The sequence below is a fragment of the Tamandua tetradactyla genome, chromosome 24, assembly GCF_023851605.1.
Source record: "Tamandua tetradactyla isolate mTamTet1 chromosome 24, mTamTet1.pri, whole genome shotgun sequence".
Taxonomy (NCBI): Eukaryota; Metazoa; Chordata; class Mammalia; order Pilosa; family Myrmecophagidae; genus Tamandua; species Tamandua tetradactyla.
The window spans coordinates 38,678,728-38,822,906 of NC_135350.1; the positions used below are offsets into that span (position 1 = coordinate 38,678,728).

General features: G+C 37.8%; 2 protein-coding genes and 1 pseudogene across 2 annotated transcripts; 1 reads left to right on the forward strand and 2 right to left on the reverse strand.

Annotated features, from left to right (window-relative positions):
* Positions 1-27,184: 27,184 nt before the first annotated feature.
* PKD2 (polycystin 2, transient receptor potential cation channel) lies at positions 27,185-89,673 on the reverse strand. The gene is made up of 15 exons (XM_077142889.1): positions 88,958-89,673; positions 76,515-76,628; positions 65,465-65,598; positions 63,197-63,447; positions 52,458-52,682; positions 49,830-50,058; positions 45,389-45,556; positions 43,301-43,482; positions 42,053-42,173; positions 38,751-38,849; positions 36,147-36,268; positions 35,787-35,904; positions 34,539-34,702; positions 29,887-30,034; positions 27,185-29,369 (listed from the first exon to the last, which is right to left on the reverse strand). The coding sequence occupies exons 1-15, from the start codon at positions 89,565-89,567 to the stop codon at positions 29,154-29,156; spliced, it is 2,901 nt and encodes a 966-aa protein (XP_076999004.1). The 5' UTR covers positions 89,568-89,673; the 3' UTR covers positions 27,185-29,153.
* Positions 53,180-54,053, forward strand: LOC143668266 (large ribosomal subunit protein uL18 pseudogene; annotated as a pseudogene).
* Positions 89,674-115,282: 25,609 nt separating the features above from the next.
* On the reverse strand, positions 115,283-122,401 carry SPP1 (secreted phosphoprotein 1). Its single transcript, XM_077142891.1, has 7 exons — positions 122,265-122,401; positions 121,263-121,330; positions 121,109-121,150; positions 118,727-118,807; positions 118,429-118,470; positions 117,022-117,342; positions 115,283-116,107 (listed from the first exon to the last, which is right to left on the reverse strand). Exons 2-7 carry the CDS (start codon positions 121,314-121,316, stop codon positions 115,703-115,705), a joined length of 945 nt encoding a protein of 314 aa, XP_076999006.1. The 5' UTR covers positions 121,317-121,330; positions 122,265-122,401; the 3' UTR covers positions 115,283-115,702.
* Positions 122,402-144,179: the final 21,778 nt, after the last annotated feature.

Sequence of the window (144,179 nt, forward strand, 5' to 3'; positions counted from 1 at the left end):
GCTTTCTCAAATCCATGATGCTGGGTCCCAGCTCATCCCGGGAGTTCTGTCCCATGTTGCAAGGGAAATTTACACCCCTGGGAGTCATGACCCATGTAGAGGGGAGGGCAGTGACTGAAGCTGTGAGTTGGCTTGAACAGAGAGGCTGCATCTGAGCAACAAAAGGGGTTCTCTGGAGGTGACTCTTAGGCATAATTTTAAGTAGGCTTAGCCTGTCCTTTGCAGGAGTAAGTTTCATATGGCAGACCCCAAGTTCAAGAGCTTGGCTTATTGATTTGGTTGTCCCCACTGCTTGCAAGAATAACAGAATTTCCCAGGTGGGGAAGTTGAATATTCCCTTCTTTCTCTTCAGTCCCCCAAGGAGACTTTGCAAATACTTTTTCCTTCTCTGCCCAGATTACTCTGGGATATATCTGGGCATCACACTAACCTGGACAGACCAACAAAATTTCGTGCCCTATTCAAGATTCTGTGTACTTAGGATGTTCAACTAAACTGACCATACAAGTTAAATTAGCTATTGCGCTACCCAAAATATAATTTTTGCACCAAATAAACATCCTTTCTTTGGTCTCATACAGAAACTGAAGTTTAAAAATATGGATGATATCATCCTTTCCCCTGGATTCTGATCTGCCTGAGTCCTTTCCAGATCAACTTTCTTCATATTTCTAGTAGAAGTCTGATCATTTTTCAACTTTTTTTTTTGCTGATTTTTAATACTCTTATTGTAAAAACTTAAAATACAAAAATTTTTGACATACAAACATTCCATACATAGTGTACATCAATGGCTCACAATATCATCACATAGTTGTGTATTCATCGCCATGATCATTTTTTTGAACACATGCATCACTCCATAAAAAGAAATAAAAAAGAAAAAACTCATACGTATCATACCTCTTACCCATTCCTCTCATTGACCACTAGTATTTCAAGCTGCTCAATTTATTTTAACCTTCATCCCCCCTATTATTTGTTTAATTTTTGTATCCATGTTTTTTACTTATCTGTCCATACTCTAGATAAAAGGAGCATCAGACACAAAGTTTTCACAATTACAGTCACATTGTAAAAGCTCTATCATTATGCAATCATCTTCAAGAAACAAGCTACTAGAACACAGATCAACAGTTTCAGGTACTTCCCTCTAGTCACTCTAATACAGCATAAACTAAAAAGAGGATATCTATATAATTTGTAAGAATAACCTCCAGTATAACCTCTCACTCTGTTTGAAATCTCTCAGCCACTGACACTTTATTTTGTCTCATTTCTCTCTTCCCACTTTTGGTCGAGAAGGTTCATTCAATCCTTTTATGCCAGGTCCCGGCTCATTCTGGGGTTTCCCCATTGCCAGGGAGATTTATGCCCCTGGGAGTCATGTCCCACATAGGGAGGGAGGGCAGTGAGTTCACTTACTGTGTTGGCTAAGAGAGACAGAGGCCACATCTGAGCAACAAAAGAGGTTCTCTAGGGGGTGACTCTTAGGCCTAATTTTAAGTAGGCTTAGCCTATCCTTTGCAGGGATAAGTTTCATAGGGGTGAACCCCAAGATTGAGGGCTCATACTGTTAAGTTGGTTGTCCCCACTGCTTGCGAGGATATCAGAAATTCTCCAAATGGGAAAGTTGAATATTTCCCCCTTTCTCCCCATTCCCCCAAGGAGACTTTGCAAATACTTCTATGTTCACTTTCCAAATCACTCTGGGATTTATTGGGGCATCACACTAACCTGGACAAACCAACAAAATCTCATGCCCTATTCAAGATTCCATGTACTTATGGTGTTTGATTAAATTGACCATGAAAGTTAAATTAGGAAACGCAAACCCAAAGAATAAATTTTGCACCAAATTAACATCTCTCCCTTTAGTCGCACACAGAAGTTGAAGTTTAAAATATGGATGATATCATCCTTTACTCTATATTCTGACATACCTTAGTCCTATCTAGATCAGCTTCATTCATGCTTCTATTCAATATCCGATCACTTTTTCAACTTTAAACAGTTCCCGTATGGGGTACTGCTGACTTTCATAGCTTCAGAGCTCTAACTCTGAGTCTCAGGAGTCACATAAATACCTGAAGTTTCTGATAACAACCAGGTTATACACAAACAGCTCAGTATGTCCAAATTAGAAATAACAGTTACAACTCCTAAATATATGTGATAGCTGTAAGAGCTGACACTCTAGGACCCTTCACAATAGGCCCTAACCTGATAAACGTGCTCTCGACTTCAGGTGACCGAGCTTTTACATTAGTTAGCCCATAGATGCATGAGAATGTTTGTCTTTTAATTTCTGACATTTCATTCAACATGCTGTCCTTAAGGTTCATTCATTGGTTGCAAGCCCCACAACTTCATTCCTTCTTGTGGATGGTCAGCACACCATCAGTCCCCCTTCCACTCCTCAGTCTTTGTACCCTTAGGCTACCTCCATCCGTTGTGAATCTTGAACACTGCTGCCATAGACACCAGTGTGCAAATGTCCATTTGAGTCCCCACACTCAGTTCCTCCAGGTATATACTGAGCAACAGGGTTTCAGGATCATATGGCAACCCCACTCCTCGCCTACAGTGGAACTGCTACCCTGCCCTCCAAGGGGTTGCACCTCTCAGTTTCCCTACTGACAGTGAATAGGCACATCTGTCTGCATTTTCTCTAGCACTTAAGCTGTGCATTTTTCAAAAGTTTTATTCACACATCATACAATTCAACCTAAGTGTATAGGCATGCCTTTGCCACCATAATCTGAATACTCTTCCTTTACTTTCACAAAGAATCCATACCTCTTCCCCTGCCTGTTGACATTTAGTTTTGGCATATTGCCTTTGTTACATTCAGTGGGAGCATATTACAATATTACTGTTGACTATACACCCTAGCTTGCATATTTGTACTTTTTCCTGTATACATCCCATTTTCAACACCTTGTAATATTGGCATTTATTTGTTTTCCCTCATGCAAAACTGTTTTTATATTTGTACATTTAATCACCATCATTGTCCACTCTAGGCATTCCAAAGTTATACTGTCTCATTCTTTATTCTCTTTCTTTCTGGTTTCGTACATGCCCCCAGCTCTTCTCCCTCAGTCATACTCACATTCAGCTTCATTCAGTGTACTTATATTATTTTGCTACAATCAGGTAGTATTGTGCTATCCATTTCTGAATTTTTTCAATCAGTCCTGTTGCACAATCTGTATTCCTTAAGCACCAAATGCCCAATCTCTACATAATTTCTATCTCCTGATAACTTGTGTTCTTAACTTCAACTCTCAAAGTTCACTCTTTAATGTTAGCTCATGTTAGTGAGACCATACAGTATTTATCCTTTTGTTTCTGGCTAATTTCACACAGCATAATGTCCTCAAGCTTTATCAAGTTGTCACATGCTTCATGACTTTACTCTGTCTTACAGTTGCATAATTTCCATCACATGTATATACCACAGCTTGTTTAGCCACTCATCCATTGATGAAGTTTGAGCTGTTTCCATCTCCTGGCAATTGTAAATAATGCTGCTATAAACATTGGTGTGCAAATGTATATAAGTTTTTAAAAGAGACCCTTTTCTTAAAAACTATTTTTCTAGTTTGCTAGCTGCTGGAATGCAACACACTGAAGATGGACTGGCTTTCAATAAAAGCAAATTTATTTAGTTGATGTATAGTTCTTCAGAGGAAAGGCAGCTAACTTTCAGCTGAGGTTCTTTCTTATGTGGGAAGGCACAGGGTGATCTCTTCTGGCCTTCTCTCCAGGCCTCTGGGTTCCAACAACTTTCCCTGGGGTGATTCCTTTCTGTATCTCCAAAGGCCTGGGCTGAGCTATAAGTGCTGAGATGAGGTATGCTGAGCTGCTTGGGCTGTGCTACGTTCAATCTCTCATTTGAGCACCAGCCAATTAAATCAAACATCATTCATTACAGCAGGCACACCTCCTAGCCGACTGCAGATGTAATCAATAACAGATGAGGTCCACATGCCATTGGCTCATGTCCACAGCAATAGAACTAAGCACCCTCACCTGGCCAAGTTGACAACTGAATCTAACTACCAAAACTATTTTATTGTAAAATATAACATATATACAAAGCAAAGAAAGAAAAAAGCCATAGTTTTCAAAGCACACATCAACAAGTAGTTACAGAATAGGTCCCAGAGTTTGTCATGGGCTACCATTCTACCATCTCAGATTTTTCCTTCTAGCTGCTCCAAAACATTGGAGGCTAGAAGGAATATTAATACAGAAATTCTGCAGTCATACTCATTTGTTTAACCCTATTTCCTCTGTAATACGTCCTCCCTCTCCTTTGATCCTTCTCTCAATCTGTAGGGATCTTTAGGCAATGACTTTTTCATGTTAAGAATGGGTGTCAAATGGCTGAGAGATTCCAGAGTTGAGAGGTTATCCTGGAGGTTATTCTTATGCATCAAGTAGATAACATTTTGTTATTCAAGATGTAATGGAGAGGCTGGAGGGAACTGCCTGAAAATGTAGAGCTGTGTTCCAGTAGCCATGTTTCTTGATGATGATTGAACAATGATATAGCTTTCACAATGAGACTCTGTGAATGTGAAAACCTTGTGTCTGATGCTCCTTTTAGCTACTATATCAACAGAAGAGTAGAACATATGGAATAAAAATAAATAATGGGAACAAATGCTAAAATAAATTTAGTTTGAAATGCTAGTGGTAAATGAAAGTGAGAGGTAAGGTGTATGGTATGTATAATCTTTTTTTTTCTCTGTTATCATTTTATTTCTTTTTCTATTGTCTTTTTATTTCTTTTTCTAAATCGATGCAAATGTTCTAAAATGATGAATATGCAACTATGTGATGATATTAAGAATTACTGATTGTATATGTAGAATGGAATTATATCTTAATGTTTTGTTTGTTAATTTTTTTTTAATTAATAAAAAAAGTTAAAAAAAAAAAAAAGAATGGGTGTCAAAGGCGGGCCACGGTGGCTCAGCAGGTAAGAATGCTTGCCTGCCATGCCAGAGGACCTGGGTTCGATTCCTGGTGCCTGCCCATGTAAAAAAAAAAAAAAAGAAAGATTATAGGTGTCAAGTGGCCAGAGACATTTTGGAGAGAAGGAGCAGCAGACATCACCATGTGCCTATGTGACAGAGGAACCCCGGATGCTAGCAGCCTTTCTGAGAGAAGACCCTGAATTGTCAGGAAGAATAACGAATCCTTATAATGCCCTTTGAACTACCTTAAATGGAAGTCATTGATTAAAAACAGAAAACACCAGGGAAGACTACATTTCCACTCTCTTCCCTCAAGGTGACACTAGACCCAGATCAGAAAATAAAAAGACAAACGAAGTAGAAAAAGTGAGATCAGACTGGATGCTTAGTATAAATTCCATGGAATTCATATTAGTATATGGATCATACTTGGAAAAAAATGAAGAAAAGAAAGGACAATGGGCAAATATACATAAGCTTTGTAGTTGATGATTTCTGTCCCAAGCACTGGAGTCATTTCCAGGACTGTGATGAAGGCTTTGTCCACAGATGTCTGAGGAAATGGAGACATGCAGCCACGCTGGTGATATGGACAGCACTGTGACCTAAACAGGAAGAGAATTAACTGAGAATATGATGCTAAAGCACTGATTTAAAAGAGGCAATTACTTACAGATATCAACTCTCAATTTTGCATGTCCCAAATGAAGATTCCAGAGTGAGAAATGATTTCTTCTGCTTCCAAAATATAACTTGATCTAACAGACTATTACATCAAGCTAGCATGGTGAGTGAAATAAGCCAGACACAGAAGGACCAATACTGTCTGATCTCACTTACATGAAATAATTAGCACATGCAAATTAATTAGGTCAGAAAATAGAAAACCAAGGCCCAGGTAGGTGTGGGGAATGGGGAGTTAATACTTAATTCAGTTAATACTTATTCTGTTTAGGGTGATGGAAAAAAGTTTTGGTAATGGATGATGTTGATGGCGGCACAACATTGTGAATATAATTAACACCAGTAAATTGTATACTTGAAAGTGGATAAAATGGGAAATTTTAGGCTGTATACACATTACTAGAATAAAAATTTTAATAACCACTTCCCCCCCCAAAAAAGAGGGGGTATTGACACTAAGGGATAGTGGGATGTAATTACCTGATAACCTTGGACAGGATGGTCCCTCTGAATTTCAGGATTTATCTCACTTAGGAAACCTACACGAATTATAGGTTCTAGGAAGGCAAACCTAGTGCATGAAACCTTTACGGAGTCTCAGTTCCTATCCTAGTTGTTCTTAAGAGTCACCAGGACTGATGTTGTTTGGGGTTTAGCAGACCATGGCAATTAGCACCATCTAGACAAAGTTTGCAAAGAGTAACCTCCAAATAGCCTCTAGACTCCATTGGATCTCTCTTGGTCACTGGCACCTTATTTTATTATGTTTCTCTTTCCCCTTTTGGTCCAGATGGTGTTGTTGATCCCATAGTACCAGAGTCAGACGCATCCCTGGGAACCACGCCCCATGTTGTCACACTTTCACCCCTGAATGGCATGTCCCACGTGGCGGGAGGGTAACAATTCTCCCTGCAGAGCTGGTCCAAAGAAGCCCTTCTGACAATTATTACATTTATATTAATATACAAATGTGAAATAAGACCTTTCAAACAAATACCAATTTAATTAACAATTTATATACAGCAATAATTTATTCTGAAATGTTCATTTAGTTTCTGTTGAGACAAGATTCTCGTCTCTTTAATAAAACAGCAGCCATCTCATCTGAAATGCCAGAATATACAACAAATTACAGTATAGCAAAAATTCTACCTACTTTCAGATAAAATCTATTTCAGGCAAAATAGTTTCATTCAATATTTTAAAGTTACACAGATTTTTTTAACACAAAATAGTATAAAGTGTTACAGTGTCGCTATCTATATGAACATCATGTGACCACAGAACTGTTAATCATTGCTTCTGAAATTCAGTCATCAGTTTCATTCATGCAATAAAGCAAAGGAGGCTGGGCAAACTTGTCCAATGAGAATCATATTACTGTGAATTTCATAGCCATGTGATTAATTATGTTAGATGGACTTACAAGGAGTAAAAAAGAATTTTTTTTTCTGCATATATACCAGTTTATCCCTGAGGTAAGTTTCATCAGTTTATAATCTGAAAATTATTGATAACAACAATATATTATATCTTCTATGTATAATGTTCATTACCTTAAGACAGGCAACAATTAAAGGATGATTGAATGCCATGTTACTTAAATTTATAACTTCTTTTTAATGGAAGAGTAATATACAGAAAGTACAGTTCAGTGAATTACCACAAAATGAATACACCTGTGCAACTACCATTCTAGATCAAGAAATAGAACCAGTGTCAGTGCATGGCAGCTCCCATCAAGGCCTACTTCTCCCCTGGGTTATTTTTTAAATGACTCTCTATATTCTTTTCTGTTGCTGATATGAGAACATCACTACACCTCAGTTTTGAGTTCCTTTGTGCATAGGTACATGATTAAGCTCCCCCCTTTAAGTAAACATTGTATTTTGGAATAATTTTAGATTTTCAGAGAAGTTAGAATTATTTTAAAAAAAAATAGTGCATCGATTTCCTGAATGCCCTTCACCTTGCTTCTCCTAGTGTTAACATTTTATATAATCATAGCACTTTTGTCAGACATCAAAACTAAGAAGTTAATGTCAGCCCATAACTGTTAACTACAGACTTTGTTTGGATTTGCCACTTTTCCATTAATGTACTCTTATTGTTTCAGGATCCAGTCCAGGAGACCACATTGCCCTTAGCCCACTCACCCTCCCACCTTTTTTTTTTTTTTTTTTTACATTTTTAAGTGTGAAATATATACAAAAAAGTGATGAACTTCATCCTTCTATTTTTTTTTACATTTTTAAATTGTGAAATATATACAAAAAAGTGGTAAATTTCATCCTTCTACTTTTTTTTACATTTTTATATTGTGAGATATATACAAAAAAAGTGGTAAATTTCAAAAGCGCTTAAATTTCATTTTAACAAGTAGTTATAGAATAAATTTCAATGTATGATGTGGTTATAGTTCCGCAGTTTCAGGTATTTCCTTTTACCTACTCTAAGACAATGGAGACTAAAAAGAAATATCAGTATAATGATTGAGCAGTCATACTCATTTGTTAAATCCTATCTTCTCTGTTACAATTCCTCCTTCTCTCTCTTTTTTTAATTTAACTTTTCTTTAATTGTGAAATATAAATATATACAAAAAAGCAATAAATCTCCAAGTACATTTTAACAAGTAGTTATAGAACAGATTTTAAAATTTGGTATGGGTTACAGTTCCACTATTTTTTTTGTTTTCTTCTAGCTGCTCCAAGACAGTGGAGACCAACAGAAATATCAATATAATGATTCAGCAATCATACTCATTTGTTAAGTCCTATCATCTCTGTTATACCCTTCCTTTTCTTTTGACCCTTCTCCCAGTCTTTAGGGATATTTGGGCAACTTCTTCAAAGGGGTGTGGACATTATGCAGTAGGAGGATGCAACAGGTTGACGCTTTTGGAGAGATTGGTAACTTGGCTTCAGAGATTATCTGGCCTAATATTAGGTTTCTGAAAAATAAACTTAGTGAGTGAAACTTTTACGAAGTTTCAGATAGAGCCCTGGGTAGTCTTTTGGGTTTACAGGAATTCTGTTGGCTAGGGCTTGACTTGGCTACCATGGCAATTTGCAATACCTAGTGGAAGCTTGCATAAGAGGAGCCTACAGAATAGCCTTTCCAGTCTATTTGAAATCTCCTAGCCACTGATACCTTATTTTGTTACATTTCTTTTCCCCCTTTTGGTCAGGAAATCATTGTTTCTCCCATGGTGCCAAGACCAGACTCAGCCCTGGGAATCATGTCTCACGTTGCCAGGGAGATTTTCACCCCTGGACATCATGTCCTATGTTTGCCCCCACTTTTTTTTTCATAAAAAAAAAATATTTTTATTGACATATCTTCACACACATACAGTCCATCACAAAATATACAATCAATGGCTCACAATATCATCACATAGCTGTCTATACATCACCACAATCATTTTTAGACATTTACATCACCCCAGAAAAAGAAATAAAAAGAAAAACCCATATATCCCATTCCCTTGACCCCTCCCTCTCATTGACCACTAGCATTGTCATCTACCCAATTATTTTTTTACCCCTATCCCCACCTTATTATTTATTTATTTTTAATCCTTTTTTTTTTCCTTATTGTCCATACTCTGGATAAAAGGAGCATCAGACACAAGGTTTTCACAATCACATGGTCACGCTGTAATAGCTATATAGTTATACAATCATCTTCAAGCATCAAGGCTACTCACAATAACATATGTACACTGAATGAAGCTGAATGTGAGTATGTTTGAGGGAGAAGAGCTGGGGACATGTAGACACAAGAAGGAAAGATAGGGGATAAAAAGTGAGACAGTATAACTTAGGAATGCCTAGAGTGGACAATGATGGTGATTAAATGTACAAAACTAAACACCTTTTTGCATGAGGGAGAACAAATGAATGCCAATATTGCAAGGTGTTGCAAATGAGATGTATACAGGAAAAAGTAAAATATGCAAGCTAGGGTCTATAATCAACAGTAACATTGTAATATGCTTCCACTGAATGTAACAAAGGCATGCCAAAAATAAATGTCAACAGGTGAGGGGGGGATATGGGGGAGAGAAATGGATACTTTGTGGAAGAAAAAGAAAAATGTCTTCACATAGATTATAGCAGCAGCATGTCTATTTACTTGGGTTGGATTGTACGATGTGCGAATTAAACTGTTTAAAAATGAACAGAGAGAAACAAGTGCTAGAGGAAATGTAGAGAAAGAGATGTACCTATTCACTGTTGATAGGGAAATGGAGAGTGGTAGCCCCATGGAGGGCGTATGGTAGTGCCACAGGAGGCTAGGGTGGGGTTGCCATATAATCTTGAAACGTTGCTCAGTATATACCTGGAGGAACTGAGTGTGGGGACAGGAATGGACATTTGTACACTGGTGTTTATGGTGGCAGTGTTCAGGATTCACAATGGATGGAGGTGGCCTAGGGGTACAGCAACTGAGGAATGGAAGGAGGAACTGTGGTGCAACATACAACAACTACTAAGCAGATGCAAGAAGGAATGAAGTTGTGAGGCATGCAACTAGGTGAATGAAACTTAAGGGAAGTAGTTGAATGAAATGCCAGAAACAGAAAGACAAATATTATCATGCCTCACTCATATGTACTAACTGTAATATACAAACTTGGAGAATTGAAGTCGAGAGCATGGGTTACGAGGTTGGGGCCTATTGTAAAATGTCCTACATTGTAAGCTTTTACAGCAGTCATCTATTCTGGAGATGTGTTATTTCTAAATTCTGAGATACTGAGCTATTTGTGTATAACCTGGTTATTCCCTGAAACTTCAAGTATTTATGTGACACCTGAGACTCAGAGTTAGAGCTCTGAAACTATGAAAGTCAGCAAAACCCCATATAGCAACTGTTAAAAAGGTTGAAAAAGCGATCAGACTTCATCTAGAGATATGAATGAGGCTGATTTGGGTAGTGTTAGGCAGAACCCCTTCCCCCATGATGCTACCAATCCCTAGCAAATATTCCAAGAAGCCTTCTCTACCCATGATTTCCAGGAAACCCACCTGAGCCCACTCCAGTCCACACAACAGTCATATGGCCCCTCTTGCCCTCCAACAGTTGCAATCTTACAATAACTCTCCTTACCCAACATCCATCCTCTGGCAGTTACTACCCTGCATGACTACAGTGGTGCTTAAAATTTAAACCCCACCAACGAAGAGCTGCCAACCCCCCACTTAGACCCTGCTTCTAACCCTACCAATAAGAACCTGCCAATTTCCCGCACCCAAGCTAAATAATGAATATTCACCGCCTCCCTTTCCCTTCTTTCTGCCAACCATCATATATAATTTGTACTCCTTCCCCTGCTTGGGATTGTCGCCATCTTAGGCTTCAGCCCACCTGTGCATGGCCACGCAATAAAACTCCTTTGATCAAGTTTTTTTCATCTCTTCTGTTTCCAATAAAAAAAAAAAACACAACAAAACCTATCAGATAGAACTAAGGTAAATCAGAATACAGGGTAAAGAATGATATGGTCCATATTTTTAAAATTCAACTTCTGTGTGAGATAAAGAGAGGAAAAGTTTATTTGGTGCAAAAATTCTATTTTCAGCAGCACAATTTCTAATTTAACTTGTATGGTTAGTTTATTTGACCACCATAACATGGAATCTTGAGTAGGGTGTGAGATATTGTTGGTTTGTACAGGTAAGTGTGATGCTCTGATATATCCCAAAGTAATTTGGGTAGAGAATAAAAAAAGTATTTGCAAAGTCCCCTTGGAAGATTGGGGAGAAAGGAGGGAATACTCAACTTTCCCATCTGGGGAATTCCTGTTATCCTTGCAAGCAGTGGGGACAACCAATTCAATAGGCTGAGCCCCTATGAAACTTAACTATCTTGTGTCTTGCCCCTATGAAACTTATTCCTCCAAAGGAGAGGCTAAGCCTACTTATGATTATGCCTAAGAGTCACCCCCAGAGAACCTCTTTTGTTGCACAGATGTGGCCTCTCTCTCTAAGCCAACTCAGCAGGTGAATTCACTGCCCTTCCCCTTAAGTAGGACATGACTCCCAGGGGTATAAATCTCTTCGGCAATGTGGGACAAAGTTTCTGCGATGAGCTGGGATCTGATATCATGGGATTGAGAAAGGCTTCTAGGCCAAAAGGAAAAAGAGAGAAATGAGACAAAATTACATTTCAGTGGCTGAGAAATTTCAACAGGGTGGAGAGGTTATTGTGGAGGTTATTCTATTTTTTTAAAATTTATTTATTAATTAAAAAATTAAGAAACCAAATAAAACATCAGCATATATAATCAGTAATTCACAATATCATCACTTAGTTGCATATTCATCATTTCTTAGAACATTTGCATTAATTCAGAAAAAGAAATAAAAAGACAATAGAAAAAGAAATAAAACAAACACAGGAAAGAAAAAAAAAAGATTATACCTACCATACCCCTTACCCCTCGCTTTCATTGATCACTAGCATTTCCAACTAAATTTACTTTAGCATTTGTTCCCCCTATTATTTATTTTTATTCCATATGTTCTACTCCTTTGTTGACAAGGTAAATAAAAGGAGCATCAGACACAAGGTTTTCACAATCACACAGTCACATTGTGACAGCTGTATCATTATTCAATCATCCTCAAGAAACATGGCTACTGGAACACAGCTCTACATTTTCAGGCAGTTCCCTCCAGCCTCTCCATTACATCTTGAATAACAAGATGATATTTACTTGATGCATAAGAATAACCTCCAGGATAACCTCTCCACTCTGTTTGGAATCTCTCAGCCATTGACACTTTGTCTCATTTCCCTCTTCCCCCTTTTGGTTGAGAAGGTTTTCTCATTCCCTTGATGCTAAGTCTCAGCTCATTCTAGGGTTTTTCTCAATCCCTTGATGCTGAGTCTCCGCTCATTCCAAGATCTCTGTCCCATGTTGCCAGGAAGGTCCACACCCCTGGGAGTCATGTCCCACGTAGAGAGGGGTAGGGTGGTGAGACTACTTGTGTTGGCTGGAGAGAGAAGCCACATCTGAGCAACAAAAGAGGCTCTCTTGGGGGTGACTCTTAGGCATAAATTTTAAGTAGACTTGACCTATCCTTTGCGGGGTTAAGTCTCATATGAACAAACCCCAAGACTGGGGGCTCAGCCTATAGCTTTGGTTGTCCACACTGCTTGTGAGAATATCAAGAATTCAACTTGGGGAAGTTGAATTTCTCCCTGTTCTCCCCACTCCCTGAAGGGGGCTTTGCAGATACTTTTCCACTCACTGATCGAATCACTCTGGGATTCATCTGAAGCCACAGAGTCAGTTGCTATATTTGAGAGGGAGGGAAAGAGCTGTGTGAATCCTCCTGCAAACCCCAGGGTGGCACCTTCCGGAACACGGGGGCCAGGAGGCAAGCAGGGTTAATTCTCAGTAGCTGCAGGGAACTTCAGTGCAACTTATTTGTAAAGGGAACTTACATTTTCTATGGGTGGAGTTGTAGTCAGGAAAACCACAGGGCTTGAAGTTAAATTTATTGGATCTCGAAGGGGGTTTGCCAACCGTGGAAGGGCATCCTCCTGAAATGACAGGAAAGGTTTTGCCTAAAGGTCTGAATGTGTTTCTCTTGTGACAGCTTGTCATAATGAGCTTCTGGTTGGCTGAGCTGTAGTAAATCGCTTGTTGACTTATAAAGCTTCAGGGTGAAATCATAAACTTCCATGTACATTACATGGCCTAAGTTAAACAGCAACAACAAAGTACTTTCAATTTTCTGACTATACTCAACTCTAGAGTAACTCAGCAATTATTTAGAGTTTCCAGGATCTCTTCCATTGCTTCAGGCATGTATCAGGGTTTAGAGCCAGAGAAATCTAGGCTTACTTAGCTTGTTTGCAATCGTGTATTCAAAGCATGTAGAGGTTTTGCTTTCATCTTAAATACCAGCTGATTGTTGTAGTCAATGAAGTACTTATGCAGTTTCTGGAGGGCAACTTCCACTCTACAAAGACACAAGTGATCATTACCAGCAAGCTTTGCTAGGTTGCACAAAACTTTAGGGCCTTCTATTAGGGAGGGTTGTTGAAATCCAGGGCATTCCTCAGGGTACCAGGGAACCAGGACTTGGTCCAGAAAATTCCCTTTTGCGGCCAAAAGTCCAGAAAGAAAAGGTTTCCCTTTGTGGTTCCCAAACAATATTAAAGAAATCTGAATGAAGTCCAACTGTGACTTCAACTTGGTGGTGGGACTGGAAGGGAAGAACTTTGCCTCAGAATCTGGTTTGGGGGAAATAACAGTGCCAGAAATTGGGTTCCATAGATGTGCTTTTCAGTAGTTCACCTGTAATCAGCTTTGGTCCAGAGCCTTTTCTGTAGAGCCCTGAGTTTATGCTACCCTAGTCCAGCAACACAGCTGTGAGCAATCTTGGCTTCCATGGATTTCCTTGACTGCAGTTTAGCCAAAATTTGTTGCCATGTTATAAGCAGTATGGAATTAGAGAATGCTGGTTTGGAAGAGCAAAGGACCCCAGGTCTGATGAAGTTCTACATGTTGCCTGCTTTCTCTCTCTTGGTGACCCAGTACCTCCTCTTGCCCTCTTGTGTTCTTCTGCATTTATGAGGAAAGGACTGTAGAGTGCCACTCCTGTTAGCAAATGGGCTTTGTTTAGTCTGCAGTGAGCATCTTGTCATGGTCACAGTCTCTGGGTCCTTAGTATCAGCACCCATCTGTTAGTATGAACTCTGCCCGAGGAGCCTGGCTGCATGCAGGCAGTACCATTTCTCCCCACCACAAAACTTCCCACTTGAAATTTCCCATGTGGGGCACCAGTGATCAGCCATCTGGATGGGTGGCTGAGGGAGGCTCACATGATTAACTTTTTTTTTTTCCAACAAAGAAACACCAAAGAAAGTTGTGGAAAGAAACCACCCCCATGGAAAATATAAGCAGCGGCAGCTAAAACACAAAAGCATTAGAGCTCTCACCCTTTTAGAGCGAAAACAGAGTGATTTTTAAAAGTCAGCCAGGCCAAGAAAAACAGAAAAGCTGTGACGGATAGCTTTTTTGGGTGAGCTAAAAGGACACCCATCAGTTTCTTGCACTGCTGGTTCATCTGTGAGACCAATTTGCCATAAGTAACCTGTAGCTTACACCCAAGTCCTCTGGAAAATATAAGACCACCCCACCCCTTTCCTCAGCCTTTTTCCCTGTGCCCTCTTGACCTTGCAGGCTGGCCACTAACTTCCGTTACTGCGTTCAATCCCACTGTTGGCATTTGGGGTCAGAGAAGTGTCTTCTCAGTGGTCTGGTCTTTCATGAGTTAGGGCTCCCATCCTCAAAGCAGTTCTGGAAGAAGGAGAAGAGCACATGTGCATTCCCATACACAGGCCTGGCCTGTTGCTCTCATCCATCTTTCAGAGGCGAGTTTCTTGTTGGCAGGTGAATGGACCGTGGCCTCACCTTGCTTCCGGGGTGCTAGGGAAGGTTTCACTGTCTTCAGTTCCCATCTTCTTTCCAGCTTTATGGGCCAAGCTTCGTGAGAGGAAGCCTCAAGATCAAGGACTTGGCTTATTGATTTGGGAGTCCCTAATGTTTGAGACAGCCCCAGGAGTTTCTCCAGTGGTAAAGTTCCATGTTTTTTATCCCATCCCTCAAGGAACTTTGCCAATACTTTTTAATTATCTGCCCAACAGGCTTTGGGATATATCCAGACATTACATTGACTTATACAGAGTTACAAGCCAGCCTCTGGCTCCATATGTTTAAGTTATTTAAACGATCTATCCAGACAGGTTGAATTAGACTATGTGCTACAGAAAATTTATATTTTAGACAAAATAACCCTGTCTTTCTTTGGTTTCATTGGGTAGGTAAAGTTCTAAAACAGAGAAAATGTCTTCCTTACCCCTGTTTTCTGATTTACCTGAGTCCTGATTCAATTGACTTCATTCTTATCTCTAATTGAAACCTGATCTCTTTTTAATTTCTTTAACAGTTGTTGTATGTAGCAGTGCTGACTTTCAGACCTGCAGAACGCCTACTCTGAGTCTTAGGTGATACACTATTACCCAAAGATCCAGGGAAAGACCAGGTTATACTACATATTTAGCACAGCCTCTCAAAATCTAGAAATAACAATTATAGCTTTGCACTAAATGTGAATGCTATAGGAGCTTACAATCTAGACCCCAATATTTTTATAAGTATTTTCTAAATGTGACCATACATAAAATAGTTGCCCTTTTGTTTCTTACTTATTTTGCATCACTTAATGTCCCCCAGGTTCATTCACATCATCGCATGCCTCATGACTTCGTTTCCTTCTGTAACAGCACAATATACGATCATATATATATACACCACCATTTGCCAATTCTGCTTCTCAGTCAGCGTATCCTTCAGCCACCTCCATCCATTCGGCTTCATGTATAATGTCCAAAGTGAAGAGTCCATGCCTCATATTATCCTCACTTAGTTGTAAAATCATGAACACTCTCAATTTTAGACAACTTTCAATGCTCCCAAGTGAAAAATAACCAGCAAACACACCCTTACCAAATAGAAAATCTAAGCCTCCCCTTAATTTTTGCCCTCCCTTCTCCCCAAATTATTCACCCCTGGTATTGCCGCAGTACTATTGCTGTCTTCCTCTTAAACATAGCCCACAGTGTGTAATAGCAGTTTCCCCCATACCTTGATATCATTCCGTCTTTGCACAAGATTCATACCTTTGTAATAGTTCATGCAAGAACTTATTTATATTTGTAGGGTTAATCAGTGCGATGCAAGACTCTGTACAACCCCTTTCAATCACGTTCACCTTCAATATGGCAGTATTAATTATGGACCCACTAACAGACTGCCTTCACTTCTATCCATTCCCTTGCACTTAAATTAAACCCCATTAGCTATCTGTTCACCCATCTCTATCTTCTCTGTATCTCTAGATAACCTATATTCTATGTTATAAGACTCTGAATTTCCCTTTACCAAGGTCATAAAAGCAAAATCATACATATCTTTTTGTGTCTGGCTTATTTCACTTAGCATTATGTCCTCAAGTTTCATCCATGTTGTCATATGCTTCAAGACTTCATTTCATCTTACTGCTGCATAATACATTTTAACTATACTAGTATATCCCACAAAAAACATCATGCTTGTTCACTCTTAATGTCATCATGGTAATCAGATCCAGTAAACATGAAGGCAAGTACTCAAGTCAGGGGCCTGCCACATACATAAAAACTTCACCAATGTGGTTTAAAGGATGCTGGAATATTCCCTCCAAATTAAAGGAGAAATGATTACATCTTGCACTATTCACTAGGGAAAAGGACAGTGCTTATTGGACTCTGAAAGTAACGTTTACTTTGTAATACTTCTTCACCACATTTATGGGATGATTTAGAGGGTTTCTACTCTCCAGTGGGGCCTAGAATAAGAGAGGGGCCTACCCATGATATATTCATTGGGCTATATTTTTACAAATGACAGTGTTGCTAAAGTAACAAGTGAAGAATGATGCATAGGCACTCTTGATTTTCTAGCTGCTGCCACTAAGCCTAGTAGAACTTTCTTGTTTAGGGGGCAGCCTGTCATCCTCTCTTCTAAGCAAGGTGGGAAACTGGACTCAGCTGCCCTGAAGGAAGGCCTTCTTTATTAAGGGTACGAGATTTTGTATGGAGATGATGGGAACATACAGTTGATTCTTATTTGTAGTAGTGACATTCTATGAAGGATCTGCAAACACTGAATTAGTGAATACTGAAACATTGATCGTAGGAGAAATACAGGGGTAAGTTCCTCTAAGCCTCTGGTCAAATTTTTTGTAATCAATATATACCCTTGTCTTATGTATGTTTCTGTATAAAGACACTTTATTTAATAGATATCTCTTACAAATGATTATATGCAATGTTCTGATGATTACAGCATTTTTCAATTATAATTACAGTATTTCTATGTAAGACAAAAAAAAAAAAAGAAAAAAAAAGAGAGAGAGAGAGAGCTCTGAAGTTGTCCTGCACTTGGGTCATTATGACTTGTCAGATCTAACAGTGAAGTTAGAGAAATCTATAACAGGTAACACGGTGTATGTGTGTGTGTGTGGAGGGTGGGGTGGAGCGAGATGGCCTGCCTCAGGAGAGTATACCACAAGTGTCTGAGGTTTTGGAGTTAGGACTTGTCCTCTGCAATAGATACCCATTTGTGTGAAAATCAGCTTCTGGAGTACTTTTGGGAATAGGTAGAGCCTGAACACGAGACATCAAGTAACTATGGCATTAGAGTTGCCTATCAAGAGCTGTGTATTTTTAGATTCACCAAGATATAAAGTCAGGTAGGCATTCCAGCATTTTAGATTGGTCCTGAGCACGTTCAAAAGGCATAAGTAAAGTACGTGAATAAGGGACCCACATTTCCATAACACCTACTACTTTTGAACAACTGCCTCTCTCCCAGTTCAGGGGTGCAGGTGTGGTTCTCCTTGACTATGACTAACTGGCAGGAGATGAACTCAGGAATGATTCATGGATGAGTTGATGTGAGCCAAAAGCAAGCTGCTGCCATATTATAGCTCCATATTTTTACCCCTAAAACAAGATGGGGAGCAGAAGTTCCTGCAGTTGGAAGACTTTGGGGAGCACCAGTTAGTTGTCCCCTTTTATGGAAGAAAAAGTGGCCTGAGTTAGCCTGGACTAACAGGCAATGGTGAATGGCATGGCTGGTTGGTCAGGTGGTCTGAAAGAGCAAAGTTGTGAGATCAGAAAGAAAGAGAAATGGGGAAAAGACCTAAGGATGGACTTATGTAAGTTGACACAAAGTGCAGAGCTTAGTGCCACATCAATGACTAGCAGAAATATATTATAGAGACTGTAGCTGTGCTGAATAACTGGGTACATGGTATGACTTGTTTGGTGGGAGCCAGCCAGGTTTTGTCCTCAGGTACAAATTGCTTGCTCAATGGGCTCTAGAACAGAAAAGTCACAGTAGCAGGGATGGAGGATAGTCATGAATTTAACAGCTTGTGCTTTCTCACCAAGATTCATCTACTTTCAACCATTCCTGATGCCTGAGTCATTGGCAGTAGGGACTGCTACTATCCTTGAAGGAGATCATCCAGTTCCTTGATATGGAACTCCTTCCACTCTGGAATGGGCACCAATTTGCCCTTGCCAGAATTGACATTTACTGAATTTGGTCTTGCCTTTGCCATGCCACTCTGAGGGCTAACAAAATGGCTGATTTACAGGTATGGCTTTACTGATATCATTGTCTTCGAAGCAAGTGCAACAGTGGGCATATAACCACAAGATCCATTGGTCGTACTAGATATCACCACTGGAAACAGCTGGTTTGACAGAATTGTTGAGTGACCTATTAAATGCTCTTTCAAGGTGCTATTTCATGGATGACATGCTGGGCAGGAGTGAGAGCACCGTCTTCTAGTAGGCATCCTATGCATTGAATTAGAGGTCATTAACTATGGTGTGCCGCCCAAATCCAGTGCACTGCCTATTTTCATAAATAAAATTTTATCGGGTCACAGCTTCTCTCATTTGTTTATATTTTGTCTTTGGCTGCTTTTGTGCAGTAATGATAAAGCTGTTGTCAGATTGTGACGGTCCACGGAGCCTGAAATATTTACTCTCTGGCCTTTTATGGAAAGTTTGCAGACCCCTACATTAAACCAATGGTGCTTGTTCCCATTAAACAAAAACATAAGTCCATGCTCCAAATGATATTGGCTTCTCTCAATATCATTCCCATTTTCCCATTTACAGAATATGCCTCTGATCTCAGCAGCTTTATGTCCTAATTCCCAGAGGGTCGGGTGAGGCACGTCTGCCTGGGAATACAGTATGGTTTTCACTGACTCTGAAGCTATGACTGCCATGTAGTCACTATGGGATCCTGCTGCTGTGCAGAACAGCAGGCAAGGAAAGCAGTGATATTGGTAGGGATGGTCATCCCTGATAACCCTGAGAAGTCAGGGTTACTGCTGTAACGGAACAGAGATGTCCTGGGGATAATTGGATGTCTCCATGCTCAGAGGTTACAGTAAATAGGCAATTGAAACAACTATAGTTTGACAAAGACAACACAACCAAGGGCTTTGAGCCCTCAGTAGTGAAAGTGTGGATCACTGCATCAGGCAAGCAACCTAGTCCAGCTGAAGTGCTAGTCAAGAATGAGGGAGCTCTGGAAAGAGTGGTAGAGGAGAGAAATGAAAAATAATAGTTTCAGAAACCCTCCTGCATTGTATTTTCTGGAGACTACAGCTTGCCTCTCCCTTGGAGAGTCCAGGATGGACTCAGCATGTGCAGAAGTGGAGCTGAGTTTACAAGGGATGGACTAAAATAGATGCTTTGTGTGCTCCGTGTCATGTCCCCTATGTCCACCTCTGATTTCAGTTGCATATGTGGTGGACCACTCCGTGTGAGATCAGATTCGTGCTAACAGCATCCCACTTCAAATATGTACCACAAATCTCTGCTTTTCTGCCTTAAGGTCTTCTCCAAAGCTGAGTCTGGATAGCCCGTGTGCAAGCACAGCCTGAAAGTATAGCGGAGTTAACACCCCTGGGAGAACCCCTTAACCAGTAGGGATCAGTGGACAAATGTCCCAGGTTTATGTTCAGATTGAAGTATAAGAGGTATTCTGCAGGGTTCCCAGAGGTGAAATTGAGCCCCTGTTGCCCATAGAAGCAACTTCAATATCACTTGATATTGTCATTTTCTTTTGTCTGTTTTACTGTATTTCTTACTCCTGTTTCCTAATATCACCTCCCAAATAAATTACCCAATCCAGATCCTTGTCTTGGCTATACTTTTTTGGGGGAATACAAGCTAAAATACATTCTCATTAAGATCAGAAACAAGCATGCCCACTATCATTGCTGCTCTCCAACATAATACTGTCCTTATTTATAGATGAGATGACAGTCTGCATGGAAAACTCAGAGATTCAACTCATAATCTATCCGCACTAGTAAAGGTGTTCTAGTTTGCCAGCTGCCGGAATGCAACACACCAGAGACAGATTAGCTTTTAATAAAAGGGGATTTATTTCTTTAGTTCTTCAGAGGAAAGGCAGCTAACTTTAAACTGAGGTTCTTTCTTACGTGGGAAGGCACAGAGTGGTCTCTGCTGGCCTTCTCTCCAGGCCTTGGGTTCCAACAACTTTCCCCTGGGTGATTCCTTTCTGTATCTCCAAAGGCCTGGGCTGAGCTGCGAGTCCTGAGATGAGGTGTGCTGACCTGCTTGGGCTGTCCTACGTTGCGCTCTCTCATTTAAGAACCAGCCAGTTAAGTCAAAGGTCATTCATTGCAGCAGGCACTGCCTCCTAACCGACTGCAGATGTAATCAGCAACAGATGAGGTTCACACGCCATTGGCTCATGTCCACAGCAATAGATCTAGGCACCTTCACCTGGCCAAGTTGACAACTGAATCTAACTACCACAAAAGGAGTTTTAAAATATGCTGAATGTAAGATTAATTTATAAAACACTGGTAACTTTCCTTTGTATCAGCAGAATACAACCAGAAAATATAATGGAAGACCAGATTCTATGAATAGCAATTTAAAATGTAACAAAGTAGTATTAAAACTATAGTGGCTACAAAATCACTCATAATTAAGAATATATGAGAGCTTTAAGAAATTTTAAGAAACTGTTAAATGACGCTAAGGAAAATGGCGGCATAATGAGGTATGGGATTTAGCTTGTCCTCCAGAGCAGCTAGTAAATAGCCAGGAACAGTACAGAACAACTGCTGGGGCAACGTCAGTGACCAGACACACAGCATACACCAGTCGGTCTGGACCAGCTGCGAGCCCTCCCAAATCTATGAGTTTCCCAAGCCATGGAGGCCAACGCCCCTCCCCCACAGGCTGCTTCCAGAGGGGAAAGGAAAGAGACTTGACTAACAGCAAGGGACTAAGAGCAACCAAGCTCCAATTGTGGAGTTAATAAATTCTGACTACTAAAAATAGACCCCCAGCTCAGCTGAACCTCGAGTAAAAGCTAAGGTTGCTGGTTTTTGCCTCGGCGCAGAGGGGACAGGACTGATGGAGAAAGAAAAAAACAACAACCGAGTTTTGGATTGGATAGCACAAAATACTTGAAAGGGTCTGGGCCCTGAAGGAAAGGAGGGGACACATAGGACCTGGAGATACATAGAGCAATGTACCAACTTAAGCTCTTGATTGGCAAATGCAAGGAAGGGGGGTCCTGCTCTGAAAAGGATTTTTTTCTTTTCTTTTTTGTGGCTGTGTTTTTGTGGCTTGATTGCTCTTTGCTCACAACTGCAAGGCTTCTCAGGCTCCGGCTGCCCCAGGCAAGGGTGGAATTAAGCTTGTCTGAGAGAAAAAGAAGCTGGTTAGGTGAAAGGAATTAATTCCCTGGAGGCTGTGCCTTCCCAAGAGACTGGGGTGGAATACTTCCCTCAAAGAATTCAGACCCCAGGGTCTGGAAAACTGACTCAATTAAAGTCAGCATATAACCTCTCCTCTGACTCAATCATGCCCCAGCAGAAGGAGTCTGCTGAAGTTAAAGGTATGGCATCACTTTATGCTGGTGGGACCTGCAGACAGACAAGCCCCACATACCAGGCAGGATAGGAAAAACACAGATCTAGAGACTTCATAGGAAAGTCTGTCAACCTGCTGGTTCTCACCCTCAGGGGAAACTGAGGCAGGTGACTCTTTCCTCCTGAGAGGAGGCCAGTTTGGTCTGGGAAAATCTTGCTGGAGTCTATAATACCTAAGTAAAAAAAACAACAACAACAAAAAACTGGACTATACAGGCAGGGCAAGAAACAAGAAAATAAGAACTGAAAAATTCTGATCTGTTAAACTAAACCTAAGCTAGAGGTCTAGAATAAGCTGAACTGAATATCAAAGAACAGATAGACAATAAAGTCATCCAGCAAGAAAATCCTAGGTCAAAAAGTGAAAATAATCTCCAGAATAAACTAATTAAGGAAATTAAATATCTAGACACCAGCAAAAAGTAATGGCTCATACTAGGAAAATTGAAGATATGGCCCAGTCAAAGGAACAAACCAACTATTCAAATAAGATAGAGGAGTTGAAGCAATTAATTCAGGATGTTCGAACAGACATGGAAAATATCATCAAAAACCAAATCACTGAATTGAGAAAGGATATAAAAAAGGCAAGGGATGACCAAAAAGAAGAAATCGAAAGTCTGAAAAAACAAATGACAAAAGTTATGAGAATGAAAGGCACAGTAGAAGAGATAAAAAAAAAAAAGGAAACTGTTGTGGGGTGCACCAAAAGAGAGACCACACAAGTCAAAGCAATTTGCAAGCCAATTAGGAGTCTTTATTAGCCGGCTGGCCTGCGACTGCCTCAGAAACTCAAGAAGGAGGAATCAGAGAGCAGCCCTGAGGAGTTCTCAAGGGCGGCTTATAAAGGTAAAAACCACAAGCATATCCACAGAAGCAGGAAAAAGGACATTATCTTTTTGAGCCACATCTTGGTTTGCAGCTGTAAGCAAGCAATCTTATCTACAGAAGCAGAGAAATGCCATTTGCTCTTGCGCAATACATCCCATTCTTTTTGTTTCTTAACAATGATTATTGTTCAATTTTTAACTCTTGGGAACTTCCCGCCCTGGATCTTGTGACTCCAGATACCTTCTTCTAGCTAGGGCCTGATTTATTGCCTGATTTATTGCTCCTGACCCCCCACAGAAACCTACAATGTTAGATTTCAAGAGGCAGAAGATAGGATTAGTGAACTAGAGGATGGGACATCTGAAATCCAACAAGCAAAAGAAAATATAGGGAAAAGAATGGAAAAATCTGAGCAAGGACTCAAGGAATTGAATGACAACATGAAGTGCACAAATATACATGTTGTGGGTGTCCCAGAAGGAGAAGAAGTAGTAGAGAAATGAAATATCTTATAAAAATACTATCTAATAAATCTTATAGTAGGAGGAGTTTCCCTAGATCTTACACCCAAAGGATGAGCATTGAAGAAAGAAATATATAAACGGGAATTCCTCAAAATTAAACACTTTTGTGTATCAAAGAACTTTGTCAAGAAAGAAATAAGACAGCCTACACAATGGGAGACAATATTTGGAAATGATATATCAGATAAGGGTCTAGTATCCAGAATATATAAAGAGATTGTTCAACTCAACAACAAAAAGGCAAACAACCCAATTACAAAATGGGCAAAAGACATGAAGAGACACTTCTCAGGAGAGGAAATACAAATGGCTAAAAGGCACATGAAGAGATGCTCAACTTCCCTGGCTATTAGAGAAATGCAAATCGAAACCACAATGAGATGTCATCTCACACCCACTAGAATGGCCATTATCAATAAAACCGAAAACGACAAGTGCTGGAGAGGATGTGGAGAAAAAGGCACACTTATCTGCTGTTGGTGGGAATGTAAAGTGGTACAACCACTGTGGAAGGCAGTTTGGCGGTTCCTCAGGAATCTAAGAATGGAATTGCTATATGATCCGGCAATACCATTGCAAGGTATCTATTCAGAGGACATGAGGTCAAGAACACAAGCAGACATTTGCACACCAATGTTTATAGCAGCATTATTTACAACTGCCAAGAGATGGAAACAGCCCAAATGTCCATCAACAGATGAGTGGCTAAACAAGCTGTGGTATATATGTACAATGGAATATTATGCAGCTGTAAGACAGAATAAAGTTGTGAAGTATGTAATGACATGGATGGACCTTGATGACATTATGCTGAGTGAGATTAGCCATAAACAAAGGGATAAATACTGTATGGTCTCACTTATATGAATTAACATTAATGAATGAACTTGTAGAATTTCAGTTAAGAACAGAGGCCATTGAGAGTTAGAAATAGGGTAGATTTTGGGTAATTGGACCTGAAGGGATACAGATTGTGCAACAGGACTGATTGTTAAAACTCAGACATGGGTAGCACAATACTACCTAATTGTAGCACAATAATGTTAGAACACTGAATGAAGCTGAAAGTGAGCATGACAGAGGGAAGAGGGCTGGGGGCACAAATGAAACCAGAAGAAAAAATAGGTGATAAAGACTGAAATGGTATAATCTAGGAATGCCGAGAGTGCACAATGATAGTGACTAAAGGTACAAATTAAAAAATGTTTTTGCATGAGAAAGAAAAAGAAAGGATACTAAGGAAGAGCTTTATAAATGGAGAGTTACGTTTCTGATATTATCGAGATGTCAGTTCTGTCCAAACTAATCAATAAGTTCCTTTCAATTCCAATTAAATTTCAGCAGGACTTGTTTCATTTCTCAAAGCCATTTTGCTTTCCAAGTTACTTGAGCGATTTTAACTATTACATATAGAACATTGTTTACATTTTAAAGATCATTCTTATATGATCCATTTCCTTCAGTGACCAAGTATTTCTCAATATTTGCTCCATTTGGCAGGTTCATAGTGAAGTATTCGATTCTTGCATTCCTCTGGGTTGCAGTACAGCTCAAGTGGGTAACCCACCATTTCAATTAGAAGCCCTTGCCTTCTTGCTGTTTATGTTTTGTGGTAAGTAACCATAAGTCATTTTTAATTACATCTTTGAGCCCACTCTTTCCCCAATTATTAGATATTTCTTTTGATCATTATAAGAATCAGGAGTTAAGAGAAAAAGTACATATGATTAATGTGAAAAAATTGAAACCTCAAGAAATTGAAGAATTGATGTCATTTTTACCCACCTGTGACAGTTTGAAGCTATTATGTACCCCTGCGGCTATAAGCCTATCATAAATGGAAACTATTTCATTTTAGATGTCACCTACCTCATTCAAGTTGGGTCTTTTCTTTTTCAATGCTCTATGAAATACCTATAATTATACTTTGCAAAGGATTACACATCTAGCGAATTCACTGATGATGCAAAGAGTTTTCTTCATCCCATACTGACAGATAAACACACATACATTCTCTAAGCACAGAGCTTCAAGTTGTATGTTAATCCTCTTGCTGGAGTCCTTTATAAGACAAAATATAGAAAAAAGCCCCAGGGAAGTTCAAAGAGGAATAAAAGCTGCAGAAGCTGGGAGAGAATGACTCACGCACAAGCTCAGAAAAAAGCTATGGACACAGCAGCCAGAAGCTGAAAGTAACAGAAACTGGGACCATCAGCCATCAGCCATGTGCCTGGCCATGTGACAGAGGCTTCCCAGATGGCCAGCAGCCCTTGTCTGGGGAGAAGGTATCATTACTGCTTCAAATTTGACATTTTTCGTGGCCTCAGAACTGTAAACTTGTAAGTTAATAAATCCCCATTGTAAAAGTCAACCCATTTCTGGCATATTGCATTTCGTCAGCTTTAGCAAACTAAAACCACTGTCCAATTGGCAAAGACAAGCTTTTTAAAAGTTTTTTTCTTTTTAGAGGTCAATAGTGTCTTGTGATTTTTATAAAATGGGGACTTTTTTTACTGTCTTGAAACTTAGTCCACTAAAAAAAGTCCCCATCTTCTTAAGTTTTGAATATATTCCTTTCTTTTTAAACCCTGAATGAATTTTTAGGAAACCCTATCCTTTGTGAAGCAACAATTGTGGCTAGGTAATTTCATCATTTTCATGTTTAACTTTCTTCTGTTACATCAAAGTAAAAATAAATATTTTTGTAAAAACAAAAGGATTCCTTATGTTGGCAGAGAGGAAATGGAGGCATCGGAGAAACTGGGCATGTGTACCAGATGACTCGTCATGGTCACGTGGGTGGTAATTATAGCATGAAGACCAGAATCTTAGCCCAGTGCTATCTTCCCTTTACACATTTTCCTGCTTTATGGGTGATGTGCAGAGAATCATCATGTGGTTTGGTACAGCTCCAGGGGGTTCTAGTTGCCTCATATTCAAGGAAATGGAAACACCTGGAGTAGAACCATGTTAACAGGTGGTAGAAGCTTTGGGTTCATGCCTGTACCTCTTGGGCTGTACCACTCAGTGACTTGCAACTACCATGAACTGTACCTCCTTGCCTGTGGGCTTGTTCAGAAGCCTGGAAGACTGTTCTGTTCACCAAAACTGCTAGAGATTTGCTACTATCTGTAGCCTCCTAACCAAAGACCAGATCCTCAGGTGGGAGAAGTAGAAGGTGTGCACATCCCATCAGGAATTCAGCTCCAGCACCCTATAGTGGTAGCCGGCCTGAAAGCCCACCCTTTACTGACTGCCTTCCTGTCCCTTTCTTACCTCCCCACTCCAATATCTGTGTTGCCTACACCTGCCAAACCAACCCACTGCACTGGAATTCTTGTCTCAGGGTCTGCTTCTGAGGGCACTGAAAAATAAGAAACCACGTGTGACCACACTGTATTTAAAGGCCGATTTGTGGCCTGAAATTTATATTTGGTACATTAAACACAGAAAAGTAACATGTAAACTCTGCTGTTTTGGGGCACATAAAGACAAGATGATTTTTCCAAGTCTATGTCTTCATCATTACTCTCATGATAAGAGACAAATTACCAAACTCAGAAAATAGACAACTTCTATCTGCTTTTATATCAAGTCTTTATTAGGAAGTAAAGTGCTCAGTATTACACATTAATGAAATTCCTGAACATTGAGAAAGACTTGCATATATAATATCTTCTTAATAATACCCATACAGAGAAGATGACAAGGAAGGGATGAAGAGGGAATTCTTTGTGACTAAAGGAGAAAAAAAAGTACCTTATTGGACAAGAGTTTTGCAAAATTGTACCTATGAAATGAAAAACAGTACAATAAGTATAAAAAGGCTTTCTAGTGACCATATTGACATATGGCACATGGTCGACATACATGGATACCACATAATGGCTGCACTTCAAATTGAAGTTTGTTTACATGTAACAACATGGTACACGTACATAAATACATACACTCAATATCCCTGCAATGCAAACTTTAGTACCTAGTATAAGAGAACTTGGGGAGCATATTCAAAAGAAAGTGAGGACAGAGATGAAGCTGTGGAGATTAACTGCTAAATAAACCCAATGTGTTTCCCTGGATGCCATTCTAGACAGGGGTGTTTGCTCATTTTCACTAGAGTCAACCAAGATGTTCTATTAATTCAATGAACAATTTATGAATTTAAAATAGAGCAATATAAAAGTAGTTCTCTTTTCAATCAGTTCTCCAAGTGAGTCATTTACTAGCACTGCATTCTCTCATTTGTCCCCTCAGCATGCAAGAGGCCATCTTACTCAATGGTTTTGAAAAGCAAGACTTTCCATTAAAATTGAGGAATAGATCCCCCCCATAAATCTGGTAAGACTCTTTCCCAATGAAAAACGTGGCTACAACCTGAAACTCTGGCTGATACTTTCTGATCGTGGATGAATTTTCAATATCAAAACTGCCTTTTCATTAAATTCAGCTCCATTTAGATGATTTTTGAAGTGCAAGATCAAGAATATTTGAGTTCTGTATTCATCAAACATCATAAAACCAAGACTTTAGTTTTGTAATACTTTGATGTGAATTTCAAAGCTTCCTTAAGCATGCTTTCAAAATGTACAAATTCATTGAGTAAAAGCTTTCAGTGTATACCAAAAAGTTAAGGATGTAGTTCTCACTAGATTAATAGTCACAGCTGAATTTTAATGCTACAAAGTTGAGCCACCGGGAAAGAGACTATATGATAAATCTTTATTTATATGAAACTAATTATCAGAAAAGTCAAACTCAGTTACAACTTGGAGCTCCTTCTAACTCTCCCTGTGATATGGTTCAAGATATTCTTTCAACCCATAATTGATCTTTGGTGGTTTTATTTAGGTCATTTAAAATGAGAGCCAAAATAATGCAAAATTTAGGTGATAGAGTTACTCCCTCAGGCACAGATATGATAAAATAACACAAAAGCATAGTATTTATCTTAATCATTCATACAAATACATACTTCCACGATCAGAAAGTACATAAAGACTACATACCTTTTCTATGGTTTGGAGTTCTTTTCCATCTCATCTTTTAGAAAAGTTTACCTCAGGAAAGTAGTTGAAATAAAAGGCTCCTTTCTTAAAGGAAAGCTACCATGTATCAAGCCCATGAGCTAAGCTTGAGTAGAAAGGAATGCCCCAATTTACTTCACACACTGGGCAAAAATGACAATACTGATTTTCATGATTGGAAATAAAACTCAGAAGCCCTTTGACAGTTGTCTTTCAGTTTTAAAAGGCTACTTCATTGTTAACTGAGAAGAGTCAGTCACGGTAGCAACTGGGCATATAACTCAACATACTTTGCACTAAAGATTTTTTTTTTTTGGTACTCAATATTTACACCTAGATTTCTTGTATGAGAAAAAGAAAAAAAATCTTCTTTGATCCATGGGTAAAGTTTATATATAATAAATTAAAGTGCAGAAGATAAACAATTGGTCACAAAGACCAGCATCATATGGTGGTAAGGCATATAAATAGTGTACTTCTTTTGGCAAATCAGGACACATGCATACGAACACACATACTGTACTATACATGGATATTGGAGCTACCGTTTCCACCCCCGCCATCCATGCCTTCTGTAGACTGAGAGGAAGGTGGGCGGGAGCTGCGGGGGTGAGGCATGCCTAAGCCATGACTTATTTGGGAAGCTGCATCATCAGATTCCCAGCGTTCCAATTCCTCCCGCACTAGTCGTTCCATCTGTTCCCTGTGGATTTCACTGTCACGACCCAATCTTTCATCCTAATAAAAGAAAAAGAAACCAAGATGTCAGGGACTGAGTGATGCAGGTGTCTGTACTTAGAAACTGCCTTAGATATTTGGGGATCAAATAATTTGTTTGTAGGTTATGTTGGAGTTTAGGGCATATGATAGCAGTCTCGGAATCACTAAGACAATTTTTCCACCTGAATTCTACCCTCCTGTTAAGGCAGGACCATCAGTGTGTGAAGTATTAAGAAAGTAACACGTCCAGATTATCATCTGATCTGCAGTTGAGCTTCAGTTCTAGAGAAATACAAATTCTCAGATTAAGAGTTACAAAATATGACTACCCCGATATTTTATAGAATCAGAGAGCACTGCTGTTTCAGAGAAAAACACATGAAAATGGAAATAACATTGTGAATTTCTATACATGATTGTAATCATTTAAAAAGAATCTTTGATAATCCACATCGAAGGCAGTGTCACCAACAACATATTGTGGCAATAAATGCCTGCTCAGGGGTCAGTCGTTTTCAAACCTGGGTTCTCATACCTCAGCCACTCCGTCCAGCAGCCTCCCCAGCACTTCCCTCCTCTTCAGTTTGGCCTGCTCCATGATCTCCAGCTTCACTATCACAGCATCAATCTTGGACACTATGCTGCCAATGGAGTGCTCCATTCGGTCCACTCGCCTCACCAGGCTGCAGGAAACCATGATTGGGAGGGCAAAGTCACCTGTGTCACTGTCCTTTCAACCCCATTGGCTTTTCAAATGGAAATGCTAAGCTTTTTGCCTTAAACAATATGACCATCTGATACGCATTCTAAGATGTCTCAAACTTTAGATATAAACTCCCCTGCACTACTGGTGGGAGTGCTAACTGGCACAACTTTTCTGCAAGACCACATTCTATCAGGTCTCTTAAAAATGTATGCTTATTCCTTTGCTCAGATATTCCAGTTTAAAAAAAAATTGTAAAGTAAGTAATTGAGTATAGGTATAATTTTTGGCTGTAAGTATAGTGACAAGTGCTGCTTATTAATGGGGACCACTGAAATCAGCTACATTAAACAATCAATAGAATATTGTTGAAATAAACACTGTTCATCTATATGATGGCATTCTAGGGAGACACCAGAAATGATATGGGGACAATATTTAATGATGCAGAATAATGTTAATAATATAGTAAGTAAATAAAGTGGTTAGAAAATAGTACATTCACTTAATGATCCCATTATTTTTAATAAACAAATTTTGTATAAATGTTAATACTTTAAAAAGATATAAACTAGAGTCAACTTCTGTTATGTTGGCATGAGAGGCTCTGTGGACCCTCTCTCCCCAGTGGGATAACTACATCTGGTGAAAATTATTAAAAAACCCAACCATGTAAAATCTCTGGAAATCTTCTTAGGGCATACAGCAAATGAAGAAACACTTATTAAAAAAACTACCAATTTTCAGACAGAGTGAGAGTCTGCGGCATTTCAGCCATGACCTACTCCTTCTCCCCTGCCCTCTGTTCAGCATGACAGAAACTCCATTCCCAGCAATATTGGTATAAAATAAAGGGCTCCCTCTCCTCTAAGCTTCCTGTTGAGTACTACCATATCTTCTTGTGAAGGGCAGGCTACCAGCATTTACCATCACCCTGACCCCCAGTTTCATGCTGCAGAAACTCTAATCCAGACTAACCTAATCCAGAGCCGCTAAAAGGATTGGGGCTCTTAAACACAATGGAAATTGTGCTGGTAAGTGATTAAGAGGAGGCTGATAGGCTCATGTGATCAATAAGTTAAACTGTAGAACAGCTAGTTTATCAGAGACCACAAGAAGAGACCTCCTGGGATCAGAACTACAAAGACAGGTCTCAAAAACTACCCCTGCAAAGGGGCTCTAATTTAATTGATCAGACTGCAGAGGAATTTATATACCAGGGCATTACTGGAAATAGAGAAACCAGGTGGAAAATACTGGAACCTAACAGCTGGATATAATAGTGCCAGAGGCAGAAGGCTTAACAGACGGATCAGTAAAGGTAATCATATTGTTACAAAAGACAGCATTTTCAGATTTCATAAAAAATACACATGCAAACAATAACAAAAATAAGATCCAAAGAGAGGACAATCAGTCCAGAGTTGTAATAATACATTATCTAACATGTACAGTTTTCGACAAAAACTTACGAAACATACAAAGAAACAGGAAAGTGTGATCCATACATGGGGTAAAAGCAGGCAACAGAAATAGTCTCTGGGAGAGTTAGTTGTCAGATTTAATAGATAAAAACTTCAAAGCAGCTATTATAAATATATTCAAAGAAATAAAGGAAATCATGCTTAAAGAAATAAAGAAAGGTATAACAATGCTTTCTCTATTAGAGAATATCAATAAAGAAACAGAAATTATTAAAAAGGACCAAATAGAAATTCTTAAGTTGAAAAATACAATAAATGAAATAAAAAATTCTCTAAAGAATTTGAGCTGGCTGAAGAAAGGATCAGCAAATTTGAAGATAGATTACTAGAGACTATGCAATCCGAAGAACAGAGAATGAAAAGAATGAAGAAAAATGAGCAAAGCCTAAGAGATATGTGGAATACCAATAAGTGTACTAACATATGCATAATGGGAATTCCAGGAGTGAAGAGAGAAAGAAGCAGAAAAAAATATTCAAAGAAATAATGGTTGAAAACTTTCCAAATCTGATATAAAACATTACTCTACATATACAAAAAGTTATGGTTAGGAACTCCAAGTAGGATTAAACAGAAAGAGATTCACATCCAGAGACATCATAGCACAACTGATGAAAGACAAAGACAAAATCTTGAAACCATGAAGAGGAAAATGACATGTCATGTTCAAAGGAATTCCAAAAAAGACTAACAGCTGACATGACAACAGAAACAATGGAAGGCAGAAAGCAATGGGATAACATTCAATATGCTGAAAGAAAAAATTGTTAACAGAATCTTATTTTAAAAAACTGTCCTCCAAAAATGAAGGCAAAGTTAAAAAAAAAGGAGATAAAGTTAATTATCTGAGAATTAATTATTAGCAGACCCACTTTACAAGAAATATTAAACATCTTAGAAGTGCTTCAGGATGAAAGCAAGCAATCCTGGACAATAATTCAAATCTACAAGCAAAACAAAGATTATTAGTATAGGTAATCATGCAGTTACAAGAGACAGTATAAATGCATATTTCTTCTCCCTTTGTCTCTTAACTGGTTTAAAAAAACACTCATATCAAACAACATGTACATATTTGTGTTGGTAGGCCAATAACATATAGAAATGTAATGACAATAACAGCACAAAGAAGGTGGGTAGAAGCAAAGCTGCACTGGAGTAAGGAAATGACACTAGATATAGTAATTTGAATCTATGGAACAAATGAAGTGAACCAGAAATGGAAAATAAGAAGGCTAATATAACATGCTAAATATATAATCTGTCTCCTTTCTTCTTTCAGATTCTTTGAGACATCAAATTATATCAAGTAATAATTATAACAAAGTATTATTGGATTTGTGACATATATAGATGAAAATGTTCAACAATCATAGCACAAAAAGGGGGAAAAAGGAATACAGCTATCTAGGAAGAGGGAACAGAACTTTACAACATCTTTCTGGATTAAATGAGTATACATGTGAAGCAGATTCTGATAAATTAAGGCATAATTTAAGTAAATTAAATTACTGTAAAGTCTACAGTAACCACTAAGACAATAACTAAAAAAAAAATGGTGGAAAATCAAAAAGGAATTAAAATGTTACCTTAGAAATATTCACTTAATGCAAAAGAAAGTTGTCAGGTGTTGATTTGGCCAGATGATAGTGCCCTGTTGTTCTGCTGCTGTGGACTTAAGTAATCAGCACATGAATTTCATCAATGGCTGATTACAACAGTCGGCTAAAGGGAATAACTTCTAACTTAATTAGCTGGAGGCTTAAAAAGAGAAGTCAGAAGACAGAGAACCAATTCAACACAGCTCAGCTCAGTACTCAGAGCCAACACAGACCCAGATGTTTGAAGATACAGAGAGTAAACACCTCAGGAAAAGCCATTTGAAACCAGAAGCTACGACAGAAAGTCAGTAGACATCATTATGTGCCTTTCCATGTGACAGAGGAACCTAGGTGAAAGAACTATAAATATGGAACTAAATAAATCCCCTTTATAAAGGCCAATCAATTTCTGGTGTATTGCAATCCGACAGCTTTAGCAAACTAAAACAGGAGCAATAGAAAAATAAAGACATGACACATACTGAAAACAAAAAGTTAGATGGCAGATATAAACACAACTATATCAATAATAACCTTAAATGTGAATTGATTAAATACTCCAATTAAAAGATTGCCAGACTGGATAAGTAAACAAGATCCAACTATATGTTGTCTGCAAGAGACACAACTTAGATTCAATGAAGCAAATCAGTTAAAGTAAAAGGATAGAAAAAGATACCAGGCAAAGAGCAACCATAAGAAATCAGGAATGGTTATAGTAGTATTAAAATGAAAAAGTTTATAAAACAAAAAATATTATTAAATATAAAGAGGAACATTTATAATGATAAAATTATCAATATAACATTATAAAAATATATGCACCTAACAAGAGTGCCAAGATATACGAAGCAAAAGCTGACAGAATTGAGAGAAATATACTATTCAATTATAATAGTTGGAGCCTCAAATATCCCAACTTAAAAAAATGAATAGAACAGGTAGGCAGAATATCAAGGATACAGACGACCTGAACAATACTTTAAACCAACCAGACCTAACAAATGTCTTCAGAACACATCAGTCAACAACAGCAGACTATACATTCTTCTCAAGTGCATATGGAACTTTCCTCAGTACAAGTTGTATGCTAGGCCACAAAAAAATAAACAAACAGATGAATACAGGTAAACAGAAACACAAAGACAGATGTTAGTAATTGGGATGTTTTAGTTGGTGGGAATGTGGGACATTTTAATGCTTTCTTTGGATTTTCATTACTTGTTAATTTTTCTATAATGAATACATCTCTTTCATAAAGAAAAAAACCAATAAAAGTTATAAAAAAAAAATCCCATGATCAGTAACAGGCAAGAGTGAATTGAGATTAAAGGGGGGAAATGGCTTGGCCGCATATGGAGTCTTGGCAACTCAAATTCTGCAATTAATTTATACTCACACTTGAAACTCTTCATAAGAAACCCCACTGGAGATGCTTCCCCTCCTTCTGGAGCTATGGCCACTGTCTTCATCATCATCCTCCTCAGAGTCATCCAGGCTCCGTGGGAAACTTCGGCTGCTCATGGGACGTGGTAAAGAACTGTGCTCCAAGTCCAGGTCCTCCTGAGGGGCACAGGGTTCCAGGTGAGGGGCAGGGACACCGAGGCCCCACAGGCGCTTCAGTGAGGGCTTGGGCAAGCAGGAGATAGGCGTGTGCCATTTATTTTGGATTTCTTTGTGATTAACACCAGATCTACGATTCCATACCTTGCAAGTCCATGGACTGGCAAAATTGCAAAACAAATTTTAACACATAGCAAGGAGCTGCTAACTTTTTGTTTGAATAAGAAAGAACATTAAAAACACAACAAAGAAAGAAGTAAATAAAAAATAATACAAATAATATTTTAATAGCTCCAAAACAGGAAGGACATAATCACAGAATTTGGGATTATAGTAATGATACAGAAGGATATAATAAGAATTTAAACTAAATCTAGCATTGGGAAAATGTATTCGCTGTCTTTGTGTTCACATTGCACTATGGTGAAAACTTTGTCACCTACTAGCACTGGTCTGTGGGGTAGCACTTAGAAACTGCTGTTTTAGGCTGTCCACTCAGAAAAAGTAGCTTCTGTGTATAACATTCATCTTGTATTCTCTGTACCTCAATCACCATGAATCTGTTTTGTTTGAACTTGGTTTGGAAAGAAACTGATGAAGATTCCAATTATTTTTTCTGATCATACAAGCCCATTTCAATTTACTGCCAACATTTTTTTTTTTTTTGCATATCATGAATTTTATTTTATTATTGTTTCCTCAGATTGACTTTGGCTGTCTTTTTACTCACTTTTTTTTTCTTTTTACTTACTTTTAACAACTTTTTAAAGAATTCACATGGAAGGCAATTGCTTCTTTAAATGTTACTATAAATACCAATTCTTTGAAGAGCAACTAACTAATCATAAGAGTTTTAATTTGGTATCTCCTGGGAAATCCTGATTTTTCCCCCATTCTCATGGACACTATGAACTATGCCACCAATCTTCTCTTTTCATGTTCTTTGTGTGTATGTGCGGGTGAGACAGAGAGAAAGAAAGAGAAAGAGTGAGAAGAGAGAGAGCCTCAACAGCACACCACTCCGTATGATGTCTGACACATTACGGGTGCTGAGTTGAATCATGTTGTCCTAAACTGGACTCACCCTCTCTTTTTCCAAGTCGTCTCTCATCTGCTGATGTTCATGTTCAGTCAGTTCTTGGTCTCCATCTTGGTCATACTTTGTGAATATTGCCTCAATCTCTGCGTCAGTGTGGCCCTTCCTGAAATTATTGAGAGGACACTGATGAACTTACTCATATACATGGTCCAACTGAACGCAGAGACATCAACATGCAGGAGGAAAGGAGAAAGAGCTGAACGGGGTCAGCCCTCCCCCTGTATTACGCATCAGGAAGACACCTGTCTCTGAAAAAAGAGTGTCTCTTTATGAACATTTGTGACAGAAATACCCTATCAAGAAGATGCAGGAACTTCTCAGGGCCTCAGGAAGTATGATTCTCACCCTTTGAGATCTTGTCGAAGTTCATCAAAGTTTAATTTGCCTCCCCCTTGCCGCAGACTCTCTGAAATGTCATCCACAGTATTTTTTTTCAATTTTAGTTTGACCAAGGCTTTATGGTATCCCTAGTGAAAAGAAAAGACTTGTTTGATTTATTCTCACTTTGCATTTTCTTTTATATTCAATTCAGAGTAGTTACTACAATTAGAACCAGAAGATGCCTGGCATAAGTTGGCCGTTCAACATGTATATATGTTAAATGAATGAATGAGTAAATGTATCCTGAGGTTTCTATAAAACTCTTGCAGAAAAGTTGGTTGGAAATAGTCAGGGCCATTCCATAAATCAAGAACTAAGGGTCTTTTGCTTATATGTGCATTCAAGATCAAATGCCAGGAATGAAAATCACCACATGTTCTATAGCTGTTTGCTTCAGAATAGGTAGGAATATGAAATAGTTCTTAAGAATACATAGTTGTGGATTAAATATTTATTTCCAAATTATCTCATAGTCTCTAATTTCCTTACATGGGTCTAAAATATGTTAAAAAATTCCAGTTAAACATGGATTGTTCACTAAGAAACTACAAATAGGCCCCATTTCTTATGGTAGAGTGGGTCTGTGAAAATGAATGTGCGAGCTGAGACCGTGCAAAGTGTTCTTAACAATTAATCGGAAAAAATACGATTGCTCCATGATCTTTAAAAATTTTTGTCAAAACATTAAAAACTTCCTTACAGTCAGTGAAAATTCACAGGGAAGTGAAAAAATAGTAAGACTAATATATTTATTTAGTATACTGAAATTTAAAACATTAGAAACATTGAGAATTAGAGCATTTTATTTCTTTGCAAAAACTCCTCAAAAGTAGCTTAAACAGTGCTTGCCTTTTAATCCTATAACTGAAGATATGGAATGAGCATCTTTTTTTTATGCCTTCACGAATTCTCATACTCCTTTCTAGGGTTGGATTAGCTTACAGCATTTTATCCCTGTGCTTTCAATGTTGTGACATAGCTCCAAAATTTCCTCTAATGGGAACTTTTTTTCCCCAGGGTCACTTCCTCCGAGACATCTTTCTCCTTTTTGTCGCAATTGTCTTCCCTGTAAGTTTACCTTCACTAAGTTTCTCTGGCTGCATATTCAGAGGCTCTCAAATGTCAGCTGTGCCAACATTCGCATGGTCAGCTATTCCCTTTACAAATCTGTTTATACCCAATTTGTATTGCATGTCCTTATCCCTTTTTGCTTCTTTGCTATACTTTCATCTTTGCTGGCTAATCCTCTCTTTCAATGATAGCTTTTTTTTTGGGGGGGGTGCATGGTTGGGGAACTGAACCCAGGTCTCCCACATGAAAGGCGAGCATTCTACCACTGTCAGTGATTGGTTTTCGTAAGATGCTATGTGGGTTTATCATTGGGAGACAAGGAGGCCCCACAAGTTTACATTTTGCAGTTAGTGGGTGGCAGAACCACAGATGCTTGGTAATCAATCACCAACAGACTTTGTAAGAAGTGCCATGACTGGTGTGATGTGCATCTGTTATGTGTGTAGGGATTTGTGGACTGAAGAGTCAGGATGAGGTTTGTGCTTTATGCTAATATTCACAGTTTATGTACGGTGATAACCAAATTTTGAACCATGTTGGTGGCGGTCTGGTGTTATTTAACTAAATCCCAGTAACTGAAATCTGTGCATCAGAACCATACCAAGTGAGGGATGCCTGTCTATGCTTTGGAGATTTGCTTAAATGTAACTGAATGTTAGGGAGAATTCAGGATAACATGGACCTTAGATTCCAACCAAAGTAATTTGTTTTAAGAAGCTGAAGCTCTCTGGTGTAACATGACTCACAGACATCATATTCCCAGGGCTCGAACCAACTGAAAAACATCATAGTTAAGGAGCCACTGTATCTTTGCAAAATGATGTTAGGGAACAAGCTGTGTACTTTAAATATAGTTACGTGTTGCAGTGCACCTTTACACTTTAAACCAAATAAAGAAGTTACACTGAGAAGATCAAAGCTACCCAATTTGTCCCACCCTTCTAGTTAACAATTAACTACTTCTTCAGAGGGTTCATTAATAAACATTCTCAGGCCCATTTGCTACCTCTGAATTCAGGGACCTTTTCCTTTGATTATTTAAAAATCTCTGAAACAGCAAGGATAAAGTGTGATGACTAAGTGTATTCCTTTTAAACGTTTTCTTGTTTTAAAAAGGCAATTGAGATAGACGACGGGGGAGTATCTTTATATAATTTACCTTTTCAGTTTATTTTGATCTCTGGGTTTCCAAGTGAGAGTCAACTAAAGGAAGTGTCAAAACAAATGAAGGAGATGAAAACAGCAGTTTTGCACCTAAGAGTTGAAAGAGATTACTGAAAACTTAATTCCAGGGATGGGAAGGAGTCTCCGAATTTATGTTCTGTATATACGTCCTGCCTTCAAAATGGAGTATGCTTAAATTATTCCAAAAATATAGTAATCTATTCTTTATTTTAAACAATTCCAGTGGCTCAATATTGATTTGGAAATCTGTCCAAAACAAGGCTCATTTTATGTTGGAAATAAAACAACTCTGAGAATTAAGGCTTTACATACTTTTCTGATAAGATCTGAGAGTTCCATTTCAGCTTTCTGCTGGGCCAAATCAGATTTAACTTCAGAGTAGGTATCATTGATGATGGCCAAAAACATATTCTGTTTGTAAATCAAAAAGAAGTAGAGATTAAAGAAAGAAATCTCATTATATTTTGCAAACCCAATCCAAATATGTGACATATGTCTTTCTGTTCACCTTTTCTATATTCTGAGTATTTCGGGAAATTATAAATTCATATTTTAGTTACCTTAACTATTTCACCCGTTGGGAAAATTATTTTCTCATTAAATCTTGGCAAAGGAAAATATATCTTCTAACTCACTGTTACAAACCATACATGATACATTTTGCAAATTGAGACACAAATTTTTTTTTTGAGACAAGAATTTAATACAACAAACTGTCAATGTATTCACCCATGAGTAGGAGTATTATTGTATTCGTTATTCTTATCGATATTTACTACATTTTTACAACTCTCATAAATTGCTATAGGTGCAGAACTCTAAAAACTTCTTCAAATTTCAATCAGCAAAACAGACAAGTGGTATTCCATGCCAATAACAAGACTGTCACCACAGCACTATTGAAGATTTACAGAGCGTATTCCAAAGAGTTGAAAAGAGCTATTAAAAAATCTTAAATGGGCTTAAAATATCCTCAGAAATAAGTAATAGGATTATTAAGGCCTACTTTAGGAAGACTGTAAAGAAAAATTCAGTAGATAAAACATAGACTTTGGAGTCAAGTAAACTTGGGTTTCAGTCTTGGTAATGCCAAGACTGTGCTTATTAGCCTTTCTAAGTCTCAATTTAAATTCTATTTATTTAGTTAGTTTTGTATGTATAATATAAGAAACACAATAGGATTATTATAAATTATATTATAAGTAATTGCGATGATTAATGAGAAAATCCATATAAAGTGCCTGGGACAGGACCTGATACTTAGTAAGTACTAAATAATTTATAATTATTATGATTCAGTAAGGGTTAGGTTTTTTCCCTGACTTTTCCCACCCTCAGTACTATTAATTTTTATTTCCAAGAGACTTTCTCAAAGCACAGCACCTAATAGACTAGATCATATCTGTCTTTAACATACTTGTCCTCTGTTTTTCCTTTTCAGTACCTAACTGTGGTCTGCATCTATTTCCTTTACAAGTGTGTGGAATTGTCACGAGGGCAGGGTCAGGCTTTACTTTCCTTACCTATGTATCTCCAGTATCTAGCACATTGCCTGGGATATAGTGGTTCAGCAAATATTCGTTATGTGATGGAATGAATGAACAAATGAGGGTTCTATTATTTTAGTGGGCTATACATTACACATCTCTAAATGAAGGAGGAATATCATTTAAGAGTCTGTAGCAGAAATGAAAACAGAATACAGAGTACATATAAAAAGTTCCTGGCCTGATGGCAAATAATTGTTCGAGTAGCCACTCTCATATTTCCCCACCCAATCCAGGCATCTGATGTTCTATCCTTGCCTCCAAATGGTTGTTAACTATTGCCAGCAAACATCTTAGCTGAAGTGAGTTACAGTATTTAATTCTGAAAATCAGGAAGTAGTTACGAAAAGCACTTGAAAGCATGGGGAGAGTCACTCTCTCCTCTCCATCCTGTCTCACAAGGCACACTTAATTGCCAGATGGATGTCTGCAGTAGGAGGTCTCTCCCTGTTGATGCTTCCTTGGACCTTTGCTTCCTGGCTCAGCTTAGGGCCACCTCACACCATAATGGCTTCTGTTAAGCAGGGGCGATAAATTAACACCTGGCAGTCATCCTGGAATGTACTCAGCTTGTCATTTCCTAATAAGAAAGGTGTGTATTGACAGTAGCTTCTCTCTCTTTCTCTCTCTCTATAACTAGGAAGGTGAAGAGAGGGCAATTTCTTTTTCGGCAGTAGTATAAAAAGTTATTTTAGCATAAAAACAAAAACTAAGCTTCTTTTCATGTTCTGGTGCGATTGATCTGATAAAATAATTAAATAATCTAGAAGAGGCTGCCTACTAAATGAAAACGTTTAAATGATTCTACACTTGATCATTTCAAACTGCCACAGTTATGTTCCTCCTTTGCTGGACTAACACCCTAAGAAAACTAAGGAGGCCAGAGGTCAACTAAAGGGTGAGAGCAGCAGAACTCTCATTTCTTGGTTTTGCTTCCTCAGTAGAGATTCAAGTGCTCCAGAATTCAAAGTTCTGCCAGTATCAAAGGGTTACAAAGACCTTCCTCTATTTTATTCTTTCATATATAATTAGAAATAGAAATACAAGAAGCTTAGCCATAATAGATGACTTCAGAAAGATACAACATGGATTTTTGCATAATATTCCTGATCCTTTCAGTTCTATTTAGGTACATATAAGACTCAACCAATAAATACCATACACTTACTTACCCAGTAATATCTGGACCGACTTTGGAAATTTTACTGATAATGTGATCGTTCAACCTTAGCACAAAGGATCTTTAAAAAAGCTTTTAAAAATGGAAACAATCTTATTTTCTTAAGATGATGGTTCAGTGCAGGAAAATCTTAAATGTTGCTGCTCAGATGAAAAATACATACTGCCCAAGTTAAGCTAATTTAACTTAATATTTTTCAAATGGACAAATTAATGTAGAAATGTTAAGACAAAGAACAAAATTCCTTTAAAAAAATGACAGGGCAGAAATCAACAGCATCAACAGAATGAAAAATATTTTTGAAAATAAATTTTTAAGCAATTTCCATTTGCTGTCAGATTTGGTTTTCAATTTAGTATTTGACTATTCTTTTTAGGCAATCTCTAAGTGTGTTAAATATGAATAGATTAGACCAGAATATTTAATCTCGATAATAAATAAATTCATTCAAACATTACTCTTGAAATCCTGGATCTAGTTTGACTGCCAGTCCCTACATTTTAAAAAGGAAGGAAGAGAGAAATGCAAAGTCATACTAGCAAGTGACTATGAAAGCGCTGACAATTGTGATAAAAAAGTTTGTCAGCATTCTACTTTTTAGACAAAAACCTTTATGTAACTATATCTGCACGTGACTGAGTTTTTGTTTGTTTTAATTGAATACACATATATAGAGATAAATGAAAGTCCATAGAGAACATATTTTGTTAAAACTTAAAACTGTGATGTAATGAAAAGTACAATAAAATGCTTTTTAATATTTACATTTTCTCTATTTCCTTGGTGTTTATGTAAAATGATAGAAGATAAAGTGTAAGAAAAAAAGGATGGTGATTTATGAACATAAAGTTTAAAAATGAGTTCACCATAAACAAAAATGCACATACCAAAAGAATGAAGAACATAAGGAACACAAAAGTAGTGAAATAAATTGGTCCCAAAACTCGATTAGCTTCCTCAATCTCTGCAAAGTTGATATCGCCCAAAATGATACGGAATTGAGTGAAGCTATAAAAACAAAATACCAAAATACAAATCAAAGAATGTCCAGCCATTGCTTTAACATTTCTTAAAGGTGACTCACACTTTTGGATTATTTTAGCAGTGTAAATTACTGCCAAATAATAGAAAATTCCCAACTATTTTTGGAAAACTTATGCTAATTATATCAACAATTGAAACCTTCTGAAATAAAAATATTCTTTCATGACAAATACACTATTTTCTTTGGTTAAAAAGAATACATAGTTAAGTTTTACAGAGTTGTTATTAGATGATTTTTAAAGAAATCAGCTATACGATTTTATTACATAATCCGGGTAAAACATGGTTACTCTAAATGTTGCAATTGTCACTCTGGCACTGAATTTAAAATCTCTCTCTCTCTCTCTCTTTTTTTAAGAAGATCTTTTAGGAAAAGATTGTATGTGTTCAAAATTCCAGTATTCTCACATGTAGTCATAGTGGGATTCAAAGTGGTTAGGTGTTGCCAAGACTGGGTCTTACTCAGTAAAATCATTTTCATTCCTGACTTTTATCAAACAACATTTAAATTAAGAATCTCCCATGCACAAAGCCCTGTTAACTTCCATGACTGTGATCTTCTCCTTTCCTAACGCTTTTCTAAATGGTGTGGAAATCTCCTACTAGTACTTTTTTGTTTTAATATCACATTTAGAAACTCTGGAAAAAAGAAGGCTGAAAATTCTTGTATTGGTCTGAATTTCTCCCTGGAATTAGAAGTACCAGATATTTTTTCCCTTAGAAAATAACTTGAAGTTCAAAATATATGGCAACAATATTCAACAGGAATATAAGTATAGGCAAGTGGCCTTTTAAAAGTTACCATCTACATTTGGTGCTAAGACAATCTCGGTCTTTGGAACACTGTTGCTTTAGGGGTATTCTACTGTATTTTACACATTTATGGCTGCAACTTAAACAACAGCATTTCAGAATGTAATGCTGTCATTGCACTGGTGGGTCAAAGTATCTGGGAAAGGTAATGAATTATTATTAAAAAAAATTTGTTTAAACATGTTGGGGTCAAATAGCAGCCAAGAAGGTGCTGCTATTCCTGACAGGGCATTGACATATCTGATTAAATATTCCTTTTTAGTTTCATATATACTTACATACACTCTTGGAAAGTACTGAAGTCATCAACTTGAGTGCCAAAGACAAGGTACGCCAACTGAGCATATGCTAAAAAAATAATGAAGAACATAATAGCAAAGCCAAAGAGGTCCTTGGCACACCGAGACATGGTAGTGGAGAGCTGGCTCATGGTCCTGTTAAAGTTGATGAATTTGAAAAGCTGTAAAAGAGAGGGGAGAAATTATCTGCTTTTTTCCCTCAAACCCAGCAACATCTCTTCTTTCATTCAACAAGTGTTTTTATGGGCACCTACCACGTGCCAGGCACTGTTCAAGGAGATGGAAATACAACAGTGAATGGAATGAAGCATCTACGCTCACGCTGCTTACATTTTATGATTATTAAAATACAGTTTGATTATAATTAAAATGATGAGTGATAACCATTCCCCCACCCCCCAAAAAAAGATTAATGTAAAAGAGAGGAAAAGGAACCTCACAAATGAAAACTAATTAAAACATTAGGAAACACTTTTTTGCATGTTACTGTCACTCGTTATGTACCCACTATGTTTGAGGCACTTCGACACATGCAGTACCTGGAATCTTTGCAATGATTCTGAAATACTGGTATTCTATCCCCAGAAGTCAACTGGGCTCAGAGATAGGATTTGAACCCAGCTCTATCTAGTCCAAAGCCTCATTAAGCATTTTTGTAGACAAAAAACTGAGGATGCTGACCAGGTTTTAGAATTTGCAGGCAAGAAGGCATCACCGCGTGTGCAGCTCTAGGTGGAAATCTCTAGTTAAAACTAGAGTCATGATCCCTGCCTTAAAGAACTTAATGGTAATTTAGTTTGGGAACAAGATATCTACAAAGCACTAAATAAAATATACAGCCTGGGAAACATATGGAGAAGAAATCTCTATTTTCTTAAAACTTCTTACTAACTAATGTCTCAGACCACATAGTTTTCTTTCTGAGCGTTGTTGCAATCACATCACTTTATGAGATTCCTATTAGTTTGAGATCTTAATCACTTTTACTATTTTTATGATAATGATGTGGTGCTTCAGTGATTGCTTTTCCTGAGCAATTCAGCAAGAGATACAGGCTGAGGTCCACGTCTTTGCATAAATTTCAAGCCTTACAGGTGTGAACATCAGTTTTGGAGAAGAGATAATCAAATAATCATTGGTGAGTACCCCCTCTACAACAGAACTGTTCAAAAGAACTTTCTGTGATGATGGAAATGTTCTATATTTGCCCTATTACAGTAGACATTGGTCATGTGTGGATATTGAGTGCCCAAAATGTGGTCAAAGTGGCTGAGGAACTGAATTTTTATTTATATTTAATTTTAATTAATTCACACTTAAACTGAAATAGTCACATGTGACAGGCAGTTACTATCTATACAGTGCAATCATACTGGAGCTGGTGACAGCTGGCTGTAGAATTACTGGAATTTCCTGCCATCTCCAGAAAGGAGGCTCATTGTATATGAAATGGCCTAATCTTTGTTCATAGAAATGTACATTATGTTTGGGTAAAGAAGGAAATGAGTGATTTAGGAACTGCTCAAAAGAGGTGTCTATTGCAATTTCAATTCTAGGGAACGATTTCCTATGGCCTTTGCCAAAAACTGGCAATCCTTCCAGTGAGCATTTCCAGAGGCAGCACTGCTCCCTCCCTTCCACCTGACTCTTCCTTCACCTTCTCTTAGTTCCTCTTCCTCTACCTGGTCACCCCATGTAAGGTGGAACTAGGACATGACCCAGGTTGGAGCAGCCTGGGGCCCCAGGCCCAGCACACACAACAAAAAGGCCTCTTATTGCATCGTTGGGAACGCGGGGAGCAGGAGAGGCAGCACCCCTCCCCATGAAATGAATTATCATGGGTCCCATTATTTTATTTCATGTGTAAACTATGGAGCAGTTTTGGTTGACCACAAAGGCAAAGGACTTAATCCTCCAACATTTCGTGTGGCTCACATTAATAAAAAGAAGAAAAATTATTATTAAAAATCCCAAATATTATCTCACTGACATGAAATAATCAGAATAAGCAAACTCAAAGGAGTCAGAATCTAGACTACAGGTTCCAAACAGGAAATTGAAAATTACCTTAATCCAGACAAAAAATACTGTGACGGCAGCTACATTATTGAACTGTATTTGCCAGTATGACAGATGCTCAAAGTTGGGGAAAGTATTTTGATCTTCCAGAAACTGTACTAGCACCTCCACATTTGATGTTTTGTATATGTTAATTCCTATGGCTACCACTGATAGCTGGAAAACAAGAGAGATATTTTATTACAGTGCATTAGGAATATAATAACTTGCCTTAAACTAACTAGGTTATATTTCTTCACAGTTTGTTCATTCAAAGCTAATCATTACCCCTACCCAACAGCTTTTGTAACAGTCACTCATATTAATGCAGTGTTTAGCAGGCTTTAAAACTTCTGAGTTGGGAAGAGAAATCCAATGAATGTACATGTATGTTCATATGTGCACAAAGAGATGACCCTATAACAAAAATCAAACTCTTAACAGGGATGCCTTCTGTTTTTTTCTGCCATTCTCACTTAAATCACTTTCCACTCTTCTGCTTCCTCAGCTGCATCTAGCTTTCTATTTTTTTATTTTAATTTTTTTTTCCAGTTTCTCTTCATTCTCCAATTCTTTGCTATCTTCTCTTTCCTTTATTCAACAAATACATATTGGATGTCTATTTGTTTTGCTATGTGCTAGGAGCTAAGAGGAATACATAGAAGATACACAAACACTATCCTTAAGAAAGTTATACCTTGCTTCTGGACCAGATAAATACACTGTTAAATAATACAAACATTTTTTTCCATACATAGAAAAGTATATTTCTATACTTGGAAAAAGGAAAGGAATGATTAAGGAACAACTCAGAAGAGGTGTCTGTTTCAATCTCAATCTTAGGTCAAGATTCTCTGTGGCCTTCCTGATTATGTTTTATGATTCTTTATGGCATCATATGACATAAGATGACATGTGAGAGAAGACATACCAACAAGAGAAACAATGAGCTTGGTCTCAAAAGATGATGGCAATGGTAGAGAGGGGGCTTGAGAAGGCTTGCAGGGGGAATATGTGATCCAAGAACTTCCGCTTTTCCGCATTTCTGTCCCTTACATCATGATCATACAACTTTCACATCTGCTTTTGTTTTAGGCTATAAAACTAGATTCAAGGGGAAAAGTGGCCCTTTCTTGGCAACATCAACTGTACATGTGGAAAGTGCTAGGAGGTAACCTAACAACCTTGCATGCATGTGGGGCCTGAATCTGCAGTGGGTGGGCTGTGGATGGTCCTGTCCTTTCTCTTTCCATGGATGATGGCTGAAGATCACTCCAACGGCACTCTGAGCTGCCTGTCCAGATCAGGGTCAAGTTATTGTCATAGCAAAGGTCTGCTCAGCTGCTGATCATAACTCAAAGCTGAAAAAGCTAACCTCATCACCTTCCTTTCATTCTTTAATGAAGGATTTCCAGTGCTAAACTCATACTTTGGTGTTCGTGGTAGGAATATCTTTTCTGAGCTCTCTAAAACACTCTGAAACACATTATCTATATGAACTTAGCTAAGGGGGGAGAAACTGGGTTGTCTGACTGAAATGAATTCAGCAATAACCATTCACCTAACTCTCTCTAGGTAATTTGTCATCTAGTCCAGTTGTGTTTACTCTCTACCAGGAAAAATACTTATTAAAATATAGAACAGATGGTAATTTTTTAACATCAATGTCATATCAATGCCCTAAAATTTCTTGAGACTTTTACTCCAAAATTGCAAATGAGGGAAGAGACGTGGAAAGAGATTTCATGACCTTTTTGGGTTCTGTTATGCCAACATTCTCTCCCTACAAGAACATAAGCTTTATGAGGGCAGGGGTTTTGGTTGTTTTGTTCACTTCTGTATCCCCAACGTCTAGAACTGTGCCAGGTACACATAAATGCTCAGTAAATATTTATTAATAAGTGAATTAATCTTATTTTTCAAAATTCTGCAAGTTTTAAAGACTATTACTTCAGACAAATGGTTGATTGAAATAAGCTTGTAGACTTCAGAGCATTTGTAGAGGAAGAAAGAAAAACAGAGGAAATAATTTCAAAGTGATTCCAAGATGTTATATTTATATTTAGAATAGTGTTTCAAGTTTCAGGTGGACTTGATCAAATTTGGGCCCAATAAGACTAAAAGCCTTGACTCTTCATAGATTTTAAGGTCCAATGGAGTAAAGGCTGTGCTTTAGGGGTGAAGAGAGAGCATGATCTTTCTTTTTAGTCAAGGAAAGTTTCAAAGGAGAAGTGGAATTCCAGTAGTCCTTCCTTGTTCACCATAAAAGCATACTGTCTGAATTGTTGTCTTGGCAGTACTAAGAATTTTTAAAAATAGGGACAATAGCATAGTGAAGCAAGTTTTCAAAGAAACTCTTGCAAAATGCTATGGCTGCTGAGCCAAGGAAACCAGCTTCAGTTTCTATGACATCACCAGCCATTTTTTCCAGTGTCTTCAGAGTGGATATCAGAACTTCTATGTAAGTAGGAAGAAAGTGTTAGAATTCTACTGTATTGATTTTTATCACAATATTTAAAAATCTACGTATGTATATGTTTTTACAGATGTACTTATTAGACCAGCACACACACAAAGATACAAATAGATTTATATAATTATAGATATTATATGTATGGAATTTATAAATAAATGCAATATATTGGTGTGGTGTGTGTAGTCAGAGTTTTCACTGGTTGGGGTACATGATCAGAAAAGGTGGATGCCACTGACTGGTCCCTTACTGGTACTGAAGTTATTTGATTTTTAAAAAAAAAAAAGAATTCTGTTGTTAATTGGCATCATATTACACTCAGCTTTTTACCATCATCCTAAACGACCCAAATATTGCCACAAAAAGAGCAGCATGTTCATTCTCAGAGTGCCAAACAATTGTGTTTTAGATTGTCAGAATTATATGGATTGCATTCTGCCATCCCCTAATACTGAAATATGCTGAAAAACTATTTCCAGTATCATGACCTCTCCTGCCTCTGTAAATATTGAAATTTCGCTGTAACTCTGTTCCTTGTGACAAAGATCACAATTTGGGGATCAAGAGTTTTACCTCAAATAATTAATGTGATGTTACGTGGCCATCCTGAAAGGGACACTTTCTCTACTGCATCACAGTTTCCTCCACACCTTATCTGTTCTAGAGGAATTCTTCTTTTATGTCAAAGGCAACTCTTTATGCAGTTGTCCTAAGAATGCATTTACGTGGCTTCAGAGGCAGTGACCGAGTGGTTAAGAGGGGTCTTGTGAGGATTAAATGAGCTTCTGGGTATAAAAAGCCCTTGGGACTGTGCCTAGCAGAGCAACTTCGGAAGTGTTAGCAATTACTGTTACTATCACTGCTGCTGTTGATAATGTTACTTCCAGGAAATATCTATATAGTTCTTTTTAGTGCCTTACGTGTTCTTTTACTCATACTTGAATAAAAATTTTCTGCTTTTTCAGTTAACTGTAGTGGTAAATGACTTGAAAATGACTCCATAGAAATGCTTTACAAAGCCCAAAGTACTTCTTAGGGATGGGATATGGGAAAGAATAATGGTCATGAAGTAGGATGATAGAGGAGAGAAAGCTAATCAGGTATTGCATCGTTACTGAGATTTCTGAGGAGCATATCTCTCTCAGGAAAGTGTAAAGGACGCTCATAGAGTCATTTATGTTACAGCTATGACAGTCAAAACTTTCAGGCTTATAACAATTAAGCATGCCCTATATGCATAAATGTGTTAGCAGAAGGTTATCCATTATTGCTGAAGAGGCAAAAGCTTGTAAAAATATAGTTCCGTACTGAGGCCTCAGGAAGGAATTAAGAGGGCTGTGATGGGAAAGCATCTTGAACAAGGTTTAGGACTTCTTATTGTGCTCAGAGGCAGCCTGGGTTCTACAAGCTGCCACTGCCTTGGCCATGTCAGAACTCTGACTTCTTAGGATTTCTTGTACCTCAAACTGAAAACCTTGATGACCATAATTTAAATTTTGTCCTTTGTGGATTATTTACAGGGAATTTTAAACTACAGGCAGGTATTCTCTGCCATCCAAAATCTTTTTTTAGGATGTTTTTTCATGACATACATTTTCACATGTGCAGAAAAATAGAAATTAATTTTACTAGCAGTTGAAGAAAAATATTATTAGCAATAAAACATAACAAAAAAAGTGTAACATCACGTTCCCCTCCTCCCCATATGACATGGCAAATTCATAAAACAAACTGCTGAGTTGTTCCTGTTGTCAGTGTGGCTGACAGCTTACTGTAAAATGCCTCTCCACTTCCCAATTCAGAAGAGTTACTCATGCAAAATAAGAATATGATGAGTAATACTGAAGTTGCTATAACAGATGAGAATTTCAGGATTCTCCTTTAGAAATATCAAGGTGCACAATGCTGAGGAGACCAGAGACTCTGGTTCACCCGCTTTTAAAACTAAGTAGGGAATTGGTATCTTCTCAAACCTACCACAATGATCACAACATCCAGACAATTCCAGAAACTCCTGAAATAGTGTAGCTTGTGAATGCGAATTTCCAATATCTCTTCCACCACATAGTAAAGGATAAAGAAACAAAAGATAATCTCACAGGCTGCCAGGAAGAAATCAAAAGTTGTAACATATTGGATCAGCTTTACAGGCTGAAATTGCCAAGATGGAATCACACCGCCTGTTGCTGGGAATTCAACCAATAACCTGTGTTGCAATAAGAACAATTAAAACAATAACAACAACAACATGTGGGTATAGCCAGGAAAGGGTGTCCATCTATTCTGTCCCTGTACTTTAAGGTAATAAAATTGCTACCCCAAGTCACCCCAAACTGGTTGCATGATATTTTATCACAGTCAGTAACTCCAAACTTGTAGAATTTTTGCCACAAAAGACATAAGATATCCTAAGGCCTCCCAACCCACAGGGATTATGTCTTCCTCACTACTTTCCTGGTAATAATATTGCCTCAAAATGCACTTTGTTTTTTAAAAATGTAAAAGTTAATCAACAAACAAGCTTTACCAGGATATCTACTAAATGCAAGTTATTGTACGGGCAATGTGATGAACACAAAGAAATACGTCATGCACCGAAAGCACGTGTGATCTGGTTGGGAAGAAGGATACATATTTTTTACGTATATGAAGGACTAAGTCTCTCATTCATTCATCAGGTAACAGCTAATTAGTGCCTGACCGTTTGCTCTGCTAGGCGCCACATTTTTCCATCACTCCCAGAGCCTTATATCTATTAGGCACTCAATAAACGTCTGCTAGTCTGAAATAGTGATATAATTACTTTACATGCCTATCAACAGCACTGATTTATAGTGGTTTGCCACAATGAAGTTAGCTTTACTTTCACCAATTCCCCGTAACGTCACACTGAGTAAATTAAGTTAAGTGAGTCACTTAATGGTATAGTCTCCCTAAATAATTCAGCATAGGATTTCTAGCTCCTTAATTTAAAAATAGCTATTATGCTTTTAAGCATAACTATTTTTCCCGTTACAGCATGGATAAGCATACTAAGATTCTGGGCATCGAGGACTCACGGATGAGCAATAAGCAAACAAAGGCAAGGACAACAGTGTATTAGAACTGATCAAAGAAATGTAAAAATTGTTCCTCCCTCTTCAGTGTCCATTCTCCTCTGTTTCTTTCTTTCCTCCCTCATGTATCAGAGAGTAGGGGTGAGAACCAGAAACTCAGCAGAGCAATACTGAAATAGAGTCCTGTGACAACCTCAGTGTGAACTCAAAAAAGCTGTCTCACTTTGTGAAATCTTCTCCCTCTGACTCACTCTGGCCCTGCACCTGCCAACCACTTCCAGAAGCTTGGAAAACAGTGTAGAGAACTGAAGTGATTGCCATGACATATTCATTCTTAATGTATGGGGAGGCGGTGAAATAAATAGTTAAGACCTTCTATTAATAGGTTATTTACTTATATGTTAAACAGAGTAGCTTGCCTGTTTTTATCCTCTTCTTATCTTTACTGGAATCATAAGTAAAAGTTCAATAATAATTGCAATAGATTTTCATTCATTTCCAGTCATAAGTATTACTTGATCTATACACAAGGACTGGGTAAATCTAACAAAACTGGCCATGTAAAACAGACTGAACGTAGCCTCAAAAAATGATGCTAAGTCCGCATTTGTGTAACTATGCAAAGAAGAAAATGACAAAATGAGGAGGAGAATTCATCCTCCTTATTTTGGGTGCAAATATAATGTAGTAATCCATGTTGGCATTGTTTGGGTGTTGTAGGCTGTTTACCTGGAGGAGTAAAGTGGGTGAACTCTGGCTCCCTCTTGGTCTGCTGGACTTTTTTTTCATAGCATTTATTACCTTCTAACATACTATAAACTTTGTTTTTATTTTGTTTATTATTTATTGTCTATCCCCTCCTTGTAGAATGCAAGCTCTGCAAGGGCAGAGATTTTGTTTTATTCACTGATGTATGCCAAGAGCCTAGAATAGTGTCTGACATGTATTAGATGCTCAATATATGTTTGCTGAATGAATGAATGAGTAAGAAGAGGCCCCAAGTAAGCCACTAGAATCTGATAGTTTCTACACCCTCTCCCACTGAGTGGCTATGATGGCGGCATCACAGGATCTGCAGAAGGAACTTTATATACCTTTGGTGAGTTTTGAGCCTAAGCTGGTACCTGGGTATCCTACTGAACACCAGGCATGGCCCCTGACTACTGAGCTTGTGTTCTAATGGCATGTACACCATCTGAGGTTCAAGATTTTATGGCTGGGGTACTTGGTGAGGGTGCATGTAGCACTGATCATCATGGGTAAGGATAAGTATTAGGAAAGCACAATGCTTCTACTGCAAAGGTTCCAGCATTGGGAAGAACTTGGACCAGACTTTTAAGTTCCTCTTAGCTTGCAATATTCTAGGTTCTCAACTCCTCCCCTCTTTACTCCAATAAACCTTCAGTTTTTACCCCTTCCTTGCTATCAGTCCTGATCTTTGGCAACCTCATTTAGCCAACCATGAGCAAGGGTTTCCTGGCCTATTTCTAGAAGAAGATGCACATACAGCTACCCAGAAATGGGAGGGATGCAAGCCCTCAGGACACACCTGACCACACAGAACAGGTTAATGTTGGCGTTGTACACTGAAAAGTCAATAAAAGTTGCCCTGGTTCCTCGGTCCAGCCAGACATTTTTCTTGAGGTTAGCAACCTGGGCAGCTGTTTCCTCTCTTGTTCTTGACAAATCCAGGTAATAGCCAGCTCCACTGTAAGTTGCAATCATTCCCCAGTGGCTACTCCCATTCAAGTCTTTTTCACTTGTGTAGGTCCAACTAATTAAAAAACAAAAACAAAATAATCATGTCACATCGGTGAAATGCTTGTGGCAATTACAGACAGTGGTTTCCTGGTAGGATAAAATGTCTGTAAGCAATAACTTTTATCAAGCTAGGTAAAGTATTTGGTAGGGGGCTTCATAAATGTTTTATTTCTTGGGCACAGTTATTGACCCCATTTGAGGATGAGCACCCTGGTCTCAGCACAATTAACATGGTCCCAAAGCTTGTGAGGGTAGTCAGGAATCTACGCCAGGATCTTCTGCCCTTAGAGCCTGTGCTCATTGCTCTTTGCTCATATGGCTGCAGCCAAAAGCGGGACAAGTTCATCAAGACCCACTGTCCACAACTGAACATGCAGCACTTGGGAATTTAATCCAACAAGGTTTACAGAGGATTTTTGTGGGACAAAGAAGCAAAGATGCTTCTTTGGCAGTACAGTGGATACAAAGATGAGCCAAGGGTCTGTGGTAAGCCATGGACACGGGTCTCTGTTCCTCAGGATGGAGTTTGTTAAAGCCGTCAGGTATAAAGCCTATTTCAAGGGGCACCAAGTGAAATTAAGAAGACAAGAGGGTAAAACTGATTACTATGTTTGGAAGTTCTTCGTAATCTAGGATGAAGATAAATATAACACATACAAATACAGGAGGGATGACAGTTTGCATGACTAATAGGGATATCATTTATCAGACTGTGTATGCCTGTACAAAAGGAGATATGAGAGTATGCAGAGCTTATGCACACAAACTCCCAAAGTATGATGTGAAGGTTGGCCTGACAAATCACGCTGCTTTATATTGCACTGGCCTGCTGCTGGCCTGTGGGCTTCTCAGCAGGTCTGGCATGGACACGATCTATGAAGGGCAAGTGGCAATAACCAGAGATGAATACAATGCGGAAAGTACTGATGGTCAACCCGGTGCCTTCACCGGCTATTCGGATACAGGGCTTGCCAGAATTACCAATGGAAATAAAGTTTTGGGGGCTCTGAAGGGAGCTGTGGATGGAGGCTTGTCTACCCTTCATAGTATCAAATGATTCCCCAGTTATGATTCAGAAAAAAAGAGATTCAATGCAGAAGTACACTGGAAGCACATCATGGGTTAGAAAAGTTGTGATTATATACATTATCTAATGGAAGAAAATGGAGATGCTTACAAGAAACAGTTCTCTCAATACATAAAGAACGTAACTCCAGACATGATGGAGGTGTACAAGAAAGGCTGTACCAGAGAAAAAGCCTAAGAAATAAGCTAAAAAGAAGAGGTAGAACCATCCCAAACTGTCTCTTACCCCAAAGAAAGATCAGGAGCTCAGAATAAGGCAGGTTTTCTCAGAGCTCAGTAATGGGCTGCTGAGAGCTAAACTAAAGTATAATTTTCTATGAAGAATTTTCAGATAAAGACAATAAACTTACCAACGGGCTAAAAAAAAAAAAATAAGATGAACCAAGATCCTTTCCTTGCCAAATGTATAAAGTATGGCAAGAGTGTTGTCATCAAAACATAAATATAAGATACATGATAAAAAGAACCAAAAAGGAAACAGAAAAATTGCTATTATAGTTCAGAGAAAAGCTATTCTTAGTGACAGGAGAGGTGGATCAGAGAACTCTTTGGAAAGAAGCTGCATGGACCTTGAACATGAAAGGTAAGTAGGATTTAAATTTTCCCAGGTAGGCGAGAAGGGCATTTTCAAGCTTGAACAAGGCAGGACCACAGAGAAATCATAGGCAGCTAGCAAGTAGTTCAGTTTGACTATCATATGATGAGGAAAAAATGGTTGAAAGGTGGACTATGATCAGATTGTGAAGGGAAATATATGAAGGAGTCACTGAATGGAGGGTGTCTAAGAGGTTTGGACGGAGATAGGAAATCTTGGAGCAGGGAGCAACAGAGAGCTCCTATGCAGAAAAAAGTGAAAACAGCAGTATCAGTGGCTGAGAGAGTTCAAACAGAGTCAAGAGGCTACTCTGGAGGTTACTCTTAGGCAAGCTTCAGTTAGACATTGCTATTTACCGTAACTTGCCAAACCTCAACCAAAACCATTCCAGCCCATCCTAAAGAACACCTAGGGCAATATATAAGAGTCTACAAAGGTTTAATGCTAGGGTAACTTTCCAGAAACCTATAACCTCAAGATGGGTCCTTGGACCAGATACGTCCTGAAACCTAGAGGGGCTAGACTTTCCAGAAATCAGTTCCCAACCCCTTATTATTGAAAGCCCTTCCAAGATGAAAAAGATAGAATGGGCATAACCCAAATACCCTGAAAGAGTGGGAGAAAGATCAAAGGTGATGGTGGAGTCATATAGAGAAGGTAGGGTTTAACGAATGAGTATGATTGCTGAATCATTATATTGATATTTCTTTTGGTATCCGGTATCTTAGAGCAGCTAGGAGTAAAAACCTAAAATTGTGGAATTGTAACCCATCCAAACTCAGAAATCTGTTCTACAACTAATTGTTATACTGTGCTTTGAAATGTATTGCTTTTTGGTATACAGTATTTTTCACAAAAAAGAAAAAAAGTGATGACTTAAAAAAAAGTGAACACAGCAGGCCTGAGACTGCTCTGCTTAGACTGATAAACAGCTCTCTACACTGATAGGAAACTTTCCCTGAAATAATAGGAGTGGCTCACTGTGCCTCAACTGTACAAACAATGGGGTTTAACATGTCACCATTGTCAAAATACGTAAATATGCAAAAATTCACTGCTGAGGGAATTAAGCGCATCTGTGCGATTCTTCTGGGAGAGGACCTTTGGGAGCTTATGTCTGGTTTCATCTGGAGCTCAATCCAGGTGCCTTATCCCTTTGTTGCTTCTGCTCTGTATCCCTTGCTGCAATAAATCTTAGCCATGAGTGTGATTATATGCCACATCCTGGTAGTCCTCCCAGTGAATCACTAAGCTAGGGGTGGTCTTGGGGACTGCCGACTCTGCAAAGATTGCAGTTTCCGTAATAACTAAAAGGTGATGAGGGGGCTTCTGGGAAGATGGTGGAGTAGGGCAGACTGGGTTCACACCTGCTCTATAGGACCAGACAGGGCTTGGGGAGGAAATAAGCAGGACTGCAGTCCCAGGGGCTGAGTGATCCAAGAGGGACTCTGACGTTTCATAGGGAGGACAGAGGGGGCAATATTGGATAGGGAGAGCAGAGATTGGGACAGGGAGAGCAGGGTGGGTCTCATTGGGTATGACCCCCACCAGGGGAGGGCAGCGGGGTTCAAGGGAAGTGCAGATCTGAGGGAACTGACTGTCCATCTGCTCCAGCCTGCCCCAGGTGCTGGCTGGGAAAACCTCCCTGTGCTGCTCTACAGCCAGCAGCACGCATGGTGAGCCTAGAGGCATGCCTAGCTGTCTGCCGCGAAAAACCACATCTCCAGGGGCTGGGATCAGTAGCCCAACTGGCATCTGTAGTCGGGGAGGGGCGGGCCTGAGGGGAGGAGGTGCCTCAGAGCGCCACCTTCTGGGAAGGTGTAGTAAATGCAGTCTGGCAAACTATCTGCCAAGTTTATTTTCAAAGGTATTTTTTATATTTAAAAATTACTAATATTATTATTATTTACTTTTATTTTGTATCGTCATGTTTTTACATATTTGTACTTTTATTGAGTTTTTATTATTTATTTATTTTTAAAATTTCTCTCCCTTCTGTGGGGACTAGTTATGAGTTCATTCTTAATATATCTTGGGGCTCCTTCTGACTTTGGGGATTACTAATTTTGAGGTGCGTTTTTAATATTTTTATTATTGTTACTATTTTGGGGGTGCATGGACTGGGAATCGAGCCAGGAGTTTTGCCACTGAAGTACTTGTGCACCTCTGCCTAGCTTTTAACAGACTCTCAAATAGAATTATACTCCCTACATGAGATCTGGGCCTTGGTTTTGCGAGGAATTATTGATAACCAAGTGCAAAAGGGAACCTTCAATACAAATCAAGTGAATATAAAACCTTAAATAAGTGAAGGAAACCAACTTGCAAAATAACCTTAGTAAGATAATCAAGTGCCCCAAACACAGTAGAAAATCACAAGGCACATGAATATCCAAGCAGAAATGGTCCAGCCAAACAACCAAAACAAGCCACTGTAGGGGACACAGAATATGGAACAACTACTCAAGGATATTTATAAAGAACTAAAGAATATCAGGAATACAGTAGAAAAGCATAAAGAAGAATTTGAAAGATTAAAGAATTTGAAAGATTAAAGAAAAATGGCACATTTCATGAAGATAAAGATACATTTGTCTCTATATACTACATGTATATATATTATATTCTAGTATAGTAGAAACATACTAGAGATATATGATAGGAGATCCAAAGAAGCACAAGGAAGCATAAGTGAGCTAGAACACAGAACAGTTGAAGTAGAGCACACAAAAGAACAAATGGTAAGAAAGATGGAAAAAATGGAACTGGATCTTAGGGAAATGATGGACAACAACAACAAAAAACAAATATAAGAATCATTGATGTCCCAGAAGGAGAAGAGAAGAGTAAAGGGCTGGAAGGGCTAGTTGATGATATAATCGGGAAAAACTTCTCAAGCTTTATAAAAGGCATACATATGCAAATTAAAAAAACCCAAATGAACCCCAAATAGAATAAATCAAAATAGTTCCTTCCACTCCAAGACACATATGAATCAACTGTTAAATACTGTACAGAAGCAGAAAGTCCTGAAAGCAGTATGAGAAAAATGATCTACTATATGTGAGGGAAAACACGTAAGACTGAGTTTGGACTACTCAACAGGCATCATAGAAACACGAAGGCAGTGGTGTGATATATTTAAAATCCTGAATGAGAAAGGTTTCCAATCAACAATTCTTTATCCAGACAAGTTGTCCTCCAAAACTGCAGGAAAGTTTAAAATCTTCAAAGACAAACACTGAGGAAACTCAGTCAAGAGACCTGCCTTACAAGAAATACTAAAGGGACTCCTGCCTGCTGGAAAAAAAAAGACAGGAGAAGGAGGTCTGAAAGAGGGCACAGAATTGAAGAGTACCAATAAGAATAATTTAAAGGGTAAAAAGCAAGAGAGGGAAAAGAATATATAGATCTGTCAAATAAAACTAAAAAGATGGTAGATTCAAGAATTGCTTTTACAGTAATAATTTTGAATGTGAATGGACTAAACTCACCAATTAAAAGATACAGGTTGGCAGAATGGATTAAAATATATAATCCATCCATATGCTGTTTCTAAGAGACTCATCTTAGACCCAAGGGCACAAATAGATTAAAGTGAAAGGATGGAAAAAGATGTTCCATGCAAACTAACCAAACAAATGCAGGACTCGCTATGCTAATATCAGACAAAATAGACACTGAATATAAAAGAGTCATAAGAGACACAGAAGGATACTACATATTAATAAAAGGGACAATTCATCAAGAATACATAAAAATCATAAATATTTATGCTCCCAAACAAGGAGTTCCAGACTACATGAGATAAATATTGGCAAAACTGAAGGGAGCTATAGACATTTCAACAATAATAGTGGGAGATTTAATACACCACCCTCCTCTATAGAGAGAAAAACCAGACAGAGAATTAACAATGAAATAGAGAATGTGAACAATTTGATAACTGAATTAGACCCAACAGACACAGATAGATAGTTACACCCTAAAACATCAGGATAAACATTTTTCTCTAGTGCTCATGGTATGTTCTCCAGGACAGATCATATGCTGGGGCACAAAACAGGTGTTTATATATTAAAAAGACTGAGATTATTAAAAGCATTTTCTCTGTCACAAGGAAATGAAGCTGGGAATCAATAACCACCAAAGAACCAGAACTTTCACAAGTATATGCAGATTAAATAATACACTCTTAAACAACCAGTGGGTGAAGGAAGAAATTGTTCGAGAAATTGGTATTTGGAGATGAATGAAAATGAGAATATGGCATATCATAACCTATGGGATGCAGCAAAGGCACTGCTGAAATTTATTGCCCTAAATGCCTATATTGAAAAAAAAAGAAAGAGCAAAAATCAAGGACTTAACTGCTCACCTGGAGAAATTATAGAAAGAACAGAAAACTAACCCCAAAGCGAATAAAAGAAGAGAAATAACTAAGATTAAAGCAGAAATGAACAAACTGGAGAACTAAAATACAACAGAAAGAATCAACATAACCAAAAGTTGGTTCTTTGAGAAAATCAATAAAATTGATGGACCCCTAGCTACACTGACAAAGAAAAAAGGAGAAAGGATGCAAATAAAATCAGAAATGAGAGGGGAGTAGTTACCATGGATCCTGGAGAAACTTAAAAATTCCTAAGAGAATATTATCAACAACTGTGTGCCAACAAACTAGACAACTAGACGACTTAGATGAAATGGACAAATTCTTAGATGTACACTGATCTATACTGATGTGAGAAGAATACAGATCTCAACAAACAAATTACAAGTAAACAGATTCAATCAGCTTTCCTTTCCCATAAGAAAAGCCCAAGACCAGACAGCTTCATGGAGGAATTTTATCAAACATTTGAAAAAGAACTAACACCAATCCTGCTCAAACTCTTACAAAAATTTGGGAAAAAAGGAACACTACTTAACTTATTTTATGAAGCTAATATCACTCTAATACCAAAACCAGATAAAGATGCTACAAGAAAGGAAAACTACAGACCAATCTCCATAATGAACCTAGATGCAAAAATTCTCAACAAAATACTAGCAAATAGACCATTGACACATTAAAAGAGTTATACCCCACGATCTGAAGGCTACTCTCTATTTTTTATTTTTATTGTGAATATAGCATTTATACAAAAAAAGCAATAAATTTCAAAGTACATTGTAACAAGTAGTTACAGAACAGATTTCAGAGTTTGGTATGGATTGCAGGTCCACAATTTTAGGTTTTTCCTTCTAGCTGCTCCAAGACACTGGAAACTAAAAGAAATATGAATATAATGATTCAGCATTATAATGATTTAATAATCATAATTATCATAATGTTTTAATATTCATTATTAAATCATTATGATAATTATGATTATTAAATCATAATTTAATTTCATTATTAAATCTTACTTTCTCTGTTATAGCTCCTCCTTCTCTTATGATCTCTCTCCCAATCTTTAGGGGTATTTGGACTATGCCCATTATAATTTTTTCATGCTGGAAGGGGCTGTTGATAATATGGGATAGGGGGATGGAACTAGTTGATGTTCTGGAGAAGCTGGCCCCTCTGGGTTTCAGTATTTATCTGGCCTAGGAACCCATCTGTAGGTTGCAGGTTTCTGAAGAGTTAAGCATAGTGCATGGAACTTTTGTAGAGTCTCAGAGAGATTCTTTAGGGTTGGCAGAAATGGTTTTGGTTGGGGCAAACCATGGCAAATTGCAACATCTAGCTGAAGCTTGCATAAGGGCTCAATTAGAGATAAAAATGAAGCCAATTTGGCTGGGATTAAGGTAAATCAGAATACAGGGTAAAGATGATAGTGTATATACTCTAAGAGTAGCCTCCAGAGTAGCTTTTTGACTCTATTTGAACTCTCTCAGCCACTAATACTTTATTTTGTTACCATTCTTTCCCCCGATTTGGTCAGGCAGGCATTGTCGATCCCACAGTGCCAGATTGAGGATACTCTTGTAAAAGATTTGGTTAGATGGTGCTAATGGCCATGGTTTGCTAAACCTCAACCAACATCACTCCTGTTAACTCTCAAGAATACCTGGGGCTCCAACTGAGACTCTATAGAAGTTTCATGCACTAAGTTTGCTTTCCTGGAACCTATCATTTCCAGAGGGTTCCTAGGCCAGATAAATCCTGAAACCCAGAGGGACTAGCCTCTCCAAGATTACCAGCTAATTACATCCCCCTATTTTTCAGTGTTGACACCCCTTCTCAACATGAAAATGTCAGAATGGGGATTGCTTAAACATCCCTATAGATTAGGAGAAGGAGCAAGGGAGAAGGAGGACTTACAACAGAGAAAATAGGATTCAACAAACGAATATGACTGCTGAATCACTATATGGATATTTCTTCTAGCCTCCAGTATTTTGGAGCAGCTAGAAGGAAAAATCTGAAATAGTGTAATGGTATCCATAATAAACTCTGAAATCTGTTCTGTAACTACTTGTCGAAGTGTACTTTGAAAATTATTGTTTTTTCTTTCTTTTCTTTGTGTATATATATATATATATATATATATATATATATATATATATATATTTGCAATAAAAAATGTTTAGGGTAAAAAAAGTGGTTAGGTCTTTAACTAAAGGAGTGTGGTGGGGAGGAAAAGGAGGGGCGAGGCTGAGTACCACTGCAGGAGTGTCAACAGAACTTGGCAACTACTGTGGATATTGGGGGAAGGAGATAAGGAGATCTCCAAAATGATTGTGAAGTCTCTTTTTGGGTAAAGGGCAGATAGTGGTGCTGTTAGTAGGAGGAAGAGCAGATCTAAGTAAATAATGAATCAGTTCAGTTTGGAGCATATCGAATTAAAGGAGTTGTTGGGTCACAGTTTTGCCCTTTTCCTGTTTTATATCCCTCACATTTAAGCTCTATGAATGGAAGGATTCATTTGTTTTGTTTATTGTTGTTTTGTTACAGTAGCACCAAATTTATTGCCAGAAGAGAGGGACTTCACTGGAACATGCCTAGCACATAGTTGATAATCAGCCATATTTGTTAAAGAAATGAAGAATTGCCAGGCAGAGACCAGAGTGGAAGCCATGTGAATGTTAAGGGAAAGAGTGAAGAGAAAGAAAAGATAGAGCTCTGAAGCCAGAACCTGGGAATAAGAAAGGAGAATGAGAGAAGGGGATTGCCGAGCTCAGAGAACCCAAAGTTTAGTGTAACTCAATGCAGTCAAGAGAACAAATAGTCAACACTGGCACATTCTGTAGAGGTTGAAAAGGATGAAGACAGAATTGTTCAGGGGATTTGCTAGCTTGAGGTCACTGGCAGCTTCCAAGAAATAAAGAAATAAAGTTGTTTAAGCTTTAATGGAGGTGATAAATGGAGACTATTCTTTCACAGTGGAGTTGAAGAGAAAGTAAAATGGGAATGATTTGAGAATATGTTAGGATCAAGGATGGTTTAAATATGTGCAAAAAAGACCCCCTCCAGTCCATTCTGTGGTGGAAATGACTTAACCATTTATGCATTCGACAGATCTTTATTGAGTATCTTTATGTACCAGGCACATTTTAAGGCTTGATTCTGGTGATGAGATGAGGGCATCAAGAAGCCACCCTCATAATGTAATTAATATGGAAGAAATAACATGGTATAATGGGTTTTGGAGTCAGACAGGCCTGATCAAAGTTCAGCTTGGTCATTTCCCAGCTGTGATACCTTGGGTATTTGAGCCTCAGTTTTTTCATTAATAAAATGAAGATGATGCTTATTTCATAGAATTGTTTTATGATGAGTAAAAATGATAATGCCTGAAACCATTTCACAAATAGTGTCTGGCACAGAGAAGTGACTGCATAAATTTCTCTTACTAATTATGTGAGAAAAAGAAAAATATTGGAAAAGGTATGATAGTTTAAGGGCATGCTTATGCTTTGCAGGAATAGAAGCAAGAGCATCAGAAAGCAAAATCACTACTCTAACCTAGAAAAAAAACATCTTTCAAGATAATTCAGTCCCTTTACTCCAAATCTTTTGATTTTTACTAAATTTGTTTCTTATGGACCGTGGTACGAAATAGGGTAGGCACTGGATGGCAGATGAAGAATCTATTTATGATAAAGGTGTATTCCTTGTAGTACATTAAGAAATCTGTAGTCTGGGTGGTGACTCAGCTGCCATGACCAGGATATAGGTGACCTGAAAGAACGAGGCCTCTGAACTTGCAAATCTTAGAAGACAAGTTAGGACTATGGTGACTCATGCAAGGGCAGCAGCTCCAAGAGACCCACCTTGAAAGAGCTTAAAAGCTATTTCTATTTCTTTATGGTATCTATAACAATTATAAAAATAATGATCGCCCTCCCTTAATACACAAGTTGTCTTAAGTATGGGTAACCAAGTGCACAAAAAATCCCTGCAAAATCATTTATACATATTTGAAAAGACTGGGAATTTAAAGCAGAAGAACTGCCTCACAAGCTTACACACTTTAAATAACTGCATTATGAACATAAATTTACTTGAAAGAGCAAATAAAAATATAATTTCTGTACCAGCAAATTTCCTAGTAACAATCTAGGGGAAGATGTTACCAGCCCTATAAAAATAGGGTCCAAGAAAACTCCCAAGGCTTGGATAACTTCTCTGCTGTGGGCCACATGGTCAGTAGTTTAGCCTTTTGAAAAAGATGCAGGCAGAAACTGAAATGGGATAAAAACAAATGGAGAAAATTTGAGAAGCCAAAGTTCTATTTGGACAAGGCCTTAAAAATAGCACTGAAGAGTCATGTAAGTCATCCTCTCCTTGGTGAAGGAATCTGAGAATGAATGGAGGAGAGGCCAGGGGCACATGGCCGTGAGCCATGGACACTTACGCAGTTCCATTTCGTGGACCAAATGGAGCCCTGTCCTCACTGCTGGCAGAGTAGACATCGTAGCACTCTTTAATTTCATCTCTCAAGTCCTGGGGGATGGAACAGGATCCGTTCCTGACTTTGAGTTGCCGTATGCGTGGTACCCCTAACAACAGGTTTTCATAGTAAATGAAACTTCGGTTGTCAGCTTCGGTTCTGTTACTGGGCCCTGTCTTCCAGTACAGTCCATCCAGCAAGGCGCCTTCTGCAAACTGAAAGCAAAAGAAAGATTTTTGAAAAGTTCCAGACTCAGCGCCAGTCTTGCTCCTACCTGGAATGTTTTCATGACCAACAATCTCTATGAACGTGGTTGAAGGACAAGAGTGGGTGCAGCTGTCAGAAAGACACAGGTTCGGATTTGCTCCACCACTTGCTATCTGTGAGGCCTTGGGCAGGATCCTCCTGAGCCAGGGTTCCCACCCACGTAAAATCCATCCTTTGCATGCTTCCTGCACTTGGCAGAGTGCATGATTAATAAACGGCAACTCTGATTTTTATTCTGGGACCAAAGGAGGTGGTGCATAAAAATCCATGACCATGACCAACTCCACTTTCCCTTATTAAAGTAATATTAAGTGTTGAACTGAATCTCCCTCCCTGCCCACCAGAGACATGTTGAAGTCCTAACTCCTGTTACCTATGAACGTGACCTTATTTGCAAATAGGGTCATTCAGATGGAATTAGTTAAGTTAAAATGAGGTCATACTAGGGTAGGATGGGACGAATGATCCAATATGACTGGTGTCTTATAGGCTCAGACAGATACAGGGAAGATGTTTATACGATGGACGCAGGGACTGAGTTATACTATCACAGGCCAAGGAACATCAGGGATTGTGGACCATTGCCAGAATCCAGTAGAGAGTCAAGGAACAGATTCTTCTCTACAGATTTCAGAGGGAGCAAGGCTCTCTTGACACCCTTCACACTTCTAAGCCTCTAGAACTGTGATAATAAATTTCTGCTTTTTAAAGCTACCTAGTTTGGGTTAGTTTGCTACAGTAGCCCTTGGAAATCAAAACAAATAACAGCATCCCACATAATCATGGCTCTAAACTTGTTTGGAGAGGAAAAGCCTTCAGTTTTGATGACCCGTCTGTCATCTGGTGGATCTTCTAATTGTCTAGATGGATGTTTAACATACAACCCTCTTAGACCTTGGCATTTATTATGGAACTGTGTGTGAGTGAGAAGTCCCTTGTTAGTTTGCACAACTGGATGTGCCTAAAGGAAGACATTATCTATAGCCATTTCTCAGTGTCTCCTAATCAGGTGATTAACACAGATGAACTGATGTGCCCCCTGCTGCGTGGGGGAAGGTTCATATTATACAAAGTATTTTGTATGCCATGTATGAATAGGTCCCTGTGACCTAATTTTCACTCTCTTTAAAATCAACAGCTCTGACACCAGGGTTTAGTAAGAATTTTAGAAAGTATCTCCCAAGGAGAAACAATCATGTTTGTTCCAATTTCCCTTCCAATTTTATTAGATTCTGAACATTATATCCTCAAGATCAGTTTAATATTTTTACTATGGTACAAAAGTTTTCCTATGCTTATACTCTGCAACTAGGTTGGAATTTTTGACAATTTGAGAAGGGGATGGGTTCAATTTTATACTGTTACATCTTTGAAAGAACAGGCCTACCTTGTATCAGGTACGATGCAAAAAGCTGGAAGTACATGTGATCATCAACAAAGAGACAGAGAAAACAAAAATAAGACACAAAGCAAGACAAAAACCACCAAAAACTCTATCACCAAGGGCCTTACATCCTGAAAGATACGCAATAAATATTTATTGAATCATGAATGACTGAATGATTTATAAAGTAGGGTGAGGACATGGCTGGTTGGGTTAGAAGAAAGGCCAGTTTTCTTATTGCTTATATGACCATAAGCCTTTAAGCACTCCAATTCATGGTTTCCCCATTTACAATGGGCATGACACGAGTACTTACCTTCTAAGGTTACTGTGAGGATTAGATCAGGTAAGGTATGAAACATTTAGCATGGTGTATGGTGTGAGGCATGTTCAAGGTGCTCAACAGACGTTGACTGACTTGTCTTTGGGTGTAGGAACTTACAACACTCCCCGTAGCTCAGAACATCTCACCCAGTTAAGGGCAGAGCAAGCTGGCTAGATAATCTTGCACTGAATGTATGAAGTCAAAAGAACTATTTTCAGGGATCAAAGGGGTACTTTCAAAATTGATTTGCAAATACCTTCCAGAAGTCTTCCATTGAAGAAAGAGTTTTAAAGTTGGTTTTCTCCATTTTGGACACTGGGGTGTCTATGAAGAGCTGTGACATTATCCGAGTATAGTAGTACATGCTGGAGCTCATCATCCCATAGGTCACTGGAACACAGAAAAAGCCAGGTGAACATCAAAAGGGCAACCTGCACACACCTGCACATGGCTATCTCCCTCCATGTGGGGGTCATTCCTAGTGGCTGGCCATATTTGAAACAAAAACCCACATAAAGATCTGCTCTCATCCTCTTTCCTCCCCTACTCCTGTCATTCTTCTGGATTATCTCCCTATCTCTCTGGCTAATACAGCCTCATAAAATAAATATATTGATGTTGGCCTTTGTGAAATAAAAGTGCCTTACTATTATGTATCAAATTAAGGTTGGGTGCCTTCACTTGACATTTCAGACTTCCAACATGCCTATTCCGTTTCATCTCCCACCACCTCCTGGATAAGATCTTCCACGCCAAGTAGGCTGAGCTGTGCAGGCCCCCACAGAGCCCACATGCCTGACTCTTCGCCCCATGACTGTGCACGTGCTCCCTACTCGCCCCATGACGGTGCACGTGCTCCCTACTCTCCCCGTGACAACAGATGGGCTCATCCTCAATTTGCCCCCAGATCAATTCTCCATGCTACTCTGGCCTGCTCTCTGCCCCAAGGCTGACCTCTACTGACCAGACCACTCTGTTCTGTTGCCGTCCTGAGTGTTTAGTCAGTGGGAGGCTGAACAGAAGATGTGCAGGGGCCAGGGAAGAGAGAGGTTGGGAGCTTGTCTCTTTACCCCTCCTCTCCACCCCCCCCCCCCCCGGATGCAGTTTGGCAGTGAACCTTCTAACCTCAGCTACGGGGTTAATGCTGGTAACTGCCCTTCACCTATGGCTACCGCTCTCATTCAGTTCCTGGCCATGCCATTTCCTTCCTGAGCTCCTTCAGGCCAGGAGGTGCCTTATTTCCCCTGTTGGTTCCCTTAGCCCTGCCACCCCTTTGAAAATCATTCCTTCATTAAAACTTTCTTCAGTTATCACTTTGAATACAGCATCTCTTTCCTTCCAGACCCTGATGGATACAGGCACACCTGCCTCTCACCTACCGACAAGCCCTGTATAGGACAAATTAACACAAGCTACATCCCTGCCATGAAGACTTTGTGACTATACCAGTCCTATCTGAACAGTCCTGGAGACAGGTGGGAAGAAAATTTATAGATCAGAGTTTGACTCTTGGCCATGCTCCTTATTTGCAATGTGATCTGTGCAAGATGCTTGAACTTTCTGAGTTTTAGTTTTCTGTTTGGTAAAATAGGGATAATTATCTATCCCACAGGATTTTTGGTGCTTAAAATAAAAATAATAACTAAAAATCACCTAGTACAGTGGCTGACAACAAATGTAAAGGTAGTTCCTCTTCTTCAATCGGATTGCTCTAACACATCTCTTACAACTTTCAGCATTTCAACAAGTATTGTCTTATGCAGGTGTAATATACTATAATTTCTATAATTAGCTGGCAAAAATCTTCAAGGACAAGGGAACATGTTTTGTAATTCTTTTGACTACAGCTTCTAACACAGTTCTTAACATCCAGCAGGTCATTAATACTTAGCTGACTCTTCAGACTTCGTATAATGCATTATAAAACCTTATAGTAAATGATTTTGGAATTAAATGCTATTTACTAAAAACTCTTCCTCAAATCTCCTCCCAAAAATTAGGGAAAATTAAGATTATTTAAGGCAGGAGTGGATAATACTAATTTAAGCATGAGGATGTTGGGGAGGCCATCTCAAGCAGCTGACTAAGCAGTAAAAAATTTGTGTACTGCACCTAGAAGGGTAGGGATGTTTTCCAGTTCATCTACTTAGGCCCCCTTACCTGCTTAATTTTGTTATCCCATGACCCAACACAATTAGGACAAGAACATCTCTCTTCAAGTGTTACATGAGCTGCCACCTCTCCAAACTATTGGACCAGAGTGAAGGGATGAGAATTTTGATCCACTCGCATTTGTGGAATGAGGTGTTGGATATGAAGACAAACAAGACATGATCTTTGCATCAAGGAAGAGGAGCTCACAGTGTTCCCAAGAAGAGTACTGCCTACCCAGCTTCCTCATGGCAATGGACACAGGATGATGTATTCTGCAAAACCTTCTGTGAACTAGCATCAATCGAAGGAACAAGGCTGATACGATGCCAAAGAGCAGTGAGGCTCCCCAAAAGAAACTAAATGATTATCTAGGTTTATTATTTTCAATTAACTTGAAGTTAGAATTTTGTTTGGATGAACTGGTTATTTAGATCATTCTGCAATTTTCTAACCTGTGGTTTTAGTTGTTAAAAAGAGGAATTTGAATGAATGTTTTAAATTTATAAACTATGTACAGGTACACAGTCATGAACATTTGACCATTAATTTAAAAATGCATCCCCTTGATTTTGTTTTTAATAGTACTCAAGACCTAATATTGATTTTTGCTTTCAAAAGTCACAGGGCCTTTATCTTGGCTTTTATAGTGTCACTAAAAGGAGCAGCAACAGATCCCTTTGGCTATGTCGCGCCACCTGCTGGGCATTCAGAGAAACGACGTCATCAAGTTTCTCAAGGGATGGTTTTTGTAACAGATATCCATCCCATCAGCCAACATTAACTGGCTCCATCCCTCCTCCATGCCAGACCCTGAGCTTGTCCCAGGGACATCTTTGAGGGACAGCTCCGTACACTCTAGGAGTCAGCTATACTATGAATCCAGTCTAGCGTACTGCTAAAGGGCCCCATGGATTTGGAGTTAGAACAATTGGGGTTTAAGTTTCTGCTCTGTTTCATACTATGTTCGTGATTATGGTTCTGGTGTCTTGGGATCTGGGACTTAACTTTTCTGAATTTGAATTTTGTTGTCTAGAAAAATGAGAAGCCCAATGTTAAGGGCTTTTGTGAAGTTGAACGGAGAATTATACGCGTTTTATTCACTGTAAAATGCAACAGATATGAGACCATTACATCATTTCTCCTCTCAGCTCCTGATGGAGAAAGCCCGTTCTAAGGATCGCATTCACTACTTTAAATGAACTGAACTGTGAAGAAAGAAATTACACCATATAATACACCAGAAAGAGAGGAGAATATTAAAAAATGTAAGATAAAGAACATATATATATGTCTTAAGTTCATATTTCGTCTGCCACTTAGCAGAGTTTCCATGTTCCATAAAATAAGCTAGAATAAAAAAAATTAAAACACCGCTTCATCATATAACCAGCATGTAAACTAACAAAAACTGCTTTAAAATCATGGTCTTATCATTTCAAAATGACCAATCGATACTATTTTTATTCTTAATATTGTCAAACAAAATGTAGGTTGAAGTACTAAAACCAAATAAAGGAGATTGTAGAATTAAATCTATCATATAAATTCCAAATCAATAGAATAAAGAAGCAGAGAATTTTCCCATGTAACAAAAGAAAAATGGAAACTAATAGGAAAGCATAAAAAAAAAGAGGAAAAAAAATAAGATGATAGAAATTCTACAAAAACATGAAGTGCATTTAATGGCTCCTTAAAGACTTTGGCTAAAATAAATAAATAAATAAATAAGAGACACACTTGAAATACAGTTAGAAATAAATGATCACACACACACACACATATGTGTCAGGTATATGATATTTTTAAAAGGGCCTGACTGGTATTATAATCATCTGACAAAGGAGATTCTGAGGAGAGTATTGAGTTAAATAAAAAGGTTATTGCATATTGAGAAATATTACAATACACAATGATTTAACTATAATGAACTCTTACGTACTGATTAATAGACAACCAAAATATAATAATGCAATATCTACTAGTTATATAAGGAAAATTAGCCAAAGCACAATTGTTAGTTGGAAACTTTGACTTACACCTCTCAATCTTTGACAGGGAAAAGTAGATAAAAATTATCTTAGGATATTAAGGTTAGAATTGAATGATGACTTAATGAATATAAAGTACCAAAAGAGATCATTCACATTGTTTTTCAAATATCCAAAGAACTTTTGAAAAATTTGGTAATATGCTAGGGCCCAAAGGGAACATCAGAAAAATCCCTAAAACTAAAAACCAACCAGGCAACATTTTTAAAATCACCAATCCAGATACTAATTAACATAGGATAAATATACACACACACGCCATTTAGGAGTTAAAAAAATTTCTTTTTTCTTAATAACCCTTGGGCCAAAGAGGAAATCAAAACTGCCATAAAAATACAAGTATTCCAGACATAAAGCTATTAGAACCAAGATGCTTTGCCACAAAGTGAAGCTATCACTTTGAGCAGGAAATCTTTAATAGCTCTATTTTTTACCACATCATCACAAGATGCTGTGGAGACACATAAGGGCATATATTTGAGCACTATAAATTAAAAGCATCATTTACAAATGCAACGTGCTATATATAAACCAAAGAATTGTTAGACCTGAACTGTTTTAGTTGCCACATTAGGAAAAGTTCTGTTTGGAAGTATTAGTGAACAAGAGGAAAATGAAAACGGGCAAAGTTGTCACGTTGTAGTGCGAACCTATATGGGCCATCACTGAGACGTGCCTCACAGCATCCCTTACTCCCCTCTGCGAGGGAGAGATGCAGGACAATGCAGTGTGAGGAGAGCCAGTGTGGGCTGATCTTTGAAGGATGAGGTGGAATTAGACAGACAGGCATCAGGGAGCTGAGCATATGCGCAGGACTTTTCAGGAATCCTTAGTGGTTTGGTGTGGCTGAAGTTCCAAGTGTTTCTAGGGAGTGGTGTGTCTGAAGGTGTAAACAAAGACGGTATACTGAAAAGCGGGTCTATTATCTAAAGATTTTAAACCTTCTTGAAGGTGAGATGACTGCAGCATGTTAAAAGAGAAATGGCCTGGATTAATCTGGTTTCAGAAACAGCAGTCTGGAGGCAGGCCTGGGAGTCCTCAAGCCCACACAGAGGGAGAGTATTTGCATCCATCCGATTGTGCTCTACACAGCATGTGAAGTCACGTTATTAAAATTCAAGTGATCATGTTCCTCTTACTTAAAACTCTCTATTAACTTCTGGGGAGAGGTGAAACCCCTCTGGTGAATCCACTAGACTTGCAGGGTCTGGTCTCTGACCCCTTTCCATCCTCATCTGACAGCACTCTCTCTACTCATCTGCTTCTCAGCTTCCAGAATGCTCTGGGCACTTTTCACACCTCAGACCTGCATTCATTAAGTTGTCATTCCATCTGACTGACCCCAACCTCTTACTTTAGGCTACTTCAGGGAGGCCTTCGCACAGGGGAATCTTATTCCCCAACTGTCTTCCTTCACATGGCATTTAAGGACAGGGCCTAAATCTGGTTTTAATTAAATGACTACACAATTGAACGTACGAATAAGTGAATAACTCAGGAGAGTGATGATGAGAGTTGAAATTGGAACAACAGGGACGTATGAAAAAAAGACAAATTTGAGAGGTGCTGAAGAGATACAATTGAGTGGAATGATCACAAGAAGCTCCTGAAGGAAAGCATCTGTGATAAAGCCCGGTTTTGGGTGAGGCCCTTGTTTGGGTAACGCTACCCCAGGAAGAGGATATGGGTGAAGCACGTTCGGATGGGTGGGACGCTGAGGGCAGGTTTAGGAATGTCATGATGAGATGCTTATGAGATATATCCTTTTGTAGATGTTGAGTTGAAGCTGGCTCATGGTTTGCAGCTCATGAGAAAGGTCTAGAGAGGAGAAGGACCTGGGAGTTGCCAGCAAATAAGTGCTAGCTTAAGTTGTGTCAACAGAAAAGAGAAAGCCCAATCACAGAGAACATGCTCTTGAAACAGGTTTCAGAAAGAAGAGAACTAAGAAAGTGAACACAGCAAGGAGAAACACCAGAAGAGAGGGAGTCACAGAAACCAAAGAGGGAAGTTTCTAGAGTGCCAAATGCCATTGATCCAAATGCCAGAGAGAAGCTGTAAAGAGTCCACTCAATTTGGCAACTAAGAGGTCCCTATGACCTTGTTTATAGTCCTAGGGAACATCTCATTGTGTTAATATTTTGCAGCTCAGATCTCCATTTCATCTCTTCTTCAGATATTAATGAGTTTAAGTTTAGTGTTTCTTATACTAATTGATTATATTTTCTACTCTGAAATGTTATTTTTTCTACCCTGTAAAACAGTTTTATAGGTCTGAGTCTTTTTCTTAGTGATCTGTAGTTTTTAAATGTGTTAAAACATTAATCCTTGATGGTATTATGTTTTGGTATTTCTTGTAAATATTCATTAAAATTGTTTTCTGTCTTTTAATTTGTTAACCTTTTTTTTGTGATTCCTATTATTGTGCTTAAACTTAGGAGGAGATTTGAACAATTTTAAAGAGTGATTAGAAAAAAGCAGAGAAAAGGAAGAGGCAAATGCTTTTTAATAAGATTCACCAAACATGTTCCTTTGCCTTTTTCAAGGATCTTCTACACTATTTATTCCTTTCTTTACGTCAGCATCTAACTCACACAATTGCCATTTTTAACAGTAAACCATATATATTAGTAAGTACTTTGATGGTGAATTCAAAGCAACTTCAGGTTTCAAGTAAGAATAAATGCTAAATTTCAAAGAAAAGTGGGACAACTAAATTCCCATGTTATTTCTGTCCTTTTGGTCTCAAGTTGACTGATTTTAAAAATAATGGTGCCAGAACTAACACTGGTAAGGTGGAAATGAACTCTTCATGGGCACTTAACTGATCCAAATGAATGGAATCTGGGCCCAAACAATTAGAACCTAAAGCTTTTAGAACCCACTGATGTGGCAATTCAGACAATGTTAAGGATCTTTGGGAAGGATTTTACTCATACTACTAGTATACGGCATCTAAGGATTGTTACATGTATTATTTCTTTCAAAATAAGTATTTTACAGGTGAAGAGTTAAAAGGTCAGAGAGATTAAATAACCTGCTTAGTTTACCCAGTTTGTCAGTGATAGAACTGGGATCTGAAGTTGGGTCTCTCTGATACAAAAAAATCCCAACTTTTTCTATTAGGTCAAGATGACTTCCAGATTCCTACTTCATATCAAGTACTTCCAACATGTAAGGCATAGGACTGAGTACTTTATTCCATTTAATAGGAGTAATGAGTTTATTATTCTTGGCCATTTAATACTGATATTGCTGGCAAGATTTTAGAACAAGCAACCACAAAGATGGCTTCTGAGCAGTGGGGAAAGGAATTAATCATGAGGTGCCAATAAGCTTTTGCTAGGAGTAAATCATGCTTGGTTATTCTCACTTCCTTTTAAAGGTGGTCAAACAGGTTACAGATCAGAAGGGTCGAGTTATTTAGACAGGTATTTGAAAAATTCTTTCCTATTATCCTGCTTCACGAACACTCTAAACTGGTCAGTAATACACTTACATGAACTCTCCTCAAAGAGCTCTGATAAATGGACTGATGTCCTGGACCAATCTTTTTTGATTTAGCCATTTACTAAGATAAGGACATTGATGATATCAACTTTACTGTAAAAGCTGAGAGTAATAGCTGATATTTTAGATAAGCGAATCTAGACCCAAGATAATTTGAACAGATTACAATGATGAGCAGATCTTAGTGAGATGAAATTTAACAGGCAAGGCTGAGTAGACCCAAGAAAAAAGCGCTCAAATACTACCTGGGGAACACAGTGCTTAAAAGATTTTGGTGAAGAGACTAAGGAATCATTTCTATAATGAGGTAAGCCCAAGTGTTAGACTGTCTTAGGACGCATGAACCACAGTATAGTATCTGGAATGAGGAAGCCCATGGCTCCTTTCTTCTACTTCTTAATGGTGAGGCTGCTACTGTGCTTTTAAAGGGACTCTGATAAAACAGAACATGTGCTGGGGAAAGATCCATTATGTAGCTGACTTAAAATTGTATCTACAGTTGAAAGAACTAGAAAGGCTTACCCTCGAGAAGACTTTGGAGAGATTCAATGTCTGCCTCCACATTTCTGAAGGGTCGAATTGGAAAAGAGAAAAACATACTTGGTATGGGTGAGATTAAAGGGTGGAACTAGGAGAAGTTATGGGAAGACAGACTCTCTGACTCCACATAAGGAAGCTTTCTAAGAGTACCATAGAAAAATAAAATGCACTATTTTAAAGAAGGACGCCCCTTAACCTGGAACTCTCACTCAAGCAGAGGCCAGATGAATGAGCATTCTGGAGGGACGTTGCAGGGAGAATCTGACATTCAATGGAGGTTTGACCATATGACTGCTAAGACTTTGGTCTTAACTAGAGATTCTATAACATATTGGAAGCAAAATAGTATTTATGTAAAATACGTTGCTCCTGATATAAGGCCAATTTGATTAGTGTGAAAAAGAACAAGAGGCATAAAAATTCTAAAATAAAGCAAAAAGCCCCACACTAATTTCCTTGATTTCAGGCATGTCTCCTAATACTCTAAGTCTTTAGTAAACTTATCTGGCTTAGATTAGTGGCTCTTGAACAGTTTATTAGACAACACAGTTCCTTGGGCCACATCGTGGAGGCTCTGATTTTTTAGATCTGAGAGAACTAATTTTTTATAGCTCCTTTGGTGATTCTGATATACAGGCAGCTTTGGGGATCACTGGAGTTTTACACTGACTTACATGTTTTATAAGGAAAAGTACGTGCATGTGTAATGCTTGAAAATACTACTATTAATTCTAACCAAACTGTTAGTATTTAAGGCCACTACAGTTTAATATTTAAGCACCATTTCTATACTGGCAGCAAATTTGATCCAGGATTCTAAGCTCTGACAGCCTAGAACATGGAAGCTAAAATATATCATCTCTTACTTTGCAAATTTTAACCTAAATTTTAACCTAACGAACAGATCATTTTGAGCTGTTTAGCATTTCTGTCCAAGGTAATATGTTTTAAAAGTGTGCCAGTTTTAAAGGATAATGGACCCTAGAAAAGCCATGTTTTAATCCTGATCTAATTTTGTGAAAGCAACAATTTATTTTTATCCCTATTCAATAACGTAGATTGGAATCATCTGATTAGATTATCTCCATGGAATTGTGGCACATCTAATTGTGGATATTAACCTTCCTTTGATTAGAGGGAGATGTGACTTCACCCATTCCATATGGGTCTTGATTAATTTACTGGAATCCTCTAAAACAGGAAGCATTTTGGAGAAAGCTTCAGAATGATGAGAGCGCCATGAGAGAGCGATGATAACCACGAGAGCCCACAGAGACCCATGGAGATGAAGAAGGAAAATCCCCCTAGGGGACCTTCATGAAACAAGAAGCCTAGAAAGCTAGCAGACGTCACCATGTTTGCCATGTACCTTTCCAGCTGAGAGAGAAACCCTGAGCTTCATTGGCTTTTCTTGAGTGAAGGTAACCTCTTATTGGTGCCTTAATTTGGACATTTTTATAGACTTGCTTTAATTGGGACATTTCTCAGTCTTAGAATTATAAACTTGCAATTTAATAAACTCCCCGTTTTAAAAAGCCATTTTGTTTCTGGTATTTTACATTCCAGCAGCTAGCAAACTAGAACAAAAAGTTATGCCATTTTTTTTTTTTTTGGCATGGGCAGGCACTGGGAATCAAACCTGGGTCTCTGGCACAGCAGGGAAGAACTCTGCCACTGAGCCACCATTGCCCGCCCAGTAATGCCAGTTTTAAAAGCACAAGACAGTCCTTCCTAAATTAATAATGGAAAATTTCAGAAAATTAGCTTGGAGAAGAAACCAAGGAGGTGGATGTTGTGTATGCCTAAATATATGAATATAAAACTTTAGCTTAAATAACCTCATTTTTTTAGGCTTCCACTTGGGTAGGCAAAAATCTCAGAAAATTTAAAAAGAGCACATGCCCTTTTAAAGCACATCAAAAGTTTACTATTCTAGTAAATCCTGTGGGAGAGGTATTAAATAAACCAATATACAATTTGCTAAAATTATATATAAAAATTAAATTTTTCCTTAATGTTTTATTTAAAAATCTCAATTTCCAAAAATGTTAATTCATTTTATAAATCTAGTAAATAAAACATTGTTTTTAAGGAACTTTTAGCCCTTAATTAATAAGGTGATCAATTTTAATGTGATTAGAATGCCATAAAGCATTGATTAAATTTCAATCCTCCCCATTCACAAAACAGGGGACTTTTTCCAAAGCTCATGCTAATTTTGAAACCTTTCTAAGTGTTCTATAAAAGAATGAACTCCTTTCTCAAAGGATATGTAGAGTAAGAGGACTGGGGTCATAAATGCGCTTTTTTGTCTGTTCTCATAAGGAGCTTTCGATGGGATATGACAGATACCCTTTGTTCCAGAGGATAAATCTATTGTCTGTGATTTGAGGCTAATAGTTTCCAGGACTAGTTTCATTTGAGCTAAGGCTTTCTTCTCTCAATCCTCTCCAGCTCCGCCCGAGGATGCAGCCACAGAATGAAGGAGGAAAGCAAGAAGAAAGAGACAGGTTCCGAAGTAAAACATCTGCAGAGTGAAGCACTGCAATTACTGAAGATTTGGAAGAAATGATGGATTCGAATGAAGACATTAACACAATACACCCAAATCCAAAAGAAGGGGACTTTCAAATATGAACATAAATAAAAGCAGTATTGGGCAACATTACTTGTATTTTTCCAAGCTAAACCTGGAAAGTTATTTTGTTGAACAAAATTCTCGTGCACGCTTTGCACTAATTCATGTATTCACAGTGGCACTGTATTTACTGCTGAGAAATCTAATGCAAAAATCCTTTCACTTGGTTTTTACTTGCTCTCTGGAGACCGCCATGTGCATCTCATAGTGAAAATGGTCACAACTGACAATGCACTAGTATTCAGGTAATGCTGAATTTTAATGAATGCTTACCAGAGTATAGAAGGGAATTTTGCCAAATTCTAAGTTGAAACTGAAAAGAGGATTCTGCATTGACCCTTCTGGGGCATTAGAAACTTCTTTTTAATTATGATTTTGATAGGTTAAATATTTTAAAAACTTTGAAATATTCTACTTACAGATGCACAACACTATGAGAAAAAGGAGGTATGTGACCAGTTCTCGTAAGACACTTTTAAGGTATTTCTCTCGGTTAGTATTGCTTTCTTCCGTGAGTCTTGTTCCCCAGAGACCTTTAAAACAATAAGAAAAAAAAAAAAAGGAAAAATCATTTTATTTAAAATACTTTATGAATGGCAAAGGGAAAAACATAAAATAAAAAGTATAAGGTTTAAGGGAGTCCCCATATTTTTTTTCAGCATACTCTGAAGGCAACTGAGAAGTTGTTTTAGCAGGAGTTCTTCTTTCCGAATACATTAGCTTCTATTCTCCCCCAAAGTGTAAAACATAGGGCAAAGATCTGATCATTTTCTCATTTTCCAAACTCATTAGCAAATATCTTAGTAAAAATTTGCAGAAAACAGGAAATGAGGGCAGCCTAAAAGAGGAGATTAAATAATGGTGCAATTCACATCAGTTCCTCTTTGGGAGAAGATACCATCGAGTAATCACCCTATTACTAAACTCAGTAAAGTGCATAGATGTGACTATTTTACAGTTGATATCTTTTGGTTCACCCCTGATGAAAAGAAGTCCTTCCACTTCAATATGGAAACATCCATCAAGCTCCCAACACACTGGCATAAAAAGCTCTGCTCCATACTTGCCTTTATCCTATCAAAAAACTCAATAACTTGTTGACTGACCAGGCTAAGTGTGCTTAGCTTAACAGATTTTTTTTTTTAAGAGACAATGAACCTATACTTTTTAAATTAAAAGAAATAACTCATCCAACTTCTTGCTCTTTCTTCGGACAAAATGTAAAAGCCAAAAAAAAAAAATTAATAACAGCAGGCAGGTTGTATATTTTAGCAGATGGAAAAAGTGTTGGGCTGGCTACACGAAGATGACATAACCCTCTGTGAGCCTGCTGGAGAGAGCCAGTGACCGCAGCATTTGGGACTCAGCCAGCAGACAGACATAGCAGCCATCCAAACCCCTGTTAATGAACAGTGAGGTAAAGTCACATTGCTGGTTACTTGGAAGAACCTTCAATGTTTTCAAAAAAAGAAAACTTCTCAATCCTTTCAGTTAGGTTGGGTCGGCTGTTAATAGAAACCAATCTGGCATGCTGCTCCACACTTTTATTCCACAAACCTTAACTCTTTTCTATAATTGAAACTCACACAGCCTAAGCCACAATCAAGCCACAGAGGAAAAAGGGGAAAATAGTTGATGATCTTTCATGTCGAATAAATGACTTCATCACTGGTGTTTATGTGTTTTTTAAGTTTTTATAGTAATGCGTTAGTTCAACTTCTCAATTGGAGCGTTTCTTTTTCTTCCCAAGTTTCCTTTAGGAAAATCAGCATCTGAATTCAAACACACTGTGTTACACATCGTAGGTTTCACCACACTGAAAGTGGAACATGACTTATGACCAGGTCTGCTTCTGCCAAGATCTGGTAGTTGTCCGGGAATTACTCATTCAGAAGAAATGCAGCGAGCAGAATGGCTGTTTGCTGAAATTCTAACATATTAAAGAATTATTACAAATTTAGATGACATGGAAAATTACAACTCAGAATAACACAGAGGCAGCCAACAATTTGGGCTCAGTAGCCCTGGACACAACCACACCATTTATCTGGGTATATTTCTTCTGAAGGCCAGGCCTAAAATGTACACAAAAGTAGAGACCACTGCTCTCATTATCATCAGAAGCGATATTGCTTCTGCCTCCAGCAGTTCAGTGATTTCACTCTTCCCCAGGGCGTATAAACAACTCCGTACTATGGAATAGTCACAGTCCTTAATATTTACAAATGGTATTGCTTAGCCTATAAATAGAAAACCACATTTCTGTTAAATTTTATTAGAGCTAAACTTAACATGGTCTAAGGCTATTTAATTCTAGCCCTGCACGAAACATTTCAAACGAAAACAACAGGTTCCCTTACTTGTATTTTTATATAATGCACTTTTAAATATTTACTAAATTATTCTAGATATCACCTCAAATATTTATTGTTTAAAAAAATTTGATCTAACTTTCCTTCAGTACGATGTACAATATGTCTTAGGACACAGGGACCTCTTTACATTCTGATGGGTGAGAAATGACTGTACCCATCAATGTCCTGTAGTTAACAACATCCCATGTTCAACACAGCTGCTAAGGTAAGAATGGTTAAGGACCGAATGCAGGCCCAAATTAGGAGCATTCTTCAAAATCAACTGTTGTCTTTTTACACAAATGTCCTAGTTGCAGTAAGAGTACCTTTCCTCTAAGCACTCATCTTTAGACCATACGGGGTAGCTTCTAGGGAGAAGACAGAATGAGGGGGAAACACGAAAACTATCTCAACTTCCTTCCACGTTCAAGAGGGTGCTTAGCTAATGCCAGGGCCCAAAGGCACATCATCTAAACAGAGTACTATTCTGCATAGTGTATTATTTTGCACAATGTTACTTTTTAATGTGAATATAGGAGAATTTTGAGATGAATAATCCAAAACACAAAAGATGTCTCAAACATAAATAACTGACTTTGAAAAAACAACATTTTTTGCAACTATTTTATTCAAATGCTTAAATTTTTTTTTTTTTTTACTTTGGAAAATATTGCATTTATACAAAAATAGAACAGTATAAAGAACCTCCATGTATCTATCACCTGGTTTCAACAATTATCAACTCAAGGCCAAACCTGATATATCTAAACCCTCACCCTTCCTCCACAATTATTTTGAAGAAAATCCCAAATATCATCTCATCTGAAAATATCTCAGTCCCATATGTTTTTAAACTTACATAAATTCTAAGTTCCTTCATACACAGCAGGTAAGAAGTGGGTAAAGATGCCTCAATATGCTTAAGGAGAAAATAGCCTGATATTAAAACTTCTTATGGATGACCCCAAAAGACAGTTTATACAATTGAATTAAATTATCAAGATTTCATTTTAGCCAGATTTTCATTTTTTCTTCTAGAAGAAGATTTTAAAAGACAATGGTGTTCCCTTTCTACATCTTGTTGTCTGCATAGTAAAAAGGTTTTGAGGAATCTTAGGTCACACAATAGTGAGGGTGTTCTGCCTCACAGTAACCCTGAACCATCTGAAATACACTAACTATCTACAATTTAGCAGATCATGACACGGTGTTAGTGTGGGGTCTTAAGTCAGATTTGTGTTCAAAGGAGGGCTCAGTTACTTATTAGCTGTGAGACCCTACCTATGGGATGAGCCTTTCTGTCCTCATCTGCAAATGGGGATTAGAATACCTTCCTTGTATTTATGGGGTTGTCCTGGGAGTAGAAATATTATTTGTAAAGGAGGTGGATTGCTTGGAAGTGGCATATCTACATCTTCAGATAAAAGACTAAATCTGTAAAATGTCCTACTTCAAACACCCAGTTGACAAGACCTTGGAATGGCATACAGATCCAAATCCATACAGACTTTCAATAGGTCCTGAATAGCCTCAACAGATACTCAGTTTATTTACATTACAAAAGGCAACTTTTTGGTGTGCTGAGACATAGGGGCATTGTTTAGGAAGATGAATACAAATCTTACCAATATTCACTGAATTGCAGGTACATCTTTAGAAGTGTGGAAGAAGTGACTTTTATTACTATAGAATAGTCAACTGCTACATTATACAATATGCACTTCCCTATCTTGAATTCTCAGCAAGCCCTTTCTTAAGGTGCGGACAAGTATATGTCACAGCTAATAGCTATTTCCACCTGCATATTCTACAGACAGCTCACACTTAGATGTCCAAAACTGAAGGTTTTTTTTTTTCTTTCCCTAGAAACGTATCCTGCTTGACTTCATGGTATGTCAGAAATTTGGGTTTCAACCTGGAATAGGCCCTCCTCTTTTTTTTTTAATTAATTAAAAAAAATTAACAACAAACAAAAATATTAACATATCATTCCATTCTACATATACAATCAGCAATTCTCAATATCATCACATAGTTGCATATTCATCATTTCTTAGAACATTTGCATCGATTTAGAAAAAGAAATAAAAAGACAACAGAGAAAGAAATAAAACGATAACAGAAAAAAAAAAGATTATATATACCATACCCCTCTTATCCCTCACACTGGGTTGGTTCCACAATTCTGATGGTTTCTGTCTCCCTTTAATCCAGCTTCCTTCTATGACAGCTCACACTGCCTTGGCTGAAGCCCTCATTAACCCTGTCCTGGATGACTTATTCTCAGCAACCATCACTGTCTACTTCACTACAACTTGTAGATTCCTGCTAAAGTAATCTTCAGATTGACATAAGACATATGATCAGATGAGTCCTCTGCTTAAAGCCGCACTGACTCCAAATGTCTAAAGGAAAAAGTAGCAATTCTATAAAGGGGGCTACAGCCTAGTATGGACGGTCTTGCTTCTATTTTTTTCCCTCCTTGAATTGCCTCTTCATTCTTCAAAACTTAATTCAAGTTTAACTTCCTCTGTGAAGCTTTCTCTGACTCTTCCAGGTGGAGTGGGTGTTCCCTTATTTAGGTCCCTCCTGTACTCGGAGCCTGAAGCTGCAATCAGCTATTTGCTTAGACACATTCCCTCTACTACACCTCAGCTCCTTGAGAGTTGGGACCTTGTATTATTCATCATTGAAAAAAGAAAATGAATAAAGGAGACTCTCAATACATTCTGTTACTAACAGCTTCACCACAATAATAAAAATACAATATCTAATTTGTTTAAAATTATAGTGCAAATAAAAAATAAAGGAGGAAGTTATGGAGTGAGTTTTAGATTAAAAAATACAGGGAGTTTTCTAAAAAATTGAACATCCCTAAACAATTCTATGGAACCAATGTCATCCTCATACCAAAGCCAGAAATAGATACCACAAGAAAAGAAAACTACAGGCAATATCCTTTATGAATTTAGATGCAAAATCATCAATAAAATACTAGCAAACCAAATTCAGTAGCACAGCAAAAGTATTATACATCATGACCAAATAGGATTCATTCTAGGTATGCAAGAGTGGTTCAACATAAGAAAATCAATATATGTAATATAACATGCTAATAGAACACAGGGAAAAAAGACTGATCATCCCAATTGATACAGAAATGGCATCTGACAAAATCCTGTACCCCTTCCTGATAAAAATACTTAGAAAACTAGGAATAGAAGTGTGGTAGTTAGATTCAGTTGTCAACTTGGCCAGGTGGAGGCACCTAGTTCTGTTGCTGTGGGCATGAGCCAATAGTACGTGAACCTCATCTGTTGCTCATTACATCTGCAGTCGGCTAGGAGGCATGCCTGATGTAATGAATGATGTTTGATTTAATTGGCTGGTGCTTAAATGAGAGAGCTCAACGTAGCACAGCCCAAGTAGCTAGGCATACCTCATCCCAGCTCAGTCCAGGCCTTTGGAGATGCAGAAATGAATCACCCCAGGGAAAGCTGTTGGAACCCAGAGGCCTGGAGAGAAGGCCAGCAGAGATCACCCTGTGCCTTCCCGCATAAGAAAGAACCTCAGTTGAAAGTTAGCTGCCTTTCCTCTGAAGAACCAATGAAATAAATCCCCTTTTATTAAAAGCCAATCCATCTCTGGTGTGTTGCATTCCGGCAGCTAGCAAACTAGAATAAGAAGGAAATATCCTAAACATGATAAAGGGCATCTGTGAAAAGCCAGCAGTTAACACTTCCCCTCCAAGATGAAGAACAAGATAAAGATGCCTAGTGTCATCATTGATATTCAACACTATGCTGGAAATTCTAGCTAGAGCAATTAGATAAGAAAAAGAAATAAAAGTCATCCAAATTGAAAAGGAAGAAGTCAAATATTCCCTATTTGTAGATTACATGATCCTAAATAAGAAAATCCTGAAAAAGCCCAAATAAAGCAATTGGAACTAATAAATGAATTTGATAAAGTGGTAGAGTACATGATCAATACTCAAAATTCAGTAGTGTTTCCATATACCAGTAATGAACAACCTGAAGAAGAAATCAAGAGAAAAATTCCACTTACAATAGCAACCCAAAGAATAAAATATCTAGGAATAAATCTAACCAAGAATGTAAGGATTTATACACAGAAAACTACAAGACATTGCTAAAAGAAATCAAAGAAGACCTAAATAAATGGAAAGGCATTATATGTTCATGGATTGGAAGACTAAATAGAATGAAAATGTAAATTCTTTCCAAAGTGATTTATAGATTCAATCCCAATCAAAATTCACAACAGCCTTCTTTGCAAAAATGGAAAAGCCAATCATCAAATTTACATGATAGGGTAAGGGGCCCTGAATAGCCAAAACCATCTTGAAAAGAAGAACAAGGTTGGAGGACTCATATTTCCTGATCTTAAAGTTTATTACAAAGCCATCATAATCAAAACAGCATGGTAAAGGCACAATGATATATATAGACTAATGTAACTGAATTGTAAGTTCAGAAATAAACCCTCATATTTATGGCCAACTGATTTTTGTCAAGGATGCAAAGTCTACCCAATGGGGAATGAATAGTCTCGTCAACAAATGGTGCTGTGAAAACAGCATCTCTATGTGCAAAAGAAATTAAGAGGACCCCTAACACACACCATATACAAAAATCAACTCAAAATGGATCACAAACCTAAATATATGAACGAGTACTATAAAACTCTTAGAAAAAAAACATAGGAAAACATCTTCAGGACCTTGTATTTCTTAAATTTTACACATGAAGGACAAACAATGAAAAACATAAAAGGGATCACAAACAGACAAATGTTTGAATCTCAAAGGACTTTATCATCAAAGTAAAAAGACAGCCTACTCAAATATATGGAAACCACGTCTCCAGTGAGGGTTTAACATCCAGAATATATAAAGATACCCTACAACCCAACAATAAAAGGACAAACAACCTGTTTAAAAAATGGGCAAAAAACTTGAATAGACATTTCTCCAAAGATGATACACAAGTGAACAAAACGCACATGAAAAGATGCTCAACATCATTAGCCATTTGGGCAGTGCAAGTGAAATCCACAATGAGATACTTTCCATATACACTAGAATGGCTACTAGTAAAATAGGGCCAATTGCAAGTGTTGGAGCGGGTGCAGAGGACTAGGAACACTCATTCCTGTTGGTGGGCATGGAAAAATAGTCCAACCGCTGTTTGGCAGCGCTGTTTGGAAGACAGTCTGGCAGTGCCTCAGAAAGGTATATATATAAATACCACACAACCTGGCAATCCAATTTCTAGGTAAATACTCAAAAGCTTTTGCACATTTATGTTCATAGCAGCATACATCATACAATGGATTATATTTAGCTGTAAAAATAATGAAGTTTTGACATGTGACAACACGAAATGTTGAGTGAAATGAGCCAGACACTCATATATAAACACAAAAGTATGGCCTCACTGATATGAAATAATTAGAATTAAGCAAACTCAGAATCTGACTATATAGAATATAGTTTACCAGGGGACAGGGTGGGGGCAGGGAATGGGAAGTTAATACTTAAATTGTGCAGAGTTTCTATTTGGGTTGACTGTATAATTTTGGTAATAGTGATGGTAGCACAACAATGTGAATGTAATTAACAGCACTGACTTTTATTTCAATGTGGTTAAAAGGTCAAATATTAGGTTGTGTATACATTACTAGAATAAAAATTAACAAAATATAAGACTGTACAACACAGACTGTGAACATATTGTAAACTATGAACAATACTTAATAGTACAATTATAAAAGTATTCTTTCATGAATTGTAACAAATGTACCACACTAATGCAAGGTATAAAAATAGGGTGATATGTGGGAACTCTGGCTAGATTGAAGTGCATAAAGCAATAAGGATCTCAGGTAAAGGTATATGTGTAATTATAAATGCCAGTATTATTGCACTGTATTGTTTGTTATGTAACTCTACTTCTTGCTTCACAGAGATGCCAAAATGCAAGTACATAAAAGTATGATTAAAAAAAAAAAACAAAGGGAAAGCTTTCCTCCTCTCTAGGCCAATTATAACTTTGTATACATGGACTAGGTTGGTATAATTTGTCCTGGATGTCCTAACGTATCAATGTTTATAAACTAAGAAAAAGTACTGGCTAAAGTTAGGCTTGAGCACTATAGGTATATAGTATAGTGGGTAAAAACACCTATTTGGGTTCAGTGTGCCTAGATTTAAACTCCAATTCCAACACTTAATAGGTATGACCTTGGGCAAGTCACATGCTCTCTAGTTGCTTAAGTTTCCTCTTCATTTAAATGGTGATGACAATAGTTCTTACTTCATAGGGTTGTTGTAAGGATTAAATGAAATTATATACATAAGGGGTTTAATAGAATACCTGGCACCCAGTGGGCTATAATTTATTATTTCCTATTCAATTTAATAACGTAGAGTAGAGTTTCTCAACCTCCACACTACTATTTGAAATTGGATAATTTCTGGTCCTGGAGGGCTGTCCTTTCACTGTGGGATGCTTAGTAGTATCCCTGACCTCTACATAGTACATATCAGGCACACAGTCTGTGCCCCAATGCCCTCACCTTTTCACAACCAAAAAATATCTCTCTAGACATTGTCAAATTTTGTTGGGGAAGGGACAAAATTGCCCTCAACTGAAAACTTCTAATCAAAGATATTGCTCTACTGGTAATGACACTGAATTCTGTAGCTTCAAGACATTTACTCTCCTGAGCTACAATTAAGAGTGGTGGGTTGGATGTTCCAGTCTCTTTGTGGCACCATCTGCACTTTTTCAAAGTTTTTTTGAAAGCACGGCTCTTTTTTTCACATCTCAATAACATGAATATGCTCTCCTTTAGATAACAAATATGCTCTATTGAATAATGGGATATGCTCTTCTTTAGATCCCAAAAGGGAAGGCAGGAAAAATACAGGTTAAAGAGACTACGGCAAAATAATACGGGAATAAGTTTGTGTTGGAGGCCATTTATCAAATACAAATAGCACACCAATCTCAGTGTCAAGTTAGGAAAAATAAGGGCTTATTTATGTCATTTGCACCCTATTACTAATGTGGCAGAGATTGCTAGCTGTCTATCAAAACCAGCTTCTCTCCTCCTGGACAAATGGCTGCATTTTCCAGCGTCTCTTGAAGTTACTTGTGGCTATGTGAGTAGGATTTTTGTCAGTGGAATGTATGGGGAGTGGGCCGTTTGTAGGATGAAGCTTTGAAGGCAACAGCAGTGGAGAGCCTCCTTCACACTCTCTTTCCATGGAAACCTGGATATGGCAGTTCAGCCTCAAACATGCTGATAACTGGGCCCTGGGAGAGCCACACAAGAGAAGGATCTGTGTCCCCAAATAACCATATGGAGAACTACTATTAACCTGGAAATGCTCTCCCTTAAACTGTTGAAATCAAGAAATCAACTTCCTGTTCTTTAGGTCACTCACTAGGGGTTGGGAACAGGGAGTTTATTTGTTAGAGCAGCTTAGCTTACACTAACCTACAAAGCTAGAACTTTGTGATTTATCCGGGGGTGGGGTGGTAGGGGGCAGGGAAAGCCCAAGCATTAAAAAGAGCAACCTGGAACTGATTTTAACAAGTTGATAAAATTATAAAATACATTCAACTTCAGTGGGCCATGGTGGCTCAGTGGCAGAGTTCTTGCCTGCTATGCCAGAGACCCAGGTTTGATTCCTGGCGCCTGCCCATGCAAAAAACACATATATACTCAACAGTCAACTTTAAAAATTCAGAAATTTTGATAACTCAAGAAGAGTACCAAATCTGATATTTGCACTAAAAAGAGCCTGCTTCAAAAAGAATAAACAAAACTGTAGGGGATTCCTTTAGGTTTGGGATAGTGTCTTTAAATCTTCTGGCCACCCTTCTCTTCCTTTGGTCTGGACCTTAATCACCTCATCACTGGTTGCCTCCCACATCATCTCGCCTCCCACGTTTCCAGCTGGAAGCTCTCTGCACATTACATTACCAGATCCATAAACCTTTTGCCATGCTCTGTTGTTGCTAAAATACTCCAAGAGCATCCTAATATTTAGGGATAAATTCTGAATGTTTTGGTAAGAAAGTGCTTCCCACAATCAGGCCTCAACTATTTCCTCTTTATTTGTTTCCTTTGGCTACAAATATCAATCAATCTACTGCCCAAGGTTGAAAAATGACTGTTTACTGTCCATCTTAGGTTCATGTCATTAGCCAACCAACCCAAGAGAATGTTGAAGCTAGAAGGAACCTTGGAGATTAGGTTTAATGCCTCCATTTTAATAAACAGGAAATCAATCTAGGAAGTTTGTATGAGGTGTATATAGTCACAAAGGTGAGAAACCTCCCCAAAGGAAGCTTTTCTTGATCACTCCAAACCGTAGTAATCTCTCTTATCTTTAGAAACTGCAAAAACGTAATGTTCTATTCTGATCCTAGGTCCTGCTTAAAGTGTACATAAGATTTTTGTCATTGGTATCCCAAGAGGGAAAAAAAATTCATCCATGGTTATTTCTTTCAGTTTTCTGAGTTTCTACCATGGGATAATAGTAATGTGCTATTCTAGTTTATTTCTTCTTATAGCACCTAGCATAGTGCTACCTTCCCAAAAGGTGTTAAATATTGAATTAAATGCCACAATTGTATTTATTCATAAAAGAAAGTAATAAAATTGAATTTATTTAAAAATTTTCTATAATTAAGACTTTTCCCTAATTAAGACTGCTCTCCTACTAATCAGACCAAAAACATGATTTTATGGCTTGAGACTATGAGTCTATTCACTATTTCCTGCAATTTTTCTTTAAAAGAAATAAACTTGCAACTCATATAAAATATGCATTTCATTTCATTAAATTCCACTATTGAGTTTATTCAAAGGTTAAGGGTTATCAAATGCTTAAACCAAGTTAGAAGGATCATGTGACATCATTATTTATTAACTTTATAAGAAACATCTCTCACTTCAGTGAATATTTCAAAGTGCCTGCTTTAAATATTGTAAAATAACATTTAATTTGTTTTAATAGCTTTTAATCTTAAAAAGTATTAGAGAATTTTATTAATGCATGCGCACAGACTAACCCAAAAGATATTTTATCCCCACCACACCCTGAATTAAATTAATTAGTATAACTATTTATATGTAAAGAGGTACCAAAATGTATACTTTAAAATTTATGATTTAATTTATAATATCTTTGAAGCTTTCACAATACATTATACACTTGCTAGTTTTGTACATGCCTTATCTCATTTTAAATTTTCCCACAAGTCAGGAGTTAAGTATGACGATTATCTCTTTTTTTATAGATGCAGAAATTGGGGCTCAGAAAGGTTAAGCAACTTGTTCAAGATCACACTGCCAGTAAGTGGTAAATTTGGATTTTAGACTAGGCCTAACTTGATTTTAATCACATGGCTGTAACACCTGGATATTTTCATGTGGCAGATTTTCAAAACCGACAGGAATGGAAAGGGAGGGAAGGGAGGAGAAGAGAGAGGATGCGAAGGAAAAGAAAGGTAAAATTTCAAAAGAAATGAGAACTGGAAACTCCTGAGTGTAGATTAAAATAATTTGGATAGTGACAGCAATACAATACTTTTCCAAGGATGCCTCTGGCAAAATCCTGCAAAAATAGGATCTCATTTGCTATTGGAAAATTTGTGTCCTCTTGAGAGGCACTGGCAAATCCAAAAATTCCTCTCCTGCCTTTTGGAGAGTAGGACGCTTTGAATTCTGACACATTTATCAGCTGGTATCTGGTGACTTCACCATTTTGGTAGAATTTCAAAGTACATCAACTTAGTTATTTAAAAACACACTTTCAAGTTTTTTTCCTTAACAATGTAACCCTTTGTTCGCAACTCTTTTAGGAAGATGCCTAGAATTAGTCATGGCCAAATAGCTGTTTTCATAGACATTTTATTTTAATCGTGATGATTTCAACAGCTCCTCCTCCTCAAATAAACTACAACACATCCCAAAACACCATCAATTATGACCCCACAACACCCCCACAGATTGGATAACGTACTGTTACCCTTTCCAGAAAAGGATGGGGGGAGGCAACTGAGTAGCAAGACCACTGGAAGTCCGTATATAGAATTTCGTTTTGATTTCCTGACATTAGCAAATATGCACTTGCAACCACCACTTGTTACACTAAAAAGAATCAATTTTCCCTCTACTAGAAGAAAAAACTCCCAGATGTACCCTTTCACTCGAATACGGCTTTCATTTATTTTCAGAAGCAAAAGTAAAATATTCAGGAATATGCTGACATTCTAAAGGAGGGAGGTATCCAAAAAATTCGCACAAACTTGGGCGCAGTGCAATTTCGCGCTGGGTACCGGAAATGAGCAGAATTAGCAGAGGTGGGGAAGGAGCTTCCAAGGCCGGGACGCAAACCGGAATGCAAAGTGGAGCCCGGGAGAGCGCAGGCAGTTCTGGTTTGCGCATCAGCCGCTGAGGGCCCTTACCTCGCAGCCCGCGTACCAGCCTCTTGGCCCACGCCACTCGGGGCGGCTGCCCGTCCAGGGGGTGACGGCGATGCAGCGGGTCCCCGCCGCCGGCCGGGCTGGGGCACGTCGGGCCCTGATCCTCCAGCCGGCGCCGCCTCCCACTCGGGTGCCCGGCGCCAGGGTAGCCCCCCAGTCCCCGGCCGCCGGCGCCCGCGGAGCTCACGGCTGAGGAGGCGACCGACCTCCGGCTGCCCGGACGCCACTCCACGTCCATCTCCACCACCATTCCCCCTTCTTCCCCTTCCACCTCCTCTTCCTCCTCTTCCTCTTCCTCCTCCTCGGCCTCGAAGCCTGGGTTATCCCGGCTCCATGCCTGCCTCGAACAGGACGAGAGAGGCGGAGAAGGAGAGGCCGAGGCTCCAGCCGGGGGATCCCGCGCGGCCGCCTGCCGGATGCGCTCCATCTCGATCTCCAGGCCCCTCTGCTCGCGGAGGCCGCCCGGAGAGGCAAGGCCGGCGCCCACCGCCGCGCTGCCCGCCATCAGCCGGCCGGGGCCCGCCGCTCGGGACGCCGATGGCCGCTTCGCGTCCCCGGGCGGCTGCGGCTGCACGCGGCTGGAGTTCACCATCGCGGTCACTGGCGCCCGGCGCCCCTTTGCGCCGTGTTACACTCGGTGCTGCCCACAGCAGGAGCCATATTCTTTTCTTCCCGGGGCCCGCCGCCTCCTGCTCCCCGCCCCCGACCTCCCCGCATTCCCGCGTCCCTCGCCCGCCTCCTCGGCCCGCCTCCCCACCCCTCGCCTCGCCCCGCCTCGCCTAGTCCAGCGGCCGCGGCGCGCTGAGGGGGGAGGTGCGAGGAAGCCGCCCCCGCGGCCGGCGCGCTCAGCTAGCGCGTCCTGGACCGAGTTCCAAGTGGAGTCTGAGCCCCGGCGCGGACGCCCACATTCCATTCGGTGGAGGGGCCCGGAGAGGACGAGAGTCGCTGACCCGCCTGCCCGCTTGCGGGGAAAAGGCTCCTGCAGCTGTCGCTGCCTCCCCGACCCTGAGATAATGGTTAGGTGCCCGCTAACCGCAAACCACTTCTGGTTCGATTTATGGAGAGAAAGAAAAAACCTTTTGTGGGATGGTGTGAATTAGCGAAATCCAGATTGTGCTCAAGTTCCCAGCGGAGGCAAAGGAATCTTTCCTCCTTTGGAAACGACTAACTCTGACTTCCTTTGCTTTCAGCAGCCCTCCTCTCTTTGAGTCTGATGCTTTTTGGGTGGTTTCTTCAGTCTTTCGTTGGCTCCTCCGTAGATACATATGGGACATCCCTAAGATCCTGCCTCGGGCCTCTCACACTGCTTGTCTGCCGGTGCTCCCAGCGTGATCTCATTTCCCCCAGTAGCCACTACTGGTCTCTGGGTAATAGACTCCTATATCAGGCGCCAGGTCCAGAACTTTATTTCCACTCTATTGAATGTACCCGATTGATGCTCTGAAGTCATCTCAAATTTAACCTATCCCAGAGTAATTTTATTATCTTTTCCCTTCCTCCTTTAAATTTGCCTCATCTCTTACATTCCGGTTGAAGTTGACAGCATCACTCACCTCCACACTTCCTAAACGCCTCTTTTTTATGATATGCCCTTCTCATCTGCACCAGACCTTGCTGCTTCCGCCTCACATATATGTCATTGATAAGACCTCTCTCTTTCACGCTATTACCAAGGAGTTAGTCTGGCCCTTATCTTCTGTCTTGTTTCATTTCACGTTGGTCTCTGTCAATTCTGCCTCCATTCTTCACTTTAGCGTCCGCGTTGCTTCCGGGATTATATTCCAGAGCCGAACCCTGCCTGTGTCATTTTGACTCTTAGAAACCTTGGTGGGCTTCCAACAGTTTAAAGGGTAAAAATTTAATTTCCATAGTTGGCTTAGGAAGTTATTATAATCTGATCCTAATCTGCTTTTCTAGCATTGTCTACTCTCCCTTACCCACCCCAATTCCCTGGTGCAACGTAGTTGTGTGTTGTTTTTTTTTTTTTTTGGTTGTTGTTGTTTTGTGAGCTCATAACGTACTGCTCGTATTTAAGTAATGATGTCTATCTACCGCCCGAGCCTGCCCTTTGTCTGTTTAGGATCCCGGGTCCTTCACTAAACTGAGCTTCTTGAAGGTGGGGCTAGAGCTAATCATCAGTTCATTCTGAAGTGATTTAGTGTGTCAATACTGTGTACTGAATTTGGAGTTGGTCATGTAAGGAAGACCCTTTACAGTCCCTGCCCTCAAAAGGAGATACAAATAAACCAGAGATTGGCTACTGGGAGATAAGGGTTATGAGGCTGGCATCTGAGAAACCTTACATGTCCCGAATAGCAGCGCCCAGTCAAAGGCTTCTTAGACACGTGGCCAGAGGAGAGCCAGTCCCGAGAAGAGAGTCCCTAAGTATGAGCCAAAGGGTCCTGCTGGAGAACAAGTCTAATGTAGTGCTTTAAAAATGTGACCCGAAAACTGTCAGTATCACTTGGGGGCACCTACTATATATATATAAATATATATATATATATTTTTTTCCTAGTCCCCACTCCAACCTACTGACTCAGAATCCCAGAATGTCCTGCCTGAAATTGCAGATCTTCTCAGAGGATTGGGGGCACCCTAAGTTTGAGAAGCACCAATTTTTTTTACAGATGGAAGAGGTTTTAATAAAACATTTTCACCGGTGGTACTATCATCTAGACTCCCACACCTGGAAGAAACTTCAGGGGTGCTGAAGACTTGCCCTTTGTTTTATGCCTGCAGTGTGTTAATTCAAGGCATTAAGTTAAGTATAAGGACCTGGGCGGACTGCCTGAGTCCAGATCCTTCTTGGCCACTTACTAGCTGAGTGACCTTGTTCAAGTCACGATACCTCCTTGTGCCTGCAAAAATGGAAGTTATGATTGTACCCATCTCAGAAGGCTGTTGTGAGGGTTTAAATAGTCAATTCATGTAAGGCACGTGGAACAGTGTCTGGCACATGGTAAATGCTAAGCGTTATTATTAGCTATTATTAATAAGAGCTATTATTAGCTCATCTTAATTATAGTAATTATTTTCATCTATTGTAATTGTTTATGATCTTTGTCTCTGCCAGACTATGAGCTTCTTAAGGACAAGAGCTCCATGCCTACGACATAGGATTCCATGACAAATACTTATTGTGGGCTTGCTACTGGGCAGGCACAACTTGGGTGAGTGAGCAATCACTGATGTAGATGAAGATCCCAACCCTCATGGACCTTGCATTGTGCCAGGATTTTTAAGCGATTGAATAAATCTAGTCAGGTACCTCATTTTAAGTCCCAGAGCTAGACCTTTGACCAAAACTGGGCTCTCTGTACACAGCGTCTTTTAACTATTATATACCACTCTTTCTCCTCCGGGATCCAAGCTATTATAACATCTCTGTACAAAATGCTGTTTGCAATTTAGTGATATTTGTTCTCTCAAGGTAGTCTGATTTGCCATAGTAGCTCAAGGTTTAGAAGAGAGCAGGTTACTTTTTCGCTTACTCTTAATATTTTTTTGCTAGCAAGTTTGTATTCCAGAGATGTGAGGAGAATAGTGCTGGAAATATAATATCAAGGAATAATAGAATAAACAAATTAATCCAATAAATATGTATTTATGAGGTTCAATTTTATACTTTTACTGTGCATTGTAGATAACATTATTATTTTAGTTAGGATGCACAAGATGAAATAAGACATCATTTGGACAGATACCATTTGGACAGATCCTGCATAGAATTAGTCTCATTGGAGAGATACAAGCTGGAGTCTAAGTAATAATAGAAAAAAAAGAATGTAACTTTGTATCAAGTCAATAGTGAAGACTTTCCACACAGGAGGAGGTTCAGAAAGAAGGTGGATTACCGGATTGGCGTGGGTGGGAGGTAGGCAGGGCCAGCCAGATCATGGAAGGCCTCAGAAACATCTCAAATTCTGTAGTGGTTAATAAATAATAGTTATATTCCTTTTCCTTCAGTGTCAATTATTTAAAACAAAATCTGGCAGCATTCTTCATGAGACTATACCCATATCTCCAAATAATGCAGGTAGCTGAAAATGTATCCACACATACATTAGAGTTACATGTGTGCTCACCCGAAGTTTCAGCTACAGAACATCACAAAAAATGTGATTTAAAAAGTGCACAGCAATATTTGCTTCATCTAATTTAGATACTATTTGGTCCATCGTACCCTAAAATTTACATTCCAGGAATTTCACGAATGGTTTCGTCTTAGTTTTTAGAAACTCACCACCAGCTATCCAATATGCTTCCTGTTCTAATATCCATCATTTTTTTCTGGCTTACTATGTTCCCTTTTGTGCTTTTCCTTAACATGTTTTTCTCCTTTGGTTTGCCAGCTTTGCTCAAGCAGATCTGGAGTCTATAAATGTCTATCCTTGCTCAGGGAATTTACTCCTTTGAAACCCATCTTAATACCCCACTTCTCAGAAAAGGTTTTCTTTTAGTAGATAAGTGAGATGTGCAAACTCATATTTTTCTTTATCTGATTCGCACAATCCTGTTCTCATGGCAATACCCAATAACCTACAAGCTATGAAATATTGTGGGTTAACATAGCTTAAAAGCTATTTGCTTTTATTTCATCTGTGTGGTAGGTTCTTCTGTGGATACACTATTCAAACCCCACTTCTTAGTGCCATGGCAGACACTCAGAAGTCCTTTTAAAAAGAAAGCTTAAAAAAAAACATTCTGATCTAATTTAAAACTTAGTACTCTTGACCCCTCTACTATCAGTGTCACTAGAATTGCCTGTTTGTTTCTCATTTTGCTTTTATTTTCCCGTGTGAACTGGTAAAACAGGAGCTGAAGTACCCGTGGGTACTGCAATCTCCACCTTCAAAAGGAAATCCAAAAGAAGTCTCTGGCATGTGTGGTGTTGCTTAGCAATCCACCCAAACAAACATGTTTCCCCTTCAGTTTTTTTCCCAGTTCTTATTTACTCAAGAACATTGTAAAGTAAATTTTTACCACTTGACATCTGAAGTCATTAGAAGAAAATTTGGTGTTTGGGGTTTTATAAGAAGAACTGCTAACCATAGTGAAACGTTTACTTTATTTTCTTTCTCATTTTACTGTTTTAATAATGCAAGGCTAGGATTTGTGGTAGTCTTTCTTCATGCCAGAGTTTTGGCTTGGATTGGCCAGCATATATCACTGTCTCTGTAGAGATTATTTTGGCAACGTCACTGGCTGGCGCGGTGGCCTTGATGACCTAACCTCTTTATCTCAGTTTCCTTCTCTGAATAATGGGGTTATAGACCCACCTTACAAATCTCCACCAGATTCTTTCTGAAAATATAATGAGAGAATATTAATAAATTCATCAAGCACTAATTGAGCATCCATTACATGCCAGGCACCATCTTGGATTCCAGGGAGATGAAGATAAGACATGATCCTTACCTTCAAGCACTCAAGTCTTATAAACAGATTGCCTGGAATATCTTTACATCACTCCTTAGCCACAGTCCTGGCCCCAGCCTGAACTTATTTGCCCCTCTCCCCTATAAACCTTTATTAAAATGCTACTGCTTTCTCTTTAATGTACCTGTTAACAGTCTCCCTGAGCAGAATGAAAGCTTCTGGACAGCAGGGACCTTGACTTACACAGTTTGTTGTTTAGCGGCACAGAAGCCATCCTTTTCCTATGTAACAGTAACTGAGTTCTTCGGGGACCAGCCTCCCCCATTCTGAGTCCGTGTGTGCTTCAGGTGCTGATACCACCTCTACTTCCTAAGTGGTGGGTGGTATATGCAAGCTGGGCCCATCAGGGGATCACATCACCTTGGCCGCTGTAATTGGGGTTCAAGATTGGGCATGCAGTTCAGTTCTGTTCAGTGAAAATCAGGCCAGAACTTTTTCAAGCTGTTGGAAAAGAAAACCTTTTCTTCCCACTAGATGTGGAGCTACAAGGTTGTAAACCCAAACAAGGTGGTAGGCAAAACATTGACATTCAACAGGGGTGGGGGTGATGGGTTGGGAGAGGAGGGATAGAACCAAGAAAAAATATATATACATAAATACAAATAATATGAAGACTGGAAGACTACCAAAATTGAACTAATGATATACTCGGGTGGTCATGTTATGAAAGAACTTTGTGAGATACATTTTATCAATTGCCATCTCCTATTTTTTATCAGATGTAAATATGATATTTATCATCTATGTCTTTATCTAACTTTCAAAGGATTTTGAATAATGTGGGACCAAGAACAGAGTCATTTGGTGTGCTGAATGAGGCTTTCCTCTTAACCAGTGAAAATCAGTTCACTCTGAGTGTAGCTTAAAACCTTTGAATCCAACTGTACTTTTACTGGCCAAGATTTTCCAAAAGAATATAAGAATTTTTTTTTTTTTTTGCATGGGCAGGTTCTAGGAATCAAACTTGGGTCTCCAGCTCGCAGGCAAGAATTCTTGCCACTGAGCCACTGCTGTACCACCCTGATATAAGAATTTTTTAAAAATGCTTTTCAATACACATATGAACAAGTCTTAAGGCATTTCCCAGCTCTACCAGACTTTATGGAGTACCATTTTATGTCCATCTAGCACCTTCTTATCTATGATTAAGATGCAATATAAGTTGTCCCTGTCTACAAGAAGCTTGTAATTAGCTTGAAAAGACAAGTTATAAACAGATACAGCAATTAACCAACAAGAGCTTATTGGCATTCGCCAGAGAAGCTTTTGTTTTTTTTTTTAAATTGTAGATTGTAGGGTCTGATTTCCAAAGATTCTGATTCATTATATTCTTAAGGGGGTCCTAGGAATCTGAATTTTAAGAAAGCAGAGCAAAGAGATGGAGAAAGACCAGGTTTTGATGAAATCATTTAGCTCCTGGAGTCATCACTACTTGAAGTTAGATCTACTCCAAGACTTTTCATGGCCCCCCAAAATTCATTTTTGCTTAATTAGTTTTAGGTTAGAGTTTCTGTAACTTGCAACTAAAATAGTACTGTGGTGGTTTAAAGCTGTATGTACTCCAGAAAAACATGTTCTTAAATTTAACCCTTTCATGTGGGTGTGAACCCATCAGACTTCTGATGAGGCTACTATGTTACGGTGTGACCCACATTCTTAGGATTAAGGATGAGTCTTAATACTAATGCTGGAGTCCTACTAAGTGGAATGAAATACAGACAAAAAAGAGAAAGCGACAGATAGAGCAGCCAGAAACTGAGATTGAACCTGGAAGAAAAGGGAGAGACCAGCAGACCCTGCCATGTGCCTTGCCAGGTGGCAGAGGAGCCCAGGATCACTGGTCTTTCAGGAAGAAAGAATCACCTTGATGATGCTTTGATTTGGACGTTTCAGCCTCAAACTAATAAATTCCCATTGTTTAAGCCAACGCATTTCATGGTATCTGCTTAAAGCAGCCTAGGAAACTAAAACAGTATCTTTCATCATATTTCTCTCATGTCAAGGCTTTCTTTTTTTTAGGTTACATCATTGCTATTTCAGTGAATTTCTCTTGCTTTATGGACCATTTTCTTTGATTTTATCTTCAGTACTTTATAGATGATATAGCCACGGTCAAATTCTATTTGTGAATATATTTAAGCATTCCATTTCCACAGTGGCTATATTATTTTGCATTCCCACCAGTGGTGAATAAGTGAATTTCTCCACATCCTCTCCAACACTTGCAGTTTCCTGTTTACTCAGCCACACTAGTAGGTGTGAAATGATATCTCATTGTGGTTTTGATTTGATTTCCTAATAGCCAGTGAAGCTGAACATCTTTTCATGTGCTTTTTAGCCATTTGTTTTGCTTTTTGGAAAAATGTCTATTCATGTCTCTTGCCCATTTAAAAAAATATGTTTTTACTGGCAAGTCTTCACACACATATAGTCCATACATGGTGTACAATCAGTGACTCCCAGTATCATCACATAGTTGTGTATTCATCACCATGATTATTTTAGAACATTTGCATCACTCCAGAAAAAGATATAAAAAGAAAAAAGAAAAAATTCGTACATCCCATATCCGTCACCCCTCCCTCTCATTGGGCACGAGTATTTCAATCTACTCCATTTTTATCCCTTATACCCCCTATTATTTATTTTTTATCCATAATTTTTTTATTCATCTGTCCATACCCTGGATAAAAGGAGCACCAGACACAAGGATTTCACATTCATACACTCACACTGTAAAAGCTATATGGTTATACAATAGTCTTCAAGAATCAAGGCTCCTGGAACACAACTCAACAGTTTCAGGTATTTCCTCCAGCCACTCTAATACACCATAAACTAAAAAGAGATATCTAAATAATGCATAAGAATAACCTTCTGGGCAATCTCTGGACTCTGTTTGAAATCTCTCAGCCACTAAAACTTTATTTTATCTCATTTCTTTCTTCCCCCTTTTGGTCAAGAAGACTTTCTCAACTCCATGATCCTGGGTCTTGGCTCATGTCAGCAGTTCTGTCCCATGTTGCCAGGGAGATTTACACCCCTGAGAATCATGTCCAACATAGGGACCTGCTGAGTTGACTTAGAGAGAGAGGCCGCATCTGAGCAACAAAAGAGGTTCTCTGGAGGTGACTCTTAGGCATAATTATAAATAAGCTTAGCTTATACTTTGCAGTAATGAGTTTCATAGGAGCAAACCCCAAGATTGAGGGCTCAGCCTATTGATTTGGTTGTCCCCACTGCTTGTGAAAATATCAGAATTCCAAAAATGGGGAAGTTGAATATTTCCTCCTTTCTCCCCAGTCCACCAATGGGACTTTGAAAATACTTTTTTTATTCACTGCCCAAATGTCTCTGGGATATACTGGGGCATCACACTAACCTGGACAAATTCAACAAGATCCTACTCTTGCTCATTTTTTAATTGGGTTGTTTGTCTTTTTATTGTTGCGTTGTAGGATTTCTTTCTATATTCTGGATATCAAACCCTTATCAGAATGTGGTTTCCAAATATTTTCTCCCATTTAGTTGATTGCCTTTTCATCCTTTTGAAAAGTCCTTTGAAGTACAGAAGTTGGATTTTGAGGAGTTTCCATTTATTTACTTTTTTCTTTAGTTGCTTATACTTTGAGTGTAAAGTCTAAGAAACTACAGCCTATCATTAGATCTTCAAGATGCTTCCCTACATTTTCTTCTAGGAACTTTATGGTACTGTTTTTTATGTTTAGGTCTTTGATCTATTTTGAGTTAATTTTTGTGTAGGGTATGAGATAGGGGTTCCTTTCATTCTTTTGGTTATGGATATCTAGTTCTCCCAATGCCATTTAACAAAGAGACTTTTCTGTCCCAGTTGAGTGGACTTGGGAGCCTTATCAAAAATTAATTGAGGCATTGGGGGGAAGGAATGGTGGCGGTGCCAGAGGAGCAGATGGCTGAGGAAGGAGGCAGCAGCCACTGGCACCCCTACTCCCCGCAACCCCTACAGCCGGTGTCCCAGGTACCCCCAGCCCCGGCCCTGGCTCCTCAAAACAACGCACTGGTAGTGCTGCCCATAGTAGCCATCGAGAACATCCTCAGCTTTATGTCCTGTGATGAGATTAGCCAGTTCCACCTGGTTTGTAAAAATGGACTTCGTCTGCCAGAGAATGTTGAGTCAGGGATTTCTGAAATTTGAGAGATACCATAATCTATGTCAGAAACAGGTTAAAGTACAACTCCCAAGGAGAGAGTCAGAAAGAAAAAACCATTCATTAGCTCATCATGCAGATATCCTTGCTACTATTGAAACAAGACTATCATTGTTAAATATGACTTTCATGAAGCATGTGGATTCCAACATTTGTTGCTTCATCCCAGGAAAAGATTATAAAAGAGGAAACATTTTGATGAAAGCAAGAGATTTCTGAGAGACCAGAATGACATAGCCGTGAGAAACAGAGTCTACCAGCTAGCGACCTTTGGAGATGAAGAAGGAAAACGTCTCCCAGGGAGCTTCATGAAACAGGGGAAAGAAAGCTAGCAGATAACACTGTGCTCACCACGTGCCTTTCCAGATGAGCGAGAAACACTGGCCATGTTTGCCATGTGTGTCCTCCCATGAGAGAGAAACCCTGAACTTCATCAGCCTTCTTGAACCCAGGTATCTTTCCCTGGATGCCTTAGATTGGACATTTCTATAAACTTGTTTTGATTGGAACATTTTCTCAGCCTTAGAACTGTAAACTAGTGACTTATTTTTAAAAATTCCCCTTTTTAAAAGCTGAAAAAAAATAGACTGTAAATCTGAGGGTCTATTTCCGATATCTCAATTCAATTCCATTGATTAATATGTCTGTCTGTATGCCAGTACCATGCTATTTCGACTGCTGTAGCTTTGTAATATGTTTTAAGATCATAAAGCATGATACCTCTCACTTGCTTTTCTTTTTCAAGAAGGCTTTGGTTTTTTGAGGCCCCTTGCTTCCAAATAAAATTTTTAATTAGCTTTTTCATTCTGCAAGGTAGTCTGTTGGGATTTCGAGTGGTATTGCATTGAATCTGTATATCAATTTGGGTAGAATTGACATCTTCATGACATTTAACCTTCCAATCCATAAACATGCAATGTCTTTCCATTTATTTATGTCTTCTTTGATTTCTTTTATCAATGTTTTTTAGTTTCTATTACAAGTCCTTCGCATCTTTGGCCAATTTTATTTCTAGATATTTGATTCTTTTAGTTGCTATTGTAAATGGAAGTTTTTTCTTGATTACCTCCTCTGATAGCTCATTACTAGTGTATAGAAACACCATTGATTTTGCTTGTTGATCTTGTATACTGTCACTTTGCTGAACTCATTTATTAGCTCAAGTGGCTTTGTTGATGTTTTCCAGGATTTTCAAAATATAGGTTCATGTCATCTGCAAATAGAAAATGTTTTACTTCTTTTTTTTTTTCCAATTTGGATGCCTTTTATATCATTTTCTTGTATTATTGCTCTAGCAAGAACTTCTAGCACAACATTAAATAACAGTGGGCATCTTTATCTTGCCCCCGATCTTAGAAGGAAAGTTTTCATTCTCTCACCATTGAGTATGATGTTGGCTGTGGGTTTTTCATCTATAATCTTTATCATGTTAAGGAACTCTCCTTCAATTCTTACCTTTTGGAGAGATTTTATCGTGAAAGGATAGTGCAGTTTTTCAAATGTCTTTTCTGCATCAATCAAGATCACCATGTGTTTTCCCTTTTGATTTGTTAATGTGATGTATTACATTAATTTATTTTCTTGTGTGGAACCAGCATTGTATACCTGGAATAAAACCACCTGGTCATTCTGTATAAATAATTTAATATGCTGTTGTATTTGATTAAGTACTTTGCTGAGGACTTTGGCATCTACGTTCATCAGAGAGATTCATCTGAAGTTTTCTTTTCTTGTAGCATTTTTATCCAGCCTTGGTATTAGGGTGATGTTGGTTTCATAGAATGAGTTAGAAATTTTTTCTTCAAGTTTTTTGGAAGAGTTTCAGCAGGAATGGTGTTAATTCTTCTTGGAAAGCTTGGTAAAATTTGCCTATGAAGTCATCCAGTTCTGGGCTTTTCTTTGTTGGTGGGTTTTTGATGGCTAATTCAATCTCTTTAGTTGTGATTGGTGTGTTAAGTTCTCTATTTCTTCTAGAATCAGTGTAGGTTGTTTCTAGGAAGTTGTCCATTTCAGTTGGCATACAGTTGTTCATAGTAACCTCTCATGGTCTTTAATTTCATTTCTCTGGGGTCCACGGTAATCCCCCCGCTTCTTGTTTTTGATTTTATGTATTTGCCACTTCTCTCTTTTTGTCTTTGTCAGACTAACTAAGGGTTTGTTGATTTTATTGATTTCTCAAGGAACCAACTTTTGATTTTATTGATTCTCTCTGTTGTTTTTTTATTCTCCATTTCATTAATTTGTGCTCTAATCTTTGTTATTTCTTTCCTTCTTCTTGCTGTTATTACTTTGTTATTCTTTCTCCAGTTTTTCCAGTTAGGCCATTGGCTTTGACTTTTTCCTCCTTTGTAATGTAGGCATTTAGGGCTATATATTTTCCTCTTGGCACTGCCTTTGCTGCATCCCATAAGTTTTGATACTTTGTGTTCTAATTTCATTCATCTTAAGATATTTATTGATTTCTCTTTCAGTTTATACTTTGACCCACTGATTCTTTAAAAGCACATTGTTTAGCCTCCATATATTTGTGTATTTTCAATTTTCCCGCTGTTATTTATTCCCAGCTTCATTCCATTGTAATCAGAGAAAGTGCTTTGTATAGTTTCAATCTTTTAAAATTTGTTAAGACTTGTTTTATGTCTCAGCATATGGTCTATCCTGGAGAAGGTTCCATGAGCACTTGAGAAGAATGTATATCCTGCTGTTTTGTGGTGCGATGTTCTATATGTGTCTTCTAGGTCTAATTCATTTATATTATTCAGGTTCTATGTTCTAGTCATTGGAGAGAGTGGTGTGCTGAAGTCTCCCACTATTATGGTAGAGATGCCTATTACTCCCTTCAGTTTTGCCATGTACTTTGCCTCATGTACTTTGGGACACCTTGATTAGCAGCATAAATATTTATGATTGTTATTTTTCTTGCTGAATTGCCACTTTTATTAATGTACAGTGTCCTACTTTATCTCTTATGGTAGTTTTGCATTTAAAGTCCATTTTGTCTATTATTACTGTAGCTTCCCAGCTTTTTTTCCCCCAGATATTGATTGCATGGAATATTTTTTTCCATCCTCTCACTTTCAACCTATTTGTATCTTTGGTTCTAATATGAGTCTCTTGTAAACAGCATATAGATGAATCATATTTTTAATTTGATTCTGCCAATCTGTGTCTTTTGATTTGGGATTTTAATCTATTAACATTCAAAATAATTTCTGTGAAGGCAGTTCTTTATTCAACTATCTTATTCTTTTCATTTTTGTCAGATCTATTTTTCTCTCTTTTTATCCTGTTAGTTATCCTTATTAATAGTCTTCAATTTTGTACCCTCTTCCAGGCCTCACTCTCTTGTTTTTTCTTTTCAGTCAGCTGAACTCCCTTCATTAGTTTTCACAGGCCTCATCTCTTATTAATGACCTCTCTTACCTTCTGTTTATCTGTGAATCTTTTAACTTCTCCCACAGTTTTGAAGGAGAGCTTTGTTGGATAGAGAATTCTTGACTGACAATTTTTCTCTTTCAGTATCTTAAATATATCATACCACTGCCTTCTTGCCTTCATGGTGTCTAATAAGAAATCAGTCTTACTTGGCTTCCCTTGTATGTGCTGAATTGCTTTTCTCTTGCTGCTCTCAAACTTTTATTCTTCTTTTTTGGGATTTGATAGTCTGATTAGTATGCATCTTGGAGTGGATTTATTCTGTTTGGAGTTCATTGGGCTTCTTGGATTTGCATATTTATGTGTTTTATAATAGTTGGGAAATTTTCAGTCATTTCTCTCAATGTTCTTCTTGGCCATTTTCCCTTCTCTTTTCCTTCTGGAACACTGATATTATTTATGTTTGTGTGCTTTGTGTTGTCAATCATTTCCTTGAGGCCTGCTCACATTTTCCTATTTTTTCTTCATTTGTTCTTTTGTCTTTTTGAATTCAGTTTCTCTGTCTTCTAGCTCACTAATTCTTTCTCCTGACTCTTAAATCTCCTGATATGTGTCTCCAGTGTATTTTAAATTTCATCCACAGTGGCTTTATTTCCATAGTGTCTTTTATTTTTTTACATATTCTTTCACATTTTTCTTTATGCACTTTTAGTATCTTCTTAATATCCTTTATGTTTTTCACACACTGTTTTCTTCATTTCTTTGAATTGATTCTGGTGATTTGTTTTAAAAGTTTTAATCAGTTGTTCTAGATTATATGTCTCTTCCAACTTTTTGATTTGTTCCTTTGATTGAGCTATTTCTTCTTTAGTTTTAGTGTGCTTGTGATTTTTTTTACTGATATCTGGTCAACTGATTATCTTGATGTGTCTATTCTGAAGGTCAGTTTCTCTTTCTTGTCTAGGACTTAATTCTTATCTGGGTTTGTATTAGGGGACAGCTTTGCCAGTTGGGTCAGCAATAATTCTCAGCCAAAACAGGGCCAGGTGCCCATGCATGGCATGTAGACCAGCTCTGATGTGCCCGGGATAGGGTCTGGAGAAGCCTTGAAAAGCCCTGCAGTATCCTCCTGCACTTTCTGACTTGCCCAGCTGATGGCACTCTTCAGTTACTTATTTGTCCTCAGAAGTTGTTTACCTCCTCCAGCCCCTCAGCTTCTAAGTGGGTGGGGCTGAAACTGCTGTGCCCTCATTTTGCTGGCAAAAATCTGGCTCAGTGTGGGGCTGTGACCCCCTCTATACTTGTAGTGGAAGACTCCAATAGTTGCCCCAGTCTGCAGCTATCCCCAGACAAGAATCGGAGCACCTGCTGCTGTTTCTCTCAAGGGTGGGGGATGGGCCCCAGGACCCATGACTGGAATTACAATCTCTGTCCATTTTCTCAGACTCTTCATCAGTCACTGACCGTGTCTTTGAAGTGTCTCCCCCATCCCTTGGGTCTCCAAACAGTTGTTTCAGACAGTTTCTGCCTGGTTACTTGCTGAGTTTGGGAAAAAAGTAGATTTTGCTATTTCCTTCTTAGTCTTCCATTTTGGCAACTCTTTCTTCATACTCTCTTGTGTTCCACCCTCCCCATGTAGATTGATTCTTGCGATAGTTTCCTGTGGGCTTGGGTCTCTGCGTCTAGATATAGGTGAGGATTTGTCTCCCTGCTGTGAGAGATTTTATAATTTTTGTCCCCATTGGGAGATGGAAAGGCTCTTGGCCACTGCTTCTGGGCATTTCCTGAGTTGTATGGGACTGAGTGGGGGGTGGGGGGTGCAATGGAGAGGACTGGCCTGTCCAGGATGAAAGTTCTTTGATTCAGCTTTTGTGGGATACTTCTTCAGTCTGTACCTTCTTCCAGAGTTCTGAACAAGTGAGATATGTTCTTTTTTCACCTGAATCTTGGGAGAGGTTTCAGGAGCTGTCTTTCATCTCCATATTCTCTGTGTTCTCTGTGGTATTCCTTTAATGGCTCTAAGACTGTTGCAATAACCTTCCTTTCATTCCTGATATTGGAGATTTGATTCTTCCTTTTTTTATCCATGTCAATTTTGCTAATGGATTTTAAATTTTATTGATTTTTTTTCAAAGAACCAGCATTTTGTTTTCATTAATTATCTCAATTGGTATCTTATTTTTAATTTCATTCGTTCCTGCTCTAATATATCTTAGTTTCTTCCTTCTGCTTGTTTGCAGTTTATTTTTTTTTCTAGTTTCTTGAAATAGAAACTTAAATCATTGATTTGAGATTGTTCCTCTTTTCTAATGTAAGCATTTAATGCTACAAATTTCCCTTTCAGCACTGCTTTCACTGCATCCCAGAAATGTTGACACATCATGTTTTCATTTTCAGTCTCTTTTATGCTTTTTAAATTTCCTTTGAGATTTTTTCTTTGCCTCATGAATTATTTGAAAATGTATTATTTAATTTCCAAGTGCTTGATATTTCTTATTGTCTTTCTGCTATTGATTTCTAATTTGATTCCATTATATACAAAGAACATACACTGTATGATTTTAATTCTTTTAAAGGTTGTTAAGACTAAGACATAATCTACTTTGGTGAGTGTTTATGGGTGCTGGAAATATGCTTTCTGCTGTTGTTAGGTGGAGTGTTTTATAAACATTTTGTTATCTGGTGGTATTATTCAGTTCTATATCATTACTGATATAGATCTGTCTGGTAGTTCTGTCACTTGCTAAGAGTAGTATACAGAAGTCCTCAGATTGATCAGTATTTCCTTCATGTGTTTTTATGCTAGGTTGTTTGGTGCAAACACATTAAGGAATGCTTTATTTTTTCAAGGGATTGATCCTATATCATTATGAAAGGTCCCTCTTTATTTTTTTTATATTTGCATAGTCACTTTTGTTTTTCAAATTGAAATTTGCCTCATGTATCTTTTTCCATCCTTTTACTTTCAACCTATGTAGATCATTATACCTGAATTGAATTGCTTGTAGGCAGCAAGAGGTTGGGTCATGTTTTAAAATCCATCTTCTGTCTCTTATGAGTGTATTTACATAATCTATATTTAAAATAATTATTGGACTAATAAGGCTTAAGCCTACCATTTTATTTTTTGTTTTCTGTTTGTTTTCACTTATCTTTTTGTGGATTCTATTTTGATTTATTCATAATGCTTTGAAGATTCAGTTTGTATAGTTTTCTTAGTGGTTTCTCTAAATATTCTCATTTGTATAATGACTTATGGCCTGCTGTTTAGTTGATGTTTTGCCTATTTAAGTAAAGTGTAGAAACATTATTTCAATTTAATTCTTTTTCTTTCCCTAATTTGGAAAAATATAATTGTTTTCAGTATTTCCTTTGCATACAGCGAGCACCACATCAGATAATGTTATAAATTTTGCTTCAAACATAAAATATGATGAAAGGAACTCATGAGGATATAGGCCAGTCTGTTAAGTTTTCTTCTGTTTTACTAATTTCATTATTCTTATCTCCTTTCTGAAAATCCCTGTTTTTATGCTGTCATTTTCTTTTCTGTTTGAAGCGCTTCCTGAAGCCCATTTTTAAGGGTAGATTTGATAACAATGAATTCTTTTAGTTTTTCTTTGCCTGAGATGCTGTTATTTCCCCTTCATTATTACGTGGTGTGTGATTTCTCAATCCCCTTCATTATTGAAGTCCAGTTTTGCTGAATATAGGATTTGGGGTTGACAGTTCTTTTAGCACTTGAAAAATGTGCTACTTCCAACTGGCCCCCGTGGTTTCAGATGAGACATCCTCTGATTTGAACTTTATTCCTTTATAGGTAATGTGATGTTTCTCTCTGGATGTTTTGTTGTTGTTGTTGTTGTTGTTGTTGTTTTGCATGGGCAGGCACCGGGAATTGGACCCGGGTCTCCAGCATGTCAGGTGAGAATTCTGCCACTGAGCCACCATTGCCCTGTCCTTGCCTTTAGTTTTAATAAATTTAATTATGATGTGTCTGGATGTGGGTTTCTTTTGGCTTATCCTATTTGGGGTTCACTCTGCTTCTTGGATCTGTTGGCTCATGCCTTTAGCCAAGTCTGGGGGCTTTTCTACCATTATTTTGTCTAATAATGTTTCAGTGCCACACTCTCCCTTTTCTCTTAATGGGACTCTGATGAAACAAATTCTAGGTCTTTTGCCTTAATTTCATATATCTCTAGCTCTGTTCATTTATTTCTAGTTTATTATATCTCTGTTATTCAGACTGAGTAAATTGTATTGATCTGTTTTTCAGTTCACTGATTCTATCCCCTGTCATCTCCACTCAAATCCTGAGTCCATCTAGTGAGTTTTGTTTTAGTTATTGCATTTTTCAGTTATGTAATTTTCATTTTTCAATCACTTCCATTTCTTTGCTGAGATTCTCTACTTTTCATTTGTTTCAAGAGAATCTGTAATTGATTTTTGGTTTCAATTTGTGATTGAAGCATTTTTATGACAGCTGCTTAAAATCTTTGTCAGATAATTCCAACATAGGATTTATCTTGATATTGGTAACTGTTGATTGTCTTTTTTTTTCATGCAAATTGTAGTTTCCTTGGTTCTTCATATGATGACTGATTCTCTATTTAATCCTGGATATTTTGGTTTTATGTTAGGAGCCTCTTGATATTACATAAGTATTCTGTTTCAGTAGGCAGTTGCTCTGGTTAGATTTAGCATTTAGGTTCTGGGATATTTTTGTGTCCTTAGTTCCAATAACAATTTAGTTTTCTGAGCCCTTGAATGTTATTCTGGTCTGTTTTATTTATCATGATCTTTTCAGCTCCCTCTTTCTCAATTTTTGTCCTTAGAGAGAAGAGAGAAGGCTTTCTTTTCTGTTGTTTATTCATAGATATTGGCAGTTGTGTTGCAGTCCTCTCCAGCACCCTGTCTAGAGGTATATGGGAGATTAAGAAAACAGTAGAGAACTCCTCACATGGCAGAACTTTTGTTCCTCAAGCCTCAAGGTCTCTAGCTGGTCTTCCTTCTTATTTCCAGCTTTTAGAGTTCTTTTTAATCATTGCCAGTTGTATTTAATAAAAGAGAGGAGAAAGGAAAAATGAGTAGACACATCTTCTTCTACACTGGCTGTCCCAAATCCACATAACAAGGGTGACTATTTGCCCAACGCTCTCAAACATTCTGTGTGAGGCTATGCCTTTGAATATAGAGAGTTGGCAAGGAAGATGAACTATGGCCAGATATGAATAAGGTAAATTTTCTAAAATAAAACCCTAAATCACTTCTCTTAATATTTATGGATGCTTGCGTAACAATTTAAAACTTCCAATGCAAATTTATTGGCTATATGAACTGGCAAAATGCCCTTCCAGAATACAAATTATATTTTTGTGCTGAAAAAATTCTCACTTTTTTCCCTCCTCAATGAGTTTTAGAAATAAAATGACCAAGAGAAAATATAGATTTCAATTTAGTCAGCAAGTTTTATTAAGTCATTAAGTATAGTTACCATAGAGGATATGAGACATGAGATAGATGAAACTGAAAATATATATTCATAAAAAAGAAATATCCAGCACTACTCCATACTTTTAGAGTATGTAGCTGGTTGATAATACTAACACAAAATCAATGATCAACATGATGCAGCGTCTTCTTCTCTGCCATGCTTGCATTGAGGCACGCAGGAGACGCATGCTGCTGTTTCAGGGTAGCAAATAAATGCAAAGCAGTCCTAGGGAGAAAATGAGAATATTTAAGCACAATTCACTTCATTAAAGTCAAACTTGCTTGTTTTGAAAATTTTACTCATATATGCAATTCTGAGAAAACTGGAGTATTCACATCAGAAACTTTTTCCCTGTCACAATTAAAGAAGCCAAAATATTTTAAAAAGCAGCTTAGTGTTTTACTTGTATCACTCTAGGAAACTGAAAGGAGATTCAGTCATAAATCACAGCAACCTTGCTCAAAAACCCTTTTCTCCATTCCCCAAATGTCTTACATCCATATTTGCTCCCAAGTCTTTGAACTTTCTCCTGCCATATCCTCTGAACTTTCTCTCCCTATATCGCCTGTATGCGTTACTTTTTTCTCTTACTTCTATCCTGTCTTCTAGCTCTCATTCACTCTCGCTCTTGCTGCCCTGCCACCCCCATCTGTGGTGGTTTGAATTATGTACACCAGCTCAGACACGTTCTTGGGCTTGGTCTGCACTCTGGTGGGTGCGCCCACTGCAAACGGGGTCTCTTGGAGAAGTTACTTCAGTTAAGGTGTTGCCTAATTGAATCAGGCTGGGCTTTAATCTGGTTTACTGGAGTCCATTATAAGCAACATGGAGTCAGACAGAGAGGGAGAAGCCACAGTGAGTGGCTAAAATCTGGAAGTCTGTGGAACTTGAGAAGCAGAAAGGAGAAGACACTGTCCTGTGTATTATCACGTGATAGCAAAGCCAAAGATCCCCAGAGATTGCTGGCCAACCAGAAGATACTAACCTCAGGAGAAGCAAGCCTCCTAGTGTGTGAAAGGGTGAGCCAACAAATTCCTGTCATTAAGGCAACGCTGTCAATGGTATTTGCTCTAGCAGACAGGAAACTAAGACACTATCCTAAACTACCACCTATCTTTTTTATCTATTTATCTATGTATCTCCTGATCTAATTCACCCATCACCTATTCTATCTATTCTATCTATCAGTCATCATCTATCTAATAATCTTCTATCTACCTATCTAATCATTTAGTTTCTTTCACAGAAAATATGAATCCTTCCACCTAGGAAGGGGATGGAAGTGGTTATGGGAAGGGAACAAATAAATTTCAGATTCACTTTAATGGGCAAAATGAGAGGAGTTAAAGCTATGATCAAGAATAATCACAACAATAATTTTGTGCATTTCTACAAAACATTTTTGAACATTGTCCAAGCTGAGATTACTCCTATGCTTGCTCACTGTATTTTTTTCACAGGAATTGGCAAAATCCTCTCTCTTAGGGGTCCTGGAGATACAACCTAGTAGAAACCGCTGTATTCAGCACGGCCTATCCTCAGATGTTTTGAGCCTGAAGAATGGGTGACTTCCTTAAAGAATGTGTTAGTGTCAACACTTAATTTCCTCCCCTTCATCTACCTGTATCTGGAATAAGGAGGAAGATGATTACAGGGGAGAGTCAGCTACTGGAGCTACACTTAGGGCCAAGCCTATCTCACCCTTTCTTCTCACCTTCATGTAGTTGGTTGTATCACTTTCATGCAAGATTTTTGTACTTTTGCTCAATAGTAACTAAATAAGAATGTCAAAATATAACCCTGATATGCTGTGAATGATGTTGCCAATACTAAAAACACCTTCAAGACTCTACTTTTGGATCGCTGTTTAAGCCAGCCCCACATTCTTTTGGTAGATCCTGGGAGGAAACTGATCTTTTGTCTTTTTTTGGTTGATTACCTATACTAGTTTTCAACACAACCAGATGGATAGATTTAGTCATGTAGGTTTCTGTGATTTATTTGTTTAAACTTTATGAGATATGTTATTGGGAATTTTGTACCTAATATGCAATATCCCACAGTACTTTGGATAATCATATTGGAGTTTTTAGACATTATGGTACTTGGAATAAAATAGATAAGTCAAAGAAACTGCAAGGAAAATATACTGAAGTTGAATGTACAATCTTCTGTAGGGTACATTTTTTGGGACTGGGTATTTCAAACAGAGAACATAATTAGGCTTCAATATGTGAGTTCACTAAATTGAGAAAGTATTAAAAAATGATTTATGAAACTGTGAAGAAGAAAGTTTTTTTTCCTCAACCCCATTAACAGGTTTTTAGTCTTATTGGTTGCTTTGTAGAGATCAATATCAGAAGTTTTCGTTATAGTTAATGGCCTCTGCTCCACAGGCAAGACTTAATCCAGTGGACCCTTGGCTTTTACTGTTATAATTGTAATCATACAGTCTCTGGAGGCACTGTTACTAAAAACTTGGAAACTTGGGGATGGAAGAGAGGAAACGGCCATGCCCAGGACCAGAAAAAGAAAAGACTTTGAATTCTGGTTAGGTCATGTCACTGACATGGTAGAGAGAAGTAAAAATTCTCAGTCTGAGGCCTGAATCAAAGTGAGTGTCAACAGGGTTATTAGTGGATACATATGTGATATGTATTGGTTTAAAAATTTTTATTAATTTCTAGAAATTTATTAATATCTTTTTCCTTGATTTTATTAGAGGTGAGCAATGAAGGAATTACCCTGGGACTGTTATGTCATTGTATAGGGCATTATTATTATTATTATTATTATTTTTAAATTTATTTATTAATTAAAAAATTAAGAAACAAAATAAAACATCACCATACACAATTAGTAATTCACAATATCATCACTTAGTTGCATACTCATCATTTCTTAGAACATTTGCATTAATTCAGAAAAAAAATAAAAAGACAATAGAAAAAGAAATAAAACAAACACAGGAAAGAAAAAGAAAAAAAAAAAAGATTATACCTATCATACCCCTTACCCCTCGCTTTCATTGATCACTAGCATTTCAAACTAAATTTATTTTAGCATTTGTTCCCCATATTATTTATTTTTATTCCCTACGTTCTACTCCTTTGTTGACAAGGTAAATGAAAGGAGCATCAGACACAAGGTTTTCACAATCACACAGTCACATTGTGACAGCTGTATCATTATTCAATCATTCTCAAGAAACATGGCTACTGGAACACAGCTCTACATTTTCAGGCAGTTCCCTCCAGCCTCTCCATTACATCTTGAATAACAAGATGATATCTACTTGATGCCTAAGAATAACCTCCAGGATAACCTCTCCACTCTGTTTGGAATCTCTCAGCCACTGACACTTTGTCTCATTTCCCTCTTCCCCCTTTTGGTCGAGAAGGTTTTCTCAATCCCTTGATGCTAAGTCTCAGCTCATTTTGGGTTTTTCTCAATCCCTTGATGCTGAGTCTCAGCTCATTCTAAGATCTCTGTCCCACGTTGCCAGGAAGGTCCGCACCCCTGGGAGTCATGTCCCACGTAGAGAGGGGGAGGGTGATGAGACTGCTCGTTGTGTTGGCTGGAGAGAGAGGGGGGCATTATTTTATGGATGTCAGTTATTCTATGTTTTTCTATTCTGCCTGCACTTTCTTCCTGCTCCAAATTTTTTAAACATTTTAAAGCCTTGATAAAAGTTGGAAAATAATAATTTGTCACCTTAGCTCTCTCTCTCTGTATATCTTTTTTTCTGAACCATTGAAAAATATAAACATCATGACACTTAAATATTTCATTATACAGCGCTTAAAAATGACATTTGCTTTTGTAAGCATAGTGCAATGATCACAACTAAGAAAATTTAGCAATTCTACAATATCATCTAATACACTGAAATTGACACAGTTGTTCCCCAAATATCTTTTATAGCTTTGTGGTGATTTTTTTTTCAATCCAGGCCCCTTTGACCTTTTAATATAGAATAGTATCCCCTCCTCCCTTTTTCTCTCATGACTTTGAGTTTCTTGTAGGATTGCCAGATTTAGCAACACATGCAGGATGCTCAGTTAAATGTTAATTTCAGATAAACTTGTGATATACTAAAAGATGATTTTTGATTAATCGGTAATTCAAATTTACCTGGAACTATACAATTTGGAAAGCTTAGACTAGTTTATTCCAAATTCTATATTTGTTTATTTTCTCATGAATTGATTGTTCTAGCCATTTTTCTACAAAAAAATATTCCATAGGTAATGCTGCATTGTTCTTTTTTTTTTAAAAAAATTCTACGTTTTTTATTTCTGCTTAACATTTTTTTTGTTTATTTAAAGAAGTTGAGGTTTTATGGAACAATGAAGTTTAATTACTGGGTGAAAATGTTGACCACTAAATCTTTCTATTTAAAAGCACCTTCTTCTCTTTGGACCCAGTAAGTAATCTGTGGAGTAATATTCTGAGACTGGATGCATATCCTGTTTCCACTAACCTTTTGTGCAATGATTTTAACATTGATTGTGTTAATCATTAATAATCATTTTATGAGTCAATTAGAACGTTGCGGTTGCAAAATGAAGAGTTCCTAATTTTATCATTTTTTTGCATTTATTATTAGTAATAAATAAAAAAAGAGGTTTTTTTCTTTTATTCTCTTGTAACGTCACTATATACTAATGGAGTTAAAAACATTCAATTTGCTACCATTTAATATTGCCATTTTTCTTTTCATTGCCCAATTTTAGCTAATGGAAGCCCCTTTGAGCCAGCTCTTTGGTTCCTTGGATATGACCCTGTTTTGCCTTTGAGTGCTTACTTGCATTCTGTCATAAAATGATGTCCCAGGCTCATTTTGTACTCTTCTTGTCTAAGAACAGGCCTGAATCAGCTATTTTCCAAAGAACCTGTGCCAGCTATCAATTTACTGCCTCTCTGCTCCAAATCCATTATCTTTGCCCTTGGAGTTGGATCTTGTAAACAGGCTTCTTTTGCCAGCTGGCACATAGCAAGCTTTGTCAGTAGAGGGCAGTGGAGGGAAACTGAAGAAGGAAGGGGCTTCTTCTGGTCCCATTGTGTGTCCTTGGTTCTTACTTTTGTGGTGCAGCTGTCAGTGATTTGTTTGCAGAATATCCACTGGCACTCACTGTACAGCAAGTTTTGCTGAGCCCCTGATACGCAGCTTCCTGCTCTACAGTACTGGCCCACAGCTTCCTGCTTGCCAGCCTTGGTCTGCTGGCATGCCCACAGGAAATTTCCTGCTAGCCAGCTTCAGCACACCAGTTGTGGAGCAGCTCTGGCCAAGGACAATGGAGCAAACTTTCCTGCCATGCCCTAGGTTGCAGCTGCGCCTCTCCAATGAGGTCTGAATCTTAGCTTTGGGGAGAGGGCTTCCTTTCCAAGTTTACTCCATTTAGGTACTCTTCCTCAGTCCTTGGGTATCTGTTAAAGTTCTCTTTTATTCCCTCTATTTAATCCCCTGTTAATAGTTAATAATTACTTCTATTTATTTATTTTTTCCATTTAAATTACTGGTTCAGTTTCAGTCTTCTAACTGAATCCAGACTGATAGAGAAGTGGTATAGGGATTAGTCTGAAGAGGTAGACCTTTAAAGATAGGATTTCAGGATTAATGTGATCACATCCTTGTGTTTGAGTACAGTGCTGAGCCCAATGCCAATGGGAAATGAGAAGCTAGTAATCCATGGCATGTAGCAACATCACAAGGAGTCATTCACATACTGCTTGTGGGTGGTTGTCATCAGTGCCACACTAAGTAAGGACATTGGGAGCCCAAGCGGCCACTGAACGTGACTGTGATGACTACAGGGATTGTGATATGCAACTGAGTCTCTAGAGTGTGCTGAAGTGCTTCCTGAAAGAAAACAACTCAGGTTTCTTAACTCTCAGTTCAAGTCACAGTCTGAGAACCAGAGAACTTCCATGACAAACCTAAAAGAGCTTCTTTTTTTCTGGCAAGACTTATATTGCTTAAAATCAAACGCAAAATTTAATTGTGTGGGTTGCTGAATTGAAATGACTGTTGAATGCACGGTCTCACCAAGTTCTTCATGCAAAATTTAGGGCATTGTTTGGGAAAGAATGGGACTCTGAAACTTGGAAAGGGGACATGTTGTTGGGGATAAAACTGACAACCTTGAACGCTGAAGTCCTGCTTGGCACTCCTTGCTAAGTGAAGGGGCTTGCTGTCCAATGCCCAAGGAGACTAGCTTTCCTTCTCTTGCAAAGCCTGCGATAACTTCACTTGGGGCAGGTGCATTGAAAGAGGATGTTCATTCTCCTCCAGACCTACCATGACTACCCCTGTTGTCTCTAGGTACGTAACTAGGGAAAAGGTGCATGCTATGGTACAGGGGGACATAGTTTATACAACAAAGTAATTGCAAAATTTTGTGACCATATATCAGCAGAAAGCTGGAGAACATACGTGGGAGAGGATTATCAGGGTGTTAGCCCAGGGAAGGTGAAATATAACACAAGATTGGGCTGAATTAATTGATTAGGGTGTGTGTACTTGAGATTCTGGATTTCATGTGTTAGCTTGTGCAGCAGTAGGTGGATCCAACAGCCTATGTGGCTGACTAACAAAAGCTTGGACTCAGTGGTGGGCAATGTTGAATGAGGTTAAGGTGTTTAAGTTTCCCTGACATAATGTGGAGGGGGAAACTCCAAATGTCTAGGGAGAGAGCAATATTGAGGTGGATTATGTGATCTGTCCACACCCCATCAATGTTCAGTCAGAAGACCCATGAGACACTCCTTTTATTAAGGCAAGGAGAAATATATTAGAGAAGAGAGCAACTGCATAGTTGAAAGTTGTGTTTGCTCTCCTTTGTAGGTCAGGTATGAAGGTTTGGGGATGTCGCTGTTCAGAGCAGCTCACTGATTGCAGTGAGGATGAGGATACCCTTGAAGAGCAGTGGCCAAGTGTTGGCACTGAACTGACTAAGACCAAGTGGATGTGTTTACTGTAAAGGGCTGCAGGGAAACCCTGATAATCAGAATGCCTTGGATCCCCAGGATCTTTGACAGTGGCTCATGGTGTTTCTATAAATGAAATAAGATCTATAAATAGTAAAAAAAATTTAGGTCTGGGGGCCAAACACCTGACTTGAGTCTCTACAATAAAGAGGTAAGGCTTTTCCCTGAGTTTCCAGGCCTAAGTCAACTCAAAGATTCAGAGACAGGTAATGAAAGGGAGGCTGGATTCCTTTGTGGAAGAACTCTGTATCACTGCTGCAAGTTCATATTGGAAATACTCTTCCAAGTCTTCTTGAAAGGCACCTGTGCCTATTTACTAGTGTGACTACAAATATGCCCAGATTATATGAGGATTAGAGTTCCAAATGGACACGAATTGCTGGGGACCCAAATTGCAACTGAATTCCACCAATCAAAGGGGACTTGCAATGGTCAGATGATAGATGGAATCTAAACCCCAGGATGGCTCACAGTGGGCCCAGTCAGTCTACAGACCTATCTTGTGGTTATTCCCCACCTCTTGTATCTGTCATTGGTACAGACATGTTTGCCAACTGGCAGAAATACCACATTGGATCTCTGAGCATGAGGTTAGGGACAAGATAGTAGAAAGGCTAATTTTTATTTAGTCAAATATTTTTTATTGCTTTAGGACTTTTGGCTCTTATATTTAGAAAAGCCAGAAACTGTACAATTGAACTCCCAACCCTAGATTGCTGTCTATTAAGTCTAGTCATTCATTAATGGTTACATTTTATTAATTACTGAATAAATGTGGGAAATCCAATAAGAAGAGCGATTAACATCATCAAATTCTCATTACATCCAAGATATAAGATTTATTCATCAAACAAAAATAATCAAAACAAAATATACACTAATTTAAAAAACAAGATTATAGTGACATAATATTCTTTAAGTGTGTAAAAGTATTTTGCTTGCTTTTACATAAATGCCTATTCATAAAAGAATAACAAACATTAAAATGCAGTGATAGTTTACATTTCTTGTATGGAAAGAACATAGACCAAGCTCTGAAGACCAGTTCACAAGGGTGTTAACATTAAGCCACAAAGTAAACTAATAATCAAAAACATTATCTATTTCATGATTCGCATACACGGTACATTCACCTACTAGGCTAAGGAATAAGCATTTCATATTTTCTTCCACCGCACTATGCTATATATTTTTTCTTTTTAGTCAAAGCAAGTGAGAAATGATACATTTTTTCTTCTTTTAATTGACCTCAGAAGATACACTATCTAATTCATGGGAAGTATGAAATTTTAGGTGTTTATCTGCTTCCTTGCTCTTGGAGTCTAGGACTAGTTTGTCTTCGTGGCTATGAACTTCTTGGCTGTTGAATTCACGACTGACTTTGGAATTTTCCTGACTGTCAATGACATCAGAACGCTCCTTGCTCTCATGGCTTGCCTTCAGCTTATGTTCATTGGACTGCTCATGGCTGTGGATTTCCATGCTGTGGTCATCCAGCTGTCTGGTTTCATGACTGTCCTTTCCGTGGCTAGCCCAGTCAGAAGACCTGCTCAGGCGCCTGGCGACAGGGATGGCCTTGTGTGCATCGTCTAAGTCTCCACTTTCCAAATGGGAGGTGAGTTCCTCCTCTGTGGCATCAGGAAACTAGATGACAGCATAAGGGGAAGAAGATTTAAATGAATTAAATGCATGAGACATTGTAATTCTTTCCTGCTTTCCAATCTTTAAACCAACTTACACTGAAACTTGTCTAAATATTGGTTAAAGTAAAAAAATAATACTGTAAGATACTTTGTAATTTTCCAAGCCTTCACATGTCTTTAGTTTAACAAGTCTGTCAATTATATAGATAGTGATCACTGTTTATAATGATCAAGTAGTATGTGATGGAAATGATGAGGTAGGTCCTGTTTTACATAAAGGGAAAGTGAGCTGAAAATGAAAACATCAAGTGGATAGTAGGTGGTGTATCATAATACATTCCATTTTTGTAATTAAAATTGATGGGAAAATGAAAAAAAGCAAGTAATTTTGTCATTATAACAGAAAAAACAAATTCTAGATGTGTTTTGGTATATTATTTGATACCAAAGCTTTTTTTTTTTTTACAAAATCTTATAAACCCAAAAACTCTTATCGAGCTTTGACCACAAGAAATAAAATTCATTTTCAACCAAAAAATAATAAATGGTGAAACCATGTGTCAAATTCAGATCTTTCCATGTAATTCACAACCCTACAATTCCTTTTTTTCTGGGGGTGGTGGTGCATGGGCTTGGAAATATTTACAATTCCTCTTAGGTATTTAACTTCAAAATGTGGCCATGATATTCTGAAAGTGAGTAAAATAATTACTTTAGAGCCAGGATTTAGAAAAATAGAAAATTATGTGGACTTAAACATAAAAAAAGGCAAGTGGAAAATAGTTTTGTATTCAAGGGTCATAAAATAGATTAGAAGTCAATGCTTGTTTGCTGAATGAATGAATACACAGACTCTAGTTTCCTGGAACTTGAGATCTCGCCAGAACCATCCAATGCATCTATTAAGGGATTTACCTGGTTTTTATGTCTGTAGAGGTTTTTAGATTTTGAGTTCAGCCCATAAGCCACATTATCACCTCGGCCATCATAAACGTCTCTTGTGGGGAAAACTGGAGTTGTTGGGACTTCAGTAGGAAGATCAGTGACTCTCTCATCAGATTCATCAGATTCATCAGAATGGTGAGACTCGTTGGAATGGTCCGGGTCCTCCGTGGGGTCAGCTTCATTCGAGTCGTCTGAGTCGGTGGAGTCCCGGCTGTCCGTGTGGTCTCTATCATCGCTGCCATCTTCCTCGTCTGTGTGGTCCTGGCTTTCATTGGACGCACTTGGGAGGGTCTAAACGTCAAGATGGCCAGAAAAATTAGTGCATAGCTTTTCATTTTCCCTTGGCTTTCACACTGCATTAGTCTTTTACTCTTGTTCTTTCAGTTAGTTTCAAAATGCCTGCCTTTACGATAAGTCACTCAATGGCTTTTAAGAGCTAAAGTGACCATCCTACAATTTATTTTTTAACGTCACCCAGAAGGATAAATGGAATAATATTCTGAAGTATTTTCCTTGCTTTTCCATCAATAAATTATTTTTAAAAATATCAAGGGAAACAAATTGAGTATAGCGTTCATATTGATAATACTCTTTTTCCTTGTACATGCTAGACATTATTTAATTGACCAAATTCAATAATGCAGTAGATAAAATACATAATTGTGAAGGTGATTTTTCTCTTTGAAATGTTGGGAATTCTCAGACTATCGGAGCATCCATATTTTAATATATGTACCCAAACCTAAAATCTTTCTCTATTTGCATGGATAATCAAAAGCAAACTCTATTATGAATATATGTATAAATTACATCTCAATTCTGTTACTTGAATCAACCAGTTAATGTTTATTGAACTCCAAATTGGCAATATGCTGGATTGTTGAACTTTCCTAATTAGGGATTCTTTGCCTATTCAAATAGAATTTTAATGAAAGCAAATTTAATTTATTTCTTTGCTCAGCAAATATATTAACCATCTTAATGAAAAGAATAGTAATCAAATAAACCATTATATTTGGAACAGACACATTCTTTAAGGCAAAATCTTGGCTTTGGTAACTATTGTTTAGATGCCTAACAGATATTAGATAAGACATCTACAAAACACCTTTAATAAATTTTGTGGCTTAATATTTCAAATAACGAGCATGAGTAAATACTTCCTGCAAAATTAAATGTACATGCAGAAACCTGGCATTCCTGACATTTAGTAAATACATATTTTCTTCCTGAGCAAGTTTTAGACAGGCAATTTGCTGGAGAATTTGCAAATGGAATCTCAACAGAAGAAAATGAAGACAATGTCATTAGAAGAAAGAACGGCTTCTATCATCTCTCCAAGGCATGGTAGACCCCCTATTGACAAGGAGAACTCACCTCTTGTTTAAAGTTGTCAGTTTCTTCAGAGGATATGGCTTGCTGAGCAGGAAAGACAAGAGGGCAGATATTAGTATACATCACACACGTTTAAATTATTGATTCAAAAGTTAGCTTTTCAATTCAACTCAAGTCTTATTTTTCAGGCTGATTGGTGAATGGCTTTCAGTTGGAAAGAGCCAACATGGTGGATCAATCTGTCATAAGCACAGGGATGAAATAATGGACTCATTTACTCAGTCCAAATCGTCTGTTTGGTAGCTATAGTTTTGCTTAATTGCAGGAAGTTTAAAAATACCTGCAGTGCTAAGAGAGTCTGCTTCTGAGATGGGTCAGGCTTTAGCCATGTGGCCATAGGATCTGGGTTTTTGTTGTAAAGCTAAAAAAAAAAAAAATAGAATATCTGTCAATATTTAAGAAAGATATAGGTATTTTTAACTGATAAGCTATAAACATAACTATGCTTTACCAATCTTGGATGGATAAACAATATGCATGCATATAATCAATCAGAATCTTAGGTAACCCTTTTATAATTGATTTTTTTCTTGCAGATTCATTTGACCAACTTTTATACGGCATTTACTATGAAACAGACACTCTTTCAAAGTGCTTTACAAATATTACTTCATTTAATCCTTTCAACTCACTATGATTCAGACATCATTTTTTTCCCCCTCATTTTACAGATCAGGAAACTTAACCATAATGAGGCCAAGTGGTAGTAAGTAGCTGAGGCTGGGTTTAAACCCAGGCAAACTGGCTCTTAACACTGTGCTTTTCCATTCTATGTTTGCTAGCTGAGTTCTCTGCATAGATAAAGCACAGCTAGAGCAGAAATGCTCTTAATTAATGTTGATCATCATTGATTCCTCTTCATAGAACAAGGAGAAATCTTTAAGGTTTTGCTTTTTAATATGGTATCCACTAGCTGCATGTGGCTATTCAAATTTAAATTAATAAAAATTAAATATCCAGTTCATCAGTTGCACCAGTCACAATTTTCAGTACTCAGTAGCTACATGTCTAGTAGCTATCTTTTATCTGACAGTGCAGATATAGAAAAGTGAAATTACAGAAAATTCTATTTTTCTAAGTTGCCAAAGATGTAAATCAAATAACATTTTCTTTAGCCAAATTATTTATCTGGAACACAATTGTAATATGGTAGTGAAGAGGAGTGGGAATTGTTATGAGTAAGTGTCATCTGATAGGCTGTATCACCCAGAGCAGATTGTTTCATATCATTTGAGAATAACAGCCTTGGGGGTCCCGCAGAGTCCCTTTATCAGACACTTGAGGGAATATGTATGGGAAAGGCACCAATCAATGGCATTTTGGTTTTCTGATATGACTGGCTCCAATTAATAGATGTGCAAACCACTGGAGTAGATGAGCTCAGAGTTTCCCTTTATATTTTTTATTTTTTTTGATGACTCAAGCTCAGAGATGATACATACTCAGAGAGAAGGTATTTATAAATTACATTTATAATTTTTAAAAAGTAATACAAAAGCAAAATGGACTGACCAACCCAGTAATCATTTTTATCTTTACCTTGTAAAGTATAAGTATATCCTTATAGATTTCTCCATAATTCCTATTAGTTCTAAATTTCTGGAATTCTGAAAGGTTGAGACGAGCTTATTCAATTATTTTCTAAATATTATTTAGTAACTTATACTGTCATGTTTTTATGTACCTTTTAAAAATACATCCTTGCCATATTTTATTCTATTAAAAAGGCACTAATTCTTGCAGCAAATAATACGACCTCATCTTCTCTGGAAATGCTATTTTTTTCCTGGTTTATTATTGCGAGTCAACACTTGTCTTCTCAAATCAATCGGAAAACAGACACACACATGCACCCATGCTCAGCACAAACGCAGGTGCACATGCAGACACACAGCAATGCTTCTCTGAATATCTTTACCAAGTAATTTAATTGCAGTGATCCCAGGCAACTCTGTACTGGCCTTTATTCTGTTCTTCTGGAAGTGTACTTTGTGTGGCTTTTTGTCTAAACTCTTGGGACAATGCCTGTTTGTTGTTTGGCTGGCACAGTTTCACATATTGCAGAGGGGCAGGTACATCTAGGGTGCTGGTCAAATCAGTATAATAGAGAATTTGATTTGGTCTTGTGTTTGACTAGGAAAATGTGATCCAAAGTCAGCTGGCAAGCACCACTGATACCAACAGCATAAAACAGACTTTCTTTTGACAATGGGCTTCTTAGCAAATATCTTAGGAGATATTGTGAGCACTATGGCCTTACAACAAGTCTTGACCAATATCTGAGAAGAATTTTTAATTTAGCCTTCCACTAAGTAATGCAAAGAATGGAATTTTCTCCTTCTAGAACATTATGTTGACTCGTGGGAAGAAAACAGTCATGCAATTTCATGGAACTCATTTTACAGAAGTGATAATGGCCGTAGAACATTTTTTTGCTACATTGAAAATTTAGTTTGGTTTTAAGATCATACATTTATTAAAAATTATAAATGTACTAATTAAAAATTAGTACTGCTCTAGATTCATAGCAAGCAGGCAATAAATACTTAACAAATTAACAGTCTTGATTTTGATAATAAGTAAAATTGGAACAAATATGTTTATAAAACCTCTTACAGTAATTGCATAGATAAACTAAATGATAAACTTAAAAGGTACGTACATATTTTTCCTCAGAGCTGACAGAATCAACCTTGTGTTTGACCTTGAAACAGAAATAAAAAGAAGAACGATGAGGATGATAAAATGTTTCTAGCACATGGAACTGCATAATTCTTTCATTTTCAAGAATTTCCTTCAGATTGAGCTATACTCACTGGAAGGGCATAGGTGATGCCTAGGAGGCAAAAGCAAATCACTGCAATTCTCATGGTGGTGATTTTTCCTGCAAAATATTTTGTGAGGAGCATATGACATCTTTGTAGGTTAAATCAATGATACTTATTTATGCTATCACATTTCAAAATAATCACTTCTTAGCAAAACCGTTTCTTTTTAATGCTATGGCATTTTGAGTTAATATTTATAATGTTACCTCTCTTCTCCATCTCTCACTATTCAGCAAGGGAGAGAGGGATTTCACAAGTTTATATTCACTTAACTTTTAAATTGAGAATTCCAAAGATTGTACCAGTTTTCCAGCATGCATTTCAAATGTAGTTTTTAACTTAAATTGCTGAAAAGGTGCTATTTAGGTGAACTGAACTTATCTTTAAAGTTAGTTACTTAAGTAGGACATTCTAGAAATTTGAAATTAAAAAGAAAACATTGAGAACAGTCAACAGCTTTTCTATTTCGTAATAATGAGTCTCCATAGTATCATATAAGTGTCTTTGTGAAAAATTAACAGGAAAATACAGATGTAAAACATTCAGAAAGGCACTCTTCCCCTTGAAATTGGACTAAATGAAATAATAAAATTAGTATTAAATTGTGTGACATTAGTACTAAATGTCCTTTTCCTTTTAAATGCTTCTACAACCATCTATCCATTAAAATGATACAGGTATAATAATTCCAAAGGGCACAGAATTTAGCTTCTTGGGGTTTGTTTTCCTATTTGAAGCAGAGGTTTCAGTTCTTTCTGAGGACCTGGTAGAAGTATTTTTGTTTTATTTTTGACCGGTTTTCAAAAATAGTTGGTCACCTTTCCTCCAGGAGATCTGCACTGTATCGGGCATACTTATTCCAATGACTAGAATAATTTGTCTGTCTTGCAGCAGCCTGATTAAACTATTTTCCTTGCTACTTGAATTTCCCCCATGCAATTAAACAGAATGTTTTACAGTACTGCAAAGTGATGCAGCCTGCAGGCTTACCTCGGTGGGTGTCTGGCTGAGAAGGCTGCAACGCGTCAGAGAAGAGTTCAGTCTGGATGAGTCTGTGCTCTCCTGCCTCCTCTGTCTGCTGCTGACGACCAGAACCTCCCCGAATTTAAATGCTGCTCCAGACATTCTCCACCAGCTCAGGGAGGCGGAGAGATGTGTCATGAGGTTTTTTTGCCACTGCCCAGCCCACAAGCTCCCACACTTCCCTTCTGGTTTTGTGGCTTAACAAAACAAAACAAACAAGAAACAAGCACAGATTCCTCTACAGTTAAAATGTTACTTATGAACAATATCATTAACCAGCTTTTTCATTTCTGAGGTTGGCATTAATCATTATGGAAGTACACGTAGGGGATCCCATAAAAAGGGGTGAGGGAGTAACCATCATCAAGATTTTACGCATAGTTTCTGAATTAATAGAAAAATATTAATATATATCAACCTTAAATGAAATGAAATAGTATGTATTTTTTTGTTTCTTTCCGTTTAAGTAACAGCCAAATTTGTCTCCATGATTAGACATACTGAAGAGCTGAAAAGATATTGCTGTACAGCATATGAAGAGTTCAGTTAGCCTCCCTCCATACTAAACTACTAAAGCTTAGTTTTGTATTCAAAGATGCAGCAGCTCATTGACTTAGACAAATGGCATTAGTGATATTAAAAATTTATGTTCATGCCCGTTAAGTCGGATTTACAGTCATGTTTCAAGGACACAGATTTTTGTTGCACTGATGAGGATGCGTGAGCTGTTAGGAGGTGATGAATCTGATAACTTGCTATATATAAAATAGAAGAATCATTATTTACTCTAGATGTTGCTGTAGTAAAGCAGTTTAAGACTGAAAACAGGGTGAATGCTTGAAGAGGGCTGGTTCAGGAGCAAGGGAGTGGGCTTTGAATCCCGTCCTGCCTCTAGTTAGCTGTGGAGGAATCTTGGGCAAAATACTTGACCTACCTTTGCCTGTCTCCTCATCTGTAAAATGGACATACTATTACTTAGCTTATAAGGATTTTGAGAAGCTTAAATGATTGAAAAATTAAAAGTATCAATGCCAGACAGAAATTATATGCAAGTGCTTGGCACGTATATGCAAATGTGTGGTTTATATTAAGCCCTGTGTGAGTGTTAACTATTACTGTAATTTTTAGAAAAGAGTTAGTCATGATTTGTAATATCTTTAGATGGAGTAGATTATTAGAAGTTTGTTATTAGTTATTAGGTCTTTAAGTTGTGTCTGGAAATAGGGTAATTTGCCCACCACTGAAAGGTTGATTAGATTTCTATATCATCTTTTTATATATGCATCTATGGTTGGTTGCTTAGAAAAGGAAAAAAAAACCCAAATATCTCTATACTTAAAAAGTTTTACTGGATACGTAAAGGTATTTAAAGAAAATTACAGATGATGCTTGAATAATGGAGCAGAAATCAGGGATAGTAGAGCTCTGAGCTCGTTTTAAATATTTCATATTGTCTTGACATTAACTTAATCTTTTTACCTACCTTTCCCAGTTGTGAAATTTGTTTTTACTATTCATTTACCTCACACTTTCATTGTAATCATTGCAGATGAAAGTGAGATTAAAAGATAAATGGTGCTATTTATTATAAGTTCTTAAGTGTCAGCTCCTATTTGCCAAATATTGCTTTTAAAATAAATCTAGATTTAAACAATTTCCTGCTATGTTAGTAAAAACAGTAACTAGATTTTATGAACATTTCATGAGGGAAACTGGGTCTCTTTTAAATTGGATGTATTCAAAATGAATTGGTATTGTTGATTTGTGGGTTATATGCGCACATTTTAATAATTCAGATTGTGCCTCTCTGAAATATAAACGCACATGGATATAAAATTGCAAAACAGTTGCCTTGTTTCTGTCTTCAACAACTTTTTTTCTTAAACACATTACCCACGGGATGTTTGTCATGTTGTCAGTTTAGCGGGGGCAAGTCCACAGATTCTAAAAACAACTAGCTGTCCCCACAGGACTCACTATAGTTTATTTTGTGCCCACGGGAATGATTTAATATGAACTTAGGGAGTTGAGTTATAGGAATAGATTTTGTTGGAACTCAACCATCTTGAGATGAACCATATGACCCTTTCCAGGACTTTTCTGGTCATAATGGCTCCAACGTGCCACACGATGGCAGTGTTTCGGAAAAGAATCTCAGACCACAATCTGGCTCTATCAGTTTTCTTATTCCGGCAGAATAGAACATCCACTACTATTTAAGACAAAACTATAAAACAGCTGTGAGTCCTCCCTTTCTTGAATGCCAGGTGAGGAAATATTTCCCAACAATGACCCACCATGCGGTAACTGGGAATACAGCGACCAAGAAAACCAAAACATTTTTGTTCTGCTCTGGTCTTGCCTTCAGCAACTCCAGGTTGATGCTGTTGTCTCCTTTCCCACTTCCCACATTCACTCAAAACGTTATTCTCACTCAGAATAAAGCCTTATGAATGCATGTTTAAAGAATACGTCTGGGATGCTGCAGAGTTGAAAAGGCTCTTCTGTAAAGTATTAAATGGATACTTGTGTCATTCTGACTGCAAGAGGCTCATGTTTCTTGGGTTTTGTAATCAAACCTGCTGACACTTAGTCTTTTGTGAGTAAGATTTTCCAACTGTCAGAATTAACACATTAAATGAACTAAGTCAGAGACACTTGCTCTGTAGTATTTCCACACTATTTCCATACTTGATTAGACTAGTGGTTGTTAGAATCGAAAGGTCAAAATGCCTGAATTCCTTGTAAATCTTTTGCTACGTGGAAAGGAAAAAGTTTTCTTGTTACACCAGAATGCAAAGAGTGGTTCATTATCTTAAAATATTAAGGGGATACATGGAAACATATAAACAACATTATATATTTTTTCCTCATTACATGAAGATTCCCATTTTAATAGGAAACATTAAGTACCTAGATGTCCATTTTAGGTGGATAACTTTACTGGCTTCAAACTTACTTTGACTAGCCTAATTACACTTTATGTAGTAAGGTATTGCCATCTATTTCAATTTTTTCAGCTCTGCAAATAATTATTTTTTTGCCCTGAATGTTCAGATTCAGACAATGAATCTAATTCAAATGCTTATCTTGAGAACATCACTAATCTGTCCTAGCAAACTTGGGAATTAGAACTAAGTATAATCAGAAGTCCAGCACAATATTCATCATTTGTAGTCTTGGTAAGGATGAATTAGGTTCTGGCATGAAATTTGAATATTTCAGTAATTACAAATAAAAAAGACACACCATAATGCCCTTTATCCTGTGGCTCAATGACCTAGACAACAAAATCTAGCTCCTGAAAAGCAGGGTTTTGGTAAACATTAGTTTTACTTAAAGCAAATTATAACATTTTCTCTTTGGATCCATGGAATTGTTATAGAGTAAATTTTACACTCAGTATATTATCAGTGATTAAGCACTCAGCCCTTCATCCATAAGAACTAATTCTTGTATGGGCACTGTGATTGAATCCATAGTATATATATATCTCATATGCTGATGTTTAATATTTACCAGTGCTCAAGAATCTTGTAGAATTTCTTTATTAAATTATTACCACCATCTCTGCGGGCATTCCACACTCTTTAATTTATAGACTCTTAGAGTGGATATAGATCATTAACTATTTTCTTTTCTTAAAATGGCACCATCCTTAGCCCAATGGAGCCCATTTATTCAGGAAAACTAACTAAAGAATATGATCCCATGCAACTACTGAGGTTAGGAGGTGTGATTAAACAATAAATTCAGGGAGGCTATGGACAGAGAAGGCAGATGGTAGAGGCCCTATGCCTACATTGGGGTTGAGGAGATGTGTCTTCTGGGATTGAGCACAAACAGAAAAACTCTGTTCCCACCTAACATCAATTACATTGGCATAGAATTTTGGCACAGAATCCCTGCAGCAACACGGGGAACAATAGGAGTCTGTAATAAAAAGGACCCAGAGAGGGAGGTAGAAAGCTGCAGAGGTACAAATAAAAGTCTAGCAGCTGTAGGACTGTGTGGGTGCAGATATGTGTATTTCTCAGCAATAAGCAATCAGCAATAGGCATTTTGCAGATCGTATTTGAGAGGAGACAAGCCTTCTTTGAATTCCATTTATGAGAATTCTTATTGAAAATATGGTAGTGAAGTAGTTTTCAGAAGAAGATAAGAATCCATCACAATATAAGGTTAGTATGAAAAAGTGACCATTTTCTTGCAGAACAGAAGATGGAAATCAGAGGAAAGTGGACAAGAACTGGAAACAAAGCAGCAAATAATTCCAATATTTTTATAGCCACACTGGCTGAAGTTTTTTTTTAAATTTATTTATTTACTAATTAAAAAAAACTTAACAACAAATGAACTGAAACATTAACATGCAATCATTCTGTTCTACATATATAATCTTTTTTTTTTTTTTTTACATGGGCAGGCATCGGGAATCGAACCCGAGTCCTCGGGCATGGCAGGCAAGCACTCTTACCTGTTGAGCCACCGTGGCCTGCCCTACATATATAATCTTTAAAGCTAATTTTGTTTCAACTTTTTGCCTCCCTTTGAATGCTGTTGTTTGTTTTTCACATGGGGAGGCACCGGGAAATGAACTCGGGTCTCCAGCATGGCAGGCAAGAACTCTGCCTCTGAGCCACCGTGACCCACCTGGTTGAAGTTTTTTTGTCTTGTTTTGTTAATTCTTATTAAGAAATAACTAGCATCAGTGTCCCTATTTTATGATATATTATTTATGTTTTAAAAATATTATTTAAAATAACTTTCATTTAAAGTTTGATTCCTTCTTTAAAGTTTGATTTCCTCAAAAGTGAAAGTTCTATGATATGCTCATCTCTCTGCAGTTGATGTGCTAACAAATATTTATTCAATGAATTAATAAATCTATTATAAACTGTATATAAATTCTCATGTAAAATGCATCCTGACTATGAACTAGCGTGGCACCTATGACGCTTTATTGCCCTTAAGTGTCTGTCTCCTCACACTAAGAAGGAAACTTCCTCCCAGTAGGAACTGGGTCTTATTCAGGTTTCTAGCCACAGTTTTCTTCTGGGCATTTACTCTATGTTTGGGGAAAGCATTAGCAATGCTTAATCCTCCGTGTGCTATCTGTGATACTTGCATTCAGTATGAACCGCAAGGAGCGGCAGCTACATACTGCTCAGTTCTTAGAATCATTTTATATACACGTTTTTAAATGCCATTGCAGAATTGGAAGAGCCAGGCTGTTCTCTACTTCCTGCCTCCCTTCTTTTTATGGAGTTTTGGGAAGTTCCTTAACTTGTCCGGGGTCCAGGTTATTCACCAGAGCTAATTTGAGTTATTTTTAAGGTCAACTTCAGCTCTAAAATTCTGTGGTTTTATGTTTCTCCTAAAAATTGATGAGTAATAAAAATATTGACATTACAACAGAAAAGCAAGCAGTTGTAGAGACAGTGATGACTATATCAAGATTGTAAGAGAAGTTTAAATTACAAACAACAAAGGAAAAATTTTGACACCTAAGCACCTCTCATAGAGAAGTAGAGAGTGAAAATTGAAGAGTCTTAAGATGTTTTCCAGTAAAAGTGATGTGTTTTTGGTTATCCTTTAAATCATAGATATAAATTATTGATGAGCACTCTCATAATAATATAAGTGAACATAAAATTTAATTTTTCTTAAAGGAAGGAAAACACTCCCTAAATACTTCTGTAAGACGTCAATTTTTTAATGGTCTGAGAATGTTTTCCCCTTAGCACCTTAGGGGTTTTCCAGAGGTGTTTTCTTAATATGATTCACATTAATTTCTTTCAGATTCCATTACACCAAGAGTGGGAGAGTAAAGAGAAACCAACAGAAGAGGTTGTTTTGTTTCTTTCCTGGAAGATGCCTGCTTGTGGTTTTAAGGGGCAGTGTCATTGCCAAACAGATCTGGCATATCAAGCTTCTCCATAATCTAGAGATGTTTTTAGATTTTTTTTCCCGTACTCACATCCTCTTCATTTCCAAGCATTTGTGGATGTCAGTCAGTGACAACCTATTAATTCAAGAGTTACTAAGAATCAAAGTTTGCTACTAAATTCTGTCCTCTTTTCACTGATTTCATTTTTAATGTGATTTATAATGCTTAGTTTTCCCAAAGAAATATTTCCTTGAAATATTTATGGTCTTCAACATTGACTTTTTCTGTGGGAACAAAAAAGCAAGCCCAGAACTCTTGCCTTTGCATGTTAAAAGGAGAGATGAAAAAATTAATAGCCATGACAAAAATAACAGTAATGGAATACCTACAACATACTAGATTTTAAAGTATACATTATGTCTAATATTCCTAACTGCTATACGAACTCAGTGTTACAACCCCAGTTTTCAGATAATTATATTAGAAGCCTAATTCTAATTATATTAGAAGAAGAAGAAGAAGAAGAAATTATATCAATCATTTTTATATACTGACTTCATGTTTCTTCATGAAAATAATTTGAGTATATATTTACAGGGTTAGAAGAACGGTTAGTTCTACCTGTTGGGGTCATGAAAGGTTTCCCAGAGGATGCTGAGATGCAATGCAGATGGAGAACTGATGTTTCGAGACTAACTTCTAAGATGCGAATCAAAATTATGAGCATCCCAAACCAAAGAAACATGCAACAAAAACTATAAGTTACAATGATGTTGATGAGAAATTTTGTAAAGAAGGCGAATAATATTGCCTTTAACAGGTTCAAATCTAATCAAAATGAAAAAATTAATCTCTTCATATACCATTCAGCAAATGTCAATGCACCATGATAGAATGTCAGTATATGTCTGCTAATTCCAAACTGCTATGAATCATCAGTAAAAAAACATGTTTAGTGATTGTGAGTGAATACCATCAACTTTATACTTAACATTTAGTGACCTTAAATGTTTTCATGATTCTCTAAACTTTGAGTTGTTTGCTTATCACAATTAAGTACGTATACATAGACAAAGATGCATTCCATAGTTAGCCTCAAGTCTTACTGCATTTGATTTCATTCTAGTACTAACATAATAATTGTGGCAGATATGGCTGGCTGTACACCAGAGATTTTTCTTCAGAGTAGTTTCTAGGAAGCACCTGCCAGCTGAAACTACGTTTCCCAGCCTCCCTTGTGTCTAGGTGTGGTCACGTGACTCATTCCTGCCAATAAATGGGAACTTAAGTGATGCGTTTCACTTCCAGGCTGAAGGGTCTGAGAGTTTAGTGTACCTTCTCCATAGTATTCTTCTGCAAACTTTGGCTGAATGGAGAGGACTCTGAGGCATTTTAGGAGGGCACAGTCCCAAGGGGGAAGTAACTTGACCTGGCTACTGACCAGGACCCCAGGCATATAGATATTATCTGAGCAAGAAATATGTTTCTAACATATTAAATCCCTGGTGTACAGGGATTACCTGTTACAATAGCTGGTGTTACCTTTACTAATGTAATCACTTACACATAATAATGCTCAATACATAATTTTTGAAATCTAGCACCAGCTGTCCAGATCATAGGGCTCACGAGACTGGATTTTATGGTGCCTGAATGTAAAAAGTTAGGTATGATTTTCTTTTCATTCTTGCTTCCTCATTCCTAAAGCCCTGAATAAGTCCAAGTGAATGGTGTATCCAATTGATAGAGATTATTAAAATGTTAAAACTCGAGGTATTTTAGACAATTAGAAAGTGACTCATTCAGTTCCATAGAGAGATGGTTTTAGTGGTATTACAAGTGATTGGGAGAGCAGTATTCTCTTGACCCTGTTTTTGTTCCCCCCACTTCTACCCATAAAGGGCCAGCTTTGGTATAGGTACAGGTTTAGTGGAGAGTGCAGGGAACCTGACTTTTCTCTTGACTGTGCCACAACTCCATTAATTATTGTTGTTAGCTCGCCTCTCAGAAGAGAGAGAATACAGTTACCTCCTAATAATTAATGAAATGATCTTGCAACTTATGAACTTTCTATAAGGCATCATTTGCTTTTCCTTTTTAATTTGGCTACTTGTCTTTTGGTATCTTTTTGCTTTTTAGCCTGCTCCCCAAGGAGTAGACAAGGGCAGGTAGAGATAAAGTTAAAATCGATCATATCCAGTTATATTTGAGTTATGTTCTCTGCAGGTTTATTGACTTCTGTTCACTGTGAGGAATGTATTTACTGACTAATTTTAGTTGCCTCTCACTAGATCAAATATTGTGTGGAGTAAATTCTAGGAAACTCAAAGAATTTTAAAATACTCTACCATAGTTCCTAATATGGAGGCAACCATAATTACAGGAAACAATAATTTATGCTAGAAACTGTTTATGGTTGGGAGTTGGAGTTTTGACCCTTTCCTGTGTATTTCATTGACCTTTCCCGACTCATGGTGGTCTTTTGGTCTGTGGATCATAGCTTGATCAGGAGGTTAACCAGAGTTTTTAGTGAAGTAGCAAAATAGGTTATGGGTGGCATATATATCAGCAGAGTCCACCCACTTGTCTGGGTTGGGGAGGAAGTGGAAGCTGGGGTCAGGCAAGTGGACTTTTCCTGCTTTTAGGCAGTGCCAAAGCATCTCAGACTGGGTTTCACTTTTATTTTTGTTTATTCTGAGCTGGTTTCTACACAATAAAAATTGTGCGTCTAAAGATATTTCAGGCATATGTTTTGTCTCATTAAGCCTGATAAGTTAAGAATTCAAGTTTGTATCTTACAGGAGATAATGTTTCTCTGAACTTAAAAGGATAAGGGTGACAGACTTTCATTTAAATCTCATAATTTTGGGCAGATGTAAATTAATAAAAGTTGTTTCATTTTTTTCCTTTTTGAGAACGATAATAATCCTACAGAGAGCAAATCTGCTTTTCTAAAACTTATTTTACTTTCATAGTATTTTTGAAAAATTGGACAACTGATTCATTTCTTGCAGTTTTATCTTCTAGTCCAAGTATTAGCCAGTCGAGCAGGAGGATTACACCAGGAAACAAAATCAGTTAAGACATGGATGTCTGCATGAAACTTTGTCACATAAAATATTTGAGAGTTTTTACAAAAATTCCTGAAACGTAAAAGTACATAATAAATAGCTGAGGGAATCTGGGGGAAGGAAAACTAAGAAATTAATACCAATTATGTGTTGGGGTAAATTGAGCAGCTAAAAATTACAAAATTTCAATTCTATTATATTGGCTTATAAATTGTCTTAATTGCTTTGAAATAATGTAACTAAGTATCAGATGCTTAAAAACACTAATTTTAATTGGTATAATTGTAAAATATGCACTGTATGCTTCTGTTTGGCTAAATAAAAAAGCATCTTTGAAAAAAAAAGGTGGTTGGAATTACAAAAGTTGAAGAGGAGAGTTCTATTAAAGGCAGGATGTCTTAATCTAGAAACCATGATCCCAGTACTAGAATCTCCCAAGCAGCTGGAAGAAGGACAGTAAGTTAGGACTTTGAGAAAAGTAGAGGTGGCTCTTGGCTTGTGGATCCTTTTTAGCTCTAAGACACCTCAGGTTCTAGAAGGACAGGAAATCATGAAGGCCAAAGATTAGAGCACAAGCTTTTGGTTCAAAGTCAAAAAGGAGGGCCTCAATAATAGTCAAATCAGAGTATTCTGAAGGCAGTACTGGAGTTGATCTTATGAGCTAGGGGGATTTCTTTTTGGCATCTGGGTTTTTCAAAACCCTTTCAGCTTTTAATCAGATGATAAACTGAAAGATTTCAGTTTATCCATCCTTCACCTTTATCTTTCTAAATCAGATATCAGCAAGCCCTTGGACCAAATCCAACCTCAGCTTTATTTTGTAAATAAAATTTTATTGGAACACAGCCATGCCCATGCATTAGTGTATTATCTATGGCTGCTTTTGTGCTATAATGGCAGAATTGAGGAGTTGCTACAGACACCATTTAGCTGGCAAAGCCTAAAATATTTACTATCATGTCGTTTTCAGATAGAGTTTGCTTACTCCTGTTCTAGATGAAATATCTTTCTGATTTTAGTTTATTGTTTAACTCAATCATATGAATCCCTCATTCTAGTCCTGGCCTTACATTTATAGCTACAAGTCACTTTTGAGGTGTGATAGACTATATTCCACATGCTGTGTCAGATGCATGGACCTAACTTTGACTCATGCAATACAGTTCTTTCTGTTCTGTTTTTATTAATTCTGATGATATCCTATATTATAGTCAGTATAGGACACTGAATCAATGTGAAATTAGGGATAAGTATTTAACGATCTTTGAATCCCTTCCTGGTCATAAGCAACAGCTCGTAGAACAAAATCTAATAAATGTATTTGGAATTTCTGCCAGGTGTAAATAATCCTACTTACATGTGTTATCTGACATTAATCTGCCACTTGTTCTGCCTTCTCCTTGCAGTCCCTTGTGAGTTAATTCTATAATTATCCCTGTTCTCGTCTTCCACTAACTCAAAGATCTTAGTACTATTTGTAAAGTTGGGAATGTTAGTGTCCTTTAATTTATGTTGTCCTTTAAACATTTAAAGTGTTTTCAGATCAACTTTCTGAATTGATGTTTGTAACAGAGCTTGTCTCTGGGGGAGAGATCTAATTAGCTAAACACAGGAAGAGGACACAGACTTAAATTTTCACAATAATAACTTTTATAGCCTTTGAATTTTGTATTGTGTGTGCACTAGTTAACTTTTTAAAAACAAAAATTTGTTTTCTAAAAATTTTTTTAATCACTCACTCTTGCCTTCTCCTCCTATCCCCCTGGTAACCTGTAATAGGCATTCTATCTCTGGGAACTTGCTGTTTCTATTTTTTTTTTATGATATTGTACATTTGTCCTTAGGTGATGCTTTAGTTTGTTAAAGCTGTTGGAATGCAATATATCAGATATGGAATGGCTTTTAATTAAAAATGTTTTAATGAGAAACCTTCCCACACATACATACCATACACGGTATACAATCAGTGGCTCACAATGTCATCACATAGTTGTGTGGTCATGACCATGGTCATTTTTTAGAACATTTGCATCACTCCAGGAAAAGAAATAAAAAGGAAAAAGAAAAAAACATGCATACCATACCCCTTACCCCTCCTTCTCATTGGCCACTAGTATTACCACCTACCCAATTTATTTTACCCTTTGTTACCCCTATTATTTACTTTCCATCCATATCTTTTTGCTCATCTGTCCATACCTTGGATAAAAGGAGCATCAGACACATTGTGAACATTATGTCTTTATACAATTGTCTTCAAGCATCAAGGCTACTGGAACACAGCATTTCATGTACTTCCCTCCAGCCACTCCAATACACCATAAACTAAAAAGAGGTATCTTTATAATGCATAAGAATTATGCATTATAAAATCTCCAGGATAACCTCTCTACTCTGTTTGAAATCTCTCAGCGACAGAAACTTTATTTTGTCTCATTTCTCTCTTCCCACATTTGGTCAAGAAGGCTTTCTCAATCCCATGATTCCACATCCAGGCTTATCCCAAGATTTCTGTCCCATGTTTGCCAAGGAAATTTACACTCCTGAGAGTCATGTCCCACATAGCAGGGAGGGCAGTGAGTTCACCTGCTGAGTTGGCTTAGAAATAGAGGCTACATCTGAGCAGCAAAAGAGGTTCTCTGGGGGTGACTGTTAGGTCTAATTTTAAGTAGGTTTAGCCTGTCCTTTGCAGGAATAAGTTTCATAGGGGTGAACCCAAGATCGAGGGCTCGGTCTATTGATTTTGTTGTCCCCATGCTTGCAAGAATATCAGAAATACTCCAAATGGGGAAGTTGAATATTTCCTCCTTTCTCCCCATTCTCCAAAGGGGACTTGGCAAATACTTCTTTGTTCACTGCCCAGATTACTGTGGGGTTTATCAGGACATCACATTAACCTGGACAAACCAACAAGATCTCATGCCCTATCAAGATTCCATGTTCTTATGGTGTTCAATTAAACTGACCATACAAGTTAAATTAGGAAATGCACTACCGAAAATATAAATTTTTCACCTAATAAACATCTCTCCCTTTAGACTCACACAAAAGTTGAAGTTTCAAAATTTGGATGATATCACCCTTTACCCTGTATTCTGATATTCCTTATTCCTATTCAGATCAGTTTCATTCATATCTCCACTTGAAGTCTGATCACTTTTCAACTTTTTAAACAGTTCTGGTATGAGGTACTGCTGACTTTCACAGCCTCAGAGATTTGAGTCTCAGGTGTCACATAAATACCCAAAGTTTCTGGGAATGACTATGCTATATACAAACAGCTCAGTATCTCGATATTTAGTATTAACAGTTATATCTCCTGAATATATGTGACTGCTGTAAGAACTTACAATCTAGGACCCTTTATAATAGGCCCCAACCTGATAACCCATGCTCTTGACTTTAGTTCACCAAGTTTTTATATTATAGTCCATCCATATGATTGAGGCATGATAATATTTGTCTTTTTGTTCCTGACATTTCATTCAACATAGAGTCCTTAAGTTTCATTTACCTAGTTGAATGCCTAAAAAAACTTCATCCCTTTTTGCAGCTGCTCAGTAGTCCATTGTAATGAACTATGTATGCATCGTAGTTCTCCCTTCCATTCCTCAGTGGTTGTACCCTTAGGCCACCTAAGGGAACACTGCTGCCATAAACGCCAGTGTGCAAATATTCATTCGTGTCCCCACACTCAGTTACTCCAGGTATATACAATGGGGTTTCAGGATCATATGGCAAACCCACCCCTAGCCTCCTGTGGAACCACCACACTGCCCTCCAAGGGGCTGCAGCTTTCATTTTCCCTACTGACAGGGAATAGATACATCTCTTTCTCCACATTTTCTCTAGCACTTGTTTCTCTCTGAGGAATGGTTTCTAAAAAGGGAATTTAATAAGTTGCAAGTTTACAGTTCTAAGGCTATAAAAATGTCCAAACTAAGGCATCTAGGGAAAGATACCTTGGCTCAAAAAAGGTTCATGGGTCCAGAATAACTCTGTTCGCTGGGAAGGCACATGGTAACCTCTGCTAGCTTTCTCTCAGTTCAAAGGACTTTCCTGGGGGTGTTTTCCTTCTGCATCACCAAAGGTCTCTAGCTGCTTGGGCTCTAAAACTTTTTCCAAAATGGTTCCCTCTTAAAGGACTGTAGTAAGCAACCCCACCTCGAATGGGTGGAGGCACATCTTCATGGAAGTCATCTAATCAAAGGCCCCACCCATAATTGGGTGGGCCACATCTCCATGGAAATAATGAAAAATACCAACTCAGCAATATTAAATCAGGATTGAAGAACCTGGCTTTTCTGGGGTACACAACAGTATCAGACCTGACTGACTTCTTTCATTGAGCAAAATGTTTTCAAAGTTTTCACATTGCTGCTTGTCTTAGAACCTCATTCTTTCTTCTGGCTGAATTATATTCTTTCATGTGTGTATACCACATTTTGTTTATCTCCTCATCTGTTGAGGAATAGGGGTTGTTTCCACCTTTTGGCCATTGTGAATGATACTGTTATAAACATTAGTGTACAAGTATCTGTTTAAGACCTATTTTCACTTTCTTTTGGGTTTATACTAGACATGGAAGTGTTGGGTTATATGGTAATTCCACATGTAATATCTTCTACATTCTTTTTGAGGAACTATCATATAGATTTTCTCTGTGGCTGCACTATTTTACATCCCCAGGTCCTTTGTCTATTTTTTTTTGCTTGTTTGTTTTGGTATAGGCAGGCACCAGGAAATGAACCCGGGTCTCTGGCATAGCAGGCAAGAACTCTGCCTGCTGAGCCACCATGGCCCACCCCTTTCATTTGTTTTAAAGTTGGACTGCTTGTCTTTTTTGTTGCTGCATTGTATACATTTTTTTTGTGTTCTGTATCTTAAGTCTTTATCTGATACACAGTTTGCAACTATTTCCTGTCGTTCTAAAAGTTGTCTTTTTACTTTGTTGATAATTTCCTTTGATGCACAAAAGTTTTAAATTTCGATGAAGTCAAAGTTATCTGTTGTTTCTTTCATTGCTTGTGCTTTTGGTATCATATCTAAGAATCCATTGTTGAATCCCAGGTCATGAACATTTGCCCCATGTTATCTTCTAAGAGTTTTATAGTTTTCATTCTTATATTTAGGCTCCTGGTCCATTTTGAGTTTATTTTTTATATGGTATGAGTTAGGGTTTTCAATTCATTCTTTTACATGTGGATATCCAGTTTTCCCGGCACCATTTGGTTGAAGAGTCTATTCTTTTCCCATTCTATGTACTTAACATCCTTGTCAAAAATCAATTGATTATACAATGACAGCGAAGGGTAAGGGTTTGGGAAATACGATTTTTTTCTTTTTTCTGTTTTTCTGGAGTGATGCAGATGTTCTGAAAAGATCATGGTGATGAACACACAGCTATATAATGATATTTTGAGCCATTGATTATATACCATGTATGGACTGTATGTATGTGAAGATTTTCTAATAAAAATATTTTTCAAAAATCAATTGACCATAGATGTGCAGGTCCACTTCTGGACTTTTAATTATGTTCCTTTGGTCTATTTGTCTATCTTTATGCCAGTAACTTACTGTTTTGATTATAGTAGTTACACAAAACGTTTAAAATCAGAAAGTGTGAGTTCTCCAACTTTGTTCTTCTTTGTCTATATTGTTTTGGCTTTTCAAGGCCCCTTGTAGTTACATAAAAATTTGAGGATAATTTTTTCCATCCCTGCAAAAAAGGCTGCTGGGATTTGATAGAAATTGCACTGAATCTGTAGATCACTTTGGGTAACCTGTCATCTTATATTAAGTTTCCCAATACATGAACATGGGGCGGCTTTTATTTAGGCTTCTTTAATTTCTTTCAGTTTTGTAGCTTTCAGTGAAAAAATCTTTTGTATCCTTAGTTAAATTTATTCCTAGGTATTTTATTTTTTTAGATGCTAAATGATTGTAAATGGGGTTGTTTTCTTAATTTCCCCTTTTAGGAGTGTCCATTACAATGTATAGGAGCACAATTGATATCTGCATATTCACCTTGTATCCTGTCACTTTGTTGAATTCATCCGTTAGTTATCTATTACTGAGTAGAAAATTATCACAAACTCAATGATGTGAAACAAGACACATGCATCATCTCAGAGTTTCTGTGGGTAAGGAATCCAGGCATGCCTTAGCCTGGTCTTCTGTGTCAGGGTCTCTCACAAAGCTGGAATTAAAGTACTGACTGGGGCTGGGTCTCATCTGAAGGCTCAACTGGGGAAGGACCCATTTCCAAGTTCACATAGTTGTCGGCAGGAGTCAATTTATTGAGGGATGCTGAACTGAGTTCCTACTTGGCTGTTGGCCTGAGGCCTCCCCTGATTCCTCTCCAACATGATAACTTGCTTCATCAAAATGTGTGAGCCAAGAAGACAATAAGAGCAGTCTGTCAGCAAGATGGAAGTCACAATTTTATGTAACCTAATTGCAAAGTAACATCCCATCACCATTGCTGTATTCTGCTCATTAGAAGCAAGTTGCTAGGTCATCCCACACTCAAAGGGAGGGAATTCTACAAGGGTATGAATACTAGGAGTTGGGGGTTAGAGAGGTCATCATAGAATCTGTCTGCCACAATGTGTGTATACCTATTTAGTAAAATTAAATACATAAAAGTGCTTTTAGGCCTCCAAGACACTTAAATGAAAATACAAGTCAGCATGATATGCAAGATATGATTCCATTTATGTAAAGGAAAAACATGTGCACATATACATATATATGTGTATACAAATACATATAAATGATGGGAATGACACAGATCAAATTGTTGGCAATGATGACTTCTATGGAGGGAAGAGAGAAAGGAGTGGGTAAGAAACTTTCACAGTCATATTTAGCTCTTTGCTTTCTTCTCAATGCCATGAGAAAGAAATTATGATAATTTTATATACCTATAGAAGATAAATGACTTTTCAATGCCATGTAGTCACATAATTGCAGGATTAGGACACAAAATGAATTTTGCCAGACCGTCCAAGATTTGTCTTTCCTATTCATTTATTTGATTTTTGTTTATTTCTAAGCTAAATTATTTCATTCAGATAAATTACTAACATTTTTAAAAGATTATAAGAATGGAAATGTTCGTTTCTCTGCTGATGCCTGGCTAACTTCACTGGGGACCATTTCTACTGAGTGGGTCTGGTTATTAAGCCATTTTTTAAAAAAACCGTGATAAAACAGAAGTTTGTATTTAATCCTATGCTAGGGCTTCCAGATTTAGCAAGTAGAAACATATGACGCCCAGTTAAATTTGAATTTCAGATAAACATCAAACAATTTTTTTGTATAGGTTTGTCTCAAATATTATATTGGACACAACTTAAATTTTTTCATTGCTTATCCAAAATTCAAATTTAACATATGCCCTATATATTTTTTAAGCAATGCCAGTTCTTGAACACAAGGATTACATAATAAATTCTACAAAGATCGGTCTCTATTTAATTGTTCTATGATAACCCAAGATCCTCATTCTTTTCTTGCCTTTTTGATCCAAGGATGAATCCATTCAACCAACATTTATGAATTCCTGCTATGTTTGAGGTACCGGAATTGCCAGGTATTGGAAATACAAAATCAAGTTTACATTCTTGCTCTCAAGAAACTCAAAGCCTTTGTTGTTGGCACTTGTTGTAGACTTTTGGGAGGTGATCAAAGTAAGACTATGCCAAACCTGGTAAAAACAGACCAAATTTTTGTGAATATTTCTTAACTCCCAAACATCAGTGTTTTGTTTTTTCTTAAATTTTTTATTGTGAAAAATAACATATGTACAAAAAAGCAATAAATTTCCAAGTACATTTTAACAAGTAGTTATAGAACAGATTTTGAAGTTTGGTATAGGTTACAGTTCCACGATTTTTCATTTTTTCTTCTAGCTGCTCCAAGGCACTGGAGAACAAAGGAAATATCAATATATTGATTCAGCAGTCATATTCATGTGTTAAGTCCTATCTTCTCTATCACACTCTTCCTTCTTTTTTTTCTTTTTTGTGAAAAATAATATATGTACAAAAAAATAATAGATTTCAAAGTACATTGCAACAATTATTTGTAGAACAGATTTCAGAGTTCAGTATGGATTACAATTCCACAATTTTAGGTTTTTATTTCTAGCTGCTCTGAGGTACTGGAGACTAAACGAAATACCAACACAGTGATTCAGCACTCATACGCATTTGTTAAAGCCGAACTTCTCTGTATAACTCCACCATCACCTTTGATCTTTGCTTACTCTTTAGGAGTATTTGGGCTATGGCCATTTTAACTCTTTCATGTTGGAAGGGGCTGTTGATAATATGAGATAGTGGGAGGCAACTAGTTGATGTTCTGGAAAGGCTGGCCCTTCTGCATTTCAGGATTTATCCTTGATCCAGGGGCCCATCCGCAGGTTGTTGGTTTCTGGAAAGTTACCCTAGTGCGTGGAACCCTTGTAGATCTTATATATTGCCCTAGGTATTCTTTAGAATTGGCAAGAATGGTTTCGGTTGGGGTTTGGCAAGTTATGATAGTAGTAACGTTTAACTGAAGCTTACATTACAGTGACCTCCACAGTAGCTTTGCGACTCTATTTGACTCTCTCAGTCACTGATACCTTATTTGTTACACTTCTTTCCCTCCTTTTTGTCAGGATGGCATTGTTGATCCCCTGGTGCCAGGGCCAGACTCATCCTTGAGAGTCACCTCCCATGGTGCCAGGGAGGCTTTCATCCCTAGATGTCATGTCCCATATAGAGCAACAGTTTCACTTGCAGAGCCAAACTTTAGTGTTGTTGTTTTTTTAAATATCCTAGGAGTTTTAAAATAATAAGTAAACTGTAATGGATGCTCAAGAAAAGATATTTTTGAAAATTGAGAAGCTTAAAAGTATTTTTTTAAAGAGCTTGAACATTACATTATTGTTTTCTGAGTTCTCTGCATCTTTTCTACTTTCCTGAAATAGGCATTGGATACCTCTGTGGAAGTACAAAGAAATAATATAATTTGGCAGAATGTGATTTATCAGTATAAATTTGCTAAAATTGGCTTTATGACCGACTATATTCCGGGAAGGCAGAAAAGCAAAACTCAATAAGGAAATAGTCTGTAATTTAATTTCAATAAATTTCCCCGAGCGTGGAGAATTTCTGTCAGGGTCCTTTGCACTTTGATTTAGTAGATTTTCTTTTGCAGTTTTAAACCCTTTGTTCCTTGAAGCTTATCTCCATGAAGTTAACATCATTGAATAGCTGACTCGTTACTGCATGAATTCTGAAATTCCAGAGTTTTAGATTGAGTAACAGCTTTCTGATGGGGAAAGTATGGAAGGGAGAATGAAAGTATGCTGTCCAGGGCCTGTTGCTTTCACATCTATTTCTCCCATCCCTCTTGCTCAGCTCTCAGTCAGAAGGGACGGCCCTATACACTGCATTTTCCAAGACGCTATGCCGTCTAGTCTTTGGTTAGTTCCAGTCATCAGATGGCACCGACAGAGGCTAGGTGGTCAGGAAGAAGAGAGAAGTCGGTGTGTTTCTACTTCTCCCTCTTTGCATCCAGGAGTACTTCTGATGTACCTGTTGCTTGTGTTTTCCTTGTTGCATGGACTTGAAAGTCTCGGTTGGACTTTGATACAGGGAGCATAGGAATTTTTAGAATATCAGGAAATCAGTCATCCAAATTCCTCTCTTCGTGACATCCTCTTCAGGGAATTTTTTTAAAAAGTCAACAACTGTTCCTCTAATACCACCACTTTCTCCATTGGGTACTTTGTCTCAGACCAACTTTTTCTCTATTGTCTTAGTGAATACAGATAATTTACTTTTCTTAAGGAAGGGAGGCACTATCATTTCTAGATCACTAATTCTGCAAGTGGATGTGTGAGGGAAAGAGAATAAAGAGAAATGATACTTGGACATAAGGGAAAGAAAACAGGAAGAGGAATCAGATAATATAACTATCCTTTTTGAGTAGGGTATTGACTGATTGAAAGGAGAGTAAAAATATCTATTTGCTCAGAAGTATTATTCATACCCAAAAGTTTGTTAACATATTATGGATATTGGCATGAAATCATAAACCATAGTAAATGTTGGAAATAGTGTTTGCTTTCTAAATTGTAAATGTTAATGATCACATCCTCTCAGTGAACTCTTTGTTTACGAGACCAGGAGAGGAAAATATTTCACAATGAAAGCAGTGACCTTGGCAAATGGGCAGCAAAAGCACAAAGCTGATGGAGGGAAGGAGGCCATTGCACAGGCCTTGGTTTATTTAAGTGTAAAATGCCTTACTCTAGAATATTTACTTACTACTAAGAGCTTTGTTAGCTGACCTGTTAAGCAAGATCAAACCTTGAATTAATATTTTATAAATTGTAGACCCGCTCTCTGCTTTCTGGCATTGAATGTAAAGAAGACAAGGCCTTTTTTGAATGTCTCAGACTGTTACTGTTGTAGGTATAGCATCACTGTTCAGAGCAAAGGTTTAGCAGTCAGACTGCTTCAGTTCAAATATTGCTTAGGTCACTTCCTAACTGAATCACCTTGAGCAAGTTATTTAACCTCTCTGGGTCTCTTTGGTATAATAGGGGCAGACATAGCACCTACTTCAGAGTGCTTTTGTGAGAGTGAAACATGTTCATACACACCAAGCTTAGGCCAGTACCTGGAACTTAGTAAGCACTCAGCATGCGTTAAATATTGTTATCTCTCAGAAATGTTACCTGTTATTCTAGAGCTGGCATTAAATTCAAAGCATTGGAAATGCATTTTAGATATTGCATAAAGTTTTCACCACATTAGGTATCAGAAATTATGTTATTTTATAAGTTGTTTGATCTTATAAGAAAAGGAGAAGAAAGAAAACATAATGACAGCTGGGAAATTTGACAAATGGGCAGCAAAAGTAAAACATTTAAAAGTTAAATTCTTCTTTTAGGCATATTCTGGACATACATGATAAAGAGAAATGTGACTGGATAACAGCAAAGTAAGCAGAATAACTGGGCTTGGAGATCTGCAAAGAAATAGTTACTACACTTGATGGAAAACAATATATTGGAAAATATTAGATTTGACACTGCAGTTAATATTCAGCTTGTGTTCATTCTATTTCCTGAGAGTGTTTAGCTTGCTGAAATCAAATGACTTTAAGAGAAAACATTTTTTATTGTGCAATATAACATATATACGAAAAAAAATTCAATAATTTGCAAAGTACAAATTAACAAGTAGTTACAGAACAGATTTCAAAGTTTGGTATGGGTTACCATTCTACATTTTAAAGTTTTCCCTTCTAGCTGCTTCAAAACACTGGAAGCTAAAAGAAATATCATTACAGTGGTTCAGCAGTCGTACTCATTTGTTGAATCCTATCTTCTCTGTTATAACTCCTCCTTCTCCTCTGAGGTCTTTAGGCTATACCCATTCTAACTTTTTCATGCTGAAAAGGTATATCAACAATATAGAATAGGGGGATGGAATTAGTTGGTATTCTTGGAAAAGTTGGTCCCTTTGGGTTTCAGAACTTATTTGGCCTAGGAATGCTGGGGAGGTTATAGGTTTTGGGAAAGTAAGCTTAGTACGTGGAACTTTTGTAGAGTCTCAGTTAGAACCTGAGGTGTTCTTTAGGGTTAACAGGAATGATGTTAGTTGGGATACGGCAAACCATGACAATTTTTTTTCCAGATGGAAAATAATGAGCTGTATAAGGAAATAAGCACATGTCCTAATAGGGCAACTCATTTTTTCCATGAGAAGTACAAATGAAATCTTATTAAATAGTTTAGATAGAAACTAATCGACAGAAACTATCTTTGTTTCTTTTGTTGTTTCTCTGCCTTACTTTCTTTCTTCAATCTTTCCTTCTGTACTTCTTTCCTTGCTTCTGATAGATGGTGTTCCCAGTTCATATCAAAAAGTATCAATTCAGCAATAAAGGCTGCCAGCTGCGCTTTTGAGTGGACATCCACTTTGTCACTCTCTTTGTTGGGATAAAAATTTTATAACAAGCTCTGACTTGATGACTGGAAGCGTCCATGTAGAGCTCCCACATTAGAACGCTGGAAACAAAAGACTTAATTGAAAAAGATTGAATTGCACTATTTATAATGTGTTCAAGTTTAGTTAAGTGGAAATTACCATGTATATACTTTCAGGGGACTTATGATGATATACCCCCAGTCCCCAGAGCAAAGTGAACACTCGTTGACTCAAATAAGTTGGCTTTCTAAACTCACCTGGATCATTGGGCTGGAGCAATAAGCTTGCAAGCCAGTGGGGGGATCTTAGTCACATGAGTCCTCAAGGGAAAGATAGAAAGCATGCTGTCTTAGCTTGTCAGGGCTTCTATAACAAATGTCATAGACTGGTTGGTTTAAGCAATAGGAATTTGTTGTCTCACAGCTTTGGAAGCTAGAAGTCCAAAATCAATGTATTGGTAGGCTCGTCCTTTCGAAGTCTATGGCATTCTGGTGGTGGCTCGCTGGCCATCTATACCTCAATCTTCATCTCTAGCTAACGACCATCATTCTCCCTGTCTGTTTCCTCCTACTGTGTCCAAATTTCCTCTGTTTATAAGGACTTTAGTCACATTGGAATAATGCCCACCTCAATTGAGTTTGGCTTCATCTTAACTAATATGATGTTCAAAGATCCTTTTTAAAAATGAGTTCATTTACAGAGCTGGGGCTTAGGACTTGAACATGTCTTTGTGGAGACATGGTTCAATCCATAATAAATATTGGAATTTTGAGTTAATAAGTATTGATCAGGATGTGTTTTCCTTTATTTCTCCTTCATAGTGAATCCACTGAACTACATGTAGTACTTTATTTACAAGCATAGGCTTTGTTTTGACCAACCCTGCTGCCATAGAATTTGGAAGCAATTCTGACCACTGGCG

Coding starts and splice junctions, on each gene's coding strand:
- SPP1 (XM_077142891.1), bottom strand. CDS start 121,316: ATGAGAATTGCAGTGATTTGCTTTTGCCTCCTAGGCATCACCTATGCC. Junction 121,151..121,262: donor GCATCACCTATGCCCTTCCA/GTGAGTATAGCT, acceptor TTCTGTTTCAAG/GTCAAACACAAGGTTGATTC. Junction 116,108..117,021: donor TCTACAGACATAAAAACCAG/GTAAATCCCTTA, acceptor GCTGTCATCTAG/TTTCCTGATGCCACAGAGGA.
- PKD2 (XM_077142889.1), bottom strand. CDS start 89,567: ATGGTGAACTCCAGCCGCGTGCAGCCGCAGCCGCCCGGGGACGCGAAG. Junction 76,629..88,957: donor GCTGGTACGCGGGCTGCGAG/GTAAGGGCCCTC, acceptor ATTGTTTTAAAG/GTCTCTGGGGAACAAGACTC. Junction 35,905..36,146: donor CTTCGACAAGATCTCAAAGG/GTGAGAATCATA, acceptor CAATAATTTCAG/GAAGGGCCACACTGACGCAG.